At 43.2% G+C, this 144,179-nt stretch overlaps 1 protein-coding gene across 4 annotated transcripts; it reads left to right on the top strand.

Moving 5' to 3' along the window:
• The first annotated feature begins 45,850 nt into the window (after positions 1–45,850).
• LOC134568422 (oocyte zinc finger protein XlCOF7.1-like) lies at positions 45,851–137,208 on the top strand. 4 transcript variants are annotated; one of them, XM_063427004.1, is made up of 2 exons: positions 45,851–45,898; positions 65,467–67,491. In XM_063427004.1, the coding sequence occupies exon 2, from the start codon at positions 65,517–65,519 to the stop codon at positions 67,395–67,397; it is 1,881 nt and encodes a 626-aa protein (XP_063283074.1). In that variant the 5' UTR covers positions 45,851–45,898; positions 65,467–65,516; the 3' UTR covers positions 67,398–67,491. The 4 variants fall into 4 exon arrangements, 2 of the variants coding, with proteins under 2 accessions (XP_063283074.1, XP_063283073.1); XR_010084034.1 differs by lacking the exons at positions 45,851–45,898; positions 65,467–67,491 and adding exons at positions 47,252–47,351; positions 137,142–137,208; XR_010084033.1 differs by lacking the exons at positions 45,851–45,898; positions 65,467–67,491 and adding exons at positions 47,252–47,351; positions 59,560–59,687.
• The last annotated feature ends 6,971 nt before the right edge of the window (positions 137,209–144,179 follow it).

The raw sequence follows: 144,179 nt of genomic DNA, 5'->3' as shown, positions 1-144,179 counted from the left end.
CATAGACGGGAAGGGAGCGCGCCCCTTGCTTGCACATGTTCCATGGGGACCCACAGTTTGGCCGTGGGGTGGGCATGCCAGTCTATCACCCTGAGCAAGTGTGTCGCGTGGTAGTACCCCTGAGGGGATGGGAGGCCTGCGCCCCCCTTGCTTTTGCGGCGCTCTAATAGCTCTCTGACCCTGCTCGCCTTCCCGTTCCATACGAACTGCCGTATGGCTGTGTTCAGAGATTGGAAGTATGCTCTGGGGATAGTTATAGGGATAGCTCGGAACAGATACAGGAGGCGCGGCAGCACATTCATCTTTACCACGTTGATTCGGCCGAACCAGGAAACGTAGAGGTTCCTCCAGCGTTGTAGGTCCGACTGTACTACTGCGAGTATGGTGAGGAAGTTTAGTCGAAATAGGAGAGTTAAGTCGTTGGGCAGCCAAACGCCGAGATATTTAAGTTTGGAGTCACACCATGAGAAGTGGAACTGTGATTTTAGGTGTGCGACCCTCTCTGCTGTGAGAGATATCGGCAAGGCTTCTGACTTGCTCATGTTGAGTTTTAGATTGGATATTTCGCCGAGGGTCCTGAAGGCTCGGAGGAGGTTAGGAAAAGAGATTGCGGGGTTGTCCAAGAAAAATAACATGTCAACCGCATAGGCGGCCACTTTGTGTTCTGTGTGGTGGAGTCTATACCCGCTAATTCCCCCATCCCGTCTGACCGCCTCTAGGAAGGGTTCTAGAGTGAGGGCAAACAGGAGGGGGGACAGAGGGCACCCCTGTCTGGTTCCGTTTCGGATGGAAAAGGGAGCCGATAGAGCGCCGTTAACCCGAATGCGGACCGTAGGGTTTGTATACAGGGAGAGGATCCATGAGCGGATATGGGGGCCAAATTGCATATGGCGAAGGGTGGCTTCAAGGTACAGCCAGTCTACCCGGTCGAAGGCCTTCTCTGCGTCTGTGGAGACCAGGATTAGGTTCCTCTTCGTCGACCGGGCAGAGTGGATCATGTGTAAGGCTCGGATGGTGTTATCACGCGCATCGCGCCCCGGGATGAATCCCACCTGATCCGGGTGGACAAGGGTGGGGAGCGCACGGGAAAGTCTCATGGCTATGGCTTTGGCGAAAAGCTTGAGGTCAGCGTTGAGGAGAGAGATCGGTCTGTAACTCCCGCATTCCGCTGGGTCTTTTCCTTCCTTCGGTATGACCGTCACGGTGGCGCATAGGGTATCTGTTGGGAACCGACCCTCTTCCAGTAAGGAATTGAAGCCTTGTACTAGGCGTGGGAGCAATACATCCCTGAACCTGCGTAGGTACGAGACAGGTAATCCGTCAGGGCCCGGGGCCCTGTGGGTTTTGGATCTTTTGAGTGCATTGGCTAGTTCTTCCACCGTGAGTGGTTGTTCCAGTTCCTCAACCAAGCCCTCTGGGAGTGTGCGGCCTACGTGTTCCGTGAGGAAATCATCTATTTTGCGCAGGTGTTGGGGCGCGTCAGTACGCCGATCGGTATTATCTAAGTTGTATAGCTCCTCATAGAAGAGCCTGAAAGTCTGTAGGATATCTGTCGGGGTCCTTTTCATTGTCCCGTCTCGTCCCTTGATCTGGTGTATGTGGTGTAGTCTCGGTCTCTGTTTCAGGGTGCGTGCTAGTGTCCTACCGCATTTGTCAGAGAACTCATAGAAATGTCTGTTGGACTTGCGAATGGTGTGTAGTAGGTTCTGGGATAGGAGGTCTTTGAGCTGTCTTCGTGTGTCCGTGAGGTGGAGATAGATATCGTCTGTTTGGTCAGTTTTGTGTCGTGTCTCAAGGGTAGCAATCTCGCGTGTCAGAGCCTGGATCTTGGCGGTGTGTTCCCTCTTCCGTTGGGTGCATAGTCTGATCAGGTGTCCCCGTATGACACATTTATGTGCCTCCCATACAGTGAGGGGGGCGACGTCTGGTGTGTCATTGTCATCAAAGTATTGGGTCAGTGTTTGGGCTATGTGTGTAGTAATATCATTGTCCGTCAGAATGTTTTCATTGAGTCTCCAGTGACGTTCACTAGGTTTAAAGAGCGGTGATTTGATTGTAACCTGGACCGGTGCGTGGTCCGAGTCGTGTTGTATACCAATGGAGGAATCTATCAGGAAGGGGAGGTATTCCTGCGCAAGGAAGATATAGTCTATCCTGCTGTATCTGGTGTGGGCTGCTGAGTAGCACGTGTAATCCCTGTCTTCGGGGTGCGCCACCCTCCAGCAGTCAATCAGGCCTGATCTAGCTAGGGATTGTTTGGCCTGATGTATACAGTGTGGGGGAATGGTGCTGTGCCTGCGGATGAGTCCATCCGCGGGTCCAGGGGAATGTTGAGATCGCCGGCTAGGATCAGGGTTCCCTCACGGAATCTCTCCAACAGTGTAAGGGTTTTTGCTAAGAATCGGTGCTGTCCCTTGTTTGGGCAGTATACCATGGCGAAAGTATACTTGTGGTCGGCGATTTCGCCTTTAACAAATATGTACCTGCCCAGGGGGTCTGCCTGTGAGGCGGAGCTGACAAAAGGGGTGCTGTGGGAGAAGATAATGGCGACCCCCACTCGTTTGGCTTCGGGGTGATTGGCGTAATAGCCTAGGGGGAATCGTTTGTCTCTGATCAGGGGGGCGTCTTTACCCTTTAGGTGCGTTTCTTGAATGAACGCTACAGAGGTCCTTTGTGCCCAGAGGGAGCGTAGTAAGTGTCTCCTCTTTTCGGGAGAGTTAAGGCCTCGGACATTGTGTCCTCAGGAGCAGAGGCGAGGGCAGATAGCCCGATGCCATGGCTGAGTTCTGGCACGAGACACGGAGAGGGGCCGGTCCGTAGAGCTCCGGCGTGGGGGGGGTAGGAGATGGAAAGGTTGAAGGGGGGGGGGTAGAGAGGGGGGGCGGGTAGGTTGAGGTGGACTCCCAATGGGGGGTCAGGGGTTATAGGCAACCGTGGCCCTAGGTCGGTTGAGGGTGACCTAATATACAGGTGGGTCCGTTGCTGGGGGACCAGGAAGTCGAGTGTGTGTGATCTGTCCGGTGGCACCGGGTGTCGCGCACCCCCGGACCACATTGGGGTGGCTAAAATGTCAATCAGGAGTCGTACGAGTCAGTGCGAGGAGGGTGGGTAGTGTATGTGGAGTTAGCGGTCATATTGAGGGGCTACAGAAACGTCGGACTTTGGGCTTTCCGTGTGGGCTAGCGTGTGGTGGATCATCGGTCAAGGCTGTGGGACAGCGGGAGTTGGAGGGGGACTCAGTCACGTTAAGCACGTTTCCATGAGGGGGGTGTCTCCTGGACGTCCCAAATATGGTGGGGAGGGTGAGGCATCAATAGTGGCCTCTTCGTCTGGGCCATGGGGCGTCTCCAGTCGGCCGGGGCAGAAGCGGGGGGGGGGGGGAAGGCGTGCGGGGCAGCAGGTGGAGCAGAGAAAATGCACACATTCTGATGAAGGGAGAACAATATTGCAGACAACATACAATTCAAACAACATTTCACAAATTTTACAGTAATTGAACCATGGCCAATCTCCCCTTGTACCCACAGTTCCCCATGTCCTAGCTACTGGGCAAAGGGAGGTCTGCCGGTTCCCTTGGGCATTAAAAACTGCGGCAGTCCGGCAGCGTGACAGGTATACTGGCTGGCCTGGGACTGCATGGTGCCTGGTAGGGCGTGGGCGGTGTAGTGTGTGCGTTATCTTATATGCATCGCTACGTGCAACGTGCAATACTCAAGCTAAATCGAAACTTTCCGCAGGCCCCTCATCTCCCCCCCCCACCCCCAAACCAAGGAACGGTGCGGCCGTCCCGTCTCTAGTAAGGGGGCGTGCCGGGCCCGGGGGCATGGCAACAGCAGTAGAGTGGCATACATGGCGGCTGTATAGGCTAAGACATGCATGCAGTAGGTTTTGGGGAGAGCGAGTTTACTGGTGTCGTATATAACGGGCTACAATACAGTTGACATGCAATATAACACTCATAACCAGAATCTCCCAAGTCTCTCCCTCCACCCAGCACCCAACCCCAACCTGATGCTGGATCCCCCAATTCTAACAGTTGAGATAGCAAGTGGCTCCTGGGAGTCTTGTATACTGGTGGGGAATCTTGCCATTCGACATGGGCAGTCGGGCGATTATGGGCCGGACCCTGGGTAGCGTCCCGAACCCCGACTTTGGCAGTGTTAGATGCCGGAAGGAGACGATGTGCCCCGGCTCTCTGGGCAGGAGGAGATCCGCTGGTGGGCTGTCCCGGGGCAAAATTGTAAGGGCCTACACCCGTACCCCACCCAAAAGCCATAAGTGACGCGGGAAATAGAGTTCCCCCCCCATTGCCCGGAGTGTCCCAAACTGTCGGCCCTGGGCCCCCATGGCCCGCGTGGTAAAGGTAATAACAATGTACCCCTTATGAAGTTTAATGTGTGTACTTAGCTGTCATCGAGGCTGTCAGAGAGGTACATCAGCATACGGGAGCAGTTCTGGAGGGCCAGGTGACACCGGGGCCGGGATCAGTACGGGTTCAATTATTCTTCGGGCCCGTTAGGGCCTCCCCATCGGGTAGGCTGCGTGTCTCTACGTGCCTGGTTGCGAAGCGGCTCAGGTACCTCTGGGTGGTCCGGGCGTGGTGGAGGTTGGTCCAGTATCCAATTGCGGATGGTAACAGGCTGCAGGTCTATCGATCTCAGGAAGCTGGGTACGTCGTTGGGCCACCTCAGGGAGCACCATGTGTTCCCCCGCTTGGCCCGGAGGCTGAAGGGGAAGCCCCAGTTGTAGGGTATGCGTTTCTCCTGGAGGATGTGCGTGAGTGGCCGCAGCGCCCTCCTTGCGTCCAGGGTAAGGGTAGATAAGTCCTGGTAGAGCAAGACTGCGGCATCTTGGAAGGTGATAGTCTGAGCACGTGCTGCTCTCATGATGGCGTCTTTGAGCTGGAAGGACAGGAGGCAGCAAATGACGTCGCGTGGGAGGCCATCTCTTCTGGGGGGTCGAAGGGCCCTGTGGGCTCGTTCTATCTGATAATCTTCTGGGGCATCTTCACCCAGGATATGGGTAAAAAGCTGCGTAAGAGCTGTGCCTAGGTTTTCATGCTCAGCCTCCGGCAGGCCTCTAATTCTTATGTTGTTACGTCGCCCCCTGTTGTCCAGGTCCTCCACTTGTCTGCGGAGCTCGAGCAGAACCGAGCCCTGTCTAGCAGTGGCATGGTCAGCGGTTTGGGAGTGTTGGATGGCCCTGATGTTCTCCCCCTCCAGCTCCGTGACTCTTTCCTCCAGGGCAGTGAGGTCTCTGCGTACCTCCTGGATCTCTTCTCTGATCGCCGCCCTCAGTTCCGTTACAAGCGCAGTTTTGTCGCTTTTTGAGAGCATGTTAGCAGATATAGACGCCAGTTCAGCGGTAATGTGCGTTAGCTGGTCACTCCCCGCCGGGCCCGAGTCTGGGCCTGCGTTGCTGTCGAAATCCGAGGATACGGTCGCCATCTTGTCCGCGTGTCTCGCGGCTCGGGGGCCGTCCGGGTAGGCCAGAAAATCATCCAGCGGTCCGGCGTTTTTCCACAGTGGGCTAGAACCTGAGGGTCCTGGGGTGCCCTGGCGCTTTGTTTTCCCCATTTTAGAGGTGAAATGTGGCATTGATAAGGGGCTTTGTGGTCTGGGTTTGCGGAGCTCCGGCGATGTGCGACTCACTCCATGCATGGCAAGCCACGCCCCCCCTCCTCTTTTCTTCAGGCAGTACCACGCTTTCAAGACACGAAGCTTCAAGGATCTATGGTAGCTATCCCGGGAATCTTCAGCGCCCTTAGGGTCTAAAGATACTATACTATATCTCCTCTCCCTCAACTACAGTTACTTTCCTCTTCTTTCTTCCTCCTTTCCCTCTTCCTTCTTTCCTCTCTCTTTCTCCGACATAGGGACCTCAAGGTACTTTTACAAACCACAACTTGGGTGTCTCTTAATACGTTACATTACCCCTTCATCAAGCCTTGTGTAGGGTCAGAGAACTGGCTATCTAGGGTTAGGAACTGGCCTTAGTTGTACAAGTAGCTGGTCCTGCGAGGCCAACTCCCCAATCTCCACACAGAGATTTTCGCTCCTCGGCATACATCATAGTTAGAGCCTCACATTCACCCACCTATTGGGTTTATAGTCAGGGCCTCACCTGTCACGGCCACACGTTTTTGGTCTTTTACTGTCACCGAGAGGCCGACACCCCGCCACCACGCTAGTGGCTCGAGCCCCACGCCCAAATCATAGGTAGAGCCTATCACCAGCCGCATGGCAACCAGCAGGGCCTCACCTGTCATGGGGTAGATAGCTTTTCGCTTCGGCACTAGTTAGCCAGCCAGTTCTACATAAACTCAACTGTGTTTTATTGTTCAGTTCATTGTTGTTGTGGTTTTCTTCTTCAGCATGTCCCATGAAGCCAACAACAGGAGAAGAATCGTCCCTCTCTAGCACAATCGCTAAGCCCTACTAGACTTGCTGTCCTCAGCATACCTCTATTATCATAGACGCCAGGCTCTTTTAGATTCCGAACTATCCCCAGAAGGGTTTACACAAACACTTACTCCCGCGAACACACATGGTAGGGCCCATGCATCTCTCCCCCTCCCCCTCACTATCTGAATACTCACCACTAATTCGTAGTAACTTTATCACAAGAATATATAGTTCTAGCAAATACAGATTATGTTACGTATGCATCATATGCCTTGGGACTCATGGCAACCGTATACCGTAAGTTAAATGTCATATATACACACACACACGATAAATAAGAGTGGTCGTTCTACTTAGGTCTGTCCCCGCGCTTGGGAATAATTACACACGGGTTCAACACTTGGTTGAGGTCACTCCCCGTAGACACGGGGAGTTAGTTAGTGAAGAATTCTTCGTTCCTCACCCAAATGCCAAACACCCAATCCAAACTCTACATTTCAACAAAGTAATCCAGTCTAACCTGGCTATTGGCACACAGCAACAAGTTGTCATGAATAGCCGTATCACTAGATAACACAATAGCACAGTGGACATTCTTCGAGGGTTCCCAGTGGAATACAACATCCACATGCGTACAATTCAAATTATGGTCTAATTTGCCACATTTTGCCCCCTTCAATTTTCAGACATATCAAACTCTTCCCTTTCAGACATACAGCACCACCTTCTAACAGCCATATTCAAACAATACTCCTTTTCCTTAAAAGCTTACTCAACGGGGGCGGAGCCGAGCGATCAAGCAGAACAGACGTGCCGAGTCCCAGCTCCTGAGACTAATCGACTTTTTTGGGGGAAAAAACCCACGAAACTCGGCACGTTCAGCTCCAGGTCAGCTCTTACCAGATTGGGGACACCCAGACGAACACCCCGATACCACAAACGAGCATATCGAGAGCCGGGTGCCCCGCTCCAGCCACTGAGGCCTGCTCCGGCTGATACGCCGCACGGCATTAGCATGTGGCCTACTCACACGGGCAGCGCGGGAGAGTCGGACGCTCTCCCGTCACCTTTATTCCCGGCTGACCTTCCGCAGAGCCCATGTCCCCCCCCCTTGGACCGGTGGGGGTCATCCCGGTCCACATCACACGAGGTCACAGGCTCCTACAAGCTCAGGCGACCGCAAGCTACCTGCAATCAGCGATCAAAATGGCGGCCGCCGACCAAGCTCCTGGGCCTACGCTCACCCAGCTACCACGAGTGGGGCCTGCCAACGGAATCCCCCGGGAGGACGGTATAGCAGCAGCCTTTGACCACTTTTGGGCACAACTATGGGCCACGCTGGCACAGACCAAGGCAACCCAAATAACCTCCCGACAGCCCAACATCCCCCCTACTCACAGACCGGCGCTAAAGAGCCCTGTACCAGCAAAGGGGGAGATACGAGCGAGGGCTCTACCCCGACTCATGTACCGTAGTCTGCACACGAGATGCAACCTGCCCAGTGCCCGACGCAAGCGGAGACCCCACACGCAGGGCCTACGATTAACCAAGCTACATAAGCACACCGGGGGGGCCCATGCACGGCACACAGCCAGCAGAGCCAAGATGGACACTCAGCACACTAGCTGCTCACATGCTGGCAAAACTACTACAAGTCCCCAGAAGGTCTTTGAACTCGTAGCAGGGAAAAAAGCACAGATGCCAGCCCACAGACCAACACGAGGAGAAGAGAAACCGTCACACCGCCGACAACACGCACCCGCTAAATGAGGTACCCATGGAAGACCGGGAAGGGGTGGCGGAGCCCCACTAGCCCCCTTACCTAACAGCGGTGCTGGTGTCTTGCTGGGCCGAGACTGCGGAGTTGGCTGACATTTTGACCGTGAACTCTGGGACTGCGCCTTACTAGGCTGAGGTTCAAGGCTTATCTACCGCTGCACGTTTAAACCTGTAGCTACAGCAATCAGCAACTAGTGTAGACCCAGCCTGTTGAAAAGCATAATTGACATTGTTTGTTTATATTGATTTTATTTTGTTTTCTCATGCCAACCCTGGCCTGTACTGCTCAGCCTGTATGTAATTAATAAGGGTAGGATTTACTTAGCTACTCGGTTAAAGCGACCTACCCTAACTAGTAATACGACCTCAAGCTAAATTGTTTGACTGTTATCTTTATCTTGCTAAGCCTGTCTATACTTGCTCCTGAACCTCTAGAGAACCTTGTTCCCTGTTTTTTCTTTTGTATAGCAAGCACCTTAACAATCGTTGTTTGAATCGTATACCCACACACATAGAATGTACACACAAATCTAATGTCTTAGTCATCTCACTAGCTATACGTGCAGTGTCTTCTTGTACTTTAACTAACCTACTGAACGTAATGCATCTACTCACCACTGACAACTCAAATGTTTAAACACCCAAGTTATCTATCTTAAAAAACATAAAATGTGCAAGCTTATATGCCACTGTTTAATATCTGTAACCCTCGAAATATGCTGTTGTGGCGTCTGTTCATATCTTGTGTTCATCTGCACAACCAAAATAAAGAATTAAAAAAAAAAAAAAAAAGCTTACTCAACAAGGGTTTCAAGGTATAAGTAATCGATTCGTCTCCCCGCGAATAACATACCACCGCGATGGAGTTCTGGGTGTCATCAGTCTCCCTAGACAGCATTTGAATTACACAACCAGGTCCTATACCCCCATGTATTGAACCTTCTTTGGCTTCCTGAGTCCTAGGATCTTCTCGATTAAAGCTAATCAGACAGGCATTATTCTTACCAAGAAGACTTCAAAGGGTACGGCCACTATCTCATGTCATTCCAACAGTTTAACCATAATTAAGTCACTTACACTAGGCAACCACCTAACTACTCAAAAAGTCGATTCTACATTTAACTCTATGCATTAAATCAGGTTGGGACCCTGCCTCTTAATAAGACATTCATTCAAATAGGACCACATCAATCACATCCAGTGGCAGGACGCCAGCACATAGGATCAATTGGGTTCACTTGGAATCAGCTAATTTTAAAAATACATTCCGCAACGGGGGAAGAGGTAAGGCAAGCGTATCTTATATTGTAATCATGTTACTAGAAGTGTGTTTTCCTGTATTTCTTTTTGCCCCTTTTACAGGCCTACCCCTAAGCCGGTCCCGGCACACCACACCGACTTAATTTCCAATCACAAGGTATTTCACGATATTAACCGACCACAAGTGAAAGGCCGAAGGCCTGTATTTGTGGGAGGAGTTAGCGTTTCTATAGAAACGCTACTCGCCCCCTTCCTACCTTGATGAGGCTTGTGCTGTTCACCCCACCCACCTCACCCTCTTACCTATACAGTCTTTCGGGAGGCCCCCTTTAACAGGCCTACCCCTACGTCGGTCCCGGCACACCACACCGACTTAATTTCCAATCACATACATATATACACACTAAGTAAAATATTTGGCAGTATATGCTATAAATGACTAGGAAAAGTAATACTGGTCTGTTTTCTTACCTTTTTCAGATATAGCAGAAACCAGGGGTGGACATTGGAACACAGAATACCAGATGGAGACCAGTGGCGTCTTTAGGATTCATTTTTAGGGGGGACACATGGTGGGCCAGGGACAAAAGTAGGGGGGGCACATTTAACCCCACCCCTGCCACAGTTTGACCCCACCCCTGCTGCATGTGAAGCCCTGCCCCCAACACAATGTGTTTTTTTTTGTTTTTGTTTTTTATAATGCCTGGTGGAGGATTCATTATTTTCCACCAGGGATTACTTTTCCCTCGATACAGTGTCATAGTTGCCAACATTTGAAAATAATTTCCAAGGATATTTTGCAGCACAGCTATCAATTACTACCTTGAACGTTTACCACACCCACTGCCGCAAAACTCGGCCCACTATGTCCAACCCACATAATTAATCGCTGCCTACTTATCACAGTACACTCAATAAAGATAGATTTACAGGGACTTGAGATGGTAATTTTAAATTTAAGGCCAAAGTAGCCAAGTTCGAAACATTCTCCCATTCAACTGCACTATTTCAACCATGATATTATACAAACAGCCCTGTATTATACAGAGAGCAGCAAAGTACAGGGAGCACTGACTGTCCCAGGATATTATACAAACAGCCCTGTATTATACAGAGAGCAGCAAAGTACAGGGAGCACTGACTGTACCAGGATATTATACAAACAGCCCTGTATTATACAGAGAGCAGCAAAGTACAGGGAGCACTGACTGTCCCAGGATATTATACAAACAGCCCTGTATTATACAGAGAGCAGCAATATACAGGGAGCACTGGCTGTCCCAGGATATTATACACACAGCCCTGTATTATACAGAGAGCAGCAATATACAGGGAGCACTGACTGTCCCAGGATATTATACACACAGCCCTGTATTATACAGAGAGCAGCAAAGTACAGGGAGCACTGACTGTCCCAGGATATTGAAAGAAAAGACGATTATAAATAGGATGGTGCAAATGGGAGAAGGATCTTACTACATGCAGCAACCAACAAAAACAAATCCTGGTGGGGGCGGAGCTTGGAGCCAGAACGAAGCAGCCGCCATCTTCTAGAGCTCTGGAGCAAAACTAACCAAATCCTGTAAAAATCAACAGCATCCTGCAGCGCACACGGCCCCCGACTAGTGGGTCGGCTCCAGGGTATCACACAGAACACGCTGATGCCCTTCTTTTCTACCCCGGGCAAAAAAAAACGAAAACGAGGCCCCAGGGCCTACCTCGCGGGCGGACAGCCGACGGAGTTCGCCTGGGGACTTGATCCGCGGTACACGCCGGAATATTTCGCCCAGACAGAGGCAAGTACAATGGGGCGCAGGTCACAAAAACAGCCTGCCCCCAATTCTAGAACGCAGCGAGACATCAGCCAAATGCTGCAGTCCCCGGCCACATCACTTACCCAAACGCCCCGTGGGCCCTCACCAACCTCCTCAATGGAGGGAGAGCACACCGACATCCCCCCCTCCATCACTCACCTACCGGAGGCAAGACCGAGGGCGGGAGACCCCCCGGACACACTCCTTCCCAAAATAGACCCCCAGCGGGCTCTGCAGAGGGCAGGGGACCACACACCAGCCTCCAAAAGTGACATCCAGGAAATGCTAGCCGGCCTGCAGAAAAACCTAAAACAAATGTGGGAAGATTACCTCGCGGTACTCACCACAGAAGTGCAGTCAGTAAAAGCACGCACACAAGCCACAGAATCAGGCCTGGCAGACCTAAAACAGGACCTCCAAACACTAGGGGACACAGTGCTGAGCCTAAAAGCAACACAAACCACGATGGCCAGACAACTAAATATCTTGGACGATAGAGGCAGGAGGAAAAACTTGAAAATACGGGGGGTCCCAGAAAATATACCACTTGAAGAACTGCCCCATTTCATCAGGCGCCTGGTAGCAATGGTCCTACCGTCGAAAGGGGCCAGACAATTTATGTTTGATGGCATATACTGATACCGGAGAAACTGACGGAAGCCAAGCACAGAGAGATGGACACAGGTTTCTTCAGGAAGGAAGAGATTCTTTATTGGATCACCGATCGGGACTCAGAGGGACTAGCGTCACCAAAATACAGCAAAGTCTGAGTACTGAATACATAGAGTACATTCCTTATATAGCACTGTAGCTCCTCCCACAATTAACTACACCCACACATACCCTTAACCTATTTAATAAATAGAGTCTAAACTCATCCATCCGGTCTAACCACGTGGCTCATCTGATACAAAGGAGAGGGACGCGTAATTCCAGTTCTTACATTCCTGCACCTGGTCAGTACAGTGATAACAGTATCTTAGCTACGTGTAATTAACTAACTGATACTACAAACACATATACATACATATGCCTTGTGGCAATCTTAGCCTGCTAAACTTGTATTTTACTGGAATTACATCACATTCCCCCCTTTGATGCCTCTGATATTTCACAATTACTTGAGGCATCACTTAACCTTGGTTTGCATATACCTCAGGTTACCATGAACCAGACCAGACTTATCTTATGATGTGAATCTTTTAACACTCATCTTCCTGCATTGGTTCTCCTTGATCTAGAGCCTTATACTTATATATCGCCATTATCTGTGCAGCAGCCTTCCTCTCTGCTATACTTCCTATCAGGCTTTGCACAGACCTAACTACTAAGGGTATAAGACACGGTAGGAGTAGACACAACAGTAAAATCAGTAGGACTCCACCTACCACTGCCTTAAGCCCTCCAAACCACTCATACCAGCTACCAAACCAACTACTTGGATTGTACCCTTTCCATACCTGAGTAGGCACATGCACTAGTTTAACCATATGGCTAGTAAGCTCAGCTATTGCTTGCCCTTCGTCATCTATTTGAAGACAGCAATTGCTCAGGTTAAACTTCCCACATACACCTCCCTCTACTGCCAAAAGGTAATCCAAGGCTAATCTATTTTGGTACACTGCTGTCCTCATCCTGGTATTATGCTTCGCTAGAAGATTGAGTGCTTGTGAGGTCTCATTAGTAATAATCTCAACCACCGCCTGTAATCTTATAATACGGTTGAGCATATAAATTGGGGTTCTATAACCAAAGGTACCATCTTCTGCCCACGTGGCTGGCCCATAATAATCTATGATACGCTGGGGAGGCCATTCATTATCTTCCCAGGTGCCTATCTCTAAGGGTCCCCTTTTCTTCCTATGATTCACATCATACACTTTAACACCTAAAGTCTCACCTGTTTCAATCGGTAACAAGAAGAAGGATGGTTTGAGCATACCCAACACACATGCCCCTTCCCAGTCCTGTGGCAACTCCGAATAGGCTTTCTTACCACAGATCCAGTACAAATTTGCTGGGGCTCTCCAGGTAGATGTGATGGATAAATCAAACCACACATCCTTTAAACTGGCATATCTAGCAAACGGGTTAGATGGTTCTGAGACATTTGAAGCCGACCACCAAGTTGTATTTTTAGTATCATCATCATAAGCTTTTTGCCCTAGACAAGTTAATTCTCCTACAGAAGTATTATACATTATTCCTTTCCTTGCTATGCAAACATAACCTATGATGGAGGTCTTTAATCTCCACTCAGATTTACCTCTAACACTCAAATGATAATCGGCTTGTGTAGATATTAGTTGGTCAACTGCCTCAGAACCGGACATTACCTCCTTTGCTTCCCAAGGCCATTGGTCTCCCATGTTAGTACCTCCACACACATAGCAGTTGGTAACATTAAGACTACCGGCAATACTTTCAGCTAGGTCAATGAACAGGTTTTTAGCGTTATGGGGGATCTTATTATCTATACTCATCTCTTCATAAAAGGAATGGTATACTTGATGAGTCTGGGAGGATACCGTATCAGTCTCTATTCCTATAAACAATAATGTCCCAGGATCTAAACCCGTCCCGTATATCTGAAACCCAAATAAATTTCCATACTTATCTAGGAACTTGTCGGGGTTATTAATAAGTATATGGACTGGGTTGCATTCCATAGACTTACAATAAGGGCTAGTCGGCAACTTAGTCACTATCATGTCTTTATCTACTGTCTGTCCCCAAGTCGCCCACCCCACACAAGACCAATATGGACAAAAGTTATAGTCTTTATTTGGGCATCTAGGACTCACATATTTATTTTTACTACTGGGACAAATATATTTATCATTAGACCCATACGTCCTCTCCCATCTAAGATCCCCACATACATTCCACGGTTTTCTACCACTTGATATCGCCTTACATGCATCAAATAGCAGAACACCCGAAGAATGTACGGATTCTAACACCGTCTTATTAATTAGGGTCCCCTGAGGATCTCCATTCCTGAGAGTCAACCAAATTGTACGAGGTTGATACTCTGGACTGAAGCACTTAGGTTCTCCTACTCCTAAATGGCACACACTATAGTCTATATTTAGGTATCTACATCTTGATACCTCTCCTTTACATTCGTATTGTGAATGCCAAATTAGGGTTTGGGAAATATGGTTACCTGTTCTCGTAGTCTTAATGCATACCTCACAGCTAGGAGTGTCGGTACCTCTACCTTCCTGAATATAAAAACACATATAAATAAACACAATCAAAAGCACATCTTTCGCCGTCATCCTCAGTCTTCGTCCGTGCGATGGAACCTCAGCTTCCAGGATGTGAGGGCTGCAGGGAATGGAGTTCTGCTCGTCTTCACAGGTGTCCCTTCGAGACTTTCCTGGCTTATACACTATGTGTTGGTAAGCGGACAGGCTTTATTATGGCCTTCTCACTCACACCTGTAACAATAAAATTTGTAATCCACAATAATTCCTCGTTACTCCGACTGAGTAGTGCGTTTCAACCGGATCTTGCAGGGATTCTCTGGATCTGCTGTAATTTGCCAAGAATCGACTGCTGCTGGTTTAACCCTGGAGTGATGTATCCACGGAGTTACTTCGGCTACTTTTATCGCTGTAGGGGTAGACAAAAGAACAACATAAGGACCTCTCCACTTGGGCCCTAACGGTACATTATTCCACTCTTTAATCCACACTTGGTCTCCTGGATGATAACTATGAACAGGGGGATAAATATTCACAGGTAATCTATCTTGTACCCATTTCTGTACCTCCTCCATAGTCTTACCCAACTCTACAACCTGCTGCCGGGTAATTCCTTCTCCCAACTGACTCAAGTCCCCCCTTAAGTTACCAAGTACGGGAGGTGGTCGCCCATACATGATTTCAAAAGGAGAGAGGCCCATCCTTCTGGTAGGGGTACTGCGGATTCGCAATAAAGCTATGGGTAAGAGAACGTTCCACTTAAGTTGGGTTTCCTGACACATTTTAGCCAACTGGTTCTTTATAGTTCTATTCATTCTCTCTACCTTACCAGAACTCTGGGGTCTATATGCAGTATGAAGCCTCCACTTTATACCAAGCATATGAGTCAGTTGTTGTAGGCACTGATGAACAAAAGCTGGACCATTGTCCGATCCTATAGAACAGGGTAGTCCATATCGGGGTATTATTTCTCGTAGCAGGAATCTTACAACTTCTCCTGCTTTCTCTGTACGAGTAGGACATGCTTCTACCCAGCCTGAATAGGTGCACACAATTACCAACAGGTAACGATGTCCACCCGATTTAGGCATTACTGTAAAGTCTATTTGTAGATCGGACATGGGGAGTCCCCCCATAAACTGGACTCCTGGTGGCTTTACTGGTCCTTGTCTTGCATTATTCTTAGCACACGTTACACATCTGCGTACAATGGCCTGAGTCAAGTTGGACAATCTTGGTATGTAGAAATGTTTCCTGAGAGATTCTTCAGTACTGTCTCTCCCAGAATGTGTCCCGTTGTGATAATTTTGGACAATTTCTACCGCTAGTGATGCTGGTATGACTATTCTTCCATCTTCTAGCTGATACCACTTGTTCTCCAAATACTTTCCCGGTTCAGTCTTTAACCACTCCTCTTCTTGAGCTGTATAAACTGGAGTCCATTGGGACAGTGGAGTTGGTATAAGAGCAGCTATATGCCCCACATACTCCTGTCTTCCTGATTCAGCAGCACGCTTAGCTGCACTATCTGCCATCCGATTTCCCTTGGTTACATCACCATCTCCTCTCAGATGCGCTCGACAATGTATGATACCGACTTCTTTCGGCTCCCACACTGCTTCCAATAGTTGTAGGATTTCAGCTGCGTACTTGATTTCTTTGCCTTCTGAATTCAGTAGTCCTCTTTCTTTATACAAAGCTCCGTGGGCATGAGTGGTTAAAAACGCATACTTAGAGTCCGTATAGATATTTACTCTTAAACCTTCAGCCAATTGTAACGCTCGTGTTAGTGCTATTAATTCTGCCTTTTGTGCTGATGTTCCTTTCGCCAGTGGCCGAGCTTCTATCACCTTGTCTATTGTTGTCACTGCATATCCTGCATAGCGGATCCCTTCTTTCACATAACTACTGCCGTCGGTGTAATATTGAACATCGGGGTTCTGGATGGGAAAATCACGAAGATCTGGTCTACTTGAAAATACTTCATCCATTACTTCCAAACAATCATGTTGACTTTCAGTAGGTTGCGGCAAATGGGTAGCTGGATTTAAGGTGTTTACAGTCTCTAAATGCACTCTTGGGTTTTCACACAACATTGCTTGATACTTGGTCATACGGCTGTTACTAAACCAATGATTTCCTTTGTAATCCAACAACGTCTGTACTGCATGTGGGACTCGTACATAAAGTTCTTGACCCAGAGTGAGTTTATCGGCTTCAGCTACTAGCAGGGCGGCTGCAGCTACGGCTCTTAGACAAGGTGGAAGTCCGCTGGCCACTGCATCCAGTTGCTTAGACATGTAGGCAACAGGTCTTTGCCATGATCCCAAGTACTGTGTCAATACTCCCACAGCCATTCTTCTTTGCTCGTGTACATATAAGTAGAATGGTCGTGTGTGATCAGGTAGACCTAATGCTGGGGCACTCATCAAAGCCTTCTTCACATCTTCAAATGCCGTTTGCTGTTCTTGGGTCCATAAGAAGGGGTCGTGCTCTGTACCTTTGATGGCTGCGTACAGAGGTTTTGCCAGTATCGCATAGCTGGGAATCCATATCCTACAGAAGCCTGCTGCCCCCAAGAATTCTCGCACTTGTCTTCTATTCTTGGGTATTGGTATTTGGCAGACAGCTTCTTTTCTCTCTGGCCCCATAATCCTTTGACCTTCAGAGATATGGAATCCCAGATACTTGACAGTTGGCAAACACAACTGAGCCTTCTTCCTGGACACCTTGTATCCTGCCTTCCAGAGAATATGTAGTAGATCGTGCGTTGCTTGCTGACATTTTTCTTTTGTAACTGCTGCTATCAACAAGTCATCTACATATTGTAACAATACACATTCTCCTGGGATAGACTCGAAATCCAGTAGATCTTGACTTAGAGCTGAACCAAATAGGGTAGGTGAATTTTTAAACCCTTGGGGCAGTCTTGTCCAAGTCATTTGGCGTTTTGAGCCCGTTACAGCGTTCTCCCATTGGAAAGCGAAAATACATTGGCTTTCTGCGGCAATTCGGAGGCAAAAGAAGGCATCTTTGAGATCTAAGACTGTGAAGTAAGTAGCCCCGCCCGGAATTAAAGCAAGCAGGTTATATGGATTGGGTACAACTGGATGTATGCTAACAACCGCATCATTGACTGCTCTTAAGTCCTGTACAGGTCGATACTCATCTGTACCGGGCTTTTGAACAGGCAGCAATGGGGTGTTCCAGGGGGAAGTACAGAATTTTAGGATACCATACCGTATGAACTTATCCAGATAGGATTGGATGTTCTTCTTAGCCTTCTGCGGAATGTGATATTGTCTTAGGCTCACTGGATAAACCCCATGTTTCAGTTCAATTTTTATTGGTGGAATATTGCGGGCCAGTCCTGGTGGGTTGTTCTCTGCCCAAACTCCTGGTATGTTAAACAATGTCTCATCACTCCTAGGGTTTTGGCTAGTCAACACTGTATAAAGTCGCCACTCTTCTTCCTTTGGTACGGATAAAGTCATAATACCTGAAGGTCCATTAAACTTTAAGGATGTTGTTCCATTTGGTAGGAACGTAATCTGCGCTTGTAATTTTGATAGCATATCACGTCCCAGCAATTGGACTGGACATTCAGGCATATAAAGGAATTGGTGTTTTACTACGTGGCCTCCCAATGTACAGAGTCGACTTTTAAGAACCGGTTTTTCAGCACTTCTTCCAGTTGCTCCTATCACAGTAATAGTCCTTCCAGATGGAGGAGCAACTAGATTAGTCACCACTGAATGTTCAGCACCAGTGTCGATCATGAACGCACTCCTTTTCCCCCCTATTGATACATCGACCATAGGCTCCGCTCGACCAAGGGGGATGGAGCCCGGTCGGTATCAATAGTCCTCCATGACAGTGTCAGCCAATCCTACAAAGTCCCTACCTTCTCTATCGCGGGACCTTTGCGCTGCTGGAATATACCTGTCTTCCCTAACACTTCCTCTGTTCCCATTACTCCCTCTATAACCATTACTCCCTCCGGGGCCTCCTCTACCTCTCGCTCTACCTCTAAAGTTTCCGTAGCCTGCCCTGGGTTGGTCTCTCTCGTACTGCTCTCTTTGCGGACATTCGTTCCTCCAATGCCCTTCTTCCTTGCAATACGCGCATTGATCCCTACTCAAAGGCTCCCTACTCCATCTATTATTGCCTCTATCTGGGCCCCGTTTATCTACGCCTGCGATCGCTACCGCTAGCATATCAGCCTTTTTACGCATCTTGCGCTCTTCCTCTTTCTTACTTTCTGTATCCCTGTTCATATAGACCTTATTTGCTACCTCCATTAGTTGGGTGATGGACATACCTGCAAACCCTTCTAACTTTTGTAGCTTGCGCTTAATATCTCCGTATGCTTGGCTGACAAAGGCGGAGTTAACCATTCGGGAATTGTCTGCGTCTTCCGGATTAAAGGGGGTATACAAGCGGTATGCCTCCAATAATCGGTCATAAAAGACACTGGGCGCTTCATCGCTTTTCTGGATCACCTCAACTGTCTTCGACATGTTAATGGCTTTCTTTCCTCCGGCTTTCATGCCAGCAATTATAGCGTCTCTATAGGCTCTGAGTTGAACCATATCAGCACCATTTACGTTCCAATCGGGATCGGTGTTGGGATAGTGTGTCGCGGCCCATGCTGCTGGATTGGCTTGGTTCAAAGCACGGGCTCTATCCTCTAATGCTTTAATGGCTGCTTGATTTATTCTTGTCCTTTCCTCATTGTTAAATAAAGTCATTAGTAACTGCTGGCAATCAGCCCATGTCGGATTATGCGTCTGTACTATTGAGGTGAACAGATCAGTCATAGCTTGTGGTTTCTCAGTATACGAGGAATTATGGGTCTTCCAGTTTAAAAGATCGGTTGTGGTAAATGGGACATATACGAAGACTGGGTCAGCGTGTGCCATTTGACCTGCGGCATCGATATAAGCTGACCCGGGATTCAGACGAAGAGGCATCTGATAGTGCTTTAATTGTTGGGCACCAGTCAACTGTCGGGTTTGGATGGGGCTACGTAGAGAGGCGTCAGTCATGGGTTCCGGTCGGGGAGAGATAGGGTATGGGGATGTGGGAGGTCGGTTTTGGGAAAAGGTCGTAAATAAAACACTTCGAGCCGAGCTAGATGAAGCTTGACCGGAAGTCTGAAGTGGCGCCAAATCAGGATATTCGTTTCTAATGGGGGTGGATTCTGGTTCCGGAAGGGGAGATTTAGTACGAGGGGGGGTGGATCCTGTACTGGAGGAGGAAGCGGAAGTGGATGAGGGTAATGAGGGGAGGGGTGCAGGACTTCCTGCGTTTGCGTCACTTCTTCTTAACGGAAAGTAAGGGGGCGGCAAAGGGATCTCGGACTCAGGGGGCGTGTCCAAAATGGGCCTAACACCAGTCCTAGTGGACGAGCAAGTCCTAGCTACCATGAGGCGACACTGCTCCTCGTGGCATGTCTGGAGCCATTTTGGCGAGTCATTTACGGCCTGTCTCCAACAGTCAATATAAGGAAACTGGCCGTAAAGTTCAGGCCTACCCGATACAGCCACGTGTAAGCGCTGTACCAGAGTTGGATCCAAACTGCCACGTGGCGGCCATGCCGCAACCAAAGTAGGCCACTCCCTAGTACACAAAGTGACCAAACGTACAGGAGACATCTTTACCCCAAAATCACAAACTTTGAATCCCTTTTTAAAATTCTTAACCATACATCCTAAGGGATCCGGAATCGTTGACTGCGACGCACCCATACTTAACAATGGAACGTCGTCGACAACGAATACTATACACGCGTACTATTCAACAGTCACACCCGTTTCCTCTGGCAACAGCACCACGTGGTACGGTTACCAAGTGAAACGTACACAATAACAATAAACACTCAGGGAATTCCCGTACACACACAGCTGTTACACCAGTCACTATATAATCAATATTATGCCCTTTGGCGTAACTATACAGTCACCCACGCTATAATTCTCTATATACGAATTACCCGTCTATAACACACCCCAGTAACATCGTCTTTTACAAATAGCGGTTACAGTACGGTTAGCATAGGTCAAAGCACAAGTTAAGGTCACAATACAATTATTAGTGGTTATGGTGTTAAACATGCAATGGACGACAATGATTAGTACTTATTATATAATGTCAGTAAATATACAGGGTTATGGTACCGTGCACTATAATACAGCAACACACTATTAACACTCTCGCTAGACGGCTGAGCTCGCGCTATCTAACAAGATATACACTTTACTAAAACAATCGTTAACACATTTACAATTCCCAACTAAACTATTGGCCAGTACCTTGAATGGACTACCTAAAACTATATACACCCGTTTTGGTTAGCCACACTGCCCAATCACCACATATATAGCGAGCTAGAGAACCGAATTTACACAGGCGCCTCTTAGTCGCACTATCAAAAGTCTAGTGGGTTCCAAATTTACACGCCTTCCCACTTAGCCCAGATAGGATGAGAACTAGCGAACCGAATTTACACAGGCGCCGCTTAGTCTCCCGGTCCCTCCGACCTAGCGAACGTAATATACACCCTAGAACGCTAGTCTAGACAAGACACCGGTGTCCGGCTAGGGCTATTTACACCAGGACCCCGCCTGACTAACCAAATCAAACGGTCTGACTAAAGAGCGTTCGATCGAGCGGTGCGCCTTCGCTCCTTCCCTCCGACAGAGGGGGCAGATACACAGATTCAAAACCCCTTTGGGCCTACCGCACAATCGGTATACCCCTAGTGGGTCCTGCCGTCTAAAACAGCAGTTGTCTTACCTCCTCGTTCCTGAACCTGAGTTCACACTCATCGACGGGGACACCCCAGCACTTCTCACGTAGAGGCCGATGATCTCCTGGACAACAGACCAGTGGCGCCGAGACGAAGGGAGGTCCACGCAGAAGTTCAGGGGTGCAGCCGTAGAGAACGTGGGCAAAGATAGACCGTCTCACGCCTCTGCCTCTCAGCTACCGTTGAACGATGAGCTTCCCGGCCAATGCACCAAATGATACCGGAGAAACTGACGGAAGCCAAGCACAGAGAGATGGACACAGGTTTCTTCAGGAAGGAAGAGATTCTTTATTGGATCACCGATCGGGACTCAGAGGGACTAGCGTCACCAAAATACAGCAAAGTCTGAGTACTGAATACATAGAGTACATTCCTTATATAGCACTGTAGCTCCTCCCACAATTAACTACACCCACACATACCCTTAACCTATTTAATAAATAGAGTCTAAACTCATCCATCCGGTCTAACCACGTGGCTCATCTGATACAAAGGAGAGGGACGCGTAATTCCAGTTCTTACATTCCTGCACCTGGTCAGTACAGTGATAACAGTATCTTAGCTACGTGTAATTAACTAACTGATACTACAAACACATATACATACATATGCCTTGTGGCAATCTTAGCCTGCTAAACTTGTATTTTACTGGAATTACATCACAATACAGGATAGCTAAGTCACCACGGGCTCCTAACTAAGACATAGCTAAGCAGGACTGACAGTCCAACATCAGACAACACATAAGTGTCACCCATAGCCGCACCATAGCAGTCATTCTCTAAGAGGGGACCTGAGCCACGCAACTAGATCACACGCAACATAAACCCACTAGGGAATACTGTGGACACATACAAATAGTCTAACGATTCACAAGGAGCCTCTCCTAGAACCTCCTCATAATAGAAGACATGGACGAATGCTGACCATCAAGCCCCTAGACATGACATCCACTACCGGGTTCTACGAAACAGGCAATGTTGGTGGGGACGGCACCTACACAGCGACAAACTCATACTCACTTACACACGAACCACACTCCGCTACAAACCAACAGCCCTCATAAAGCAAAAATGTGCATGATGTTTCTTGCAGTTGTCTTGTTGTACCAAATTTAAAATGTTGATACTTTACTTTACTATTTCCATAACAACACATGTTTGTGTACTTTTTCACATTATGCGCTGAAAAATAAAGAATTAAAAAAAAAAAAAAAATCCTGGTAAAACGATTTGAACATAAAATAACTTACAGTAGTGATTGTGCGCAACAACAAAAATCGTATTCACTTCAGACCTCTTATAGAGAGTGAAAGTAACCCTGTGGAAATATTATAAATAATTGAAACACAAACAGTGGTTGTGGTAAAACAAAGCACAATCTGTAGGTATACTTGCAAACATGGAAATCACTCTGACACCTACAGGGAGTGCAGAATTATTAGGCAAATGAGTATTTTGACCACATCATCCTCTTTATGCATGTTGTCTTACTCCAAGCTGTATAGGCTCGAAAGCCTACTACCAATTAAGCATATTAGGTGATGTGCATCTCTGTAATGAGGAGGGGTGTGGTCTAATGACATCAACACCCTATATCAGGTGTGCATAATTATTAGGCAACTTCCTTTCCTTTGGCAAAATGGGTCAAAAGAAGGACTTGACAGGCTCAGAAAAGTCAAAAATAGTGAGATATCTTGCAGAGGGATGCAGCACTCTTAAAATTGCAAAGCTTCTGAAGCGTGATCATCGAACAATCAAGCGTTTCATTCAAAATAGTCAAAAGGTCGCAAGAAGCGTGTGGAAAAAACAAGGCGCAAAATAACTGCCCATGAACTGAGAAAAGTCAAGCGTGCAGCTGCCAAGATGCCACTTGCCACCAGTTTGGCCATATTTCAGAGCTGCAACATCACTGGAGTGCCCAAAAGCACAAGGTGTGCAATACTCAGAGACATGGCCAAGGTAAGAAAGGCTGAAAGACGACCACCACTGAACAAGACACACAAGCTGAAACGTCAAGACTGGGCCAAGAAATATCTCAAGACTGATTTTTCTAAGGTTTTATGGACTGATGAAATGAGAGTGTCTTGATGTGCCAGATGGATGGGCCCGTGGCTGGATTGGTAAAGGGCAGAGAGCTCCAGTCCGACTCAGACGCCAGCAAGGTGGAGGTGGAGTACTGGTTTGGGCTGGTATCATCAAAGATGAGCTTGTGGGGCCTTTTCAGGTTGAGGATGGAGTCAAGCTCAACTCCCAGTCCTACTGCCAGTTTCTGGAAGACACCTTCTTCAAGCAGTGGTACAGGAAGAAGTCTGCATCCTTCAAGAAAAACATGATTTTCATGCAGGACAATGCTCCATCACACGCGTCCAAGTACTCCACAGTGTGGCTGGCAAGAAAGGGTATAAAAGAAGAAAATCTGGGGGGGCGTGGTCTAACCCGCGACGAAGACAGTCGCATGTAGCCGGAGCTCCGCTCTCACAGACCCGACATAAGCGTTTTTAGCCAGCGAAACTACGGGGAAAGCAGCTACACAAGACCCTAACGATGTCACAATCAAAATGCAAACCCAAAAACCCAGACAAAGGGGACAAAAACGCGTTCTTCGGAGCGAGACCTCAACATCACAAACAGGCCGCAATGCAAGTGAGCGATCAAGATGGCGGCGGGGACGATACGCTGCCGCTGCAACAGGATCCTACAGACAATCTGCCGATCACACAAGGGGTACTGCAGAAGTGCCTGGACTCCATGTCAGACAAAATCCTAACCAATATCAACAGCACTCTGGCTGACATGAGGAAAGATATGCAAGACCTGGGGGACCGCACAGCCAGAATGGAGAACAGAATGGGAGAATACGCGGAGGCTCATAATGACATGGCGGAGCACATGCAAACACGCGGAGCAACAACAAGAACAGCTACAGCTGAAGATAATGGATCTAGAAGATAGGTCGAGACGTCAAAACATAAGATTCAGGAACATCCCAGAAGACGTGAAGCATCCAGACCTACAAGAATTCCTAACAGGCTTGTTTAAGACTCTAGCGCCGGACATACCCACTGATATGCTGCTTATAGACAGAGCGCACAGGGTGGCCAAGCCGAAGTTTTTACCAGCAGTAGCCCCACGAGACGTGTTAGCTAAACTACACTACAACCATGTAAAAGACATCATTATGCAAGCATCAAGAACACAGGGTGACCTGCCAGAAAGATACAGATCCATCCAGTTGTACTCGGACCTATCGGCCCTCACTCTCCAAAAGCGTAGAGCTTTCAAGGGAATTACAGAGGCCCTGCGCACCCAGAGACTTCTGTACCGCTGGGGCCATCCAGTTCGTCTGACCATCCACAGAAACGGAACTCTAACCACCATATTGACACCGGAGGATGGCAAACGAGTTCTGAAGTCATGGGGCATCACCGTGCAATAACACCCAGAAGACTTGCAGTCCCCACATGGAAGATCCGCAGATGGAAAGAAAGCCCGAAGATGAACGAACTTCCTAAACCCAGACGAGGCGACTGATGGTTTGCATAAAGTTCAAAGTTCAATAGTCAAATTTTGTAATAATGTCGTTACCTAGACAATGTATAACCGAGTAGTAGCAATACCACTATTGTGTTAAATTGACCTAGGGGATGAGATCCAAGGTCAGGAGAAAAGTAACATGTTGTGTATATAATCATCTAGTAGATTAGCTATCATAAGGTTTAAAAGTTTAATTGTCTATATGTTTAATGGCAATGTGACATAAGGTGTATTGATGATATGCCAAGTTCTAAGTTAAGCTTAAGGAGCGGGTGAACACCGCTTCACGCAAACAGTATGAAGATAACGACCGATACACACTAAACCAATTCCTACACCGAGTACATAGTATCAATCCTAGGGGTACGACACAAAACCACCCTGGGAGGGGGATGACGCCACTAGATTCACCCAGAGGACAATACACAAGACCCCCCCAGAACTGAGTGCTCCAACAAGCACTCCACTAAGCAGGGCCCCTGTTCAATACACTTAAAGTGTAAACCCTGTTAGACACCGAAACGGGTCGGGCAATACTGCTACTGTATTGTAATTCTAACCCCCCACCACGTTCCCACCTAGTGCTGACGCTCAGCGCTCAAGCCCACCTTTGGGTATTAATAGTTGAGACTACTATTTTGTTACGCCCCATCACCCCCCCTTCCTAGTTGCACCGTTCACCCATACCCCCAACTTGTGAAATCAGGACTACACACTTCTACACAAGCTAGAGCAAGTTTAGATGGACTGAGCGTGGGAAGCACAACTCACGATTCCGTGTCACTAGTTACACATGATAGACCCGCACGAAACGAATACACCACTGCACGCTTCACATCACGGACAAGATAATCTAAGTATAGACAAGAGCATCTAATAATGAAACTACACTCTCACAATGTAAAGGGGTTGAACACCCCATACAAAAGACACTGCCTATTCCGAGACCTGAAACAAGAACAGGCTGATATAGCATGCCTTCAAGAGACTCACTTCAAAACACCGCCCACGTTAAGAATAGATCTTTACCCTCACCAGTACCACTCAGTTACAGGGCACAAATCCAAAGGAGTGTCAATCCTCGTTAGAAACTCAGTAGCATTCACGCACCATGAGTCACACATAGACCCCATGGGGAGGTACATAATACTACTCTGCACAATAAACAATGTAGAATACACCATAGTATCGTTATACGCGCCGAACACTGACCAAATAAATTTTCTTCACAAACTATTAGCGAAAATAACAAAAATCCAAAGAGGCATGTTAATCCTCTGCGGAGACTTCAATCATATTATGGATCCCTCCTGGGACACCACAACACGCCCAAACTCCAAACAGAAAGCAAAACTTCAATCCACATGTACAGCGTATATGAAACTGATGGATGACTACCAATTATATGACACATGGCGAGTGCTACACCCACAACAAAGAGACTACACGTTTTACTCTGCCCCACACAAGACCTACACAAGAATAGACAGGTTTCACATTCACAGGCAACACCTAGATCAACTGGCAGACAGTAATATACAAGTGATCAGCTGGTCAGACCACGCAGCAGTGACACTATCGATCAAGGACCAATATGAATACAAACACAAAAGCCCATGGAGACTCAATGAATCCCTGTTAACCGACAAATCATTCACAGATTCCCTAGAAACAGAAATCTCACAATACTTTGAAACCAATCAATCTCCACAAATGCCAATGAGCACGATTTGGCAGGCACACAAGCCAGTTGTTAGAGGGCTACTACTAAAAATAGCTGCGCAACTTAAACATAGCACACAGGCACAGTGGTCAAACTGGCATAAACAATTACAAGAAGCTATTTTAACTACATAAAACTGCACCAACCGACAAGCTGCAGTCAACAATTAAAGACTTACAAGACAAACTCAAGGAGCACACTCTACAAAGAGTGAACCTCAACTTAAGAAAACTCAATATGCAACAATACACTCAAGGGAACAAAGCCAGCAAACTTTTAGCGTCTAGGCTCAATCAAAAAGAAGCAAAAAATAAAATCGAATACATCATTGATCAAACCAACAAGAAAGCCATATCGCTGGTGGACATCAGCAAAGCCTTCGCCTCATACTACCAAACCCTGTACAACTTAAAGCAAGCAGAAAACATAGTAGAGCCAACCAAGGAAGATATCCATGCATACCTAGAGGACATCCAATTGCCAACCTTAACTGATGCCCAAACAGCAGAATTAATAGCACCTATAACAGAAGAAGAAATAGAGAACACAATCAAACTGTTGCCAAAAAGCAAAGCTCCAGGACCAGATGTCTTTTCCAACATATATTACCAAACCTTCAGTAAGATTCTAGCACCACATCTGGCACGACTATACAACCAGGCCACACAATTAGGTACCTTACCCCAAGAACTACTAATGGCACACATTATCACGCTCCCCAAGCCAGGCAAACCTCCGACACAATGTCCCAACTTTCGTCCAATCTCACTGCTAAATACAGACGCCAAACTGTACGCCAAAATTCACGCACAAAGACTAAGCAAGATTCTACCAGCATTAATCCACAATGACCAAGTGGGCTTTGTGGCGGGACGACAAGGATCTGACAACACACGTAAAGTGCTGAATCTTATACACAGCATACGCAGAATGGGAAAGGAAAGCCTTTTGATATCATTAGATGCAGAGAAGGCCTTTGACCGCCTCAGTTGGCCATTCCTTCAAGAGGTCCTACGAAAGTTTAACTTCCCTGAACAATTTCTCGATACAATTCGCGCCCTGTATAGCCATCCCACTGCTAAAGTTAACAATGCGGGTTTTTGCTCAGAGGCCTTCGAAATAACGAATGGGACCAGGCAGGGCTGCCCATTATCGCCCTTATTATACGTACTGGCATTAGAACCGCTAGCAAGTAAAATAAGAAACAAAATCTCAATTAAGGGAGTCAGACTGGGAAGTGAAGAGTATAAACTAAGTCTCTTCGCGGATGAGGTTTTCCTCACACTAACAGAACCGCACATCTCAATGCCTAACCTCGTGAAGCAGATTGAGCTGTATGGGAAATTCTCATACTATAAACTGAATGTAAAGAAAACGCAAGCTATGGGAATAAATATCTCCACACAACAACTGGAAAGACTCCAAGAAAATTTTCCGTTAGACTGGCGCACCGACTCTCTGACCTTCTTAGGCCTAAAAATCACAAAAAACCCAACTAATCTGTTCAAAGCCAATTACAGACACATCTTCTCATCCATTAAATCAATGCTGCAAGACTGGGAGGGGAAATTTATATCATGGATAGGCCGCATAGCAGCCATAAAGATGTCACTACTACCCAAACTACAATACCTATTTCGGACCTTACAAATCCCAATACCAAAAAGCTTCCTCGCAGAAGCCCAGAACATGTTCCTGAAGTTCGCATGGCACAACAAAAAGATAAGAGTAGCTACTAAAATACTGCAGAATGTTCTCTATCTTGGTGTGTGGCAGGCTGGCTTGAATGTTGGCTGAGTCTAGTATGATTCCTAGGAAAGTGATGACTGTATCTGGTCCTTCGGTTTTGGTGGGGGAAACTGGGACGCCCACCTGTTTAAAAAGACTGATGGTTTCTATGAGGCTACTGGGTGGGGAAATATTCTCTTCGATCAGTAAGAAATCATCCAGGTAGTGTATAACTGTAGGGCATCTGGCTACATTTAACAATAACCAGCATAGTGTTTCGGCGAATACGTCGAAAATGGCCGGACTACTTTTTGAACCAAACGTTAAGCGTGAGAAAAAGTAGTAGTGCACGTCCCACTTAATGCCATGCAGGTGCCTTAGTGTAGGGTGGATAGGCAATAATTTGAAAGCATTTGTTATGTCAGTCTTGCTGAGCCATGCTCCGACCCCTGCCTGCATGATAGCCGTAATGGCGTGAGCTATGGTGGAGTATTGAAGAAAAAATTCCTCAGAGGGGATAAGGGAGTTCAGACTTGGTGTGGCAGATGTGTGAGGTGCAGACAGATCGATGATAAGTCTTTGTTTGTGTGAAGACTTCCCCGTGACAATACCAATGGGATTTGTCCTCCATGTGGTAAAAGGAGAGGACTGAAAGGGTCCTAATAAGAAGCCCTCTGCCACTTCTTTGGCTATAAGTGTGCTAACCGCTGTAGGGTTTTGTTGGGCAGATTGCAAATTAGGGCATTCAAGGATTCCTGTAGGCATGTGTATTAGACCAGTATGGAATCCTTGTGATAGACCAGTGATGATGAAGTCTACCAGGTGTCTAGATGGATGTAGTGACAGTAATGCCGTGAGTACAGAAATATTTATATCCGTTAAGTATTGCTTAGGGTACATTTTATTCGGACACATAGTTTTCGCATGTGCCCTAAAACATTTTGAACATATATGCAATAACCGACATCCACTGTAATTACATGCACCAACATTAAAATTATTACATATTTGGGATTTCCCCAAAAACTTGATAGGACGTCCCAGTTTATCTTTGGGCGTTTTCTCTGCTGAACCAACGGAATCAGTGCCCTGTGAAGTAGTAGGTTCGTTTGAAGTGGTTGGACAAAAATTGGCCGTATGGGCCATGGAGGAGCAGTATGCACAGGCCGGTGCTCTTAGACCTGCAAAGTGTCTGCAGAAAATGACCGTATCAATCTTACTCCAGTTGGACCTTTTCCCGTACTGAGAGAAGGCGCCAGACACTTTGGCAGAAAAGGATCTATGGTAGTCATAGAAAGCTGACCCACCATATTTGTTGCCCAGGTCCACCAGCCTGTGCATATACAAGTCAAACTCCTCACGTCTGTGGGGATATACTGTACACATCACATCACGATAAATGCCAAAAGCTAAAACAAATTCTGGAATAGTAAGTTTCCTATTTAAACGTGCATCCCTAGCTTTTATCACCACAGAAATATCGTCATAAACGTATGTTTTATGTTCCACTATATCCTGGGAGGCAATTAGTAGTGAGGCCAGATTGACATCTTTACCTTCCAGGATATCTTTTTTGAGGTGTTCGGGAATCATGTGGGCAGGGTGAACCTCTTCGTCGTCCGAGGTGATGGCTGGGGAGACTGATTGCAATCCAGCCACTGCCGTGGGGATTGCCGCGGCCGTTCCAGCCATGGTGAGGGCTGTAGTGACCGATTCAAGTGTCTCCAGCCTAGAATGGACCTTGCTCATAGAGGCCATGAGGGATGTGAGCATGCCATGTGTGGCGAAACCAACCTCGCCACTGGGCCCTGGAGAAGCCTGTTTGCTAGCCTCCTACCTACTGACTATGGCCCCTGGGTTATTTGGGGCACATTGTACTGTATATTGCTGCTACTGGCCCTTTTAACAGCATCTATGGACATATTGGGACTTTTGGGACTACTGTCCCTTTAAGACTGTGATACATATTCTAGTGTACTGCCTGTAATATTATATGTGTATTAAGTTTAACCTGGGATATGTATGCAGCATTCACCTGATTGTTCGGTAGAATCACTCCATTTATTATATTGAGTGAAACTACCGAACAACCAGACCACCCAGGAATAAGTGTGCCTCCAATTACAGTTTGCAACAATGTTGCAAACGGGTAATTGGCAATCCGTGTAATGTATTCTTTGTCCTCTGGGTGGCCGCCATTCGGGAAACAAACACGTGGCGGCGGCCATCTTAAACTACCGAACAGCGGTGTTTTGCCGTCGAGTGTCTGGAACTAAAATCGGACACTTGACTAGGCAAACACCGCTGAGACCTCCATACTTCCAGAAATTCGTATGGAAACTACCGAATGACCCGCCGTTCGGTAGAAAGAACCCCACAAACAAGGGAATTCATTCAAACCCTCTCCAGGCTCTATAACACAGGCAATTCGTCTGTTTTCATTCCCTTGTTTGTGACCGACCGCAGGGCCAAAATGCATGGAACTGTTTTCGGATACTTTACCCATGCGGTCGGTCAAATCTTTGGAACCCCATATCTCCCGAACCATTCATCCGAATTACTTGAATTTTGGATATGTTGTCCCCCTGAATAAGGGCTATCCAGCGATGCTGGATTTAAAGGTGTACCCCCGGGTTTTGGGGTACATCCAGAACTTGGCTGGAAAAGTGTACCGGATAATTGAGTTTAATGTTATCTGAGGGGAGGGGATGTGTGGGCTGAACCATGTATGTGATTGGTTATTTTATGCCTCCCCCTGGGTGTGGCCTGTATGTGGATTAGTGTAATAAAAGCCAGGCTGGATGAGCCAGTCCAGAGTTCCTGTTTTACCCTCAAAGTGATGTGTCGCCTCATTATTGGGGGGAAGGATTTATTGAGTGCTGTTCCAGTTGACTGCTAGGAGTACAAGCCTATTCGTATGGTTCCTATTCAATGGTCTACAGCATTCATATGCTTGGGAGAATTTAAAAGGTTTCTCGGATTCGGTGATTGTGGTGTCTGCCAGAGTGCTTGGAGTCCTCAGGAAGCACTAGGAGCATCCATTAACGGAGGTACTCAGTCGGGGTGCCAGGTGATCCGTTACACCATGTATGTCTCCTGGGTTAGACTGGCTAGATCCCTCCCCGGCGTCCCTATTATCGGTTGAGGTGTGCAGTAACTTGTAAAGTTCTGCTTTCCTTGCTGTTGCCGGGAAAGGGATTTGTCGTTTCCTGAGTTCGCTAGTGATGCGAGGGATAGTCCACGACCTGAAAGAAGCTGGGCTAGCCATCTCCTCCTCCTGTGATGGGGTGTTTGCTCTGGCCGGAGTACTTGGGATGGAGAAATCCTCTACCCCTTCTTGAGACATACTAGATGACAAAATATATGGTTAGCGTGAAAAAACCCCGGGGATGTACTGGCATGCTAATTATGCCGGATAAGGCAAAACATTAATCTTGTTATTTGGTGACAGGTGAGGCCCTGCTAGTTGCCAAGTGGCTGTAAGAGGCTCTATGCGTTGGCGCGAGGGGTTATTGAGGCCGCCCGACGTAGCTGCAGGAGTTCGTAGGCCTCTCGGTGACAATAAAAGAAAAACAGGGGAAGGGAGTGACAGGTGACGCCCTCTCTATAATTTTGCGAGGCGGCTAACTTACGTGTGGCCCGGGGGGCATTACCTCCGAAACGTTGAGGCGGGGTGTTGGCCTCGCGGACCACTAACCGCCCAGAGGGGAGATACCTATTTGGGCCTATAACCCCTACCATTTGCCAGTACTTCTAAGTCCTATGTAGAGATGGAACCGTATGTGATATACGGTGTGAGCAGGCTTAACGTACCTGGTAGTATGTAAGTGTTTGATAAGCGACAGGTATAGAAAAACCTGGAAAACCTAGAGGTTGGAAACAAGATATGCAAAGCGTGAGATTTGGATCCTTTGATACCAATGTAGACTAAGAAACTGTAGTAAGTTTATATATACATTTGTAAGGGCAATGTTCATGAATGGTAGTTACCTAACTGGTCATGTTATGTGGTAAGGTCTGATAGTGGGTATTTGGTTTGTGTAATGTGTCTCTATGGCGACAAGAGTAATGAGTATGCTTGCTAGTGTTTGTAGTCTAATATGGTGTAGTATTGTGACCATATAGTTTAACTTAGGGCGTGAAATATAACTTCTAATGAGGTATGTAAGAAGAAAGTACCGTATATACTCAAGTATAAGCCGACCCGAATATAAGCCGAGGCCCCTAATTTTATCCCAAAAAACTGGGAAAACTTATTGACTCGAGTATAAGACTAGGGTGGGAAATGCAGCAGCTACTGTTAAATTTCTAAATAAAATTAGATCCTAAAAAAAATATATTAATTGAATATTTATTTACAGTGTGTGTATAATGAATGCAGTGTGTGCGTATGTGTATGAGTGCAGCGTGTGTGTATGAGTGCAGTGTGTGCATGAATGCAGTGTGTGTGTGCATGAATGCAGTGTGTGTGTGCATGAATGCAGTGTGTGAATGCAGTGTGTGCAGGGCCGGTGCAAGGATATTTGCCGCCGTAGGCAAAACAAATTATGCCGCCCCCTCCCCCCCCCATATGTCCTGACTTCCCCTCCTCCTCCCTTAGTGGTCCTTACCTCCCCACCCCTGTGTTCCTTCACCCCCCCCAGTGGTCCTGACTCACCCCTCCCCTAGTGGTCCTTACCCTCCCCTCCCCTCCCATGGTGGTCCTTATCCCACCCCCTCCCTCTCATAGTGGTCCTTATCCCCCTTCTCCCTCCCATAGTGTTCCTTATCCCCCCATCCCTCCCATAGTGGTCCATATACCCCCCCCCTCCCTCCCATAGTGGTCCTTATACCCCCCCTCCCTCCCATAGTGGTCCTTATCACCCCCCTCCCTCCCATAGTGGTCCTTATACCCCCCCTCCCTCCCATAGTGGTCCTTATACCCCCCCTCCCTCCCATAGTGGTCCTTATACCCCCCTCCCTCCCATAGTGGTCCTTATACCCCCCTCCCTCCCATAGTGGTCCTTATACCCCCCTCCCTCCCATAGCGGTCCTTATACCCCCCTCCCTCCCATAGCGGTCCTTATACCCCCCTCCCTCCCATAGTGGTCCTAATCCCCCCCCTCCCTCCCATAGTGGTCCTTATACCCCCCTCCCTCCCATAGTGGTCCTTAACCCACCCCCTCCCTCCCATAGTGGTCCTTATACCCCCCCCCTCCCATAGTGGTCCTTATACCCCTTTTTTATTATTAATTTTTTTTTATTATTATTTCTTTTTATTTATATTTTTTTTTTTTCGTCCCCCCTCCCTGCTTGATATATGGCAGGGAGGGGGGCTCTCCTTCCCTGGTGGTCCAGTGGCAGTTCAGTGGGGAGGAGAGGGGGGCTGGCAGAGCTGTAACTTACCTGTTCTGCAGCTCCTGTCAGCTCTCTCCTCCTCTGCGCCGTCCGTTCTGCTCTTCTGTCAGCTTACACTGTAAGTCTCGCGAGAGCCGCGGCTCTCGCGAGACTTACACTGGGAGCTGACCGAGGTGCTCACCGGACGGCGCAGAGGAGGAGAGAGCTGACAGGAGCTGCAGAACAGGTAAGTTACAGCTCTGCCAGCCCCCCTCTCCCCCAGTCTGTATTATGGCAATGCAAATTGCCATAATACAGACCTTGACTCGAGTATAAGCCGAGTTGGGGTTTTTCAGCCCAAAAAATGGGCTGAAAAACTCGGCTTATACTCGAGTATATACGGTAATCATTTTAATTTTTATTATTAAACACAGAAAAATGACGTATGAGTGGTTGAATCAAGGCGTGTGATTCAACCCGAAAGTTCATGAGATTTTTTTAGACCGAGTTCTTGTGTATGTAATTTTTGAGTACATAAAGAAAAAGTCAGCATATGTACGTGCCATGTAAGGAAAAGTGTACATGGTGTGTTTAAACAGAACAAACCCCTTTTTTTTTTTTAGTGCTGATGGGAGGTACACAAAAATAATGAAAAGTTTGTTCAAGCAAAACTCCGTATATGTATACCAGGACTAATATATCCCAAACTAATAATACATGGAGCCCTAACCTAAGTACAATTTATGTGAAAACATGAAATAGGAAGGATATGCTATGATCATCATATGTATATAAAATACAGTCTATGGCACTCTATGAAAACTATAATATGCTTATTAACCAGGATAATCCTAATTGGCCAGGTACTGAAATCTTATAATATGATAAATAGCAACAAACTGTGGATACTGATATGAAGGAGGGAGAAAGGAAAAGCATAAGATTGCTACATACTCAGTACATAGGTTTCCGGAAACCAGAGGGTTAATTCGCCTGAGACTTGGCCGTAAAGCGTGTGGCCGTAAAGTAAGGCTGTATAACGATCGCGACGCCGTGGGAAGTGATCCGGGCGACGGACTTACGTTTTTAGAAGTCCTGAGGACTCAATCAGCGAAGAAGACCGGGTTTTTGTGCGTGGCTGGCCGTGGAAAGACCTGTAAGGAGTTCCTGGACACAGCTAACACTGATGAGAAACGCAGAGTTTCCCGAAAGCAAGATGGCGCTGTCCGTGAACCGGAAGTGGATTCATGATGCAGCGCTGACCTCGAACGGTATGGAGCCAGGTAAGGGGTGTCCCTTGAAAAGGCCTTAATACATATAATGAAAATTATATATATATTTAATCAATATCATTGTACGTGTATTTTGATAATAATAATATATATATATATATATATATATATATAATTATGTATATATTAATATTAAAATACACGTAGACAGTGTATGTATATTTATGTGTATATGTGTATATATATATACTTAGATCATATATATATATATATATATAATATATATATATATATATATATATATATATATATATATGATCTAAGTATATATAATCTTATTTTTACACTATTTTAAATTTTTTTTTTTTTTCAGACAGCAGAGGGAGTACCTGTCATTACAGGCACTCCCCCTGCTGGCATTGACATGGACGGCTATGCAAGGACCTCGCGATCACATGGCCCTGGGGGGCCGAAGAGGACAGAGGGGGACTCCCTGGGCTCCCAGGTAAGTCCCCCATACCGCGATTACCGGCGTGGGATCGCCGATGACCGGGTAAGTACAAAAGTTCGCAGGACGTTCTATGCCGTCCTGCGGCATTTAGAGCCACTAAAATAAGGACGGCATAGAACATCCTGCGGTCTTAAGGGGTTAATAGCACTTTAAAAACAGCAAAACTTGTTGTGGAGGTAGTTAGTCCGCTCACCAGCCTCAGAAAACCGCAAAGAAAGTTCCATATACTCATGCAATGTAAAAAATCTTCCGGCTGCCGTTTCCGACTGTCTCCAATTCACTTCCTGGTTCCGGGTCCGTAATGCATTTCGCCCCACCCACAGGGCTTTGTCAAACGGCTGATGCTTCCTCCCACTGTCCTGTGTCTTATATACACCAGTCCATGTTACCAACCATTTCAGAATCAATACAAACTTTCTCATCAACATTTCAAAGTCCAAAATAAGTCTCTTATTAGTGGCACTGCAGGTCCCAGTGCTAACTGATATAAATGGGGTCTCAGATATTAAAAACTATGAATAAAAAAAAATTCACTTTTCTTAAAGTGGCAGCATACATTTTCATAATCCCACTAAAAATCCACCAAGAAACCTGATTAAGGGACAGACAACATGTATCACCCTATATAAATGAGGGTGTTTAACATTTGGAAACCTCTTTCATTGCAGCTCAGAGTGATTTCCATGTTTGCAAGTATACCTACAGATTGTGCTTTGTTTTACCAAAACCACTGTGTGTGTTTCAATTACTTATAATATTTCCACTCTGTATACACCTCATTCCATGTACACAGGGTTACTTTCACTCTCTATAAGAGGTCCATAGTGAATACGAATTTTTGTTGTTGCGCACCATCACTACTGTGAGTTGTCCCAGGATATTATACACACAGACCTGTATTATACAGAAAGCAGCAATATACAGGGAGCACTGACTGTATAATACAGGTCTGTTTGTGTATAATATCCCAAGACAGAGAGCAGCACTATACAGGGAACACTGACTGTCCCAGGATATTATACACACAGACCTGTATTTACAGAGAGCAGCACTATACAGGGAGCATTGACGTTCCTGGGATATTATACAGACACAGACCTGTATTATACAGAGAGCAGCACTATACAGGAAGCACTGACTGCTGAGTCCATGCACACAGACACACACACACACAGACTGTTGAGTCCATACACACACACACAAACAGACACAGACTGCTGAGTCCATACACACACACAGACTGCTGAGTCCATACACAGACACACACAGACTTCTGAGTCCTTACACACACACAGACACAGACTGCTGAGTCCATACACACACACACACACACACACACACAGAGACTGCTGAGTCCATACACACACACAGACTGCTGATTCCATACACACACACACAAACAGACAAAGATTGCTGAGTCCATACACACACACAGACTGCTGAGTCCATACACACACACACACACAGAGACTGCTGAGTCCATACACACACACAGACTACTGAGTCCAGACACAGACTGCTGATTCCATACACACACACACAAACAGACACAGACTGCTGAGTCCATACACACACACAGACTGCTAAGTCCATACACAGACACACACAGACTTCTGAGTCCTTACACACACACAGACACAGACTTCTGAGTCCTTACACACACACACAGACTGCTGAGTCCATACACAGACACACACAGACTTCTGAGTCCTTACACACACACAGACACAGACTGCTGAGTCCTAAAAGACACAAACAGACTGCTGAGTCCATACACACACACACACACATACACACACACACACACACACAGAGACTGCTGAGTCCATACACAGACACACACAGACTGCTGAGTCCTTACACACACACAGACACAGACTGCTGAGTCCATACACACACACAGAGACTGCTGAGTCCATACACACACACAGACTGCTGAGTCCAGACACAGACTGCTGATTCCATACACACACACACACACACACAAACAGACACAGACTGCTGAGTCCATACACACACAGACTGCTGAGTCCTTACACACACACAGACACAAACAAAAAAACAGTATATGTGAACACAACCCAGTGGATATATATATGGTTAAAGCAAACCAGGACTTCCCTTTGTATTATAGGTGAAGTATCCAGGTAAATCCCCGAAGACTTCCTCTTGTCTTCAAATAGATATGTGCAAATAGGATAGGGGATGATCTGCTAAATATAGATACAATAAAGGAACATAGCGTTTAACTGTGTGGGGACTGGTACAAATGTGAAATCACAATTGGTCACTCACAGATTAGTAGAGTTAAAAAGGCCTTCAATGGTGTCTTTTCTTTTCAGTATCCAGTGTGTTGTCCCTCCTCACACATTCATCATAAAGTGGATGTATGTATCTCAAAAGGGAAAGATATATACAAAAATGTAGTGCACTTCCAGAGTTCAGATAAAAAAAGTATTTAATAACTTACATTTAGGTATAAAACAAAACAGCTTGTCACCATACACGTCCTACGCGTTTCGTCCTAAGTTTGGACTTCCTCAGGGACTTGGTGCAATAAGGTGCAATAAAAAGTAATAGCAGCATTTCAAACAATCCCTCCCACAGTCCTTTTATACATCCCTTTTCAGTATTCAACGTTTGTCAGCTGGCGTTCAATTTTCGTTTTCGCGGTTTGGAGCCGGATGACGTCATCACGTGCGTCGCTGTGAGTAGCCGGGTGACGTCATCACGCCCGTCGTGTGCGTTCCACCTTGCGTTTCACGGACCCGGAAGTGGGTTACAGCCATTAGTCTGTCTTGCTCATTCAATTACGTGGACTCAAAGCATATGCAAACGGATGAGCAAACGGGAAGGGGGAAGAGAGAGGCAATTAAGAAAACTCTGGCTAGCACTACTTTTAAAATTCACAAAGAATATATTTATATTCCGATCTTTGATTATAAATCAGCAAATATGTATCTAGTTTTGATGAATAAAGGTTTATATAAAGACATATGTTATTAATTTATTCAACATTTATTTTACATTTCTTCACAAGCATACATCCTTATAATTCATCTATTTTACAAATATACATCATTCCTACAATTTATACGCCTCACATAAAAAAGGGTTATATGAAGTATATCAATATTGCCATTATTTAACATCTTATCTATTTGTAATACAGTGTATATTGTTTCTACATATTTATAATTTACTAATATGATTGGTGAGACCCTTTTGTATTGCACTTTTATCTTTTTCTACTGAAAGGTAAATACAATGCATTTATATCTTTAAATAAATAAAATAAAATATGTGAGAGCTAAAATTCCTAAAAAAAAATGGGACTCAATTCTAGACACATGCTCACAAAACCTTATGAAACTAATAATTGAATTCGAAAAACAGGGTAGAGAACAAGTAGAGATAGATATAAAAACATTAGAATCTGAGGGTAGTCAAAACATAGAATCCAATAAATACAAAGAAAAAGAACGAGAAATTTGTAATGTAATTAATAACTTAGAAGAAAAAATCGCAGAGACCAAAAATAATAAAATGAAAAGAGATAGACGAGACAAAACCTTTAACACTTTTTCCACTAGCAACAAAATTAAAAATAAACATAAACTAAATTTTGATAGAGATAATGAAATTTTGAGGGACCACAGAAAAACACCTACTATAGGAAACCTGACACATATTTTTATTTATTTATTATTTATTATTGCCATTTATATAGCGCCAACAGATTCCGTAGCGCTTTACAATATTATGAGAGGGGGATTTAACTATAAATAGGACAATTACAAATAAACTTACAGGAACAATAGGTTGAAGAGGACCCTGCTCAAACGAGCTTACATTAAAAGAAACACCTCACCCTTTCGAGTAAGAAACTCTCCAACGAATCACACACAAAATTCACCTATTAAAACTAGAAGAGGGATTATTGCTGAGATGTCTCTGGAGGAAGCTGTTACCACTGACTATTGACATAAGTGCTATATATCCACTTTTTTGTTTTAATGGCAAAAAGTGTTTGTTCTTTTGTACTATATACATAACATATGATAAAAGCCTGATTGATCAGGGGTCAGATAGTTTGATTGTTGGTAATACTCACATAGTTGCGTATGGACACATTTTTCTAAGATTTCTGACAATACCGGGAGCAATGATATTGGGCGATAATTAGAAACCAAAGTAGTGTCACCACGTTTATGAATAGGCACGACTCTCGCAGTCCTCCAAAGTTTGGGTATGTATCCAGACACCAAGGATTCGTTAATTAGGGTTGCAACGGGTTTAGCATGTTTATACAGAGCGACATGTTTATTATCAGTGTATAGATACTCAGTATTATTATACAGAGCGACATGTTTATTATTAGTGTATAGATACTCAATATCATTATACAGAGCAACATGTTTATTATCAGTGTATAGATACTCAGTATTATTATACAGAGCGACATGTTTATTATCAGCGTATAGATACTCAGTATTATTATACAGAGCGACATGTTTATTATCAGTGTATAGATACTCAGTATTATTATACAGGGGGACATGTTTATTATCAGTGTATAGATACTCAGTATTATTATATAGAGCGACATGTTTATTATTAGTGTATAGATACTCAATATCATTATACAGAGCAACATGTTTATTATCAGTGTATAGATACTCAGTATTATTATACAGAGCGACATGTTTATTATCAGCGTATAGATACTCAGTATTATTATACAGAGCAACATGTTTATTATCAGCGTATAGATACTCAGTATTATTATACAGAGTGACATGTTTATTATCAGTGTATAGATACTCAGTATTATTATACAGAGCGACATGTTTATTATCAGCGTATAGATACTCCGTATTATTATACAGAGCGACATGTTTATTATCAGTGTATAGATACTCAGTATTATTATACAGGGTGACATGTTTATTATCAGTGTATAGATACTCAGTATTATTATATAGAGCGACATGTTTATTATTAGTGTATAGATACTCAATATCATTATACAGAGCGACATGTTTATTATCAGTGTATAGATACTCAGTATTATTATACAGAGCGACATGTTTATTATTAGTGTATAGATACTCAATATCATTATACAGAGCGACATGTTTATTATCAGTGTATAGATACTCAGTATTATTATACAGAGCGACATGTTTATTATCAGCGTATAGATACTCAGTATTATTATACAGAGCAACATGTTTATTATCAGCGTATAGATACTCAGTATTATTATACAGAGTGACATGTTTATTATCAGTGTATAGATACTCAGTATTATTATACAGAGCGACATGTTTATTATTAGCGTATAGATACTCCGTATTATTATACAGAGCGACATGTTTATTATCAGTGTATAGATACTCAGTATTATTATACAGAGCGACATGTTTATTATCAGCGTATAGATACTCAGTATTATTATACAGAGCAACATGTTTATTATCAGCGTATAGATACTCAGTATTATTATACAGAGCGACATGTTTATTATTAGCGTATAGATACTCCGTATTATTATACAGAGCGACATGTTTATTATCAGTGTATAGATACTCAGTATTATTATACAGAGCGACATGTTTATTATCAGCGTATAGATACTCCGTATTATTATACAGAGCGACATGTTTATTATCAGTGTATAGATACTCAGTATTATTATACAGGGGGACATGTTTATTATCAGTGTATAGATACTCAGTATTATTATATAGAGCGACATGTTTATTATTAGTGTATAGATACTCAATATCATTATACAGAGCAACATGTTTATTATCAGTGTATAGATACTCAGTATTATAATACAGAGCGACATGTTTATTATCAGCGTATAGATACTCAGTATTATTATACAGAGCATCATGTTTATTATCAGGGTATAGATACTCCGTATTATTATACAGAGCGACATGTTTATTATCAGTGTATAGATACTCAGTATTATTATACAGAGCGACATGTTTATTATCAGCGTATAGATACTCCGTATTATTATACAGAGCGACATGTTTATTATCAGTGTATAGATACTCAGTATTATTATACAGGGGGACATGTTTATTATCAGTGTATAGATACTCAGTATTATTATATAGAGCGACATGTTTATTATTAGTGTATAGATACTCAATATCATTATACAGAGCGACATGTTTATTATCAGTGTATAGATACTCAATATCATTATACAGAGCGACATGTTTATTATCAGCGTATAGATACTCAGTATTACTATAAAGAGCGACATGTTTATTATCAGCGTATACTTGTGACTACATTATTATGTGGATACTGTGGTTTATACCAGCAGTCCCCTCTAGGGGAGCTTTGCACAATGCACAGTTTTTCCCTAACCAGCTCCTCCTAGTAAGTGTGCAAGGCATGCTGGGATTGGCACACCCCCTAGATTTGCTCTCTTCCCAGTGTGTGTATGGAGTTCGGCCATGTTGGGTGAATGTTAAAGCAGGAATGTGTATATCAACAAAGGGATCGAACATAATATGTGACTTGTCATCAATAAATCCTGGCTGATTAATAGACGGTATGTTATTGTAAGTCAGCTATCATCAAACATAACAGGTACTCGGTATCATTATACAGAGCGACATGTTTATTATCAGCGTATAGATACTCAGTATCATTATACAGAGCGACATGTTTATTATCAGTGTATAGATACTCAGTATTATTATACAGAGCGACATGTTTATTATCAGTGTATAGATACTCAGTATTATTATACAGAGCGACATGTTTATTATCAGTGTTTAGATACTCAGTATTATTATACAGAGTGAAATGTTTATTATCAGCGTATAGATACTCACGGTTGTTATACAAAGCGACATGTTTATTAGTGTATAGATACTCATTATTATTATACAGAGTGACATGTTTATCATCAGCGTATAGATACTCAGTATTATTATACAGAGCCACATTTTTATTCTCAGTGTATAAATAATCTGTATTCTTATAAAATACAACATGTTTATTAATAGAGTATGGTTACTCTGTATTATTATACAGAGCGACATGTTTATTATTATTATCAGCGTATAGATACTTTGTATTATTATAGAGACTTGTGGCTACATTATTATGTGGATACTGTGGTGAATACCAGCAGTCCCCTCTAGGGGAGCTTTGCACAATGCATAGTTTGTCCCTAACCAGCTCCTGTAGTAAGTGTGCAAGGCATGCTGGGATTGGCACACCCCCTAGATTTGCTCTCTTCCCAGTGTGTGTATGGAGTTCGGCCATGTTGGGTGAATGTTAAAGCAGGAATGTGTATATCAACAAAGGGATCGAACATAATATGTGACTTGTCATCAATAAATCCTGGCTAATTAATAGATGGTATGTTATTGTAAGTCAGCTATCATCAAACATAACAGGTACTCGGTATTATTATACAGAGCGACATGTTTATTATTAGTGAATAGATACTCAGTATTATTATACAGAGCCACATGTTTATTATCAGCGTATAGATACTCAGTATTATTATACAGAGCGACATGTTTATTATCAGCGTATAGATACTCAGTATTATTATACAGAGCGACATGTTTATTACCAGTGTATAGATACTCATTATTATTATACAGAGCGACATGTTTATTATCAGTGTATAGATACTCAGTATTATTATACAGAGCGACATGTTTATTACCAGTGTATAGATACTCATTATTATTATACAGAGCGACATGTTTATTATCAGCGTATAGATACTCAGTATTATTATACAGAGCGACATGTTTATTACCAGTGTATAGATACTCATTATTATTATACAGAGCGACATGTTTATTATCAGCGTATAGATACTTAGAATTATTATATAGAGCGACATGTTTATTATCAGTGTATAGATACTCAGTATTATTATACAGAGCGACATGTTTATTATCAGTGTATAGATACTCAGTATTATTATACATTGCGACATGTTTATTATCAGCGTATAGATACTCAGTATTATTATACAGAGTGAAATGTTTATTATCAATGCATAGATACTCACGGTTGTTATACAGAGCGACATGTTTATTATCAGTGTGTAGATACTCACTATTATTATATAGAGCGACCTGTTTATTATCAGCATATAGATACTCCGTCTTATAAAAAGCGACATGTTTATTAGTGTATAGATACTCATTATTATTATACAGAGTGACATGTTTATCATCAGCGTATAGATACTCAGTATTATTATACAGAGCCACATTTTTATTCTCAGTGTATAAATAATCTGTATTCTTATAAAATACAACATGTTTATTAATAGAGTATGGTTACTCTGTATTATTATACAGAGCGACATGTTTATTATTATTATCAGCGTATAGATACTCTGTATTATTATAGAGACTTGTGGCTACATTATTATGTGGATACTGTGGTGAATACCAGCAGTCCCCTCTAGGGGAGCTTTGTACAATGCACAGTTTTTCCCTAACCAGCTCCTTTAGTAAGTGTGCAAGGCATGCTGGGATTGGCACACCCCCTAGATTTGCTCTCTTCCCAGTGTGTGTATGGAGTTCGGCCATGTTGGGTGAATGTTAAAGCAGGAATGTGTATATCAACAAAGGTATCGAACATAATATGTGACTTGTCATCAATAAATCCTGGCTGATTAATAGATGGTATGTTATTGTAAGTCAGCTATCATCAAACATAACAGGTACTCGATATCATTATACAGAGCGACATGTTTATTATTAGTGAATAGATACTCAGTATTATTATACAGAGCGACATGTTTATTATCAGCGTATAGATACTCAGTATTATTATACAGAGCCACATTTTTATTCTCAGTGTATAAATAATCTGTATTCTTATAAAATACAACATGTTTATTAATAGAGTATGGTTACTCTGTATTATTATACAGAGCGACATGTTTATTATTATTATCAGCGTATAGATACTTTGTATTATTATAGAGACTTGTGGCTACATTATTATGTGGATACTGTGGTGAATACCAGCAGTCCCCTCTAGGGGAGCTTTGCACAATGCATAGTTTGTCCCTAACCAGCTCCTGTAGTAAGTGTGCAAGGCATGCTGGGATGGATACACCCCCTAGATTTGCTCTCTTCCCAGTGTGTGTATGGAGTTCGGCCATGTTGGGTGAATGTTAAAGCAGGAATGTGTATATCAACAAAGGGATCGAACATAATATGTGACTTGTCATCAATAAATCCTGGCTAATTAATAGATGGTATGTTATTGTAAGTCAGCTATCATCAAACATAACAGGTACTCGGTATTATTATACAGAGCGACATGTTTATTATTAGTGAATAGATACTCAGTATTATTATACAGAGCCACATGTTTATTATCAGCGTATAGATACTCAGTATTATTATACAGAGCGACATGTTTATTATCAGCGTATAGATACTCAGTATTATTATACAGAGCGACATGTTTATTACCAGTGTATAGATACTCATTATTATTATACAGAGCGACATGTTTATTATCAGTGTATAGATACTCAGTATTATTATACAGAGCGACATGTTTATTACCAGTGTATAGATACTCATTATTATTATACAGAGCGACATGTTTATTATCAGCGTATAGATACTCAGTATTATTATACAGAGCGACATGTTTATTACCAGTGTATAGATACTCATTATTATTATACAGAGCGACATGTTTATTATCAGCGTATAGATACTTAGAATTATTATATAGAGCGACATGTTTATTATCAGTGTATAGATACTCAGTATTATTATACAGAGCGACATGTTTATTATCAGTGTATAGATACTCAGTATTATTATACATTGCGACATGTTTATTATCAGCGTATAGATACTCAGTATTATTATACAGAGTGAAATGTTTATTATCAATGCATAGATACTCACGGTTGTTATACAGAGCGACATGTTTATTATCAGTGTGTAGATACTCACTATTATTATATAGAGCGACCTGTTTATTATCAGCATATAGATACTCCGTCTTATACAAAGCGACATGTTTATTAGTGTATAGATACTCATTATTATTATACAGAGTGACATGTTTATCATCAGCGTATAGATACTCAGTATTATTATACAGAGCCACATTTTTATTCTCAGTGTATAAATAATCTGTATTCTTATAAAATACAACATGTTTATTAATAGAGTATGGTTACTCTGTATTATTATACAGAGCGACATGTTTATTATTATTATCAGCGTATAGATACTCTGTATTATTATAGAGACTTGTGGCTACATTATTATGTGGATACTGTGGTGAATACCAGCAGTCCCCTCTAGGGGAGCTTTGCACAATGCATAGTTTGTCCCTAACCAGCTCCTTTAGTAAGTGTGCAAGGCATGCTGGGATTGGCACACCCCCTAGATTTGCTCTCTTCCCAGTGTGTGTATGGAGTTCGGCCATGTTGGGTGAATGTTAAAGCAGGAATGTGTATATCAACAAAGGTATCGAACATAATATGTGACTTGTCATCAATAAATCCTGGCTGATTAATAGACGGTATGTTATTGTAAGTCAGCTATCATCAAACATAACAGGTACTCGATATCATTATACAGAGCGACATGTTTATTATTAGTGAATAGATACTCAGTATTATTATACAGAGCGACATGTTTATTATCAGCGTATAGATACTCAGTATTATTATACAGAGCGACATGTTTATTATCAGTGTATAGATACTCGTTATTACTATACAGAGTGACATGTTTATTATCAGTGTATAGATACTCAGTATTATTATACAGAGCGACATGTTTATTATCAGTGTGTAGATACTCAGTATTATTATACAGAGCGACATGTTTATTATCAGCGTATAGATACTCAGTATTATTATACAGAGTGAAATGTTTATTATCAATGTATAGATACTCACGGTTGTTATACAGAGCGACATGTTTATTATCAGTGTGTAGATACTCACTATTATTATATAGAGCGACCTGTTTATTATCAGCATATAGATACTCCGTCTTATACAAAGCGACATGTTTATTATTGTATAGATACTCATTATTATTATACAGAGCGACATGTTTATTATTAGTGAATAGATACTCAGTATTATACAGAGCGACATGTTTATTATCAGCGTATAGATACTCAGTATTATTATACAGGGCGACATGTTTATTATCAGAGTATAGATACTCAGTATTATTATGCAGAGTGACATGTTTATTATCAGCGTATAGATACTCAGTATTATTATACAGAGCGACATGTTTATTATCAGCGTATAGATACTCAGTATTATTATACAGCGACATGTTTATTATCAGTGTATAGATACTCAGTATTATTATACAGAGCGACGTGTTTATTATCAGTGTATAGATACTCAGTATTATTATACAGAGCGACATGTTTATTATCAGCGTATAGATACTCAGTATTATTATATAGAGCGACATGTTTATTATCAGCGTATAGATACTCAGTATTATTATACAGAGCGACATGTTTGTTATCAGCGTATAGATACTCAGTATTATTATGCAGAGTGACATGTTTATTATCAGCGTATAGATACTCAGTATTATTATACAGAGCGACATGTTTATTATCAGTGTATAGATACTCAATATCATTATACAGAGCGACATGTTTATTATCAGCGTATAGATACTCAGTATTACTATAAAGAGCGACATGTTTATTATCAGCGTATACTTGTGACTACATTATTATGTGGATACTGTGGTTTATACCAGAAGTCCCCTCTAGGGAATCTTTGCACAATGCACAGTTTTTCCCTAACCAGCTCCTGTAGTAAGTGTGCAAGGCATGCTGGGATTGGCACACCCCCTAGATTTGCTCTCTTCCCAGTGTGTGTATGGAGTTCGGCCATGTTGGGTGAATGTTAAAGCAGGAATGTGGATATCAACAAAGGGATCGAACATAATATGTGACTTGTGATCAATAAATCCTGGCTGATTAATAGACGGTATGTTATTGTAAGTCAGCTATCATCAAACATAACAGGTACTCGGTATCATTATACAGAGCGACATGTTTATTATCAGTGTATAGATACTCAGTATTATTATACAGGGCGACATGTTTATTATCAGAGTATAGATACTCAGCATTATTATACAGAGTGACATGTTTATTTTTAGTGTATAGATACTCAGTATTATTATGTGGATACTGTGGTGAATACCAGCAGTCCCCTCTAGGGAAGCTTTGCACAATGCACAGTTTTTCCCTAACCAGCTCCTGTAGTAAGTGTGCAAGGCATGCTGGGATTGGCACACCCCCTAGATTTGCTCTCTTCCCAGTGTGTGTATGGAGTTCGGCCATGCTGGGTGAATGTTAAAGCAGGAATGTGTATATCAACAAAGGGATCAAACATAATATGTGATTTGTCATCAATAAATCCTGGCTAATTAACCCCTTAAGGACGCGGGACGGTTCAGGACCGTCATCGGCATTTTTGCGTTGCCGACCGACGACGGTCCTGAACCGTCCTAAATTTAAGAGGTACTTACCCGATCGCCGTCGTTCCCCCGGCGGCGATCGGCGGTGCTCCCGTTGTGGGGAGACTGCCTGCAGCCCAGACAGTCTCCCCATGGCGGATTAGGACCCCTGTGGCCATGTGATCGCCCAACAGGGCGACCACATGGTCACAATAGGTGTCCTAGACTCTGCCTGCAGGGGGACTGTCTGTGCTGACAGGCAGTCTCCCTGCCAGTGTAAAATCCAAAAAAAATTAAAGTTATAGTGAATAAAAAAAAAATATTATTATATATGTGTATATATATATGATATATAGACATATATTATACCTATATAATATATGTCTATATATCATATATATAATGTCATGCTAAGTGTATTTTTATATTAATATGTACATATATTAATATAAAAATACACTTATAATTAATTTACACACGTATATATATAATATATATAATAACTATATATATATTGTATATATATATTATTATAAAATACGAATAATAAATAATTTAAATTAAATTTAAAAAATTAAAAATAATAATAAAAATTAAAAAAAAAATATATATCTATACGAAATGTTATTCTAACTGTATTTTGATATTAATATATATATATTTATATCAAAATACACTTAGAATGAAATTGTATATATATCTATGTATATATAAATAAATAAAAAGAATACAAACTATTCATATGTCCATATACAAAATGACATAAATAATTATATAAATATACACGTAGACTTCAAATATATAAATATGCATATATATTTAAATTCTACGTGCATATTTATGTAATATTTTTACATAATTAAGTTATTTTATTGATTGCAATTTAAGGGACCTGCCTGCCAACCCAGGCCAAAAGTCTAGAGAATTTAATTTGCTAGCACTGTATTTTACCCTGTAACGTTCTACGACACCCTAAAACCTGTACATGGGGGGTACTGTTTTACTCGGGAGACTTTGCTGAACACAAATATTAGTGATTCAAAACAGTAAAACGTATCACAGCGATGATATTGTCAGTGAAAGTGACTTTTTTTGCATTTTTCACACATAAACAGCACGTTTACTGATGATATAATTGTTGTGATACATTTTCCAGTTTTGAAACACTAATATTTGTGTTCAGCAAAGTCTCCTGAGTATAACAGTACCCCCCATGTACAGGTTTTATAGCGTTTTTGAAAGTTACAGGGTCAAATATATGGGTCAAATATTTTTACATTGAAAATGACCAGGTTGGTTACGTTGCCTTTGAGAGCGTATGGTAGCCCAGGAATGAGAATTACCCCCATGATGGCATACCATTTGCGAAAGAAGACAACCCAAGGTATTGCAAATGGGGTGTGACCAGTCTTTTTTAGTAACCACTTGGTCACAAACACTGGCCAAAATTAGCGTTCAATTTAGTTTTTTACTTTTTTCACACACAAACAAATATGAACGCTAACTTTGGCCAGTGTTTGCGACTAAGTGGCTACTAAAAAAGTCTGGACATACCCCATATTGAATACCCTGGGTTGTCTACTTTAAAAAAAATATGTACATGTGGGGTGTTATTCAGCGATTTATGACAGATAATAGTGTTACAATGTCACTATTGATAAATTTTAAAAATATATGTTTTGAAACCGCAATATCCTACTTGTACTTATAGCCCTATAACATGCAAAAAAAATAGCAAAAAGCATGTAAACACTGGGTATTTTTAAACTCAGGACAAAATTTTGAATCTATTTAGCAGTTTTTTTCACTCGCTTTTGTAGATGAATAAAAGATTTTTCACATAAAAGTCAAAAAACATGTATTTTTTTTCAATTTTTCATCATATTTTTTCATTTTTTAAAAATTAAATTACATGAGATTATATAAATAATGGTATGTAAAGAAAGCCCCTTTTGTCCTGAAAAAAACAATATATAATTTGTATATGAACAGTAAATGAGAGAGCGGAAAATTACAGCTAAACACAAACACCACAAAAGTGTAAAAAGATGCCTGGTCGCAAATGTACAACATCGCAAAAAAAGTCCAGTCCTTAAGGGGTTAATAGACGGTATGTTATTGTAAGTCAGCTATCATCAAACATAACAGGTACTCGGTATTATTATACAGAGCGACATGTTTATTATTAGTGAATAGATACTCAGTATTATTATACAGAGCGACATGTTTATTATCAGCGTATAGATACTCAGTATTATTATACAGAGCGACATGTTTATTATCAGCGTATAGATACTCAGTATTATTATACAGAGCGACATGTTTATTATCAGCGTATAGATACTCAGTATTATTATACAGAGCGACATGTTTATTATCAGTGTATAGATACTCAGTATTATTATACAGAGCGACATGTTTATTTTTAGTGTATAGATACTCAGTATTATTATGTGGATACTGTGGTGAATACCAGCAGTCCCCTCTAGGGGATCTTTGCATAATGCATAGTTTGTCCCTAACCAGCTCCTGTAGTAAGTGTGCAAGGCATGGAGCTGCTGGGGTGAGTAAGGGTGCCCAGGCTCACTCCCCTGCTTCAAAATCCGGCTCGCGGCTTGTTTCGCCGCTTAAAATCTCGTTGGTGGCGCCGGGGAAATCCCTCCCCACCTCCCTCCCGGTCTCCCATGCTAAATCGTATGCTTGTGCGGTCGCGACCCGCTCGCGGCATCCAGAGAGCGGCGGGACCGCGGCCGCACTAGCCGACACCTCTGTGTGCGGCTCAGAGTGCTCCGAGCACTCAGCATGCTCGGAGCACAAAGCTGTGTCTCCCGCGAGCGGCAAGGACCACCCAGCAAGCAGCTCGCGGTCTCAGCATAGAGCAGCCCGGTCACTCACTTACAAAAGTGACCGGGCTGCAAGTAAAGGGGAGGGTAGTGTGAGGTCTCGCTCCCCATCCTCGGCCTCCAGGTTGTCGGTCCCGGTGGGGGGGGGGGGGGGGCTCTGCTATCCGACCCACAATTCTTAAAGGCACAGTAAGGCCTATGGAAAGCCCAGAAGTTCAAAACATGGAACTAGGAGCTGAAATGCTCCAAACAAGTACTTTCTCTGCACTACCACAGAGAAAAGGTCATGATGCCATAACAAAGATGGCTGCCAGACCAGACATTGTATATTCCACTCCCAAGATGGCCACTGCCACCTCCAATATGGCTACCACCACATTTATGGCTTCGACTTACAATCCTAATATGCCACCTGAATTGGCAGATGATCTGCCACCATCAGCTGGCATGATAATACAACTCATTAAAGATTTGAGAGTCGATCTGAAAAACGACTTTAAGAAAGACTTTATATGGAGCCATGGAGGGCATTAATCAGCGGACGGAAATAATAGAGAATAGATTGCACTCTCAAGAGCAATCTCACCTGGACTTGGTTGAAACTGTAAAAGAGCTTCAGAAGCAAGTACACCAACAAGCGGAAAAGTTAGCGGACGCCGAGGATAGAAGTAGGCGTAATAACCTAAGGATCAGGGGGATCGCTGAAAATATAGACTCTCTGGAATTACAAAGTTATTTCCAGGCAATGGTGAAGTCAGCTCTACCAACTGCTAAAAATACGGATCTGCTATTGGACCGCATCCATAGATTGCCTAAACCCGGTAATGCGCCTGCGGCTGCACCCAAAGATGTGATAGTGAGATTTCACTATTACCACATTAAAGAGGAATTTCTGGGTGCAGTACGCACGTCAGGTCTCACGGGGGACTACAGCGGTATGAAGGTCTTCCAAGACTTCTCTGCCCAAACAATGAGGCGACGCAGAGAATTTCAACTTTTTACCGCGGATCTAAGACGAAGAGGGATAAGATATAGATGGGGATTCCCGGTCAAAGTCCTTTTCCGCATGGATGGCAGGAATGTCATAATCACGTCGCCTGAGGAAGGAATGGAACTCTTCCAATCCATGAATAGAAGTCAGGTATCGCCTCATAGACTCTCGCCATCTACTCCTCTGCAGGCCAGCAAGAGAAGCAAATCGGACACTTCCTGAGTTTCCAGTTCATAGAGCTACAGTCTTCATTTTCCACGGTCGCAAATCGTTCGACACTTCAAGTTAAGATGTTCTTCCTATCTTCACTAAGGATTTTATTTTTATATATACACGTTTATTTTCATGATTTTTTTTTTTTCTCTATTGATTTTTATGGCTTGGTTCTGAGAAAACTTTATCTCTGCAACAGGCTTTCGAGTCCTGCTCCAGTCTGGAGATTTAGCGGGATTACTTTGAATTTTGACTTGTTTCTCCTGGTTATGATATGCGACTTAACGGTTTCTATCAGAAACCGATTGGACCACTTAAATGTTTCCAAATTTTTACATTCAATATTATTTTATGGTCCCTTGGTTTTTTTTACACATTATTTCGTATTTAATTTTATTATTTTTTTATTGTTCTGTGATTTTTTTATTTTTATTTTTTTATTTTTTTTGTTTATTTATATTGCTCCCCTTGTATCCAGCAGCCTTCTTTCCCCCGAACCTGGGCCTAATACCCTGAGATGGAGAAACTTTTTTGCTCTCCCTCATGGCCCTTTTTCACTGTTTGTTTGTTTCCCCTGATAAGGGTATATACCCAAGTTTTTTGTACCCCGTTGATATTTTTTTTTTTCTATTTTCTTTGATCATCCATCCTTTAAAATTTGGTAGAAATGTTTCCAGACCACGAATCACAGAAATGCCTCATACAAAAATGCATATTATGTGGCATCAGCGACTTGCACAAATTTGTTTATTTATTCCTGTACACACATGTACACATCTTGAGTTTGTTGTGACGTTATTGTTGGATGTTTCTTTATTGGAAGGCGGCTGTTCGGACTCTCACAAAGTTGAATATTCCTTTACTCTTTATCAAGCATTGCTGTTCCATAAATTATGGTTTTAAAATATATGTCATTTAATGTGAGAGGCCTGAACACCGCCCACAAAAGACGCTTACTATTCAAAGAAGCAAAATCCAACAAATCAGATGTCATCTGTGTACAGGAAACGCATTTTAAAAATGATAAAACACATAAGATTATGTCAAAGCTTTTCCCAGTCCAATATCATAGCACTTATAAATCCAAGTCTAGAGGTACATCGATTTTCTTCCACAGGAATATAGCATGTTCAACGAACAAAGTAATGACGGATGATGACGGGAGGTATTTAATATGGATAGGTTCACTTAACACTATTGAATATACCATAGTGAACGTGTATTTTCCCAACACCGGTCAGTTGCAGTTCTTTAGGAAATTGATGGACTTAGTGGGTGAGAATGTGAGAGGCAGCTTGGTAATGTGTGGCGATACGAATTTTGTTATGGACGGTGAATTGGATAACGCTAGGGAAGACAATGATCAACAACATAGAGGGGACAGCGACAGATTAGCTAACAAATGTTCCAGATACATGATTGAATGTGGTTTATATGATTCCTGGAGACTGATGCATGAGAATGAAAGAGATTTTACGTATTATTCTGTATCTAAAAATATGTATTCCAGGCTGGACAGGTTTATGGTCCAGAGCGCTTTAATCCCGCACATCTTGAAATCTGATATCTTAGACATTAACTGGTCTGACCATGCTCCAATCATAATGCATATTGACGAAATTGTTTCCTCAGCCCCGAATAGATCCTGGAAGTTAGGCAATTATTTATTAAACGATGTTGTGAACAGATCATTGGCGGAGAAAGCCTTGAGCTATTATTTTTTGGAAAATGCCTCACCCGAGGTTCCTGGCGAGGTGTCTTGGAATGCGCATAAGGCTGTATTAGGAGGTCATTTTATTTCTAGAGCGACTCACCTGAAGAAACTTAATAGCAATAATTTAAGAACATTGGAAAAAGAATTGTACAATTTGAATCAGGCTAATAAATTTGGTCCCTCGTCTTCCCTATCAGCAATGATAGGAGAAATTAAGGCTAAAATTAACAAAATTAATTTAGATCGTACATCTCTTATGGTGAGACGTCTCAGGAAAACATTTTACTTAAAAGGCAACAGGGCCTCTACTCTTTTGGCATCCAAACTCCGGCATGTGAATGCACAATCAAAAATAGCGTATTTACTTGATGATCAGGGGCGAAAAGTGTTTCATCCTACTAAAATCAGTGACATGTTTGCAGAGTATTATAGTAAACTTTATAATTTAGAATGTGATTCGAACCTTACCCAGCCTTCTGCAACAACCATTGATAAATTTTTAGACAGAGTGACATTGCCTCGGCTGTCTCTAGGACAGAAAGCTTAGAATGTGAAAAATCAGCAAAAGAGATAGCTGAGGCGATCAAACTTATGCCATCCGGAAAAGCCCCTGGTCCCGATGGATTCACTATTTTATATTATCAAACTTTTCAAGAAATTTTAATTCCCCACATGACCAAATTATGCAATTCCTATAAGTCCGGGGGAACGATGCCAGAGGAGTCCTTGTGCGCACGAATAGTCACCGTGCCAAAACCGGGAAAAACTCCCGATAGATGCCACAATTTTAGACCCATTTCCCTAATCAATAATGACTCAAAGATTTATTCTAAAGTTCTCGCAAATAGATTAACCAAATTAATCCCATTGCTAATAAATAAGGATCAAGTGGGTTTTGTAAAGGATAGACAGGCGCCCGACGGGACTAGAAGATTCATAAACTTGATTCAGCACATCAATATGACCAAAACGACTTCATTGCTTCTATCTCTAGACGTAGAGAAGGCGTGTGACAGGATACATTGGGGATATTTATGGAGAACGTTAGAAAGATTCAACATACCATCATCTTTTATCACAGCAATTAAGGCGCTATATTGTGCACCTTCCGCCCATGTCTCAGCTTCCGGTTTCACATCTAAAACGTTTTCTCTAACCAATGGGACGAGACAGGGGTGCCCTTTATCTCCAATTCTATTTGTTTTAGCAATAGAACCCCTGGCTGAACTAATTAGAACAACCCCACAAATTGCAGTAATTGTTGTTAAAGAATCCGCTCACAAAATTGGCCTGTTTGCAGATGACATAATTCTAGCTGTCAAACACCCAAAAGAATCTTTGAGCCACCTAAAAGACATTTTAACTCAATTTGGCGAGGTATCGTACTACAAATTAAATGAGTCTAAGTCTCAGGCCCTCCCATTTCATTTAAAAAATTCGGAAACCATTGCCCTTAAGAAATTATATTTATTTGATTGGAGAGCTGACTACATGGAATACCTTGGCATTAATTTATGCAAAAATTTGGTAAATATGCATAATCACAACTTGAGGAAAGCATGGTCGGACCTACAAAAGGAGATGGAGAGATGGGGCGGAATGGAACTTTCCTGGCTGGGGAGGGTCGCATCTGTTAAAATGACGATACTACCAAAAATTCTATATTTTTTTAGGACCATCCCTTTGTCCATCCCATTATCATTTTTTAATAAAGTTCATTCGACAATGATGAAGTTCATCTGGGGGAATAAGCCTGCTCGTGTGAAGCTCACTTCCTTGCAGCACCACAAATCGAATGGCGGTATCGGTGTTCCCGATGTCCGCAAATATTATTTCGCCACTAACGCTGCAGTGGCTGTGAGATTTAATAATCAGGTTGATAAACCCAGATGGATGAAAATAGAAGAATCAAAAATTTTCCCGGTTAGATTGTCAGAATTACCCTGGTTAAATTCTAAGAAAAGACCTGGAATTACAAAGTTATTTTTATCTACCAAGACTACACTTAAGGCCTGGGATATTGTTTTTAAAAATGATCATTCTCCCAGCTTATATAGAGCAATGCCTATTGAGTTATTGAAAGATTATATCCCATCCTTAAAAATAGAACTGTTGAAGGAATGCTCTATAATGCTCTATAACTAAGCTTTTTTATGCAGCCCCACTAGTAAAGGCATGATATCCTTATGCTACTCGTTTTATAACGCCAAGCCCCTAGTTAAATTAAAACACATGTTGTCATGGGAGACGGAGTTGGGTGCCCAGTACGATCTAGAAGAATGGTTCGTTTTTTTTAAAGCTTTAAAAGGTATTTCGTATTGCACCGACCACTTTGAAAATCATTATAAAATTTTATATCGTTGGTACCTGGCCCCGTCTAGATTGCACAACATGAACAATATGTATTCTGACCGGTGTTGGAGGGATTGTGGGGGTGTGGGCAATATGGCCCATATTTGGTGGTTCTGTCCTAAATTAACTAAATATTGGAAATTGATTCACGACCTAATTATTAAAGTGGATAGAACCATTAGCATTTTAACCTCGGAACTAGCCTTATTTAAAAAACTCCCGGAGTCCATTAATAGATCAGACAAAATAATCATAGGTCACATTTTGATCGCTGCTACATCCTGTTTACCTAGACATTGGAAGTCCCAAGATGTGCCATCTATCAGGGAAGTTTTTAATTTGATTCTAGAAAACAAGGCACACGAATTATCCCATAGAGCTCATATGCGTGGTTTCCCAATATTAAAATATAATTGGGATAAGTGGGAAGAAAAAATCAAAACAGCATATGGACTTTGACATATTGTTATTAAAGTGCATTGATGTAAAACATATTTTTTTTAATTAATTTTTTTGCCATATACACTGTTATGCCTATTTTAATACTGGATGGTTATTCTCTTCCATTTCCAAGTTCCCCTTCCCTTCCTACCCCCAAATACAATGTTTATATTCCTGTTGTTATACAAATATGTAAAACTTTAATAAAAATTATTTGAAAAGAGTATAGATACTCAGTATTATTATACAGAGTGACATGTTTATTATCAGCGTATAGATACTCAGTATTATTATACAGAGCAACATGTTTATTATCAGCGTATAGATACTCAGTATTATTATACAGAGCGACATGTTTATTATCAGCGTATAGATACTCAGTATTATTATACAGAGCGACATGTTTATTATCAGTGTATATATACTCAGTATTATTATACAGAGCCACATATTTATTATCAGCGTATAGATACTCAGTATTATTATACAGAGCGACATGTTTATTATCAGTGTATAGATACTCAGTATTATTATACAGAGTGACATGTTTATTATCAGTGTATAGATACTCAGTATTATTATACATTGCGACATGTTTATTATCAGCGTATAGATACTCAGTATTATTATACAGAGCGACATGTTTATTATCAGCGTATAGATACTGAGTATTATTATACAGAGCGACATGTTTATTATCAGTGTATAGATACTCCGTATTATTATACAGAGCAACATGTTTATTATCAGCGTATAGATACTCAGTATTATTATACAGAGCGACATGTTTATTATCAGTGTATAGATACTCCGTATTATTATACAGAGCGACATGTTTATTATCAGCGTATAGATACTCAGTATTATTATACAGAGCGACATGTTTATAATCAGTGTATAGATACTCAGTATTATTATACAGAGCGACATGTTTATTTATTTATTTATTTTTATCAGTTGCATAGATCATGTTGTAAAGTCATACTATAAAACACTGAGACACGCAGGTCTCATATAGTAAATGCGTTGGTATAAATGGTGAACAGACTCGCAGGTCCACATACTTTGAACAAAACAATGAGAATTGCAGGTCACAAACCGGGTACAGAATATCATGCATGTTTTAACAGAGCCTCTTGTTCTTTCCTCTCTATCTCTCCATTTCTTGCATTAACATCTTGCTGCTGCCGTTCCATGTCTTGGTAAGTTTACATGCATTGTGTCAATGCTGGGCCATTTTACAATCGGCCCATGTATGCCCAGAGTAACTAAGCCCATTCAGTGCTGAAGGGAAAGTTACTCTTTCATCCCCCCAAGTCTCTGGAACTCAGCCTGGTAGACAACCATCAGCCAGTGTGTCCAAATGTCCCAATAAGTCTATTAGCGGTGTTGTGCTGCAAATGTCAGTTCCTCAAGTTTTCGGAGGTCCTCCATCTTATCAAACCATACTGTCAAGGGAGGTGGTATGTCTTTTTTCCAGAACAGAGGCAACACTTGTTTCGCAGTGTTCAATATTCTAACCGTCAGGGATTTCTTGTACACCGTTGTCGGTGTGGTAGTTTTGTATAAGGGGTGCAAGGCTGGTCGGAAGGGGGGCGGATTGTAAGAGAATTTTATGATTTCACTAATTGCCTACCAAAAAGGTGTTATCCTGGGGCAATCCCACCAGATGTGCAGGAACATTGCAGTACTGTTCCCGTAGAACCAACATTTGTCCCCCAGAGTTGGGTCCAATGACCTTAGGGCCTGTGGGGTCATGTACTATAATGATAAAACCTTGTTGGCCGATTCCTGAGTCTTACTGGCAAGTGCACAGTGCTGTACCAAATCATAGATCTTACCCCACTGTTAGGGGGGGGAGTGGGAGGGGGGAGGGTGCGGATGGGAGATTTCTACTTTGTAGTTGTAGTGAGTATAGATAGGATATTGCATGTGGTAACGAGGCTGTGTCATCTGCTAAAGTTTCAAATGGGGTCAATGTCCTAGCTAAGTAAGGAGTTTGTGGGATGCTGTGTATAAACTGTTTCAGTTGTTCATGCCTCCGTCTCTACGTAACTGTGTGGTGTGCGCTATCTACCAGATCACCAAGAGGTTTCAGTTTTCCTCTCGCCAGTATGTGTCGGCCTTGTATTCGTGACTGTGGAAGTAAGCATGTGAATGCTTACTTCCACAGTCACTGGGTTATTTGTCAGGGGGAAAAAGGGGGAAGGGAAGGACAAAAGCTCCATTCTCGTGGCATTACTATTCCATTCTTCTAGGGTGGTCTTTACAAAAAGGTTGGTGGCGTGATAACTTCCTGTTCTCCGCTGGGGGCATCCACATTAATGTCTTCAGAGAGCCTCATTCCAGCACTCTCTGTAAGTGGGGGCCTGGTAGTATACCTCAAATTCTGGCACAGCCAGCCCACCTTCTTCCTTTGGTCTTGTCAATAGTTGGTATTCGAGAATCATATGTGTCTGATTATCAGCGACCTGAGAGACGTTAAAAAAGCTGTTGGGATGTAAATGGGCAGCGTTTGAAACAGGTAATGGATACGTGGTAGCAAGTTCATTTTTGTCACTGCGATATGCCCCTAGCAGGAAAGGTGTGGCAGCACCCACTCTTCCAGGTTCCTCTAAAAGTTTTTCAGCATAGGTGTGAGATTTGCCTGATATAACTGCGTAAGATCGTTAGTAAGCCAGATTCCAAGATAGTTGATCGTCTTCTCTGCTCAATGAAATGGAAAGCATGGGTGTAAAGTCTAGGCCCTTCTGGGTGGCACTGATATGTTCAGGACATTCGATTTGGAGTAATTAATCTTTAAATGAGAAATCTTGCCATAGCGATCAAACTCCTGCATTATATTGGGGAGCGTCATCTCTGGCAAGGCAACAAAGAATATTAGGTCATCCACGTACGTGCCCACCTTATGCGATGTGGACACTTTGAGACCCTTGATGTTGGGATTACATCTCACGGCCTGGGGGAATGGCTCAAGGGCAAGGATAAAGAGCAGCAGAGGCAGCGGGCATTCCTGTCTAGTGCCATTGTGGATCTCAAATGGGTTAGTGAAAGCCTCGTTTATGCAGACCCTCTCCGTGGGGCCATCAAACAATGCTGTGAACCATGCATACATCTTGGAACCTATACCTAGTGACTGAAGTCTGTGAAAGAGGAAGTCCCAGTTTACTCTTTCGAAGGCCTTCTCCGCATCCGTGGATAGCAGCAGAAGGTCCTGCCCAGTCCTCTGGGCCTGATGGATCAGCGCAAGTACTCTCGTGGTTTTATCTTTAGCTTCTCAGTGAGGGACAAAGCCCACTTGGTCTGGTTTCAACAGCAGAAGCAGGAAGGGTAGCAGTCTGGCAGTCCTTTAAGTCATCAGAAATAATCACCCCTAAATCCCTTTCCACAGATGTTGCGGTTAGGACTCTATCAAATATTCTGTACTCTGCCCTTGGGTTTTTACATCCAAGATGCATTATCTTGCACTTTTCCACATTAAATGTCAGTTGCCACAACTCTGACCATTCTAGTTTACCTAAATCATTTGCCATTTGGCTTATCCCCCTGTTACATATCTTAGTATCATCAGCAAAAATATATAACATACCATCAAGGCCTTCTGCAATATCACTAATAAAAACATTAAAGAGAATGGGTCCAAGTACAGATCCCTGAGGTACCCCACTGGTGACAAACCCATGTTTCGAATATACTCCATTGACTACAACCCTCTGTTGCCTGTCACTCAGCCACTGCCTTACCCATTCAACAATATTGGAATCCAAACTTAAAGAATGCAGTTTATTGATAGACCTTCTATATGCAACAGTGTCAAAAGCCTTACTGAAATCTAGGTAAACAATGTCTACTGCACCACCCTGATCTATTATTTGAGTTACCAAATCAAAAAAAATCAATAAGATTAGTTTGCCATGATCTCCCTGAAGTAAACCCATGTTTTCTCTGATCTTGAAATCCATGTGTTTTTAGATGTTCAACAATCCTATCTTTTAACATGGTTTCCATCACTTTCCCCACTACTGAAGTAAGGCTGTTTGGCCTATAGTTGCCCGACTCCTCCCTACTTCCTTTCTTGTGAATGGGCACAACATTCGCTAACTTCCAATCCTCTGGGACTACTCCTGTTAACAATGATTGGTTAAATAAATCTATTAATGGTTTTGCTAGTACACCACTAAGCTCTTTTAATAACTTTGGGTGTATTACGTCAGGTCCCATTGACTTATTTGTCTTTACTTTTGGCAGTTGAAATAGAACCTCTTCCTCTGTAAACTCACATGTAACAAATTACTAATTTGTCCTTTTTCCCCTTTCCTTCATTTTCAGCTGTAAATACTGAACAAAAATATTCATTGAGGCATTCAGCTAGACCTTTATACTCTTCTACATACCTTCCTTCTTTTGTTTTCAATCTAAATAATTCTTGTTTTACTTTCCTTTTCTCATTTATGTATCTAAAAAATGTTTTGTCCCCTTTTTTACTGACTGTGCTATTTTCTCTTCTGTGTGTGATTTGGAAGCTCTTATAACTTGCTTAGCCTCTTTCTGCCTAATCTTATAGATCATTCTGTCTTCCTCACGCTGGTTTTTTTTTATAGTTACTAAATGCTAACTTTTAGTTTTTTACTATTTTGGCCACACCTGTGGAGTACCACAGTGTTTTTTTTATTTGAATTTGCTTTTACTGACAAGCCTAATGCAATTTTCTGTTGCATTCAGCAGTGCAACTTTGAAATAATCCAATTTCTCTTGGACTCAATTTAAATTGCTCCAGTCTAATAATGACTCCTTTACACATATTCTAATTTTAGAAAAGTCTGTTTTTCTAAAGTCTAAAAAATGTGTTTTTGTGTGGTGTGACTCAGTCACTGTTCTTATATTAAACCACACTGACTGATGATCGTTGGATTCTAAACTTTCACCTACAGTAATATCTGATACCAAATCTCCATTTGTTAACACTAAATCCTTACGAGTTGGCTCCTCAACGACTTGTTTTAGAGACAATCCCAGTAGGGAGTTTAGAATATGTGTGCTCCTAGCACAAGCAGTTATTTAGATTTTCCAATTCACATCAGGAAGATTAAAGTCACCCATGATGATAACTTCCCCCTTTATTGTCATTTTAGCTATTTCCTCAACTAGTAGATTATCTAACTCTTCTATTTGTCACGAGGTCCTATAAATCATAATTCCCTGTCTTTTCTATATAAAGAGTACCGTGGTATTGCTATGTCCCAGTCATTTTTCTCATTATACCATGTCTCAGTAACAGCGACTAAATCTACATTATTAGTTGCCATTATTGCCACAAGTTCATGGATCTTATTCCCTAAACTGCGAGCATTTGTAGACATGACTCTAAGCTTATAATTTTTTAACACACTTGCTACATGCACCTTCTGTCTTTGTTTGGGGGGCAATTGGATTGATGTTTTATCACCCTTTTGCCCCCCCTCCTAGTTTAAATACATCCTTGCAAAAGTAAAAAATGGGTCGCAAGAGAATACTGAGAACGGGCAGCAACTGAAATAGCCTGCCCTTGGTCGGTCACCGCTCAGTTCTCAAGCCGTTTTTTGCTCATCTTGTGCCATTACAGAGAGAACTTCTCTGAAACATATCAGACTGGTCCCACCCATACGGGCAGTCCAGATCCGAAATGCCAGCAAGTTCCCTCTGCACGAGAGACACAGCAACCCCAGACGATCGTTTCAGCCTTGTTAGGCATCATCAGTGAGGCATAGCTGATATCTCCCTAGGCACCGTGAGCAAGGGGTCCACGTCTGGATTATCCCTTAAACTTGTGGAGAGTAAAAAATGGGTCGCAAGAGAATACTGAGAACGGGCAGCAACTGAAATAGCCTGCCCTTCGGTCGGTCACCGCTCAGTTCTCAAGCTGTTTTTTGCTCATCTTGTGCCATTACAGAGAGAACTTCTCTGAAACATATCAGACTGGTCCCACCCATACGGGCAGTCCAGATCCGAAATGCCAGCAAGTTCCCTCTGCACGAGAGACACAGCAACCCCAGATGATCGTTTCAGCCTTGTTAGGCATCATCAGTGAGGCATAGCTGATATCTCCATAGGCACCGTGAGCAAGGGGTCCACGTCTGGATTATCCCTTAAACTTGTGGAGAGTAAAAAATGGGTTGCAAGAGAATACTGAGAACGGGCAGCAACTGAAATAGCCTGCCCTTCGGTCGGTGTTAAATGTTAAATGCGCTGTTAAAATGATATGTAGCAGGAGTTTTTGTGTGGCCCTGGGCAGTCCTCTCGGGAGGTCAGTTATCAACATCTGACGGGGCTCGAAAGGAACAAAGCAACCAGTTGCTGCTTGAGCAATCCAGAAGGTCTGGATGCGGGGGCACAACCACCAGACATGCAGGACAGTGCCCTCAGCCCCATTGACCACACTCTTGCCTGCATAATAAATTTATTCTTTGATGAGACATCTCACCAGGTAAGTCATGAGAGAACGAAAGGTCCTACTCGGTTCTATTACGGAATTGGTGGTGGACTTGGTGGTGGTTGGAGATTTGCCTGCAAGGCCACGTCGCCTGGTGACCCTGGCACGATCGGAGGAGCCACCTTCCACATCAAGAGTGGAGACATGGTGGCAGTTTCTTCTCGCTGCCCTTAGTCAGCAAATGACCTTCAACATTTTACAACTACAGGGAAATGGCTAATAGGTCAGCTTGGCAGCTCATGGACCGGCTGCTTGGAAACAGGTCGCAACCCCACGTACAATGGAGCTATCAGCGGATAGTGTTTTTCCGTATTTGGGATGCTTCATCAGCTGGCATCCTCATCGACCCGTCTACTGGCAATTCTCGCAGTTGGAAAGTCCATTTAGGATTGCTCTGATATCTCCTGGAATAGGTACCAGCGAAACAAACAGCATTGGATTTGTTGACTGAGCGTTAAAACAGCAAATATGAAGCCTCCTGTCATGTTGATTAAAATTGTAGATTATGCTAGCTTTAGTGTACCTATAATCTTAATTTTATTAATGACAGGAGGCGAGTATTTTCCACCCGTTCTTATCCCTCCCTTGTTTAACCCCTTAATGACACAACTTCTGGAATAAAAGGGAATCATGACGGAATATATCCGTCGTCTGTCCTTAAGGGGTTAATTTTAATAGTTTGGATTAATCAGGTATGTATGTGTAACGGACACCTTCCGTTGACGGATGCTCATAGCGCTTCCTGAGGACTCCAAGCACTGCAGCAGACACCCCAACCACCGTAGACTCCACAACTGGCGTAGCTTAACTGGAGCCTCGCCGTCTTCCTTCCACCCTGTATGAACCTTCAGCATCCAGGACCGTGTGGGGAAGACCTCTCCTCCAAGGAGAGTGTAACAGGAGCAAGCTCTCAAAAGAGCTAAGTGATTAAAGCTCAAGGGAGTATGCAGCGCATAGCAATCTCCAGTGTGAATATAGCTGTCCCCTCCAATCACGAGACAAGACTACGTGTTGAGGGTCAAGAAGAACTCTGATTTAATGACACACACTCTGCTTTTATGCAATTCTCCCCTGCAAGGGAGACGCCCACAGACAATTATACATTACCCAATCACACAATGGTTACATCCCACACATCTCCTCCCCTTAGCCTGAGAAGTAACCCAATTATCCGTACAGTTTAAAACATACTTTTTACCCAACTTTCATAACTCTAAAACCATACATTCAATATTAATAAATACATAAATACATATTATTAATCAGCACATTCCAAATACAAACATACCCAAAAATCATTCGAATCCGTTCAACCGTTCGGGAGATAGGTATAAGTCACTTTTGACCGACCGCAAGCACATTTTCATGCCCAAAACAGTTCCATGGATTTGGGCTGTGCGGTCGGTCTATTTTACACCGGGAAAATGACTAAGTCCCATTCGAACGAGCGTTCAAATCTTTGAACGGGACTTAGTCTCCAGCAGCGGTGTCGAAGTAGCGTAGAAGGTACGGGTCAGCGGTGTTCATGCAATTGGGTAGCCAAAAGCAGTTCCATGGATTTGGCTGCACACACCGCTGACCGTGTTCGAATAAGTTAAAATGGCCGCCGTCACGTGTTCGTTTGTCGAATGGCGGCCACTTCGACAACTTTGGCACTTCGACTGCATCCGAAGTGCCAGTTTAAAAGTACAAACCTTTTCTTTGTACAACATAGTTAAAGGGCCAGAAACAGTAGAATATAAGTCCATAAGCCCCAACTTAGTTCCTTAAAGGGCAATACATCCCAGGGCCATAGTCGCAGGGCAGGAGGCTAGCAATCAGTCCTCTCCAATGCCCAGTGGCAAATGGCAGTTTGTCACAGTATGCAAATCTGATTGTTATCTCTGCTACCAGTCACCTGTTCTTATGTCTGTTTTTCATAAGCAGGGTTGGGATATCTTCATATTAAGGGAATTTTGGTTTGCTACATTGAGTACCTACATGTTTATTCAGAGTACATTTCATTGGATAATCAACCTGTTTGATTCTGCTTTTCTCTCGTTTCAGTTTACAGTCCATCAACGCTATCTGGTGTGGCAGTTCTTCTTGGATGGTGGACATTGTTGTATTCATCATATCTAGGACTTTGTTTCTTCCCCATTATGTTTTCTGCCTTTTTGTCTGTTTTTGTCGCAGCTTGAAAGAGGAAATGATGCATGGGGAGGGGAGTTCTATAATACCTAACTTTTTTCTGATTGGTTGTTTTTCTGTGCTGCTGTGGAGTTCTAGTAAAGAGAGACTTAAGCAAATACTCGCCTCCTGTCATTAATACAATTAAGATTATAGGCACACTAAAGCTAGCATAATCTACAATAAGAATGTATGTGATATACACAGTATGTGTAATTTGTCCCACTAGCATAAATGCAGATGCGTGAGGATTTATGGACTTAATCTAATTTTGCAAAGCAAATTAAAGTAAAAAGGAGTATACACAAAATACTTCTATTCTTTGCAATCACCATGACACCCGATGGTATTTCTTATCTATTTTGAAAATATTGACAGTTTTTCTAAATATAGCAAACAATAATGTATAGTGACAGATTGCCTTTAACTCCCAGTATATTTCTTTCAGGTGTATTTGTCAGAAGAGGTGACAAGAACAGAAAAACATGAAGCAAAGCTATGAAGAAATCTTTTAATAACAGAACCAAGGATTCTAACTCTGAAAAATCAAGCATTTTCTCAGATACCTATATGTTCTCAAAGGAGACAGTAAACATAAACCCCAAAACTTTCTTGTGTTTTGAATGTGGCAAATATTTTGCCACTAAAGCAAATCTTGTTTGTCATAAGAGAACTCACACAGGAGAGAAACTGTTCTCATGTATTGAATGTGGCAAATATTTAGCCACTAAAGCAAATCTTGTTTGTCATAAGAGAACTCACACAGGAGAGAAACCGTTCTCATGTTCTGAATGTGGCAAATGTTTTGCCACTAAAGCAAATCTTGTTTGTCATAAGAGAACTCACACAGGAGAGAAACCGTTCTCATGTTCTGAATGTGGCAAATGTTTTGCCACTGAAGGAAATCTTGTTTGTCATCAGAGAGCTCACACAGGAGAGAAACCGTTCTCATGTTCTGAATGTGGAAAATGTTTTAACCGACATTCAAATCTTGTCATTCATCAGAGAACTCACACAGGAGCGAAACCATTCTCATGTGCTGAATGTGTAAAATGTTTTTTCACCAATGCTGAGCTTGTCCGTCATCATAGAACTCACACAGGAGAGAAACCATTCTCATGTTCTGAATGTGGCAAATGTTTTACCCGACATTCAAATCTTGTTATTCATCAGAGAACTCACACAGGAGAGAAACCGTTCTCATGTTCTGAATGTGGAAAATGTTTTACCCGACATTTAAATCTTGTTATTCATCAGAGAACTCACACAGGAGAGAAACTGTTCTCATGTTCTGAATGTGGAAAATGTTTTACCCGACATTCAAATTTTGTTATTCATCAGAGAACTCACACAGGAGAGAAACCGTTCTCATGTTCTGAATGTGGAAAATGTTTTAACCAACATTCAGATCTTGTCAGTCATCAGAGAACTCACACAGGAGAAAAACCATTCTCATGTGCTGAATGTGGAAAATGCTTTTTTACCAATGCTGAGCTTGTCCGTCATCATAGAACTCACACAGGAGAGAAACCATTCTCGTGTTCTGAATGTGGAAAATGTTTTAGACAGTACTCACATCTTGTTGAACATAAGAGAACTCACACAGGAGAGAAACCGTTCTCATGTTCTGAATGTGGAAAATGTTTTAACCAACATTCAACTCTTGTCAGTCATCAGAGAACTCACACAGAAGAGACACCATTCTCATGTTCTGAATGTGGCAAATATTTCAGTCAACATGGAAGTCTTGTTACACATCTGAAAACTCACACAGGAGAGAAACCATTCACATGTTCTGAATGTGGAAAAAGTTTTGGGAGTTATTCACGACTTGTCCGTCATCATAGAACTCATACAGGAGAGAAACCGTTCTCGTGTTCTGAATGTGGAAAATGTTTTGTTAGTAAAGTAGCGTTGGTCAATCATCAGAGAACTCACACAGGAGAGAAACCGTTCTCATGTTCTGAATGTGGAAAATGTTTTAGTCAACATGGAAGTCTTGTTAAACATCTGAAAACTCACACAGGAGAGAAACCGTTCTCGTGTTTAGAATGTGAAAAATTATTTTCTTTTAAACATCATCTTGTTACACATCAGAGAACTCACACAGGGGAGAAACCGTTCTCATGTTCTGAATGTGGAAAATGTTTTAGTCAACATGGAAGTCTTGCTACACATCTGAAAACTCACACAGGAGAGAAACCATTCACATGTTCTGAATGTGGAAAAAGTTTTGTGAGACATTCAGAACTTGTCCGTCATCAGAGAACTCACACAGGAGAGAAACCGTTCTCATGTTCTGAATGTGGAAAATGTTTTATCACAAATGCAAAGCTTGTCAGTCATCAGAGAACTCACACATGTGAGGTGATTTTATAATTCATATATGGATTAATATAGGAATAAAATATCTTGTATTGTGAATTTTTCTAATGCTGACACAATAAATAATAACTTTGATATTAGCAGTCAATGATGCATTGGTATTGTGGCACCCCTGTGCTACCATTTGGAGGCGCCTAACCTCTGCGCCACTTGGTTGTGGACTCACCGGCAACCCAGTATACAATCCAGAATACATTGTGGTTCTGGCTGTTACAGAGTATACTTATTAGCCTATTCCACTGGTAATACACTTTAATGAATATGGTTCCTTAGCATGACTTAAGTTTGCATGATTAAAACCAAGACCTCAGCAAAGAAACAAGACACATGCTAGCAACTTGTAGGATCACTTTTTCTGAGCTCCAGCTTTTTATTATAAAACCACTGTGGTGAAACCGACCTCGCCACGTGTCCTTGGAGGGGGCTGCTTGCTGATATTTATGGTCAGTATATACGATTAAAGAGTTCTGAGAACCTTCAAGAAGGTGTCTCCAGGTTTCTAAAGCCACTTTGATACTTAGTAATTCTTTTTCCTTTGCAGGATAATTCTTTTCGGCAGGAGATAATGTTCGTGAGAAGAAGGCGACAGGATGAAGAGGTTCTTGAGGATTTTTCTGTTGAGAGAGGACAGCTCCAATTGCAATTTCCGAAGCATCCGTTTCAAGGACATAAAAATATGAAGGATTTGGAAGTTGAAGAACAGGAGCTGTTGTAAACTTTCTCTTCAGTTCATTAAAGGCAGTTTGAGCCTTCTCGTTCCAATTAAAGGGATGTTTTTTACTGTTAAGTAAATTGAGTGGTTGAGCTATCTCAGAGTAGTTCTTAATAAATTTTCTGTAGAAGTTGCGAACCCAAGAAATCGTTGTAACTCTTTTACTGTAGAGGGAACAGGCCAGTTAATAATACAATCGACTTTTGAGTTATCCATACTTGAGGCATCAGGTATGAGGTTTATAGGACAATCAGAAGAACGATGAGGTGGAAGCGTTTCAGCTTCTTTTTTACTGGATATGTCTGAAAAGTCGGAATAACAAGAAGGTATAGTTGGTTCTTTGGAGATCTGAAGAATAGGAATTTGCTGTAAACATGTTTCTTTGCAATAATGTGAGTTAAAGGTGAGAGAGAATGGAGACCAAGAAATTTGAGGGTTGTGGTTCCTTAACCAGTTGATCCCTATTATAACGGGATATAAAGGTGATGGAATAACATCAAATACTAGAAATTCAGTATGAATATGATTGGTGGTTACCTTTAGAGGGATGGTTTAATGAAGAATCGGTCCCGATGAGATAAGGGAGCCGTCAATCACTTTGATAGGAACAGAAAAGGATTTTCGAACACAAGGAATTCTGTTCTTTGCTACAAGAGTTGAATCGATGAATACTCCATTTGCACCAGAATCGATGATAGCTTCAGTAATAATTCTCACTTTGTCCCACTGTAGTACAAGGGATATAGGAGTGAACTGAGCAATTGGTGTAGAAGGGAGTGCACTGAAGATCGCAGAGGTATAGGCTTGTCTGCCGGCCTTTGTCCGTTTTAATAAGGGACAATCAAAAACCAAATGATCTTGAGAAGCACAATACATGCATAGGTTTAATTGACGTCTTCGGTTCTTTTCTTCAGGAGTGAGAGGACTTCTTATTACCCCTATTTCCATAGGTTCACTTGGCAAGGAAGTCTTTTCAGGAGCTTTTGAGGGAGTGAAAGGTTTGCGGTCTTTAGAATGTAAGAAGGCTTTTTCGGCCTTTCTTTCTCTTAATCTTCTATCAATGCTAATTGATAAGTGAATTAGAGCGTTCAAAGTAGTAGGGAGTTCTGTTCTAGAGAGTTCATCTTTTACAGCTTCAGATAAACCAATTCGAAACTGGTTGCGCAATGTGATGTCATTCCATTGCGTTTCAACAGCCCATCTTTTGAATTCAGCAATATAATCTTCAACGGGTCTATTTCTTTGCTGTAAAGTTCTGATTGTTAAATCAGCTGTAGCTTGTTTGTTAGGATCTTCATAGAGAAGAGACATGGCTTCAAAAAATTCATCCAGTGAGCCTAAGATGGGGTCATCATTGTCCAAAAAGGTATGGGCCCAGAACATAGGTTCACCTCTTAGAAAGGAAATAACTGAAAAAACCTTAGATCTTTCTGTGGGATAAGATCTAGGTTTTAAAGCAATCAATAGTTTGCAGGAATAAAAAAACTCCTTATATTTGGAACGATCACCGTAGAATTTTTCAGCGTTACATACAGCAGGATCGCTAGCCGAGAGCAGAGTAGTATGAGGAGTACGAGTTTGTAAATCTCTAACATAAGTGAGAATTCTTTCGTTAGTGACTTGCAGGTCTTGCACACCTTGGGTTAATGTATCAACTCTTTGATTTAGCGAAGTTATCGTGGAATCGAAATCTACTGGATCCATTACAGAGGCTGGATTATTCTGTCACGTCTAAACATTTGATATGAAGGAACACAACTGTAGATTTCGTATAGTTTGAAGTTTTTATTATAAAAGGTAAAAGATAATGGGACGTTAGTCCAATTCACAGGTACTGTAACTTTAATTAGAAAACGATAACTGAAGTCCACAATTACAGACACTGTAGCCTTAAGGAATAAACGATAACTGAAGTCCACAATTACCGACACTGTAGCCTTAAGGAATAAACGATAACTGAAGTCCACAATTACAGACACTGTAGCCTTAAGGAATAACGATAACTGAAGTCCACAATTATAAGCAATGTAGCTCTAAGGAGTAAACGATAACTGAAGTCCACAATTATAGGCACTGTAGCTTTAAGGAGTAAACGATAACTGAAGTCCACAATTATAGGCACTGTAGCTTTAAGGAGTAAACGATAACTGAAGTCCACAATTATAGGCACTGTAGCTTTAAGGAGTAAATGATAACTGAAGTCCACAATTATAGGCACTGTAGCTTTAAGGAGTAAACGATAACTGAAGTCCACAATTATAGGCACTGTAGCTTTAAGGAGCAAACGATAACTGAAGTCCACAATTATAGGCACTGTAGCTTTAAGGAGTAAACGATAGTAAATTGCAGATACTGAATCAAATAAAGTCTCTTAGTAGAATTAACGGTTTAGGTGATAAGTAGTTACAATAGCTGTTCCATAACTTTAACTGAAGCAAGACTGATGCAGATAACTGATATGCAGTATGAGTTGAAGTTAGCTGTAACGGGGTTGGTTTTACCGAAGGACTTTGGAGACAGGTAATAACAGCTTTTAGATGCAACGCTTATCACATTGGTTTTACTTAGCTTCCGGCACATAGAACACTGGTTCCCGAGATCTCCTCAGAGGCGGATGAAGAGTGTTAAGCTTTAGTCGTGGATGAGGAGAGGTGAAGGGAACTTTGCAGAGTCTTTCAGTCCGGTCTGGTAGCAGAGGCTTTCACAACGAAGTAGTACCGGTTGGTAGGTACGGAACGTAGTTTAATAATCCAGCGTCGATCAGCTGGTGCGGTCAGATTAAATAGGCAGACCGTGTCATAAAGAGGTGTGGCTAGGCTCCGTGGAACCAGGAAGTAAGGGAATACCGTAATTAAGGCATGACAGTATCCCCTCCTTAATGAGCAACCTCTGGGTGCTATTGACTTGGCTTAGCAGGGTAACGTTTGTGGAATTTGGAAATTAATTTGTCAGCATGAACGACAGAGGAGTTTTCCCATGTATCTTCATCAATTCCATATCCTTTCTATCTGATGAGGTATTGTAAGGAGCCACGATGGATCCTTGAATCCAGTATACTTTGAATTTCGTATTCTTCTTCACCCTGGACCAATATGGTATCAGGAGAAGTAGTGACATTTCTTTGGAAAGGGTCAGGATGATGAGGCTTCAACAAGGACACATGAAAAACAGGATGTAGCTTTAAAGTTGGGGGAAGTTTCAATTTAACAACATTACGGTTGATAACCGATATTATTGGAAAAGGACCAAGGAAAAGAGAACTTAACTTCTTTGATGGCCGATTTGTAGAGATGTTCTTTGAGGAAAGCCAGACAAGATCACCATTTTTATATGAGGGTGAAGGTTGTCTTTTGAATCAAAAAACTTCTTTTGATTGGAGGAGGCCAATTCTAGATTTTCATGCAATTTCTCGAATAAAGAGGACATTTGAGAGATTCGATTCGAAGAGATTAGATGAAGAAACTGATGGTTGATGATGGACATGTTTCGATTTTTGACATGTAGAACAAGATTTGACATAAGATTCAATGGTTTGATCTTGACGAGGCCACCAATAGTATCTTTTAGACAATTTAAGGGTCTTTTCCATACCTGGATGACCTGCCAGAGGAGAATCATGAATAGTTTCGAGTACTTTGATTCTGAAGGAGGGAGGAACGTAAATCCGGTCTTTAAAATAGTAGAGATTGTTTTTCTTGGATAATTTAATTGATTTTGGAAGTTCAAGAGCATTTTCACTGAGATCCTTAATGTCGTCAATACGAGAAGATAAGAATTCAATAAATGGAGGCAAAGGAGGTTCAATTTTAGTGTCCTTATGAACCCTGGAAAGGGCATAAGCCTTTTTGTTTCTAGACCCAGGTCTAAAGACGATGTGGAAATTGAATCGAGAAGAAAAAAGATTCCATTTTACTTGTCGAACAGACAGTGTTTTATTGGAGTGAAGGTTTTCGAGATATTTATGGTCAGTATATACGATTAAAGAGTTCTGAGAACCTTCAAGAAGGTGTCTCCGGGTTTCTAAAGCCACTTTGATACTTAGTAATTCTTTTTCCTTTGCAGGATAATTCTTTTCGGCAGGAGATAATGTTCGTGAGAAGAAGGCGACAGGATGAAGAGGTTCTTGAGGATTTTTCTGTTGAGAGAGGACAGCTCCAATTGCAATTTCCGAAGCATCCGTTTCAAGGACATAAAAATATGAAGGATTTGGAAGTTGAAGAACAGGAGCTGTTGTAAACTTTCTCTTCAGTTCATTAAAGGCAGTTTGAGCCTTCTCGTTCCAATTAAAGGGATGTTTTTTACTGTTAAGTAAATTGAGTGGTTGAGCTATCTCAGAGTAGTTCTTAATAAATTTTCTGTAGAAGTTGGCGAACCCAAGAAATCGTTGTAACTCTTTTACTGTAGAGGGAACAGGCCAGTTAATAATACAATCGACTTTTGAGTTATCCATACTTGAGGCATCAGGTATGAGGTTTATAGGACAATCGGAAGAACGATGAGGTGGAAGCGTTTCAGCTTCTTTTTTACTGGATATGTCTGAAAAGTCGGAATAACAAGAAGGTATAGTTGGTTCTTTGGAGATCTGAAGAATAGGAATTTGCTGTAAACATGTTTCTTTGCAATAATGTGAGTTAAAGGTGAGAGAGAATGGAGACCAAGAAATTTGAGGGTTGTGGTTCCTTAACCAGTTGATCCCTATTATAACGGGATATAAAGGTGATGGAATAACATCAAATACTAGAAATTCAGTATGAATATGATTGGTGGTTACCTTTAGAGGGATGGTTTAATGAAGAATCGGTCCCGATGAGATAAGGGAGCCGTCAATCACTTTGATAGGAACAGAAAAGGATTTTCGAACACAAGGAATTCTGTTCTTTGCTACAAGAGTTGAATCGATGAATACTCCATTTGCACCAGAATCGATGATAGCTTCAGTAATAATTCTCACTTTGTCCCACTGTAGTACAAGGGATATAGGAGTGAACTGAGCAATTGGTGTAGAAGGGAGTGCACTGAAGATCGCAGAGGTATAGGCTTGTCTGCCGGCCTTTGTCCGTTTTAATAAGGGACAATCAAAAACCAAATGATCTTGAGAAGCACAATACATGCATAGGTTTAATTGACGTCTTCGGTTCTTTTCTTCAGGAGTGAGAGGACTTCTTATTACCCCTATTTCCATAGGTTCACTTGGCAAGGAAGTCTTTTCAGGAGCTTTTGAGGGAGTGAAAGGTTTGCGGTCTTTAGAATGTAAGAAGGCTTTTTCGGCCTTTCTTTCTCTTAATCTTCTATCAATGCTAATTGATAAGTGAATTAGAGCGTTCAAAGTAGTAGGGAGTTCTGTTCTAGAGAGTTCATCTTTTACAGCTTCAGATAAACCAATTCGAAACTGGTTGCGCAATGTGATGTCATTCCATTGCGTTTCAACAGCCCATCTTTTGAATTCAGCAATATAATCTTCAACGGGTCTATTTCTTTGCTGTAAAGTTCTGATTGTTAAATCAGCTGTAGCTTGTTTGTTAGGATCTTCATAGAGAAGAGACATGGCTTCAAAAAATTCATCCAGTGAGCCTAAGATGGGGTCATCATTGTCCAAAAAGGTATGGGCCCAGAACATAGGTTCACCTCTTAGAAAGGAAATAACTGAAAAAACCTTAGATCTTTCTGTGGGATAAGATCTAGGTTTTAAAGCAATCAATAGTTTGCAGGAATAAAAAAACTCCTTATATTTGGAACGATCACCGTAGAATTTTTCATGGTTACATACAGCAGGATCGCTAGCCGAGAGCAGAGTAGTATGAGGAGTACGAGTTTGTAAATCTCTAACATAAGTGAGAATTCTTTCGTTAGTGACTTGCAGGTCTTGCACACCTTGGGTTAATGTATCAACTCTTTGATTTAGCGAAGTTATCGTGGAATCGAAATCTACTGGATCCATTACAGAGGCTGGATTATTCTGTCACATCTAAACATTTGATATGAAGGAACACAACTGTAGATTTCGTATAGTTTGAAGTTTTTATTATAAAAAGTAAAAGATAATGGGACGTTAGTCCAATTCACAGGTACTGTAACTTTAATTAGAAAACGATAACTGAAGTCCACAATTACAGACACTGTAGCCTTAAGGAATAAACGATAACTGAAGTCCACAATTACAGACACTGTAGCCTTAAGGAATAAACGATAACTGAAGTCCACAATTACAGACACTGTAGCCTTAAGGAATAACGATAACTGAAGTCCACAATTATAAGCAATGTAGCTCTAAGGAGTAAACGATAACTGAAGTCCACAATTATAGGCACTGTAGCTTTAAGGAGTAAACGATAACTGAAGTCCACAATTATAGGCACTGTAGCTTTAAGGAGTAAACGATAACTGAAGTCCACAATTATAGGCACTGTAGCTTTAAGGAGTAAATGATAACTGAAGTCCACAATTATAGGCACTGTAGCTTTAAGGAGTAAACGATAACTGAAGTCCACAATTATAGGCACTGTAGCTTTAAGGAGCAAACGATAACTGAAGTCCACAATTATAGGCACTGTAGCTTTAAGGAGTAAACGATAGTAAATTGCAGATACTGAATCAAATAAAGTCTCTTAGTAGAATTAACGGTTTAGGTGATAAGTAGTTACAATAGCTGTTCCATAACTTTAACTGAAGCAAGACTGATGCAGATAACTGATATGCAGTATGAGTTGAAGTTAGCTGTAACGGGGTTGGTTTTACCGAAGGACTTTGGAGACAGGTAATAACAGCTTTTAGATGCAACGCTTATCACATTGGTTTTACTTAGCTTCCGGCACATAGAACACTGGTTCCCGAGATCTCCTCAGAGGCGGATGAAGAGTGTTAAGCTTTAGTCGTGGATGAGGAGAGGTGAAGGGAACTTTGCAGAGTCTTTCAGTCCGGTCTGGTAGCAGAGGCTTTCACAACGAAGTAGTACCGGTTGGTAGGTACGGAACGTAGTTTAATAATCCAGCGTCGATCAGCTGGTGCGGTCAGATTAAATAGGCAGACCGTGTCATAAAGAGGTGTGGCTAGGCTCCGTGGAACCAGGAAGTAAGGGAATACCGTAATATAGATATGAGTGCCAATTTACACTTGCTGAGGTTGGCAGAGCACACGCTGAAGGCCTGACACACGCTTTAAGGACACTGACTGCTATTAGCTTACACTGGAAACCTTTTTTTCTTTGTAAAAGCATGCTATAGAGACACCAGATATGAGTGGCAATGTGCACTGGCACAGGTCTGCAGAGCACAGACTGTAGGCCTGACACACCCGCTTGAAGACAAGTAACTGCTATTCAATCTATAACAGTGAAGAAAGTTTTTTGGTTTTAAATGCACGCTATTGTGACACCAGATATGAGTGGCAATGTGCACTGGCACAGTTCTGCAGAGCACACGCTGTAGGCCTAATAAAAACCCGCTTTAAGGACACTGACTGCTATTAGCTTACACTGGAAACCTTTTTTTCTTTGTAAAAGCACGCTATAGAGACACCAGATATGAGTGGCAATGTGCACTGGCACAGTTCTGCAGAGCAAACACTCTAGGCCTGACACACCCGCTTTAAGGACACTGACTGCTATTAGCTTACACTGGAAACCTTTTTTTCTTTGTAAAAGCACGCTATAGAGACACCAGATATGAGTGGCAATGTGCACTGGCACAGGTCTGCAGAGCACAGACTGTAGGCCTGACACACCCGCTTGAAGACAAGTAACTGCTATTCAATCTATAACAGTTAAGAAAGTTTTTTGGTTTTAAATGCACGCTATTGTGACACCAGATATGAGTGTCAATGTGCACTGGCACAATTCTGCAGAGCACACGCTGTAGGCCTAATAAAAACACGCTTTAAGGACACTGACTGCTATTAGCTTACACTGGAAACCTTTTTTTCTTTGTAAAAGCACGCTATAGAGACACCAGATATGAGTGGCAATGTGCACTGGCACAGATCTGCAGAGCACAGACTGTAGGCCTGACACAACCGCTTGAAGTCAAGTAACTGCTATTCAATCTATAACAGTGAAGAAAGTTTATTGGTTTTAAATGCACGCTATAGAGACACCAGATATGAGTGGCAATTTACACTTGCTGAAGGCCTGACACACGCTTTAAGGACACTGACTGCTATTAGCTTACACTGGAAATCTTTTTTTCTTTGTAAAAGCATGCTATAGAGACACCAGATATGAGTGGCAATGTGCACTGGCACAGGTCTGCAGAGCACAGGCTGTAGGCCTGACACAACCGCTTGAAGACAAGTAACTGCTATTCAATCTATAAGAGTGAAAATAGTTTTTTGGTTTTAAATGCACGCTATTGTGACACCAGATATGAGTGTCAATGTGCACTGGCACAGTTCTGCATTGCACACGCTGTAGGCCTAATAAAAACCCACTTTAAGGACACTGACTGCTATTAGCTTACACTGGAAACCTTTTTTTCTTTGTAAAAGCACACTATAGAGACACCAGATATGAGTGGCAATGTGCACTGGCACAGTTCTGCAGAGCAAACACTCTAGGCCTGACACACCCGCTTTAAGGACACTGACTGCTATTAGCTTACACTGGAAACCTTTTTTTCTTTGTAAAAGCACGCTATAGAGACACCAGATATGAGTGGCAATGTGCACTGGCACAGATCTGCAGAGCACAGACTGTAGGCCTGACACAACCGCTTGAAGTCAAGTAACTGCTATTCAATCTATAACAGTGAAGAAAGTTTTTTGGTTTTAAATGCACGCTATAGAGACACCAGATATGAGTGGCAATTTACACTTGCTGAGGTTGGCAGAGCACACGCTGAAGGCCTGACACACGCTTTAAGGACACTGACTGCTATTAGCTTACACTGGAAACCTTTTTTTCTTTGTAAAAGCATGCTATAGAGACACCAGATATGAGTGGCAATGTGCACTGGCACAGGTCTGCAGAGCACAGGCTGTAGGCCTGACACACCCGCTTGAAGACAAGTAACTGCTATTCAATCTATAAGAGTGAAAATAGTTTTTTGGTTTTAAATGCATGCTATTGTGACACCAGATATGAGTGTCAATGTGCACTGGCACAGTTCTGCAGTGCACACGCTGTAGGCCTAATAAAAACCCGCTTTAAGGACACTGACTGCTATTAGCTTACACTGGAAACCTTTTTTTCTTTGTAAAAGCACGCTATAGAGACACCAGATATGAGTGTCAATGTGCACTGGCACAGTTCTGCAGAGCAAACACTCTAGGCCTGACACACCCGCTTTAAGGACACTGACTGCTATTAGCTTACACTGGAAACCTTTTTTTCTTTGTAAAAGCACGCTATAGAGACACCAGATATGAGTGGCAAATTACACTTGCTGAGGTTGGCAGAGCACACGCTGAAGGCCTGACACACGCTTTAAGGACACTGACTTCTATTATCTTACACTGGAAACCTTTTTTTCTTTGTAAAAGCATGCTATAGAGACACCAGATATGAGTGGCAATGTGCACTGGCACAGGTCTGCAGAGCACAGGCTGTAGGCCTGACACACCCGCTTGAAGACAAGTAACTGCTATTCAATCTATAACATTGAAAATAGTTTTTTGTTTTAAATGCACGCTATTGTGACACCAGATATGAGTGTCAATGTGCACTGGCACAGTTCTGCAGTGCACACGCTGTAGGCCTAATAAAAACCCACTTTAAGGACACTGACTGCTATTAGCTTACACTGGAAACCTTTTTTTCTTTGTAAAAGCACGCTATAGAGACACCAGATATGAGTGGCAATGTGCACTGGCACAGTTCTGCAGAGCAAACACTCTAGGCCTGACACACCCGCTTTAAGGACACTGACTGCTATTAGCTTACACTGGAAACCTTTTTTTCTTTGTAAAAGCACGCTATAGAGACACCAGATATGAGTGGCAATGTGCACTGGCACAGATCTGCAGAGCACAGACTGTAGGCCTGACACAACCGCTTGAAGTCAAGTAACTGCTATTCAATCTATAACAGTGAAGAAAGTTTATTGGTTTTAAATGCACGCTATAGAGACACCAGATATGAGTGCCAATTTACACTTGCTTAGGTTGGCAGAGCACACGCTGAAGGCCTGACACACGCTTTAAGGACACTGACTGCTATTAGCTTACACTGGAAACCTTTTTTTCTTTGTAAAAGCATGCTATAGAGACACCAGATATGAGTGGCAATGTGCACTGGCACAGGTCTGCAGAGCACAGACTGTAGGCCTGACACACCCGCTTGAAGACAAGTAACTGCTATTCAATCTATAACAGTGAAGAAAGTTTTTTGGTTTTAAATGCACGCTATTGTGACACCAGATATGAGTGGCAATGTGCACTGGCACAGTTCTGCAGAGCACACGCTGTAGGCCTAATAAAAACACGCTTTAAGGACACTGACTGCTATTAGCTTACACTGGAAACCTTTTTTTCTTTGTAAAAGCACGCTATAGAGACACCAGATATGAGTGGCAATGTGCACTGGCACAGTTCTGCAGAGCAAACACTCTAGGCCTGACACACCCGCTTTAAGGACACTGACTGCTATTAGCTTACACTGGAAACCTTTTTTTCTTGGTAAAAGCACGCTATAGAGACACCAGATATGAGTGGCAATGTGCACTGGCACAGGTCTGCAGAGCACAGACTGTAGGCCTGACACACCCGCTTGAAGACAAGTAACTGCTATTCAATCTATAACAGTGAAGAAAGTTTTTTGGTTTTAAATGCACGCTATTGTGACACCAGATATGAGTGTCAATGTGCACTGGCACAATTCTGCAGAGCACACGCTGTAGGCCTAATAAAAACACGCTTTAAGGACACTGACTGCTATTAGCTTACACTGGAAACCTTTTTTTCTTTGTAAAAGCACGCTATAGAGACACCAGATATGAGTGGCAATGTGCACTGGCACAGTTCTGCAGAGCACACACTCTAGGCCTGACTCACCCGCTTTAAGGACACTGACTGCTATTAGCTTACACTGGAAACCTTTTTTTCTTTGTAAAAGCATGCTATAGAGACACCAGATATGAGTGGCAATGTGCACTGGCACAGGTCTGCAGAGCACAGACTGTAGGCCTGACACACCCGCTTGAAGACAAGTAACTGCTATTCAATCTATAACAGTGAAGAAAGTTTTTTGGTTTTAAATGCACGCTATTGTGACACCAGATATGAGTGGCAATGTGCACTGGCACAGTTCTGCAGAGCACACGCTGTAGGCCTAATAAAAACACGCTTTAAGGACACTGACTGCTATTAGCTTACACTGGAAACCTTTTTTTCTTTGTAAAAGCACGCTATAGAGACACCAGATATGAGTGGCAATGTGCACTGGCACAGTTCTGCAGAGCAAACACTCTAGGCCTGACACACCCGCTTTAAGGACACTGACTGCTATTAGCTTACACTGGAAACCTTTTTTCTTGGTAAAAGCACGCTATAGAGACACCAGATATGAGTGGCAATGTGCACTGGCACAGGTCTGCAGAGCACAGACTGTAGGCCTGACACACCCGCTTGAAGACAAGTAACTGCTATTCAATCTATAACAGTGAAGAAAGTTTTTTGGTTTTAAATGCACGCTATTGTGACACCAGATATGAGTGTCAATGTGCACTGGCACAATTCTGCAGAGCACACGCTGTAGGCCTAATAAAAACACGCTTTAAGGACACTGACTGCTATTAGCTTACACTGGAAACCTTTTTTTCTTTGTAAAAGCACGCTATAGAGACACCAGATATGAGTGGCAATGTGCACTGGCACAGTTCTGCAGAGCACACACTCTAGGCCTGACTCACCCGCTTTAAGGACACTGACTGCTATTAGCTTACACTGGAAACCTTTTTTTCTTTGTAAAAGCATGCTATAGAGACACCAGATATGAGTGGCAATGTGCACTGGCACAGGTCTGCAGAGCACAGACTGTAGGCCTGACACACCCGCTTGAAGACAAGTAACTGCTATTCAATCTATAACAGTGAAGAAAGTTTTTTGGTTTTAAATGCACGCTATTGTGACACCAGATATGAGTGGCAATGTGCACTGGCACAGGTCTGCGGAGCACAGGCTGTAGGCCTGACACACCCGCTTGAAGTCAAGTAACTGCTATTCAATCTATGACAAAAGTTTTTTGGTTTTAAATGCACGCTATTGTGACACCAGATATGAGTGGCAATGTGCACTGGCACAGTTCTGCAGAGCAAACACTCTAGGCCTGACACACCCGCTTTAAGGACACTGACTGCTATCAGCTTACACTGGAAACCTTTTTTTCTTTGTAAAAGCACGCTATAGAGACACCAGATATGAGTGGCAACTGTCAAAGTACACAGGCAGGGGTCTGCAGAGCACACGCTGAAGGAGGCCTGACACTCAGATGCTTGCAGACAACTAACTGCTCTTCAATCTATTACAGTGAAAGAAAATGTTTTCTTTTTAAATGTCAAGCATAAGCTATTGTGAAAACAGATATGAGTGGTGGCACTGGGCAAATGGGCACAGTATCCCCTGAGCCTTACACAGAAGCTGGTAGACAACTAACTGCTCTTCTTCAATCTATTACAGTGAAAAACTTTTTTGGGTTTTAAATGCAAGCTTAAGCTATTGTGACACCAGATATGAGTGGTGGCACTGGGCAAATGGGCACAGTATCCACTGAGCCTGACACAGAAGCTGGCAGGCAGGCAACTGCAATTGCATTAAACAGAAAAAAAAAAGCAGACTGATGTTCTAGCCCTAAAAAGGGCTTTTTGGGGTGCTGTTCTTACAGCAGAGATCAGATGAGTCCTTCAGGATTGTAGTGGACACTGAATACCCTAGCCTAGCTATCAATTTCCCTATCTAATCAGCAGCAGCTACCCTTTCCCTCCTCTCACTAAGCATGCAGCTTCAGAATGAATTGAAAATGGATGCTGAGAGGGAGGTGGGAGGGTGTGGTAGGGAGGGTCTGCTGCTGATTTGCTGGAATGTGTCTGCTGACCGTGAGGCACAGGGTCAAAGTTTGCTCAATGATGACGAATAGGGGGCGGATCGAACCGCGCATGTGTCCGCCCGCCGCGGCGAACGCGAACACGCTATGTTCGCCGGGAACTATTCGCCGGCGAACAGTTCAGTACATCACTAGTTGTGAACATATCCCAGCTGGTGATAACAGATTGGCTGACGCCCTGTCACATTTTCAATTCAAAATACGTACATTACAAAAAAACACTCCCAGCAATTACACACAAACACTCACCTCTGCCTGTGATATAATTACTGAACACAATGGGTTAATGTAATTATCACAGGCAGGAAAAGTATACTTTTTACACATACTCTGTGTAACTTTAAAACTATACATTCAATCTTTATAAGAGGAGAGAAAAAGGAGAGAAAAAGGGCGGGGCGGATCGTCAGGCCACCTGATTGGTCTGAGGGGATGGTAGGAGATGGGGACCAACACGCAAGTGCTTGGTACAGAAAGGGAATGTGGGAAATGGAGTCCTCAGACGGAGGATGGCTTGATGTAGCCAAAGTGCAAACGTATTGAATAGAAAAAATTGAAAAAATAAAGAATTGTGCAATACAAAATTATGTATTATACTGAATAATAATTGGAATATGGTCAAATATGGTTATACCATATTTAATCTATTGTTTGCCTGTAAAAACCTCAATCACTCTCTTACCTGGGCCGTCCTGGTTCAGGTCATCCCACCCAACTCACCCCTTATACTTTCTTTTATGAATAGTTTTATTAATACCTTTACATTGGTGGACCCTCTTTTATTACTGGCTTACCCGTAGTTGGTCATGGCACACCCCAATCAACTTTGCATTAACACAATCCACGCTTATTACTTAAATGTTTCCGACCACAGATATATATATATTTCTAGTCAGAACTTAATTCGTATATGAAAATAGAGAAGAGGGGGGAAAGTTGGTAGTGGTGTTCCGTTACCAACGTACAGGTAGGCCTGTAATAAAGAAGGACAAAAGATATTGCAGAAAACGCACTTTATTCAAAATTTACTACAATGCTAGACGTTTAGGTTTTCCTGAGTTATTCTCAGGAGGTGAAGTAACGTGCTGTAAAAAGAGGATGCTATCTGCTTGGTCTTTGAAGTTTAGGTGGGAGACAGAAGTAGTGGATAGAATTAAGTCGAGTATATTTAACCGGGGCACCAGAGGTTCTCTGTAGAAACAGATGAATTGTAGTTAGGTAGTTGTATGGTTGGTTTGGATGAGAGTCGAGACATAAAGTAGTGGTTACCGTGTATGGTTCTGACCGATAGTTTTAAACAGGAGCTGACATCCATATATGGACGACAGTCAACTCTCAGAGTCTGAGACAGACATAAAGTGTGATGTAAATGGCTGCTAGATATCCGAGTGATATGTGCTAATTTTAAGTGTAGGTGGCCAAAAAGAAGAGGCAAAGGCCACCATGGTCTCACCATGTCATAAACTTGAAATTCCCTGCCCAATACGTGTAACTCAGTAACAGCCCTGTTGTAGGCTGTTTTGGTGTTGAGAGACAGAGTGTATCGGCGGATGGGTCGTTGGTAGCAGAGAGTAAGTTAGGACATTCCAGTGTACCTGTTGTGAGTGCTACTAACCCTGTGTGGAAAGCCTCAGAAAACACAGATATGAAATATTGAACCAGGTGAGGGGAGGGGTGGGTGCATAAATGGTAAGCCAAGGTGTCTATGTTTACTTCAGTCTGTGATTTCTTAGGGGAAAGCTTGGAAGGCCATGTGTCTTTTGTATGTGACCTAAAGGAGATGGCGCAAATATGCAACAACCTGCATGCATTGTAGTTACATGCTCCAGCGTTGAAGTCGTTGCATATCTGTGCTTTGCCCAGGAATAATACTATATACCCAGCTTATCTCTCTGTCCCCTGTGCTGACTGACGCAGAGGTTGGAAGATGAGTAGGAAGTGGAGGGCTGAGATATAGGGTGTTATGCTACGTATGGACATAAGTTGGAGGAATGTGAGGTAGGGGAGATGGAGGTCTCAAGCCGGCAAAATGCCTGCAGAACAGCTCTGTGTCCAACTGACTCCAATCGATGCGAGTGTTGGACTGGGCCAGAGCCGCTGCTGCCTTAGATGAAATTGCTCTTTGGTAATCATAAAAGGCGAAACCCCCGTACTCTTGCCCCAAGTCCACCACTGTCAGGGTTTCTTTGCTGTTTTAAACAGCAACCATTCCTCTTTCAGTGTCTGATTTTTCAGCTGTAATTAACGATCAGCTCCTTCAGTATGTTGCCACGGTTACTCACCTGAGAATAGTAATCAACCCTGCTGCTAATCAGTTCAACCTATTTAAGCAGCAAATCCCAGAACCTCCTTGTCCTTGCGTGGTTTCCTGTTCCTCAGAAGTCTCCTTGTTCCTGTGTTTCCTGTTTGTTCCTGGTTCCTGACTCTGGCCTTGTTCCTGACTCTGCTGCTCTCCGTTCTCCTGATCCTGGCTCGTCTGACTACCCACTCTGGTGACTGACCCCTGCTTGCCTCCTGGACTTTGCTTTTGGTTATTTCTTTATTTATTAATAAAGGTGTTTTTGCATCTAGTTCTGTCTCTGTCTGGTTCCTGGTCCCTAACATCACGCCTTTAGATTGGAGTCCATTCTAAGATCCGTTGAGCAACCATCACCCTGTTGGAAGGCTCTGGGCATGGGTTTTGGATTCCTTTCTCTTTCGCCCCCCCCCCTCCCCCTGTTGCTGGTACAGAACCTTTGGTAAGTCCGGGTTTTCCCGCATGTGGTCATGTGCAGGGCGGGCTGGGCCGAGGGGCAGGGAGGCAATTGCCCCCCAGGCCGCACTAAATCCCATTAAGACTGGCCGCGGCGGGCCGGCCCTTTAAATGCTGCAGCCGCCTGAGTGCTCTGTAAAGAGCGCTCAGGCGGCTGCATAACAGATTCTCCCCTCCCCTCCCTTGTAGCGTGGCCGAGCCGGTCTCCGGTCCCGGCCGGAGTGATGGGAAGGTGCACGCTCAGTGTGCACCTTCCTTTCAGTCCGGCCGGTTACAGGAAACAGAAACTCCTGTTCCGCGCGGAGTTTCTGTTTCCTGTAACCGGCCGGACTGACAGGAAGTGCACACTGAGCGTGCTCCTTCCCATCACTCCGGCCGGGACCGGAGAGCAGCTCGGCCACACTACAGGGGAGGGGGTAAGAAGAAGAGGGGAGGGAGGGGGGAAGGAAGAAGAGGGGAGGGAGGGGGGAAGTAATAAGAGGGGACGGAGGGGGGAAGTAATAAGAGGGGAGGGAGGGGGGAAGTAATAAGAGGGGAGGGAGGGGGGAAGTAAGAAGGGGGGGGGAAGTAAGAAGAGGGGAGGGGGGAAGTAAGAAGAGGGGAGGGGGGAAGTAAGAAAAGGGGAGGGGGAGTAAGAAGAGGGGGGAGAGTAAGAAGGGGGGAGGGGGGAGTAAGAAGAGGAGAGGGGGGAGTAAGAAGAGGAGAGGGGGGAGTAAGAAGAGGGGAGGGGGGAGTAAGAAGAGGGGAGGGGGGAGTAAGAAGAGGGGAGGGGGGAGTAAGAAGAGGGGAGGGGGAGAGAGTAAGAAGAGGGGAGGGGGAGAGAGTAAGAAGAGGGGGGGAGAGAGTAAGGAGGGGGGAGAGTAAGAAGAGGGGGGGAGAGAGTAAGGGGAGGGGGGGAGTAAGAGGGGGCAGGAGAGTAAGAGGAGAGGAGGGGGGGAGTAAGAGGAGGGGAGGGGGGGGAGAGTAAGAAGAGGGGAGGGGGGAGAGTGAGAAGAGGGGAGGGGGAGAGTAAGAAGAGGGGAGGGGGGAGTAGGAAGAGGGGAGGGGGGAGTAGGAAGAAGGGAGGGTGGTAAGAAGAGGTGAGGGGGAGTAAGAGGGGAGAGGGGAGTAAGAATAGGGGGGGAGTAAGAGGGGAGAGGGTAGTAAGAAGAGGGGGAGGGGAGTAAGAAGAGGAGGGGAGTAAGAAGGGGGGAGTAAGAGGGGAGAGGGGAGTAAGAAGAGGGGGGAGTGAGGGGGGAGTAAGAAGAGGGGAGGGGGGTAGTAAGAAGAGGGGAGGGGGGGAGTAAGACGAGGGGAGTAAGAAGAGGGGGGTAAGAAGAGGGGAGGGGGGAGAGTAAGAAGAGGGGAGGGGGGGAGAGTAAGAAGAGGCGAGGGGGGAGAGTAAGAAGAGGCGAGGAGGGAGAGTAAGAAGAAGGGGGGAGTAAGAAGAGGGGAGGGGGGATAATAAGAGGGGGGAGTAAGAGGGGAGGGGGGAGTAAGAGGAGGGGGGGTAAGAAGAGGGGAGGGGGGAGTGTAAGAAGGAGGGGAGACAAGAAAAGGAGGGGGGAAGAAGAGGGGAGGGGAGTAAGAAGGGGGGGAGGGGGGAGTAAGAAGGAGGGGAGATAAGAAAAAGAGGGGGGTAAGAAGAAGAAGGGGGCGTAAGAAAAAGAGTGGGGAGTAAGAAGAACAAGAGTGGGAAGTAATTAGAAGAAGGGGGGTAAGAAGAAGAATGGGGAGTAAGAAGAAGAGGGGGGAGTAAGAAGAAGTAGGAGGGTTAAGAAGAAGAAGGGGGGAGTAAGAAGAAGAAGAAGGGAGGAGTAAGAAGAAGGAGAAGGGGGGAGTAAGAAGAAGGGGGAGTAATAAGAAGAAGGGGGTAAGAAGAACAAGGGGGGAGTAAGAAGAACAAGGGGGGAAGTAAGAAGAACACAGGGAGGAGGGGGTAAGAAGAACACGGGGGGGTGAGGAGAACACACAGGGAGGGTGGAGGGGGGGATGAGAAGAGCACAGGGAGGGTGGGTGAGTGTGAGAAGAGACCGCTAGGGGAGGGTGGGGGAGAGGAGAGACCACTAAGGGGCAGGGGAGAGCTCTAAGGGACAGAAGGGACAGCTCTATAGGACAGGGGGCAAGACAGGGAGCTCTTTCACACTACGCGCACACACACACACACACACACAATGCATCCCTATACATACACAGAAACACACAATGCATCCCTATACATACACAGAAACACAACATGCTTCCCTTACACACAGAGAAACACACAATGCATCCATTACACACACACACACAATGCAACCCTTACACACAAAGACAATGCATCGTTTGCACACATACACAGAAACATACAATGCAAACCCTTACACACACATGCAAACGCACACACTGTTTTTCTTACATACACACAGAAACACAATGCATCTCTTACACTCAAATTATTAGTGACACTAATCTATAATTTACCTCACATTAAAGGGACACTATAGCTTAATGAAGTGGTTCTGGTGTCTATAGCTGGTCCCTGCAGGCTTTTTAATGTAAACACACACTGTGTGCAGCACTGGCGTTAGTTCATATGGCAGATCATATGGGTGGGGCATTGTGATGTCACATGGGGGGGCGGCAAATTTATATTTTGTCTAGGGCGGCAAAAACCTTGCACCGGCTCTGATCCTGGGCAGGTGCACCAGGGTTAAATCCTTTTATTCACTTAACACTATGGGAACACTAGGTGGTTAATTTAATTTTGTTTTGGTTCACCTATTTTTGTCCAGATAGCACAGAGTGATGCTATTTAGAAGATATCTGTTATAGGCATTTGGAGCAGTATTTATCCTTTTCTCCTCTCTACTCCTAGGGACAGTATAGAACACCCTCGAAGGTGTTTTTTTTAGGAGTTGTAGGGACATATAGTTGTTTCTCTCTACTTTGTCCTCTCTGTGGCTGCATATGTATTTTTATTGATTGATTCTTTGATTCAACATTGATAGCCCAGCACACCCTTGGGGGTGCCTTATTTAGGAGATCTAAGACTCAGGATGTATACTCTATATGGTACCTCTTCTCCTTTTCACTCCTAGGGACAATATAGAACACCCCTGAATGTGTTTCCTTAGGAACTGTAGGGATACATATTTGTTTCTTTCTACTTTGTGCTTTTGGTGGCTGTATCTGTATATAGATCCTTTTATTTACATTGATAGCCCAGCACACCCTTGGAGGTGACTTATTTAGGAGTTTTAAGATTCAGGATTTATACCCTATATGGTACCATCTCGGTAAGTGTACCATTTATACTCTGGTGGACTCTCTAATTTTCCACTGTTTAGAGAATCCACCACTATTACTCCAGCCTTAATACTCTATCTTCCCTTGTTTGTATCTTATCTTTTTGGTACTCCTTTGGTATTTGTGTGTTCTCTTGGATTTCTGTTCTGCAAGAACATTATAAAGCATTTTTGATTAGAACCCAATACCGTATACCTGGAGTTACCAATTAAGATCATATAGATACTGCATCTATTTACAGTGCGTCTGGTTCAGTCATTATTATATGTATTAAGTTATTCACTATGTATTGTACTAAACCCAGCTTATGAGCCTCACCTCGGTGAGTCTCCAATATATTTAATTTTTGTTCAGGTGCACCAGTGTACTGGTGACCCACAGGAGGGGAGTGCACTGCACTCTCCTTCTGCCCAGACCCGTCTTGACCGCAGTGCAAGTGCCCTCTGCCCCTAATTTACAGTGGCTCACACTCACAACAAGCAGTGCCTGGAGCCCTTTGCAGAGACGGAAACAAAGAGGTTCTGCGGCAGCTAGCCGTCCTGCAAGCATTACATTAAACAGCTGTTCCCCATGCAGCCACAGGTGGCGTTGTGCTGGGAGACTGTGATTACTCTTCACTTCCTCCCAGCCTACAGAGCAGCGCATGGGGGAGAGAGAGGAGGAGGCATGATTTAATCTTGAATAAATCCTCTAAGCAAACCTTTATAAATTTGGGGGGATCAGCTCTGTTTCCACAGTTTATTGGTGTTTACTCTGATGTCTGTATTAATATTGAGGGATGTCTAAGTAGTAGCGTCAGTGTGTGTCAGTGTGTGTCAGTGTGGGCCAGTCGTTGGCTGGGCAAGCTGTGCGGTCACGCAGGGTGCCATGACAACAGAGGCACCCGGCGGCCAACACAGCTCACAAGTTGGGTACACCAGCATATTTAATTTAAACGATTCGCTGGTGGTCCACTGGTGCGCACCAGCAGTAGGTGCAGTCAGATCATATCCTCTCCCTCGTGGTTCCGGCGCTCAGTTAGTGAGTCAGAGCATAGGCTCAGAGATTCTCAGCCTGTGCTCTGACAACATTGAAAGTCAGAGCCGTGAAGGAGCGGGTATGGCAAAGAGCTACTGATTAGCATAACATCAATATCCGTTATAAAACCAGGAAAAGGTGGGCATGGATGGTGAACTGATTTGGTGGCGCAATGGGCCACTTGACTGGTTTTGCCCCCCAGGCCTAAGGCTGCCAGCCCTACCCTGGTCATGTGGTCGGCAATGCTTGTCAGGGAGGTGTCTCTGGGTCGCATGGCCGGCACCTTTAGCGACCCCCCTTTACTGGACTAGCTGGTCTCCCCCTTGGGCATGGTTCACAAGGAGGAGCAAGGGAAATACTGTTTGATTCTTCAGGGTTTCCAGTTTTGGGATAAATGGGGTGTTTTTTCGCTGCGCACTCTGGGGGTGGGGGGGGGGGGTCAAGCTGACAATCCAGTAGGTGGCTTGCTGCTGCATTTCGGGGGCTCTGATGCTTATGTCTAAATGTGTCTTGTGGGGCAGAGCATATTCCTGGCATTCACGTTGCTGTGGGGGATACTCTCCCTCGTTCACGATGGTTGGGATTTTAGCGGTCAGGTGGAAAGGACTCATGCCCAGTGGAGGTGTGGTCACTTGGTCTGGCAGATTGCGGGATTTGTCCGTGGATCCAATACGCTAAGGCATGGACATGGTTTCTGTGGTGTAATGGTTGTCATATATGCCTAACACGCAAACAGCTTTGCGTTTGGTCTGGTGGGAGCACGCTCCAGGGGGGGTTTTGATGTCGGGAAGGTCGGGCTACGCTATGCTCCTGACAAGATCGTGTGGGAATCCCCCTCTGGTCTGGTACCCTATTTCGAGGCCTGTCTCTTTGCATTGGCCTATTCCCTGGAATTTGTTGGGGCCACGCACGTTGGGGAATTGGTTATTTTTTAGCAGGCAATGCAGTGTTGGGGTATTGTTTGCCGCCATTTGGTGCCCTGCAGATCATATCATTATACGTATTTGTCAAGGTCGGATGTTTTCGGGAAGTGTATGGGGGTTTGGCTGTTGCACTTTTCCTTTGTGGAGAACTGTGAGCTGCGCCCAGTATGCATGGTCCCTCTTTTGGGTATGCAGATGGGATCTTTTCTTTCCCATTCCCAATTCTTTTCTTTCGCTCGAGTCTGATGGTTCTGGGGATTGGCAGCAAGGAATATTGTGGCATTCCTTTTGGTTTAGCGCTGCCTTGGAGGCTTTTAGGATGGGTATGTCAGTGCACGTGGTGCAGAGAACCAGTAGGGGGTATGGTGGGATGGCTCAGTGAAGTAATGCTGATTTCGTAGAATTGGTTCAATCCTTGGGGGGTTGCAGGTTCAATTCTCAGCAGCGGTGGCTCAACCATTCATTCCTTTGAAGTAGATAAATGAGTACCAGTACTTTGGGTAAAAGTAACAATTACCAGGGTACACTTGGAAAACAGAAAATATCTGGATGTCTTTTTCCTGGTTATACTCCCAGGTGGCCTCCCGTCCGGGAGGTGAGCTATTGGGTTGTGCGCCTTCTGAAGGGGAGGTTCGTTGGTTTGGTCCTGGAGGTATGCAATGGGTTCGGCTCCTCCCGGAGCAGGTTCAGCTGTCCCACATGTCCCTAATGTTTGGGTTATCCACCTGGGGGACCTTGAGCTTGGGACGATATCAATGTGGTGTTTGGCGTCTGCCCCTAAGAGGGCATTGGTGCGTGTTTTAGTTGTTTCGTGATGCGTGGTGTTGGGTTCACTGTATGACACTATGTGTTAAGTTATGGCTATTTATTTTAATGTTTTGGTTACATAAAAGAAGAGAGATTATTAAAATAAATTATGGATGTGTTATTATAAATGCAGTTCCAAAAAAAAATAAAAAAACGATGGTCAGATGCCATTTCCCGTATCTTTCGGCAGCGGTTCCATAATCGGTACGCTGCCGTATGAAACAAAAATTGGAGGGCCTCTCGGTGTATTTGAGGGTAAGGGGATTTTGGTTCGCCATGGGGTGTTTTCACTCGCCTGGCAGCTAAAGTGTTTCTGGGTGATGGAGGTCGGGCTCTACCTTTTTTCATCTTGCCATGCAGGAAGTGGTGGAACAGGCCTTGGTTGTTTTTTTGTGGGGCTCCCCGCTGATTTTAGGTTTAAAACAGTGGGGTTTGTGGCGGGGAGCGTGTCTTTGCCAACAGGGTTGGGGAGCACATGGAATGTCAGGAGATGGACAAGGTGCCCTGGACAACCTCCCCTTCTCTGTAAGGTAAGCTTTTAAGTTACTGAATGACGTGCCCACCGAGCTAAAAGCTGGCTGGTGGTAGAGCATTTAAGATGATGGAAATTTTGGTTTGGACAAGGGGGGAGGCGAGACACCAGTGGGTAAAGTTTTTGGTGCATAGGCACCTGGTTAAGTTTGTTGGCAAAGATGGTTATTTAAGTTGGAGGCTGTAGGACAATAAGTGTTAATGTATATGTCAATTATGGTATGTATATATATTTATGTTATAGAATATATAGAATTTGTGTACAAGGGCGCTTAAAATAGGTACAAGTGTATGAAGCTGCTACCACCTAAAGTGCCGTCCTCTCACAGCTTGGCACTCACAGATACAATATGGTGAAGTTACTGAGTGTTATACACGACAAAACCCAGTGAAAGGTGGAGCGCTAGGAAATTACTTACCCCCCTTGGGACTCACAGTTACCTAAGGGGGGAATAAAATACAATAGTGTAGGGTCCTTTGATACGATCTGAGTGAAATAACCAAGAAATGGTTCACTCACATGGTTCTGAGCCTAAACAGGACAGGCTCAGATCTCTCAAGCAGACGTGTCCTTAAGGAGACACGGACCCTTTTAAGGATGGTTCTTTAAGTTTTCTCTCTGTAAAATTTGATAGAAACCCAAATCTGGTGCAATAAATTCAGGATACCAGTGTGTGCAGATAGATAAGTGGAACTGCTCACCTTGTATAGAGCCTCAGACTCGGCTCTAAGTTATTCAGCAAATGTGTCTATAAGAGGACACATACCCTTCTTTAGTTGAAGCAGGAACTGTAGATGTAGACTAATCAGAATCTCAGGTGGACAGATAGTAAGTAATAAAAGTACATTTATTGGTCAAAATATATGTATAACACTATAAAAACAACAAATTGTATAAATATGAAAAGAATGTCCAAACTTCTGAGTTGATCCGAGACGCGTTTCGCCTGGTCGGCTTTTTCAATCGGTGTCTGTTTCTTGGTTCCCTGTCTTCTTTTAAATGCTGTCTGTAAGTTTCATTGGTGGGCAGTTTCACGCCCTCCGGTTACGTTTCAGCTGTAGCCATGATTGTCTCACTTTCGTTCCGGTTTCGTCGACCGGAAGTGATGTCACAATGATCTCGTCGCCCGGAAGTGACGTATCGATAGTATAGAGTCCTATTTTCTGATAAGTCCATTGGCGCCATTTTGTTTGATGGCAAACGATCTAATAGGAAAGTAATACTCCCATAGGGATATAGGGCAGGAAAGTAAGGGCAACATAAAACTTATTAGATACAAATATAGCAAATATTAACTATATCCAAATGATATAACGATCTTAAAGGTGTGTTCTATTCTTAGACATATAAATACAGGTATTTTTATGTTTATCCTCAGACAAGTGTGTTTCATCTGTATATTTAAAGTGCATAAAGGATTCTAGATTCTATGTATTTAGAACAATTAGAACAATTAAAACCATAGTGGGTGGATAATAAAACAGTTAAGATCTGACACCTTCATACTTATAGTGCAAAAGGATTTAAAACCACATGTGTAAAGGAGTCTCTACCACATGTGGGAGCAGTGATACAAGTGTATAGAAAAATTATAAAAAATGACAAAGTTCAAAGTCATTATTAAGACCATGAGGTGTCAGTGTGTTCAAATTAAAAATCCACCTCATTTCTAATTGCCCCAAACGTTTGATAAGATCTTCCCCTCTCCAATTTGATACCAGTTTGTGTATACCCATAAATTTCATATTATTTGGATTTTTATTGTCTTTTTCCAGGAAATGTGCTGATAAACTATGTTTTATAAATCCATTTTTAATATTTCTAATATGCTCCTGTATACGTACATTGAGGTTACGGATAGTGCGTCCCACATAGAATAAACCACAGGGGTATATAATAACATATACGACTTTTTTGGAGTAACATGTGATTAATTCTTTTATTTTAAAAATTTGTTTAGGATTGTTGGGGTGGTTAAAAGTCTGTATGTGTCTTTTTACATTTTGTGTGTTCTTGCATGCACCACAAGTGCCACAGCCAAATAAACCTTTTGATTTATTTAGAAAGTGATCATGTTCCTTAGTTCTTATATGGTTATGTACTAAAGTGCGGTTTAAACTTGGGACTCCTCTGTATACTATAATGGGTTTCTCAGGGAGGATAGAGTTTAGTGTATCATCATTTCTTAGAATGGGCCAGTGTTTGTTCAAGATTCTCTTGAATTGTTTACTTTTGCAATTAAAATCGCAAACAAACACTGGTTCATTTCTGGCTTCCTTTTTCTCCTTATATCTTATTAGAGAAGATCTCTCTTCTACTTTAACCTTGTCATAAGCTGTATTCAGCAAGTCTTCTTGATATCCTTTTTCTTCTAAAACGATCTGTGCCTGCTCATGAAATATTGTGTCCTCCGTGCAGTTGTGTCTTATTCTAAGCAACTGTGCTCTAGGGGCATTAAGTAGCCACGGAGAGAAATGGCAGCTGTTGTCCTGTATATAGCTGTTAACATCTACGACCTTAAAGAAAGTTTTAGTCTTAAGTGTCTGGTTCTCTACATAGATGTTTAGGTCTAGAAAGTTTACACATGACTTGCTGTAGTTGGAGGTTAATTTAATTCCCCAATCGTTAGAATTAAGGTGTGTAAGGAAGACTTGTAAAGACTCCTCATCTCCCTTCCATATAAAGAACAGGTCATCTATGTACCTGCGATAGGTCACGAGGCTCGACTCCCATCTAGTGTCACCATAGATGAACTCTTGTTCCCAATGGGACATAAAAAGATTTGCATAGCTGGGAGCGAACCTCGTGCCCATCGCAGTACCGCATGTTTGGAGATAAAAATTGTTCCCATACCAAAAATAGTTATTGTGAAGGATCCATGCAATCCCCTCAACAATAAAGTCAATCTGATCTGGATGTAGGCTACGGGATTGGTCTAGAAATGTCCTAGTCGCCAAACAACCTCTTTCATGGGGGATGATCGTATATAGTGAGGTTACATCAGATGAAACCAGATAGAAATTGTCCTCCCACTTAATGTTGTCGAGTATCTGTAAGATACTGATCGTGTCTTTTAAGTAGCTAGGGCATTCTCGTACTATCCGTTGGAGGTGTTTATCTATGTATAATGATAGTCTGCTCGATATCGATCCAATTCCCGATATTATTGGTCTGCCTGGGGGATTTTTAGCATCCTTGTGTATCTTCGGGAGGAAGTAGAATACAGGCACTTTGGGGTGTGAGATATTTAGAAACTCGTTTTCCTTTTTGTTAAGTATATTTCTAGATTTTCCTTTCTCTATTAGTTGGTGATAGCTGTCTTTAATCTCATTTGTCGGATCCTTCTTCAATATTTTATATGTGTGGGGATCTCCTAGGATTCTCTCTGCTTCCTTATTATAGTCAGTATGTTACAGTAGGACAACCCCCCCCCCCCTTATCGGCTGGTTTTATCATGAGGGTATGGTCATTCTTAAAGGATTTCAATGATGCCCTCTCTTGTGGTGTCAAGTTGTATTCAAATTTATTAAGGCTCTTAGTTTTATTAGTGTCTTTCATAACCATCTTTTCGAACGTCACCATTTCTTCTGAAATGCATGACTTTGGAAAAAACTTGGATTGTTCTTTTAAGTCCGTGTGTAAATTCTGACTGTTCTATTTCCTGTATATTTGTATCACTTGGGTGTTTGTTAAAAAAAAATTTCAAGCACAGTTTCCTCTTGAATTTATTTAGATCAATGTATATATTGAATTTATCGATTTCTCTAGAGGGGGCAAACTTTAGTCCCTTTTCTAGTAGTGTCCTTTGAGATTGTGTTAGAGCTCTTTGCGTTAGGTTAAAAATACCATTCTTTTTAGGGTTTAGTGTCTGGTTTTCCTTTCTTTTCTGTATATGGACTCCTCCTCTATTTCCCCGTCTTCTGGACTCCTCAGTCTCTTTCCCGGGGATTTTTGTAAATGTCTGCTCTCTTTGTGTTTGCCTCTTATGTGTGATATGAGAAAATCCTCTCCCTGTGGTGATCTTTCTAAGTGGTTGTATCTATTATATGTATTGACATCTCTGGAGGTTCGTGTATGGTCTATATGTCTAACCTTATTGGCTTGAATGTCTTGATTAGTGTTGGTCTTTCCTCTTTGTATGGGGGTATTTCTTCTATTTGTCCTAGTCGGTGTAGTGTGTCTTTTTACCATCTGTGCATACGAGGGTAAGTGACCTTCAGGTCTATTGTAGGGTCTATGTGTAGGCATTTTTGTTTTCTCTACTTCTCTTTGAGGTCTGGATATCAAAGGTCTTGATTCATAGTGTCTTGTTTCTCTTTTTTTCTGAGGTGTGTATTTTACACTTTCATTTCTATATACTTTTTTAGGGGTGTGATCGACTCTATTACCCCATCGAGTAGTTCTTCTGTCTTTGTGATGTTCATTATAAGACCTTACTTGTTTCTTAGAGTAGTCTAGAGTATCACGGTGATATTTCCGCTTTTTTGTTTCAACTACTCTATTTTCTAATTTATTAAGGTTAACCTGTATTTCTTTGGTTACCTGTTCATATTCCTCAGATGTGACATTTGAAATTAAGATATTTTGGAGATGATTAATTTCTATGTCTAGTTTAGTTAGGGTTCCTTTTCGTCTTTTGACGATAAACTCCATAAGATTAAAAGAGAATCCCTCAAGAAGTTCCATCCATTCATCAATAAAATCATCCTCCTCTTGGTCAAAGGAGGGATTTTTAATGAATCTGAGGCCTCTAGGGGTGATTCTCTCTTTGATATATTTTTCCAGTGTGGCAACCTCCCACTTGATCTTTAGCTCTCTGCTTAGGACTTTCTCCAGTGAAAATTGACAATCTTGTACTTTAAAGGTTGTATCGCTATTTGTTATGCTGGAGTTGGTCCTTTGGTCAGAGAACAAAGCATCAATGTTATCCCCACACTTTTTTCTATTTTCGAATAATGTCATGATATATGGTTTAGCTGCCCACACAAATAGTGAGAGAAGACAGAATGATATAGAATATATAGAATTTGTGTACAATGGCACTTAAAATAGGCACAAGTGTATGAAGCTGTGCTTGAAATTTTTTTTTAACAAACACCCAAGTGATACAAATATACAGGAAATAGAACAGTCAGAATTTACACACACGGACTTAAAAGAACAATCCAAGTTTTTTCCAAAGTCATGCATTTCAGAAGAAATGGTGACGTTCGAAAAGATGGTTATGAAAGACACTAATAAAACTAAGAGCCTTAATAAATTTGAATACAACTTGACACCACAAGAGAGGGCATCATTGAAATCCTTTAAGAATGACCATACCCTCATGATAAAACCAGCCGATAAGGGGGGGGGGAGGGGGGCGGGGGTAGTCCTACTGGAACATACTGACTATAATAAGGAAGCAGAGAGAATCCTAGGAGATCCCCACACATATAAAATATTGAAGAAGGATCCGACAAATGAGATTAAAGACAGCTATCACCAACTAATAGAGAAAGGAAAATCTAGAAATATACTTAACAAAAAGGAAAACGAGTTTCTAAATATCTCACACCCCAAAGTGCCTGTATTCTACTTCCTCCCGAAGATACACAAGGATGCTAAAAATCCCCCAGGCAGACCAATAATATCGGGAATTGGATCGATATCGAGCAGACTATCATTATACATAGATAAACACCTCCAACGGATAGTACGAGAATGCCCTAGCTACTTAAAAGACACGATCAGTATCTTACAGATACTCGACAACATTAAGTGGGAGGACAATTTCTATCTGGTTTCATCTGATGTAACCTCACTATATACGATCATCCCCCATGAAAGAGGTTGTTTGGCGACTAGGACATTTCTAGACCAATCCCGTAGCCTACATCCAGATCAGATTGACTTTATTGTTGAGGGGATTGCATGGATCCTTCACAATAACAAACTGGTATCAAATTGGAGAGGGGAAGATCTTATCAAACGTTTGGGGCAATTAGAAATGAGGTGGATTTTTAATTTGAACACACTGACACCTCATGGTCTTAATAATGACTTCGAACTTTGTAATTTTTTATAATTTTTCTATACACTTGTATCACTGCTCCCACATGTGGTAGAGACTCCTTTACACATGTGGTTTTAAATCCTTTTGCACTATAAGTATGAAGGTGTCAGATCTTAACTGTTTTATTATCCACCCACTATGGTTTTAATTGTTCTAATTGTTCTAAATACATAGAATCTAGAATCCTTTATGCACTTTAAATATACAGATGAAACACACTTGTCTGAGGATAAACATAAAAATACCTGTATTTAAATGTCTAAGAATAGAACACACCTTTAAGATCGTTATATCATTTGGATATAGTTAATATTTGCTATATTTGTATCTAATAAGTTTTATGTTGCCCTTACTTTCCTGCCCTATATCCCTATGGGAGTATTACTTTCCTATTAGATCGTTTGCCATCAAACAAAATGGCGCCAATGGACTTATCAGAAAATAGGACTCTATACTATCGATACGTCACTTCCGGGCGACGAGATCATTGTGACATCACTTCCGGTCGACGAAACCGGAACGAAAGTGAGACAATCATGGCTACAGCTGAAACGGAACCGGAGGGCGCGAAACTGCCCACCAATGAAACTTACAGACAGCATTTAAAAGAAGACAGGGAGCCAAGAGACAGACACCGATTGAAAAAGCCGACCAGGCGAAACGCGTCTCGGATCAACTCAGAAGTTTGGACATGCTTTTCATATTTATACAATTTGTTGTTTTTATAGTGTTATACATAAATTTTTTTACCAATAAATGTACTTTTATTACTTATTATCTGTCCACCTGAGATTCTGATTAGTCTACATCTACAGTTCCTGCTTCAACTAAAGAAGGGTATGTGTCCTCTTATAGACACATTTGCTGAATAACTTAGAGCCGAGTCTGAGGCTCTATACAAGGTGAGCAGTTCCACTTATCTATCTGCACACACTGGTATCCTGAATTTATTGCACCAGATTTTGGTTTCTATCAAATTTTACAGAGAGAAAACTTAAAGAACCATCCTTAAAAGGGTCCGTGTCTCCTTAAGGACACGTCTGCTTGAGAGATCTGAGCCTGTCCTGTTTAGGCTCAGAACCATGTGAGTGAAACATTTCTTGGTTATTTCACTCAGATCGTATCAAAGCACCCTACACTATTGTATTTTATTCCCCCCTTACGTAACTGTGAGTCCCAAGGGGGGTAAGTCATTTCCTAGCGCTCCACCTTTCACTGGGTTTTGTCTTGTATAACACTCAGTAACTTCACCATATATATTTATGTGTTTGTTTATATTTGATTAAAGGAAAAAGAATAAAGTTTGGATGAGTCCTACAGTTGTAAGTTTATTAAATGCTGTGGCCTGTTTCATCCAATATTTGTTGTCTGTTGTTATTGGGGGGAGAAGTGGGGTAGTCTCTTTACTCTTAGTCGCACCACATTCCCCGCTACGTACATACATGACTTTAAACGAAATGCATTTAAACGTGATGAGTTTAAACGAAATTACTTTAAACGAAAGGCATTTAAACAAAATTAATTTAAATGAATGGATTTAAACGAATGCATTTAAACGAAAGTGATTACATGAATGCATTTAAACGAAAGTTATTACATGAATGGTTTTAAACAAAGAGTTTTAGACTAATGTTTTAATGAAATGATATAAACGAAATGATTAATACGAATGGATTTAAACTAATGCATTTAAACGAAAGTGATTACATGACTGCATTTAAACGAAAGTGATTACGTGAATGAAAAGTAAATGAACGGAATTAGACGAATGGTATAAGAATTAGATGAACAGCATAATAATTAGACGAACGGTATAATAAAGCTAAACGGAGGGAGTAAATCCCAGCATTTGTTAGGCCCAAACATGGGAACGCCGTGAACGGGTTCCCACGTGTACATACGTGAGTGTGCGGCAGGAAGCCGGTTACAGAGAGCGGGAACCGGTTAGGAGGCCCTGCGGGTGGATGAAGCCCCAAATGAAGCTGCAAGTCGGGTTTGGAGAGCTGTAAGCTGGGTCAGTGTCTGAAGACGAGTCCGTGGCTGCTTCTGGAGCAAATGGAGGGCCGAAGAAACCGGAAGTGCTGATTGTCGTGGCAACAGTCACTCTTACAGGAACCAGCATAGGTAAGCAGGGGGATATAACTTTTATAGGGAAAACTCCTCTCACAAATTCAGGCCTATGGCCTTTCACATATAAAATATTTAGTATTATTAATGATTATATAAATTCTTCCATCAAATTATTATTATTATTTTATTATTATTGCCATTTATATAGCGCCAACAGATTCCGTAGCGCTTTACAATATTATGGGGGGATTTAACTATAAATAGGACAATAACAAAAAACTTACGGGAACAATAGTTTGAAGAGGACCCTGCTCAATCGAGCTTACATTCTATAGGAGGTGGGGTGTAAAACACATTAGGACAGGAGATTGCAGTCAAATAAGGTGGGCTGCCCTTTAGGAGAGAGCAAGAGACAGGTTTCCTAAAGAGATGGGTTTTAAGGCACTTCTTAAAAGATGCAAGACTAGGGGAGAGTCTGATGGCGGTAGGCAGGCTATTCCATAGGAAGGGAGCCGCCCGTGAGAAGTCCTGCAAGCGTGAGTTGGCACGTACGGGTGCGGTCAACGGACAGGTGGTGGTCATGGGCAGAGTGGAGAGACCGAGAAGGGACATACCTATGGATCTGTGAGGAGATATAAGAGGGACTAGAGTTGTTCAGTGCTTTATGGGTGTGAATTAGTACCTTGAATTGACTCCTATAGCATACAGGAAGCCAATGTAAGGACTGGCAGAGGGGTGAGGTGTGAGAGAACCTACTAGAGAGGAAAATCAGTCTGGCAGCAGCGTTCATTATGGACTGTAACGGTGCAGTACGGCTTTTGGGAAGACCGATCAGGAGAGGGTTAAAATAATCCATGCGGGAAATTACTAGAGCATCTTGTGTAAGAAAGGGGTGGATGCAGGCTATGTTTTTAAGATGGAATCTACAGGATTTGGCAACATGCTGGATGTGAGGCTCAAAGGTGAGGCCAGAATCAAGTATGACGCCAAGACAGCGCAATTGCAAGGATGGACTGATGTGGGTACCACAAACTTGAAGGCAGAGTAAAAGAGGAGGATCAGTATTAGGAGGAGGAAAGACAAGGAGCTCAGATTTAGAGAGATTGAGTTTCAGAAAGCGGGAGGACATCCAATCAGAGATGGAAGAAAGGCAAGCAGTGACACGTTGCAGGAAAGCAGGGGAGAGGTCCGGGGAGGAGAGATATAACTGGGTGTCATTAGCGTACAGGTGGTAGTGGAATCCAAAAGAGGTAATAAGTTTGCCAAGAGAGGCAGTATAAAGAGAAAATAGAAGGGGACCAAGGACAGAGCCTTGGAGGACTCCAACCGAAACAGGACGAGGGGAGGAGGTATCACTAGAAAAGGAGACACTAAATGAACATTGGGAGAGATAAGAGGAAAACCACGAGAGTACAGAGTCACAGAGACCAAGTGATTGAAGAGTTTGAAGAAGGAGAGCATGATCAACGGTGTCAAAGGTCGCAGAGAGGTCAAGAAGAATTAGTATGGAGTAGATAGTGGCCTTTGGATTTAGCTGCGATTAGGTCGTTAGTAACTTTGATAAGCGCAGTCTCAGTAGAGTGGAGAGGGCGGAAGCCAGATTGAAGAGGGTCAAGGAGAGAGTTGGAATTGAGGAAATGAGACACACGGGTAAAGACAAGTCTTTCCAGAAGTTTTGAGGAAAAAGGGAGCAGGGATATGGGACAATAGTTAAAGGGGGTGGACGGGTCGAGGGATGTTTTTTTTAGTATAGTTACTACAGTGGCTTGTTTAAGGTCAGCAGGGACAATGCCAGAAGAGAGAGAGCAGTTGAAGATGTGCGTTAAGGAGGGCACGAGACAAGTGGAGAGAGATCTAATAAGGTGAGATGGGACAGGATCGAGCGGGCAAGTGGTGAGGCGAGAGGAAAAGAAAAGAGCAGCCATCTCTTGGTCAGTAGCCGGGGAAAATGTCTGAAGGTTAGGAAAGGCATGATCTATGTGTGGTTGAGAAACAGAATGGCAAGGAGGGGAGAATTCTTTCCTTAGCTGTTCTATCTTGTCAGTAAAGTAACATGCAAAGTTATCAGCAGTAAGGTTAGTTTGGGGGGTGGCCACAGCAGGGCGAAGAAGAAAATTAACGCTATCAAAGAGACGCCTGGGATTGCGGAAGAATGAATTTTCAGAGAGGAAAAGTAGGACTGTTTGGCAAGGGCAAGGGCAAGGGCTGCGCTGTATGAATACAATATGTCAAATGACATGGTTCTAGAATATCATTATATATGAGCATACCAGATATTGCATCATCAGATGTGTTTGCATTAATGCATCTACAATAATCAGTAGGAAATAGAAAGGGAGGGGAACAGCGCTACATGTGGGAGTGTTTACTGGTAAACTGTCCTGATTGGTTAATGTCCAATTTATGTCCCAGTTTACCACTAGGTCCCCCAGAGGAGTGTCCACCTGGTGGGAGACCTGCATAAATACCGGGCAGGTAGACCACATTACTTGGGGGGATTATTCGTATAGTTTTTCCTGTTCGGCAGATTGGTGTATTCGGTAGCTGCCTTTGTATCTGGAAAGGGAATATCTCCTAAATGGCTTTAACCCCTTTTATGCCTGAGGTGCCGTTACACCATGCAAGGGGTTTAACGTGACATATTCCAGGGGCTTTACCTACTGGACCTGAGAGGGGACTGCTACTATTTGCAAACTATTTAATATATAAGTGATAAAAGACACATAAATTAAAACACTCACAAACGATGTGGCACAATTGAAAAACTCAATATGTGCAACGATGCTTGTTGCCTTAAATAGGCTAAAATTCGGTCTGGCAGTCTGCGGAGGTATGTGCAAACTCTGCAACCAATATCGACCAGTTGATTCACCATCCGCTGCTTCAGATCTTCGGGTTGGTAGCTGCTCGACGCGTTTCGTCTATTTCTATTCAGACTTTCTCAAGAGCGTGTCCGTATTCTCCCTGGTTCGGCGTTTAAATATGCCGGGCGGCGTCTATATTGTGCGATTGCGCATGCGCGATCGGGCGCCGGCTTGATGACACACCATCAGCCGGCTTCCGTCACGCATGTGCGTTCCACCATGGAACGCATGTGTAGCGGAGAGCCGATCTTGCACAGCTATTCTCCACTAGAGATTCCAGTGAGGCTCAGGAACAAGGTGATGTTAAGTCCATAGGCAAGGTTTCCAGCAGGTAAAGTAATACAGCAGTATCCCCATCGCAATCCCAATAACTGGACGACACACAGTTTCAGGAGTAGACTGACAAGCTTTATTCCACAGTTCCTTATAAAGCCCTCTCCCATGCAAGGGAGGAGGTTCTATCACTTAAGACATTATCCAATCTCTAAGTAGTAACCTCCCACAGATCTCCTCCCCTCCTCTAGCATCATAATCCCCTTATTGTGTACACAGTTTTCCCCGAGTTTTGGATGTACCCTAAATACTTGGGGTACATCCACAAATCCAAAATCCCCAGATAGCTCTATTCTGGGGGACCAACATACTTAAAAATTAGCCCATTCGGATGAATGGTTCGTGAGATATGGGGTTCCAAAGATTTGACCGACCGCATGGGTAAAGTATCCGAAAACAGTTCCATGCATTTTGGCCCTGCGGTCGGTCACAAACAAGGGAATGAAAACAGGCGAATTGCCTGTGTTATAGAGCCTGGAGAGGGTTTGAATGAATTCCCTTGTTTATGGGGCTCTTTCTACCGAACGGCGGGTCATTCGGTAGTTTCCATACGAATTTCTGGAAGTATGGAGGTCTCAGCGGTGTTTGCCTAGTCAAGTGTCCGATTTTAGTTCCAGACACTCGACGGCAAAACACCGCTGTTCGGTAGTTTAAGATGGCCGCCGCCACGTGTTTGTTTCCCGAATGGCGGCCACCCAGAGGACATAGACCACACTGCACTGATTGCCAATTACCTGTTTGCAACATTGTTGCAAACGGTAATTGGAGGCACACTCATTCCTGGGTGGTCTGGTTGTTCGGTAGTTTCATTCCCTTGTTTTATTTGAATGATTCTACCGAACAACTAGAGGAATACAATTCTTTACATACATTTAACTGTCATTATACCCGGATACCATGCTTTCTATACATGTACATACACATTAAACCAGCCATATGACCAAATACACTTATTCTCATACATGTCGTGGGACAGCCCGGTACCAATCCGCTACACTGCTCCCCCTTGCCCACAAGCCGGCATACACAGTCTGATCCAACACGGATCGGCTTGGGGATGTCCGGGGGCTCACGGATCATTTCTCTAAGTCAGTTTGTCTTGACAACCCGTCAGCATTTCCATTCTGCTTACCCGGCCGGTACTGGATATTAAAGTCAAAAGGCTGTAGCACCAAACTCCAGCGCAGCAGCCTGGCGTTGTCTCCAGCCACCCGGTTCAGCCAGACTAACGGGTTGTGATCCGTGAGCAAGGAAAAGGGCTGTCCATATAAATAGGGTTGTAGCTTCTTTAGGGCCCACACCACAGCCAGGGCGCTATAATTGGGAACAAACTTCCGGTAATACCCTGCTGTCCCTAGAAACGCTAAAACCTGGGTCTTAGTCCTAGGGGTGGGCCACTGGGCTACAGCCTCTACTTTGGCGGGTTCGGGTTTTTGTTTACCGCACCCTACTCTATGTCCCAGGTATTGTACCTCAGCCATGCCGATACTACACTTGGCCGGCTTCAAGGTCAGACCTGCTTCCCTTATCCTATCTAGTACAGCTCCGATGTGAGCTAAGTGTTCCTGCCACGTATTGCTAAAAATAGCAATATCGTCCAGGTAGGCACATGTATAGTCCTGGAATCCATCTAGGAGTCGATCCTCCATCCTTTGGAAGGTGGCTGGGGCGTTTTTCATCCCAAATGGCATGACCTTAAACTGGTACAAGCCAAATGGGGTGACAAAGGCCGACTTCGGGATGGCGTCTGGGGCCAGGGGGATTTGCCAATACCCTTTACACAAGTCAATAGTGGTGAGGTATTGGCCCCTGGCCATTCTGTCCAGTAACTCGTCTATCCGGGGCATCGGATAGGCGTCAGATACAGTCTTCTCGTTCAATCTCCTATAGTCCACGCAGAAGCGGGTCGTACCGTCTCGCTTTGGTACGAGGACTACAGGAGATGCCCAAGGACTGTCTGAGGGTTCAATCACCCCCAGTTGGAGCATTTCGTCGATCTCCTTACGCATGTTTGCCCGTACCGCTTCTGGAATGCGGTATGGCGTCTGGCGGTGAGTTGCCAGAGGCGTGTATCCAGGTACATTAGAGAACGTGTCGCGTTTCTCTTCCAATAGTTGCTGTACCTCGATCCGCTCCTGTGGGCTCAGCCGATCTCCCAGCGTAACCTCCCCTAAATCTCCGGACAGCTGCCCATCCCCCAGCAAATCGGGGAGGGGTAAGCTGTCAAACTCTTCCGTGTTAGGGGCACAGATGGCGGTTACCTCCTCAGTACGCTCGTGGTAGGGCTTCAGCATGTTCACATGGAGCATGCGTCGCCCCCCAGTCCCTGTGCAGGGGCCGATAATATAGGTGGTATCGCATCTTTGCTCCACCACCTTATATGGGCCCTGCCAGGCGGCCTGTAACTTATCATGTCGGACAGGTTTTAAAATTAGTACCTTCTGCCCGACCTGAAAGCTACGGTCCCTGGCTCCCCGATCATACCATGTACGCTGGCGGGTCTGGGCCTCCTGAAGGTTTTCCCGTACCGTCTTGGTCAACGCTTCTAGGCGGTCCCGAAAGGCCAACACATATGGTAGGATGGGAGTGCCATCTGTGCTCCGGTCTCCCTCCCAATGCTCTCTAATAAGATCCAATGGGCCTCGGACCCTCCTTCCAAACAATAATTCAAACGGGGAGAACCCTGTGGATTCCTGCGGCACCTCCCGGTATGCAAATAGGAGGTGCGGCAGGAATCGTTCCCAGTCCTTGTGGGTCTCTGCGAAGGTTCGGAGCATCTGCTTCAAGGTACCATTGAATCGTTCGCAGAGCCCGTTCGTCTGGGGGTGGTAAGGGGCGCTGATAATAGGCTTAATGCCACAGATCCTCCAGAGGTGTTGGGTGAATTCTGCGGTAAACTGGGTACCCTGATCCGAGATAATCTCCCTGGGTAATCCCATCCGGGAGAATATCCGCATGAGGGCATCCGCGACCGTCTCAGCGTGGATGTTGGTCAGAGCCACTGCTTCTGGATACCTGGTGACATAATCTACGACCGTTAAAATATACCGTTTTCCTGACGGGCTAACTTTATTGAGGGGGCCTATCAGATCCACCGCTATTCGGCTAAAAGGTTCCTCTATTATGGGTAAGGGGTGAAGTTTAGCCTTCCTGCGATCCCCCCTTTTTCCCACTCTCTGGCAGGTATCGCAAGTCGTGCAATATCTGCGTACTTCCTGGCTAATCCCTGGCCAGAAGAAACTCTGGGTTAGTCTGTACCTGGTGCGACTAACCCCTAGATGTCCGGATAGCGGAATATCATGCGCTATCCGGAGTAATTCAGCCCGGTACCGCTGTGGTACCACTAATTGTCTCCTCGCTATCGGGTCTAACCCCGTAATCTGTTTGGTTGTTTCCCTGTATAAAAGTTGTTTATCCCAGATAAACTTCTCTCCCTCCGCCCCGGGGAACCCGTGCCAACCTTGTCCCTATACACCTGAAGCGTGGGGTCTGTTGCGACTTCAGCTACAAATTCATTAGGTGGAGCCCAGGGGACACATTCTAGAGGGGGGGTAGGGTTGCTTACCTGGACCTCCGGCAGTGTGTTGTGGTCCTGGGTGCGGGCCTGTTGTCGGGTGACTACAGGGTTGACCTCTCCTGTGGTGGGTGACTGGGGCTCAAAAGCAGAAGTGAGCCTCCCCAGATCGTTCCCCAATAAAACCTCCGCCGGTAAATGTGGCATCAACCCCACCTCCACTTCCCCTGCCCCCGCTCCCCAATGTAAATGTACCCTTGCTGTAGGTAGCCGGTACACTGCTCCCCCAGCTACCTGGACGGCAACAGTTTTGTTCAGTTTTGCCTGATCTGAAATCAGGTGGCTCTGTACCAAAGTGATGGTGGCTCCCGAATCTCGTAATCCCCGGACTGCTGTACCATTCAGATATACCGTCTGTCGATGGTGCCGTAGATTATCCACATTGGCCTGGACCGGATCTGCCTCGTGCAGTACCTCCCATTGTTCCACAGTAGTAATGGGGACTGCGGAACCATATGGGGTGGTGACTAGGTCCTGGTAGTGGTGGGCTGCGGCCGCCCTGGGTGGAGGTGGGCCTGGACGAATCCAGGTGGAACGGTCCCGTAGCTGTGGGCATTCCCTTTTATAATGTCCCCACTTCTGGCAGTGATGACAGGGGCCAGCGGTGGGTTGTCGGAACCGGGGCTGTGCAGCGGGTGGTGGAGGTGGTGGTAGCGGTCTCGGTGGAGCTGGGGTGTAGTTGTTTCCCCCGAATGTTTTAAAGGTTGCTTTTGGAGCTGCAGGTTTTTGTGACCTGCGTGCATCCAGGTAGTCATCCGCTTTCCTAGCCGCCTCGGTAAGGGAAGTAGGGTTTCTGTCCCTTACCCATTCCTGGACCTCATTGGTTACTCCCTCATAGAACTGCTCCATCAGCAACATTTGTATTACATCCTCCATAGAACGTGCCTTGCTAGCTTGCACCCACCCGAGCGCTGCCCCCTGTAATCGGCATGCCCACTCTGCGTGCGAGTCCTTCTCTGTTTTCTTTAGATTCCGGAACCTCCGCCGGTATGCCTCGGGTGTTATAGCATACCTGGCGAGTATAATTTCTTTCACTTTACTGTAATTCCTTATTTCGTCATTAGGTACAGTCCGATATGCCTCTGCTGCCCTCCCGGTTAACCTTCCGGCCAAAATAGGTACCCAGTCCTCTGCGTTAATTTTATGCAGTGCACACAGTCTTTCAAAGTCTTGCAGGAAAGCGTCTATATCTTCCTCTGCCTCCACATATGTTTTAAAAGCCTGGTATGGTATTTTAGGCTTACCTTCCTGTGGCACATTAATTGCAGAGCTTTGTTCTGGTGCCTGTGTCCTTAGGATGAATTCTTGTACCTCGGCCATTGTCCTGGTAACAATTTCTGTTGGGGGGTTTTCCCCATAAAAGGATAGCCTGAACTGAACCTGCCTCTGGAATTCCGATCCTTGTGGTGTTCCTCCCGGCTCCCTCTGTGCCGGAACTGAATCGCCCTCCATTCTGTACTCTGCCATGAGTTCTGTAACAAGTACTGCTTTCTTCTTATTGCTGGCTTGTATACCCCTTGCCTCTAGGAGGTCCTTTAGCGTGGAGCGTTTTAGCGCAGAAAAATCAATCTCCATCCGTACTCCATTTACGCTTGTTCCTCTGTGAGTTTGGATCCCAGCGCTGCCAACCAATGTAGCGGAGAGCCGATCTTGCACAGCTATTCTCCACTAGAGATTCCAGTGAGGCTCAGGAACAAGGTGATGTTAAGTCCATAGGCAAGGTTTCCAGCAGGTAAAGTAATACAGCAGTATCCCCATCGCAATCCCAATAACTGGACGACACACAGTTTCAGGAGTAGACTGACAAGCTTTATTCCACAGTTCCTTATAAAGCCCTCTCCCATGCAAGGGAGGAGGTTCTATCACTTAAGACATTATCCAATCTCTAAGTAGTAACCTCCCACAGATCTCCTCCCCTCCTCTAGCATCATAATCCCCTTATTGTGTACACAGTTTTCCCCGAGTTTTGGATGTACCCTAAATACTTGGGGTACATCCACAAATCCAACATCCCCAGATAGCTCTATTCTGGGGGACCAACATACTTAAAAATTAGCCCATTCGGATGAATGGTTCGTGAGATATGGGGTTCCAAAGATTTGACCGACCGCATGGGTAAAGTATCCGAAAACAGTTCCATGCATTTTGGCCCTGCGGTCGGTCACAAACAAGGGAATGAAAACAGGCGAATTGCCTGTGTTATAGAGCCTGGAGAGGGTTTGAATGAATTCCCTTGTTTATGGGGCTCTTTCTACCGAACGGCGGGTCATTCGGTAGTTTCCATACGAATTTCTGGAAGTATGGAGGTCTCAGCGGTGTTTGCCTAGTCAAGTGTCCGATTTTAGTTCCAGACACTCGACGGCAAAACACCGCTGTTCGGTAGTTTAAGATGGCCGCCGCCACGTGTTTGTTTCCCGAATGGCGGCCACCCAGAGGACATAGACCACACTGCACTGATTGCCAATTACCTGTTTGCAACATTGTTGCAAACGGTAATTGGAGGCACACTCATTCCTGGGTGGTCTGGTTTTTCGGTAGTTTCATTCCCTTGTTTTATTTGAATGATTCTACCGAACAACTAGAGGAATACAATTCTTTACATACATTTAACTGTCATTATACCCGGATACCATGCTTTCTATACATGTACATACACATTAAACCAGCCATATGACCAAATACACTTATTCTCATACATGTCGTGGGACAGCCCGGTACCAATCCGCTACAGCATGCAACCGAAACTTTATTGTTCTAAGCACCACAAGCACCATTCGGACTTTACAAAACAAGAAAAATGTGCCCCAATGCTATAGTATATTGGGTGCACATATAGGAGTGTCTTATAAAAAAATAATTAATATGGGGGCGGAGCCTGACTGGGGAACGAAATGGCCGCTTAGAAGATAAGCTCCCGCTATCGGGCCCTAACAATAGCCACCTTGCCAGCTACGATCCGCGCACAGACCACCCAACGACCCTGTACACACGCCCAGACCCCCACGCTCACCCGCCAACATGGGAGGTAATCGCAAGAAGCGCGATATGACACCATCAGTGGCCTCTCTCTTCCGGCCGCCACGAGGTCCAGCGCCATCTTCCCCACGACGGCGGGAAGACTCAGCCTCCGAATCTGACCACAGTGAGGCAACAGCCCCGGCATCCACACCACTCACAAAAAGAGATCTGCAGGTGCTATTGCGCGATGCTGCAGAAGATATAAAAGAACACATGGCTGCAGAGCTTGAAAAGCAGCTCCACAGCCTCAAAGTAGAAATAGAGGATCTGGGAGACAGGACAGGGCAAGTGGAGCAGGGAGCAGATGATCTCTTAGAAAAGCAGACCACCCAAGAAGCAGAAATCATTACCTTACAACACAGAGTAGAGGCACTGGAAAACGGCATGGAAGACCTCAACAACCGCTCCAAGTGCAACAATATACGGGTAAGGGGCCTCCCTGAAACGGTCTCCCCCGACATGCTACCTTCCACACTCCGCGAACTCTTCCTGACAATCCTCCCAGACGCAACGCCACAAGACCTGATCATAGACCGGGCGCACAGAGCCCTGAAGCCTCCCAGCCAAAATCAAATGGCGCCAGAGACGTAATAGTTAGACTCCACTATTTTGCATTCAAAGAAGCCATCATGGCCGCCACACGCAGAAATCCTCCGAAATTCGACGCCATCACCCTCCAGTTCTACCAAGACGTCTCACCCATTACCCTAGCCAAGCGCCGGGAACTCAAACCACTCACCAGCGCACTGGCACAAGCAAACATAGCATACCGCTGGGGGCACCCATTCAAACTGCTAGTCCGCAAGCAAGACACCACCCATGTCCTTCAAGATACCTCAAAGATGACAACCTTCGCAGCTACACTGGGCATTAACCTACCAGAGACACAAGCGAGGTCCACGACCCCGTCCACTAATGCCAAACCACAACGACCACTCTGGGAGAAGGTACAGACACCCAGGAACCGAACAACCAAACGGCACCAACAAGACTCACCTCAAGCCCGGGACCCGTGAATGCAACATGGCCGGCACCGACCGGACACAATCACACACCAACGGGAATTACCTCCTGGAGCCTGAGGGGACTGAGGCCACTAACCAACCCCAAGAACTTGAACTCACCTATATATCCTTTACATGCTATTTTATTTGTGTTACTAATACCGGAGTTTAATACGTTAGGTAGCGAGCTGGAAAATGGGACATGTTCACAGCAACCACAGAGCAGGGCCTTTGACACGGAAAGATAGGGACAAGGGAACTAGCAGAAGGGAGGGGGAGGTAAAGGGGGGCAGAGCAGTGGTGTATCTTGGTTTTGTGCTGCCCTGGGCAGGACAAAACTCAGACACCTCCCCCGCGCGCGCGCGCGCGCCACCCCCACCCAACCCTTCCCCCCTGCCCCGCCTTCTAAATACACACACATTCACTGACAGATACGCATACACTAGCTAACAGACACACACAGTCAGACACACACAGTCGGACACACACACTAACAAACACACACAGTCGGACACACACTAACAAACACACACAGTCGGACACACACACTAACAAACACACACAGTCGGACACACACACACTAACAAACACACACAGTCAGACACACACACTAACAAACACACATTAACAGACACACACACTAACAAACACACACTAACAGACACACACAGTGAGACACACACTAACAAACACACACAGTCTGACACACACACACACTAACAGACACACACAGTGAGACACACACACTAACAAACACACACAGTCGGACACACACACACTAACAGACACACACTGTCGGACACACAGTCAGACACACACACTAACAGACACACACACACACTAACACACACAGTCACAGACACACACTAACAGACACACACACACACACTAACAGACACACACACACACACTAACAGACACACACACACACACACACACTAACAGACACACACACACACACTATCAGACACACACAGTCAGAGACACACACACACACACTCACTCACAATTAACACTTTTTTTTTTATTTACTCCCCCCCCCCCGCCTCCCTACCTTTGGGAATGCTGGGGGTGGGGGGATTCTCCCATTCCCTGGTGGTCCAGTGGCTACAGCACTGGCGGGCAGGCTGGGCGGCCGGCGAGGGAGCTCTTCCCCTGAGCTCTCTGCTCAGCTCCCTCGCGCGCCGCCCGCAGAGTGAGGCTGGGAGGCGGAGCCGGAATATGACGTCATATTCCGGCTCCCAGTCTCACTCTGCGGGCGGCGCGCGAGTGAGCTGAGCAGAGAGCTCAGGGGAAGAGCTCCCTCGCCGGCCGCCCAGCAACCAGCAACCAGCCCAGCATGTCTGTTAGCCGCAAGGCTAACAAGACATTTGCCTTGGGCATTTGGGGGCGGCGTTTTTTGCCGCCCCCTGGAAAATGCCGCCCAAGGCAAATGCCTTGTTTGCCTCGCGGCTAATACACCCCTGGGGCAGAGGATGGATGGGCAACCGCTCAGGCAAGGAGGGATGGGGGGAGGTCATTATCATGTGTATGCCAATGTTGAAATGTATATATTAAGTTGCCAACTCCCACAGACCTGTAAACCCACCAGAGCCAACCCCACCCCCACAACCACAAATGCCCAAACCTAGACGGAGATCCCCACTCCCCAACTCGGCCTACACCCCACTGCACCAACCAGGAGGGCCATGTATGCACCCCCCCACAACACACCTGTGCACGAACCAAAACCCACACACGCCCGAAGCGGGAAGCACCATAGGGCCACCCCGCACAATGTCCCACAGGATACGGGACGAGATTAACCAGACCCTCTCAAGACGGGATGAACCCGCACACCCCACTCCACTACGCCTGGCACGAACCCTAAGACCAGGCAGTTACGTTTTTTTTCTTTTCATTTTTTCTCTGTTCCACATTGGTACAACTCGGTCGCAAAAGGGGGAGAAAAGAGGTTGGAATCCCTAACCGGGAACATGGCGAGCATTATAGGGCAGGGGGGAAAGCCCCCCAAATCCCAGACGCTAACAGAACACACCCACTCACATAAACATGACATCTAGTCTGACATGCACTTCCATAAATTGCAAAGGGCTAAACAACCCCACAAAACGACACCGGCTCATGCGATGGGCCAACCGCACCAAGGCAGACATACTCCTCCTCCTCCTGCATTACTCAGACTCACGCCCCTTCCCTCTCCTGAGCCGCCACTTTCAGGCCTGCCACCTAGCCAACTCCAACTCAGGTAAACACAATGGAGTGGCGATCCTCCTAAGGAAAACATGCCCCCTCCAGATCACCTCCACACACAAAGACCCTAATGGACGCTTCCTCACAATAACAGGGACGATAGGCCCATCCAAATACGCCATCACGTCCATCTACGCCCCCACAACCCCAGACCCAGGATTCTGGCTCACCCTGCAAGCTCACCTAGGCCTACACCCACACCACCACCAAATCATAGGCGGTGACTTCAACGCCGCGATTTCCCCAATAATAGACAGACTAAAACAGCCACCCAGACCAACCGTGAACATCCAACCGTCCAGATCAGACAAACTCATGGCAGACTTCATTTCTAACACCAAACTGATTGATATATGGAGATTACAACATCTTACAACACAGGATTATACCTTCTATTCACATCCACACGGCACCTATTCCCACATAGATTACCTCCTAATATCCCCATCTCTACTCCCACTCACGACGACGACAGCCCTAGGCAATATTACATGGTCCGACCACGCCGACATATCCTTGACGTTCCAACCACCGCACATCTCCAAACCCTGGTCATGGAGGCTCAATCCAATCTTACTCCACGACCCACAAACAGTCCAACAACTCAAAACCAAACTCGAACACTACTTTACAACAAACAAAGACTCAGTGCAATCTCAGGCGGTCCTATGGGCAGCCCACAAAACGGTGCTCAGGGGCTCCCTCATCAGCATAGCTACTGCACACAAAAAAGACGCATAGCACACATAGAGAAAATTCTGGCAACCATCAGAGACCTCGAATCTCAACACAAACGTACCCCCACCCCGGACCTCACCACACAACTCCAACACCAAAGACAGGCACTCAAAAACGCAATGGCAGCGGACGCAACTAAAGCCCTACAATAGACAAAGCAAACATTTTATGAAAAATCCAACAAAGCTGACACACTCCTAGCACGTAGATTACAAAAGCGGATCCAAGCGAAACAAATAACACACGTTCGCACAGAGTCGGGACATACAACAAATATGCCCACATAAATCGCGGAGGCATTTAGGAAATACTTCTCTGCTTTATATGACCATACCCCCCAACACAGACAAACAACCACCAACCTACCTGACCGCATCCACACCTTTCTCGAAAGGACACAACTACCCACACTACCTAGTAGCGCGATCATACAACTGGCCACAGACATCACCGAACAGGAAGTGACAACCGCAATAGGAACCACCAAACCCAACAAAAGCCCAGGCCCAGATGGATACTCGGGTATATACTACAAAACATTCCAAGACACCCTCCTGCCCCACATGGTGCGACTATACAACTCCATCCTACAGGGACACCCACTCCCTAAAGAAATGTTACAGGCCAACATCTGCCTCCTACCAAAACCCAACAAACCTCTCTCGGACCCGGGCCACTACAGGCCTATATCCCTATTAAATGTAGATCTAAAAATATTTACAAAAATACTCACCAACCGGCTCCTACCATTCATCACTACGCTGATCCACCCAAACCAGTTTGGCTTCATCCCCACTCGCCAAGCCAGCGACAATACAAGGAGAATGCTAGACCTGATTTGGGTGGCCAAACAACGCGCTATCCCGACACTACTCATATCCCTAGATGCCGAGAAGGCATTTGACAGGCTGCTCTGGCCATTCCTTTTCGCAACCCTAGAGAAATTCGGTTTTCCCAAAGTTTTTCAAGACGCACTACGAACGATATACTCCAACCCCACCGCCAACCTTCTCATACCCAACACGAACCCACCCTCCTTCCCCATATACAACGGAACGAGGCAGGGTTGCCCACTATCCCCTATCCTATTCGCCCTCTCCCTCGAACCCTTAATGCACCTCATCCGCACCACACCTACAATCAAAGGTATCACGGTCCGCGCACAAACCTACAAAGCAGCGGCATATGCGGATGACCTCCTACTGTCACTTACAGACCCGCTACAAACGCTCCCACCACTCCTCCGGCTCTTGGACGACTACTCAGAAGTCTCGGGGTACCGGCTGAACCTTGACAAAACTGAAGCATTAACACTAAATATGGAAGCAACTCAAAAAAACAGATTACAAGACACGTACACCTTCCAATACAAAACCTCACACATCTCATACTTAGGAATAGCACTACCAGCGGAACTACACCGCACATACGCTCTAAACTACACACCGATGATACAAAAAGCAACGGATGACCTTCTCGGCTGGGGGGACTTGTCTTTGTCGTGGCTGGGACGCCTAGCCTCGATAAAGATGAATCTACTACCACACTTTCTCTATCTATTCCAAACCCTCCCCATCCCAATACCCATCTCAGACTTTAAATACTTACAAAAGCAAATTAACAAATTCATCTGGTTGAACAAACAACCCAGAGTGAAAAGGTCAACAATGTACATTCCCAACAGACAAGGCGGCCTGGGCTTACCCCACTTTCAACACTACTATCACGCGACCCAACTCACCCACATACAAAACCTACACTCCCCACCAGGAACCAAACGCTGGGTAGAATTGGAAAACGACGTATTTGGCCACGACTTCCCCTCCCTATACCTATGGGTCCCGCGGAAATATCGAGCCACCCCCCCACCCATACCCCCAACACTCTAGAACTCAATACACACATGGGACAAACTCACCAGAAAATACCCTATCATCAACAGCCCGACACCACTGACCCCCATATTGCGCAACAAAGCCTTCAGCCCTGGCATGAACCCCAAAGATTTTATGCACTATGAATACAACGCCCTTTATAGGCTCTACCACTTCTTTGCAAGAACGGGAGTCAAGGGCTGCGCTTGAACAAAAGAAGTAAAAAGTGTATAAAAATATATATAGATAAAATAAGCAATAATAATAAAATCAAGTAAAGTTCATCCGGATGTATAGAAAAATAAATATAAATGAAATTGAAACAGTCTCACTGGTGTGTAATGATACGGTAATAATCCTCAAGTGTTGCTCCGTCCGTATGGTAGGTAGTCCATATATGTGAAAATAAAAGAGAAAAGAAAAAGCTGCCAATTGTGAAATATTGTATGTCCAGATGTGGTATATATTCAAAGGAAATGTATTTCACTCACATTTGTTGGAGCTTTAGCCAGCTCTAGGAGAAAAGACACTTAGTGGTTTGATCCCCACTATCGGATATACTTAGATGGTTGGTCCGTCTATCCGGCTTGGGATTCCTGTAGTGTAGGCTAGGACCTACTCAGATATGCGTTGATCTTTAATGCTGGGGAGATAGGTCCGCCTTTCCCGTATTGGATGGTAGATGTCCACGGAATATATATAAAACAGCAAATAGTGCTCTCAGTGTGAACAACAAGGTAATATATTTAAAAGAGTTATACTTACAAGAATAGAGCAGACAGGTACTGCTCTATTGCCACAGCGCTCGTGGAATTATCCCCACCTAAGGATTTCTTTTGACGGGATACACTCCAAATAAAAAATAAAAAATAGAAGGATAAAAAGTAATAATAAAACTATAGTACGATAATATAAAAAATATATAAAATATATAAAAAATGCCAGGAGTAGAAAAAGTGTATAAAATACAATAAAAATAAGTATACAATTGGTCCTAGTATAAAAGGTAACCAAAAATAACTTTTATTGATTAAAATACACTTATTAAAACCATTTACGCGTTTCACCTTTGGGGTTTTCTCAAAATGGTAAAAGAACAGTACACCTGGCAAGAAACTGAATATATAAGTTTACAGAGATTGAATATGGCGCCAAAATTTGAGTGCACCAATCACAAACGAGTATTAAAAACAAAACTTTCATTACATTTTAAAATAACATTAAAACCATATAGGTACATTTATATGAGCCTAATTAGGCTTAAGAGATTTAAATATTGCTAAAACGAAGCTTTAAAAAAGGTATTAAAAGGATTTTAAAAGGATCTCATTACTTTTGGACCCGATCATGTGATACATCTCAAAACAACATTAAAACCATATAGGTACATTTGTATAAGCCTAATTAGGCTTAAGGAATTTAAATTTAATTAAAACGAAGCTTTTGAAGGGATTTAATTACATTTAAACCCGATCACATGATCGGGACACAGTGCACATGCTCAGATCGTCTAATGGGCAAAAATACTTCCTGGTATAGGCGGAGTGCTCAGTGGTCGGCCAGGAACACAATGCTCTATGGGAAATGAAGTCCTGCCGGTCACTGGGCGCTCCTATAGTAAAATACATGCTGGGAATCTAGTTTTACATTTTAAAGGAGACATAACTAGAATATAAAACCATATGTTGAAATACAGGCTATTTATACATAAGGGTTTTTATAGAAACAAAGGATGTCAGGATATTTTATGAATAAGAACATTGATATAATTATGTGATTGAAAATACTCTACAGAGAAAATAAAAATAAAAATAAAAAATTGACAAGTGGTATAATTTTACAAAATAAAAAGTTTGTTATGTGATGAGGGTTATTAATTAAGCATATCATAAAAAATTGTGCAGGTCAAAATCTGCATTAAGTCCATTTGGTGTTAGGGTCTGTAATTTATAGACCCATTCCATCTCAGTTTTACCTAATATGTTTTTTATATCTCCTCCTCTCCAAGGTAAGGAGCATTTTTTTATTCCCATATATTTTAGCATTTTGGGATCTTTATTATGAATTAAAAAATGTTTAGATAAAGAATGATTTAAATAACCGTTTTTTATATTCCTACAATGCTCACCAAGTCTGATTTTTAAACATCTAGTGATCATCCCAACATATTGGAAGCCACACGGGCATTCCAATAAATAGATGACATTCTTGGTATTACATGTAATGAATTCTTTTATTTTGAAAGTGGTTTTGGTTTTGTTTGAGGTAAATTCTATTATTTTTGGTGGCATTGTAGGATCAGCTGTTTTACATACAATACAGTTCTTACATTTGTGAAAGCCTAGAGATTGGGGAAAAAAAGATACAAGATTATTTGATTTGGTTTCTTTGGTAAAATTGGTGGTTAAAATAGATTTAACGTTAGGAGCCCCTCTAAAAATTATGCTCGGCTTTTCTGGAATAATTTTAGAGAGTTTTTCATCTTGTTCTAAAATATGCCAGTGTTTTTGGATAATCTTTTTTATTTCTTTACTTTTGTTGGTATAGTTGAGAATAATGGGAAGAGATATTGAGTCATTTTTAATTTTGGGTTTATACTTTAAAAGCTCATCTCTGTTTTTATTTTTTATCTCATTGATATTTTCAAGTAAGTCTTTTTCTGGGTAATTTTTCTCTATAAATCTATTTTTGAGGGCATTGGCTTGTTCTTCAAAGTTTTCTAGTTCTGTGCAATTTCTGCGCAATCTAAGGAATTGGCTTTTCGGAGCGCTGTCGAGCCATGGTTTGTAGTGGCAACTATTTTTATCGATTACTGTATTGACACAGACTTCTTTAAAAAATGTTTTTGTATTTATTTCACCATTTTTAATAAATATATTGAGGTCTAGGAAATTTATTTGTTCTCTACTAAATTCATGGGTTAAAATTATGCCCCTGTTGTTAGTATTAAGAACGTTAAAAAAGGAAATGAGATTGTCCTCCGATCCATTCCAAATAAAAAAGAGATCATCAATATATCTAAAATATGAGACCAGGTTTGCCCTTAAATTATCTCCGTTGTAGATAGCTGTAGATTCCCAGTCTGCCATAAACAGATTGGCGTAGCTAGGGGCAAACCTGGTACCCATAGCAGTTCCTCTTCTTTGGAGGTAAAAGGAATCTAAAAACCAAAAATAATTATTTTTTAAAATAATATTAATACCCTCTAGAATAAAATCAATTTGTTCTTCTGGAATTCTATCTTCCTTTGTTAAGATATTTTTAATGGCTTCACATCCAACTTTATGAGGTATAATGGTGTAAAGTGATTGGACGTCGTAAGTGACCAAAATAAAATTGGGATCCCAATTAGGAGTATTCACATGGAGAATGTACACATGGAAAATATAGAAAAAGAGAACATCATGCAAACTATTTAATATATAAGTGATAAAAGACATAAATTAAAACACTCACAAACGATGTGGCACAATTGAAAAAATCAATATGTGCAAAGATGCTTGTTGCCTTAAATAGGCTAAAATTCCCGGTCTGGCAGTCTGTGGAGGTCTGTGCAAACTCTGCAACCAATATCGACCAGTTGATTCACCATCCGCTGCTTCAGATCTTCGGGTTGGTAGCTGCTTGACGCGTTTCGTCTATTTCTATTCAGACTTTCTCAAGAGCGTGTCCGTATTCTCCCTGGTTCGGCGTTTAAATATGCCGGGCGGCGTCTATATTGTGCGATTGCGCATGCGCGACCGGGCGCCGGCTTGATGACACACCATCAGCCGGCTTCCGTCACGCATGTGCGTTCCACCATGGAACGCATGCAACCGAAACTTTATTGTTCTAAGCACCAGGAGCAACATTCGGACTTTACAAAACAAGAAAAATGTGCCCCAATGCTATAGTATATTGGGTGCACATATAGGAGTGTCTTATAAAAAATAATAAATATACATACAGATAAAAAAGAGAGGGGAAAAAATGATAACATATGTGCATGCAAATGTAATATGTGCAACCAACATATTATCCCAGATAAAAACTAAACAATTAGCATAAATACTTCTTGCTGACATTATTCAAAACATGGAAAGCATAATAGAAAATGGAGAGCATAATAGAAAACAGATAAAAATCATATAGAACATCATACAATAGGATATAAGATTTTAAAGAGGCATAATTACTAGAGTGACTAAGTGGCTACTAAAAAAACATACCCTATTTGCAATACCCTTGGTTGTCTACTATTGCAAATGGTATGCCATCATGGGGATAATTTTCATTCCTGGGCTACCATACGGTCTCAAAGGCAACCTGGCGAATTTTAATGTGAAAAAAATGAAACGCAAACCTTATATTTGACTCTGTAACTTTTGAAAATCACCATAAAACCTGTACTTGAGGGGTACTGTTATACTCAGGAGACTTCGCTGAACACAAATATTATTGTTTCAAAACAGTAAAACGTATCACAACAATTATATCGTCAGTGTAAGTGCCATTTGTGTGTGAAAAATGCAAAAACTTTCACTGTCACTGATGATATCGTCGTTGTAATATATATTACTGTTTTGAAACACTAATATTTGTGTTCAGTGAAGTCTTCCGAGTAAAACAGTACCCCCCATGTACAGGTTTTATGGTGTCTTGGAAAGTTACAGGGTTAAATATAGTGCTAGAAAATTTAATTCCTTGAACTTTCGGCCTGGGTTGTCAGGCAGGTCCTGCAAATTGTAATTAATTAAATGACCTAATTATGTAAAATTATTACATAAATATATACGTAGAATTATTATTATGTATATTTATGTGTATATGTGTAAATGTGTATACTTAGATCATATATATAATGTATATGTGTAAATGTATATATACTTAGATCATGTATATAATAAATATATATATGATCTAAGTATATATAACTTATTTTTACACTGTTTTAACATTTTTTTTTTCAGACAGCAGGGGGAGTACCTGTCATTACAGGCACTCCCCCTGCTGGCATTGACATGGACGGCTATGCAAGGACCTCGCGATCACATGGCCCTGGGGGGCCGAAGAGGACAGAGGGGGACTGGTAAGTCCCGCATACCGCGATCGCCGGCGTGTGATCGTCGGCGACCGGGTAAGTACAAAAGATCGCAGGACGTTCTATGCTGTCCTGCGGCGTTTAGAGCCACTAAAATAAGGACGGCATAGAACGTCCTGCGGTCTTAAGGCGTTAATAGCACTTTAAAAACAGCAAAACTTGTTGTGGAGGTAGTTAGTCCGCTCACCAGCCTCAGAAAACCGCAAAGAAAGTTCCATATACTCATGCAATGTAAAAAATCTTCCGGCTGCCGTTTCCGACTGTCTCCAATTCACTTCCTGGTTCCGGGTCCGTAATGCATTTCGCCCCACCCACAGGGCTTTGTCAAACGGCTGATGCTTCCTCCCACTGTCCTGTGTCTTATATACACCAGTCCATGTTACCAACCATTTCAGAATCAATACAAACTTTCTCATCAACATTTCAAAGTCCAAAATAAGTCTCTTATTAGTGGCACTGCTGGTCCCAGTGCTAACTGATATAAATGGGGTCTCAGATATTAAAAACTATGAATAAAAAAAAATTCATTTTTCTTAAAGTTGCAGCAAACATTTTCATAATCCCACTAAAAATCCACCAAGAAACCTGATTAAGGGACAGACAACATGTATCACCCTATATAAATGAGGGTGTTTAAAATTTGGAAACCTCTTTCATAGCAGCTCAGAGTGATTTCCATGTTTGCAAGTATACCTACAGATTGTGCTTTGTTTTACCAAAACCACTGTGTGTGTTTCAATTACTTATAATATTTCCACTCTGTATACACCTCATTCCATGTACACAGGGTTACTTTCACTCTCTATAAGAGGTCCATAGTGAATACGATTTTTTGTTGTTGCGCACCATCACTACTGTGAGTTGTCCCAGGATATTATACACACAGACCTGTATTATACAGAGAGCAGCAATATACAGGGAGCACTGACTGTATAATACAGGTCTGTTTGTGTATAATATCCCAAGACAGTCAGTGCTCCCTGTATAGTGCTGCTCTCTGTATAATACAGGTCTGTTTGTGTATAATATCCCAAGACAGAGAGCAGCACTATACAGGGAACACTGACTGTCCCAGGATATTATACACACAGACCTGTATTTACAGAGAGCAGCACTATAGTATTATACAGATAGCTGAGCATATACCCCATGTCCCAATCTCTAGACTACAAGTACCTGTCAACAGCAGCTCCCAGACGTGTGTAACAGGGCTAAAGTGTGCGGCAGCTCACACAGATGATTCAGCGGTAAAGCCCAAAGCCAAACTGGAAAGCAGCCCTGGAAAAAAAATTATGGCATTCCTACAAGTCATTATATATATATTGTACAGTAAGCACACAAGCTCACTGACACATGCAAACAGGCTCACTGACAGACAAAACTCTCTGACTCACACATAAGCTTACTACAGACAAACTCACTTGTATAAACACCAGGCTCACTACAAAGAAGTTCAGGGACACACACAAGCTCACTAAAGACAAGCTCACGGACACACACATGCTCACTGACACACACAAGTAGTACCATCTTAACAGCGTTATGGGACCACAGGCAAAGCAGTGCACTGGGGCCCTTCCTGCACAACAACTCAAAGGAATAAAATTTGTACTTATTGTTAGACTGCTGAGTACATACACACAGTATACCGAATACACACTCACACCGATTTCTGAATGCACACAGACTCCTGAATGCACACACACACTGCTGAGTCCATACACACAGACACACACACAGACTGTTGAGTCCATACACACACACACACACCCATAGACTGCTGAGTCCAGACACAGACTGCTGATTCCACACACACACACACACATACAAACAGACACAGACTGCTGAGTCCATACACACACACACAGACTGCTGAGTCCATACACAGACACACACAGACTTCTGAGTCCTTACACACACACAGACACAGACTGATGAGTCCTAAAAGACACAAACAGACTGCTGAGTCCATACACACACACATACACACACACATACACACACACATACACACACACACAGACTGCTGAGTCCATACACAGACACACACAGACTGCTGAGTCCTTACACACACACACAGACACAGACTGCTGAGTCCATACACACACACAGAGACTGCTGAGTCCATACACACACACACAGACTGCTGAGTCCAGACACAGACTGCTGATTCCATACACACACACACAAACAGACACAGACTGCTGAGTCCATACACACACAGACTGCTGAGTCCTTACACACACACAGACACAGACTTCTGAGTCCTTACACACACACAGACACAGACTGCTGAGTCCTAAAAGACACAAACACACAGACACACGGACTGCTGAGTCCATACACACACACACACAGACACACAGACTGCTGAGTCCATACACACACACACACAGACTGCTGACTCCATACTCCATACAGACACACACACACACACCTGAGCATATCAAACCTACCTGTTGCTGGGCATTCAGACAGCCATCTTCTGGCCTTTCCAGCAGCAGCAACGTCTGCTGCTTAACGGCGGGGCGGGGCTTATGTTCGGGAGTTGGGGCTTCATTCGGGGGCGGAGCCTGTGCTTCCTCCGGCCACAGACAACACCCACCCAGTCCGAGGGAATAGAATTTAAGCACATGGCCTACAAGTTGCCAGTGTTTGGGGGGGCACAAGGAGTGGCACAGCATGATGTAGGGGGGGCATGGCCCCCTCTGCCACCCCCCCTCCCCACTGATGGAGACCATTGTTTAAATGTTGACCTTTGATTAGCTATTGAATGTGTTTTATTTTATTGTGTCTATTTAACATGTCTATGCTATGATTTTGTGCATACTGTTCTCTTATTTTTACTGATTGTATTGCAATTGAAAATCTTATGTATTATTGTTGTATGTATGCTTGCCTGGGAAAGGGGGGAATTGACCCATACGGACCATGGGGTATTTGTGTACACAGAACTGTGGTGGGTGGCAGTGGCGTACACACAACCCATGGGGCCCCGGTGTGAAAACTGATCCGGGCCCCCCCCGCCTCCCCCCGCGCGAGCGCTTACTCTGCGCAGGCTGGGGCCGCAACACATGTCGGCTGGCACCTGGTCGCAGGGCTGCGACCCGTGCGACCGCGGTATGTATGCCAGTGCATGCATAAACACATACACTTAAAGGACCACTACAGACACCCAGATCACATCAGCTCAATGAAGTGGTCTGGGTGCCAGGTCTCTAGTTTTAACCCTGCAGCTGAAAACATAGCAGTTTCAGAGAAACTGCTATGTTTCACTGAGGGTTAATCCACCCTCTAGTGGCTGTCTCATTGACAGCCGCTAGAGGATTTTCTGCGATTCTCACTGTGAAAATCACAGTGAGAAGACGCTGAACGTCCATAGGAAAGCATTGAGTAATGCTTTCCTATGGGCGGTTTGAATGCGCGCGTGGCTCTTGCCACGCATGTGCATTCGGAGCTGAGAGGCGGATGGGTACGGAGAGAGCCCCAGCGTTAAGGGAGTCCGGCGCTGGAGAAAGGTAAGTGCTTAAGACACACACACACTCTCATGAACAGATGCACACATTTACTGACAGACACACACTCAGTGACAGAAGCACACAAACATACTCAGTAACAGACACACACACTTACACACACTCTAACACTAACACACACACACACACTCTAACACTAACACACACACTCACTAACACTAACACACTCACTAACACACACACTCTAACACTAACACACACACTCTAACACTAACACACTCACTAACACACACACTCTAACACTAACACACACACTAACACTAACACACTCACTAACACACACACTCTAACACACACACTCACTAACACTAACACACTCACTAACACACACACTCTAACACACACACACTCACTAACACACACACACTCACTAACACTAACACACTCACTAACACACACACTCTAACACACACACTCACTAACACACACACTCACACTAACACACTCACTAACACACACACTCTAACACTAACACACTCACTAACACACACACTGTAACACACCCACTCACTGACACTAACACACTCACTAACACACACACTCTAACACACACACTCACTAACACACACACTCTAACACACACACTCACTAAAACTAACACACTCAAACACACACACTCACTAACACTAACACACTCACTAACACACACACTCACTAACACGCACACTAACACACACTCTAACACTAACACACACACTAACACTAACACACTCACTAACACACACACTCTAACACTAACACACACACTCACACTAACACACTCACTAACACACACACTCTCACACTAACACACACACACACTCACTAACACTAACACACTCACTAACACACACACTCTAACACTAACACACACACTCACTAACACTAACACACTCACTAACACACACACACTCACTAACACTAACACACTCAAACCTTTTTTTTTTATTTAATCCCCCCAGCCGCCTTACCTGTGGGAGAGCTGGGGGGATTCCCTGGGGTCCAGTGGTGTTGCTGGCCAGGCTGTCACCCGGCTGGCTGGCTGGCGGGCGCGCGAGGGAGCACTGTCCCCTGGGTGCTCCCTCTTCAGCTCCCTTGCGCGCCGCGTACTGATGCCGGAGCCGGAAGATGACGTCATGTTCCGGCTTCGGTTTCAGTGCGGTGCGCGAGGGAGCTGAAGAGGGAGCACCCAGGGGACAGTGCTCCATCGCGCGCCCGCCAGCCAGCCGGGTGACAGCAGGGCCAGCCTCGGGGGGCCTGGAGGTGGCCGGCTCCTGGGCCCCCCAGCAGAAGAGGCTGGCCCTGTGGGTACATACCTGGGTCGCAGGGCGGCCGGGCCCCCTGGTGGGCCGGGCCCGGTCGCAGCCGCGACCCCTGCGACCCTGGTATGTACGCCACTGATGGGAGGACTCCAACGAGGGAACCCCATTGTCCAGTAGGTGCTTGGTTTGTGTCTCTGTAAAGTGCATGAGTGGTTACAGTGCAAAAACGGAAGAGTGGTAAGAGAAAGTAGGCATTTAGGGTTATCTATACATGTTTAAATAGAAGGGTGGGAAATTGGTAAATTGGAATTTAGTTTGTTTTGTTTTGGTGGGTGTTTAGGTTAAATTGGTTAAATACAACAGTGATATTGTGTTTATCTGTAAATCTGTTATAATAAATGCTATGGCCTGTTTCATCCATACTACGTTGTCTGTCATTATTTGGGGGGGTTGAATGGGGTTTAGTTTATGTAGTATGCTGCATCACGATTCCCCACTACGTATATACAAGTTTGTTCTGGTGGGTTTTTAGATTAAATTAGTTAAATACAACAGTGATATTGTGTTTATCTGTGAATCAGGAGTGCGCTGGATGTAAAGAGAAAATTCTCAGGAGGTGTGTAGCTATATTCTTAACACCATAGGGTAAATGTAGTTGAGACACCACAATCAAATAGTACTTGTGATAATTGGCACGAAGTCATCTGCCATTTATGTTTGTGTATGTCTTTGCCTGTGTTTTCATTCAAGAACTTCCCAGCAAGGAGCTTTTTATTGCAACTCATGAACCAGAAGAAGAAGCAGCTCTGGACACTCTATACTCAATTGTTGAGGAAAAATATTGCAGCTGAGAGCGATGAGAGTACGGACATCCTGTGTTACGTCAAGGTGGTAAACTGAATGTGACCACAAACACACAAAAGTCCCTAAACACATGAACTGTTCTTATGAGAAGAAATACTGAAGCTGAGAGTGGTGGGAGTAGGTTAAATAATACATCTAGAGCAGGATACTGGGACAAGTGACCACAAAATACACAAACGTCCCTACACACATGAACTGTTGTTTTACAAAATCCTACGTCCTTGTTTGCTCAAATTATTCCATTCATCCATGTCTCCATGTGTACGTTCTATGAGACTGTCCAAGAAGAGAGTATCCAGTTTCCAGGACTAATTTTTGTGAAAATGCCAGGCACACAGACCAGCCATAGGCTACAGAAATCGAGCTCCAGTGACTGTCCGTCTGTGTCATGATTCACAGGTGTTATAGGTTGGTCATGTCTAATGCCATATTAAGCTCCAAAACACATCCTCACATGAACACAATAACATTGGTTCAACTAATAAAACATGGTTTGAGTTGTTCATTATTATAAGGGTGGGTATGTGCCTACTTTAGGCCAAGGTTTCCCAACTGGTAATGCATGTGCTCAATGGTGAACATTTGAATAAGCAAAAAAGTGTCATAATGCTTTGGGTAAATGGGTATCGTTTTTAAAAAGGTGGGTTTTGTTGTAGGGCAGGTAGTGTTAAAATGGGGAAGATTCAAGATGTACTGGTTTTAATGTTTGTAATGGGATTTATTAATTAATGACTTGACATCATAAAGAAAGCATAGTGAGTTTAATGCTTTGGAGGCACCACTGGGGGCAGTGTGTAGGAATCCATGTGTTTCTGGCAGTGACATCACAGGCCAGCTACTTACACTGAATAAAAAACAGATTGTAGGAGGCATTCAGGTCTCTTTTGAAACAGTCAGTCTCTCTCTTTGGTTCTGCCCTTGACTGCCTAAGAATGTAGCATCTGATGGCCCCAACTCCACAGGCTGGGGCTTGTGTAAGTTTGTTCATGTTTTGTATAGTACCAGGTGAAACCATTATAACATTTGTGGTCGGTTAATATCATGACCGTGAAATACCTTGTGATTGGAATTAAGTCGTTGTGGTGTGCCGGAACCGACGTAGGGGTAGGCCTGTAAAACGGGGGCCTCCCAAAAGACTGTATAGATAAGAGGGTGAGGTGGGTGGGGTGAACAGCGCAAGCCTCGTCAAAGTAGGAAGGGGGAGTAGCGTTTTATAGCGTTTCACTTAGCAACTGTTATAGCCTTTTGTAAGTAATATGTTGTAGTTTTGTATTTTATAATTATTGTAGTAAATTAACATTCTGCTAGCATCTGTTTGCTCATTATAGTTATATTATATATAGATTTAATATTACAACGTTTTGTATATTTTCTATCCACATATTCAACCATAATACCACGAACTATAAAAAATATTAATGTTGTTCCTTATTGCTTGATTATTATATATTAAAAGATTAATATTCATATTTAAGTCACGGCCACAGCACTTGGGTATACTGACTCTAGAAAATATTTGTAATAGCTTTTTAGCTATTGTTTTGGAAGTAGTATTGCGGAGGGGTATTTCCTCTGGATAGCGTGTGGCATAATCCACTACAACCAGAATATACTGATTACCTTTGGCTGTTTTCACTAAAGGCCCCGCTAGATCCATGGCATATCTGTCAAAAGGGGTTTCAATTACTGGTAAGGGTATAAGGGGAGCCTTTATGTGAGGTTTAGGAGAGGTCAACTGACATTCTGGGCATGAAGCACAGAACCTTTTGACTTCCTCATAAACCCCAGGCAAACAAGCTTCTCAAGATTCTTTCCATTTTGGAGGTGATATCTGATCACTTATTTGAGAGTGTTACGTCCAAGAAATTGATACTACTTTTATTCCATTCAGCTGTAAATTTTAAATTGTAGGTGTTATAATTTAGAAAGTCTACAAATTGAGTGAAATTATTTTCTGTACCCTGCCAAATTATAAGAATGTGATCTATAAATCTTCGCCAGTAATCATAAGCATTGATTAAGTAGCCACATGGGCAAAACACTCAACCTTCCATGTATTCATATAGACCCTAATGATTAAGATCTGTGTGTTTTTTTGGTTTGCCAAAAAAAACTTATACTTTGAAAATAAATGTTCCGTTTTTCATATGCCTACAACTTTGATTTTGTTTACTTTTTGAGCCCCAAAGGCTCCCATCATTAATCTATCCATCACAGGAAGCTACAGGTGGAACGCATGTTTCCCTGTTGTGAAACGCAACGGAATTGACATCACAAAATCTTCAAAACCCGGGAAATTCAATTACAGACAGCTGCATCAAAGAACAGACGCCCAGTGAAGCACCAATGAGGAGTAACAACCTTCAGTATAAAATAAAGGACTCAGGGGGGTGGGTTTTTATTGTTCATTTGTATTTGTTTTATTGCTGTTAAGTATCTGCATACCAGGAGGTCCCTGAAGAAGTCCATTGGACAAAACGCGTAGGACCTGGTACTAAAACAGCTTATTTGTACCTTTTATATTTTTAATTCTTTTAAATAAAGAAGAACCCTTTTTTTACTCCACATCCTGAGTCATATTTCGCCTTCCTTGGCGCAGGAGCAGTGTTAATGTCCCCCATCTACATCAGGGGAGGCACCTTTGGGCGCTAACCATTTATCAATCTTGTGAGTTATATTCTACACAGCGCACTTATACTTTATTATACAGTGTTGCACTATTGTTTTATTTAGTTTTTTTGTAGATCTACAGTTGCATCCACATTTTTGTATATATCTATTCTGTATTGGAGGGATTATTGCTGAGATGTCTCTGGAGGAAGCTGTTACCACTGTCTATTGAGATAAGTGCTATATATCCACTTTTTTGTTTTAAGGGCAAAAAGTGTTTGTTCTTTTGTACTATATACATAACATATGATAAAAGCCTGATTGATCAGGGGGCAGATAGTTTGATTGTTGGTAATACTCACATAGTTGCGTATGGACACATTTTTCTAAGATTTCTGACATTACCGGGAGCAATGATATTGGGCGATAATTAGAAACCAAAGTAGTGTCACCACGTTTATGAATAGGCACGACTCTCGCAGTCCTCCAAAGTTTGGGTATGTATCCAGACACCAAGGATTCGTTAATTAGGGTTGCAACGGGTTTAGCATGTTTATACAGAGCGACATGTTTATTATCAGCGTATAGATACTCAGTATTATTATACAGAGCCACATGTTTATTATCAGTGTATAGATACTCAGTATTATTATACAGAGCGGCATGTTTATTATCAGCGTATAGATACTCAGTATTATTATACAGAGCCACATGTTTATTATCAGTCTATAGATACTCGCAATCATTATACAGAGCGACATGTTTCTTATCAATGTTTAGGTACTAAGTATTATTATACAGAGCGACATGTTTCTTATCAATGTTTAGGTACTAAGTATTATTATACAGAGTGAAATGTTTATTATCAATGTATAGATACTCGCAATCATTATACAGAGTGAAATGTTTATTATCAATGTATAGATACTCACGGTTGTTATACAGAGCGACATGTTTATTATCAGTGTGTAGATACTCACTATTATTATATAGAGCGAGCTGTTTATTATCAGCATATAGATACTCCGTCTTATACAAAGCGACATGTTTATTAGTGTATAGATACTCATTATTATTATACAGAGCGACATGTTTATTATCAGTGTATAGATACTCAGTATTATTATACAGAGCGACATGTTTATTATCAGTGTATAGATACTCAGCATTATCATACAGAGCGACATGTTTATTATCAGCGTGTAGATACTCAGTATTATTATACAGAGCAACATGTTTATTATCAGCGTGTAGATACTCATTATTATTATACAGAGTGACATGTTTATTATCAGCGTATAGATACTCAGTATTATTATACAGAGCGACACGTTTATTATCAGCGTATAGATACTCAGTATTATTATACAGAGCCACATGTTTATTCTCAGTGTATAAATAATCAGTATTCTTATAAAATACAACATGTTTATTAATAGAGTATGGTTACTCAGTATTATTATACAGAGCGACATGTTTATTATTATTATCAGCGTATAGATACTCAGTATTATTATAGAGACTTGTAACTACATTATTATGTGGATACTGTGGTGTATACCAGCAGTCCCCTCTAGGGAAGCTTTGCACAATGCACAGTTTGTCCCTAGCCAGCTCCTGTAGTAAGTGTGCAAGGCATGCTGGGATGGATACACCCCCTAGATTTGCTCTCTTCCCAGTGTGTGTATGGAGTTAGGCCATGTTGGGTGTATGTTACAGCAGGAATGTGTATATCGACAAAGGGATCGAACATAATATGTGACTTGTGATCAATAAATCCTGGCTAATAGACGGTATTTTATTGTAAGTCAGCTATCATCAAACATAACAGGTACTCGGTATCATTATGCAGAGCGACGTGTTTATTATCAGCGTATAGATACTCAGTATTATTATACAGAGCGACATGTTTATTAACAGCGTATAGATACTCAGTATTATTATACAGAGCGACATGTTTATTATCAGTGTATAGATACTCCGCATTATTATACAGAGCGACATGTTTATTATCAGCGTATAGATACTCAGTATTATTATACAGAGTGACATGTTTATTATCAGCGTATAGATACTCGGTATTATTATACAGAGCGACATGTTTATTATCAGTGTATAGATACTCAGTATTATTATACAGAGCGACATGTTTATTATCAGTGTATAGATACTCCGCATTATTATACAGAGCGACATGTTTATTATCAGTGTATAGATACTCAGTATTATTATACAGAGCGACATGTTTATTATCAGTGTATAGATACTCCGCATTATTATACAGAGCGACATGTTTATTATCAGCGTATAGATACTCAGTATTATTATACAGAGTGACATGTTTATTATCAGCGTATAGATACTCGGTATTATTATACAGAGCGACATGTTTATTATCAGTGTATAGATACTCAGTATTATTATACAGAGCGACATGTTTATTATCAGTGTATAGATACTCAGTATTATTATACAGAGCGACATGTTTATTATCAGTGTATAGATACTCCGCATTATTATACAGAGCGACATGTTTATTATCAGCGTATAGATACTCAGTATTATTATACAGAGTGACATGTTTATTATCAGCGTATAGATACTCGGTATTATTATACAGAGCGACATGTTTATTATCAGCGTATAGATACTAAGTATTATTATACAGAGCAACATGTTTATTATCAGTGTATAGATACTCGGTATCATTATACAGAGCAACATGTTTATTATCACTGTATAGATACTCAGTATTATTATACAGAGCAACATGTAATTTTTTGTAAATAAAATTTGTATGGGCATTTTTTGTTTTTATCAGTTGCATAGATCATGTTGTAAAGTCATACTATAAAACACTGAGACACGCAGGTCTCATATAGTAAATGCGTTGGTATAAATGGTGAACAGACTCGCAGGTCCACATACTTTGAACAAAACAATGAGAATTGCAGGTCACAAACCGGGTACAGAATATAAGTTTTAACAGAGCCTCTTATTCTTTCCTCTCTATCTCTCCATTTCTTGCATTAACATCTTGCTGCTGCCGTTCCATGTCTTGGTAAGTTTACATGCATTGTGGCAATGCTGGGCCATTTTACAATCGGCCCATGTATGCCCAGAGTAACTAAGCCCATTCAGTGCTGAAGGGAAAGTTACTCTTTCATCCCCCCAAGTCTCTGGAACTCAGCCTGGTAGACAACCATCAGCCAGTGTGTCCAAATGTCCCTATAAGTCTATTAGCGGTGTTGTGCTGCAAATGTCAGTTCCTCAAGTTTTCGGAGGTCCTCCATCTTATCGAACCATACTGTCAAGGGAGGTGGTATGTCTTTTTTTCCAGAACAGGGGCAACACTTGTTTCTCAGTGTTCAATCTTCTAACCGTCAGGGATTTCTTGTACACCGTTGTTGGTGTGGTAGTTTTGTATAAGAGGTGCAAGGCTGGTCGGAAGGGGGGCAGATTGTAAGAGAATTTTACGATTTCACTAATTGCCTACCAAAAAGGTGTTATCCTGGGGCATTCCCACCAGATGTGCAGGAACATTGCAGTACTGTTCCCGTAGAACCAACATTTGTCCCCCAGAGTTGGGTTCAATGACCTTAGGGCCTGTGGGGTCATGTACTATAATGATAAAACCTTGTCGGCCGTCTCCTGAGTCTAACTGGCAAGTGCACAGTGCTGTACCAAATCACAGATCTTACCCCACTGTTAGGGGGGGAGTGGGAGGGGAGGGTGCGGATGGGAGATTTCTACTTTGTAGTTGTAATGAGTATAGCTAGGATATTGCATGTGGTAACGTGGCTGGGTCATCTCCTAAAGTTTCTAATGGGGTCAATGTCCTAGCTAAGTAAGGAGTTTGTGGGATGCTGTGTATAAACTGTTTCAGTTGTTCATGCCTCCGTCTCTACGTAACTGTGTGGTGTGCGCTATCTACCAGATCACCAAGAGGTTTCAGTTTTCCTCTCGCCAGTATGTGTTGGGCTTGTATTCGTGACTGTGGAAGTAAGCATGTGAATGCTTACTTCCACAGTCACTGGGTTATTTGTCAGGGGGAAGGACAAAAGCTCCATTCTCGTGGCATTACTATTCCATTCTTCTAGGGTGGTCTTTACAAAAAGGTTAGTGGCGTGATAACTTCCTGTTCTCCGCTGGGGGCATCCACATTAATGTCTTCAGAGAGCCTCATTCCAGCACTCTCTGTAAGTGGGGGCCTGGTAGTATACCTCAAATTCTGGCACAGCCAGCCCACCTTCTTCCTTTGGTCTTGTCAATAGTTGGTATTCGAGAGTCATATGTGTCTGATTATCAGCGACCTGTGAGACGTTAAAAAAGCTGTTGGGATGTAAATGGGCAGCGTTTGAAACAGGTACTGGATACGTGGTAGCAAGTTCATTTTTGTCACTGCGATATGCCCCTAGCAGGAAAGGTGTGGCAGCACCCACTCTTCCAGGTTCCTCTAAAAGTTTTTCAGCATAGGTGTGAGATTTGACTGATATAACTGCGTAAGATCGTTAGTAAGCCAGATTCCCAGATAGTTGATCGTCCTCTCTGCTCAATGAAATGGAAAGCATGGGTGTAAAGTCTAGGCCCTTCTGGGTGGCACTGATATGTTCAGGACATTCGATTTGGAGTAATTAATCTTGAAATGAGAAATCTTGTCATAGCGATCAAACTCCTGCATTATATTGGGGAGCGTCGTCTCTGGCAAGGCAACAAAGAATATCAGGTCATCCACGTACGTGCCCACCTTATGCGATGTGGACACTTTGAGACCCTTGACGTTGGGATTACATCTCACGGCCTGGGGGAATGGCTCAAGGGCAAGGATAAAGAGCAGCAGAGGCAGCAGGCATTCCTGTCTAGTGCCATTGTGGATCTCAAATGGGTTAGTGAAAGCCTCGTTTATGCAGACCCTCTCCGTGGGGCCATCAAACAATGCTGTGAACCATGCATACATCTTGGAACCTATACCTAGTGACTGAAGTCTGTGAAAGAGGAAGTCCCAGTTTACTCTTTCGAAGGCCTTCTCCGCATCCGTGGATAGCAGCAGAAGGTCCTGCCCAGTCCTCTGGGCCTGATGGATCAGCGCCAGTACTCTCGTGGTTTTATCTCTAGCTTCTCAGTGAGGGACAAAGCCCACTTGGTCTGGTTTCAACAGCAGAAGCCGGAAGGGTAGCAGTCTGGTTGCCAAGATTTTAGCGAAAAAATTCAAGTCGCAATTCAGAAGAGAGAATGGCCGGTAGTTGGCACACTGGTCCAAGTCCTTACCCTCCTTTGGTATCAACGTAATGTCAACGTCTGACAGGTGATCTTCTGACCCTGCGTGAGCGAGTTGTATGCCTCCAGGAACTGTGGGAACAGTATGCCTGCAAATAGAAACATAGAATGTGACGGCAGATAAGAACCATTTGGCCCATCTAGTCTTCCCAATTTTTTTAAAATGCAATTTTTTTAATATGCCACGCATGCTTAAACGCCTTTACTGTGTTAACCTCTACCACGTCAGCTGGAAGGCTATTCCATGCATCCACTACCCTCTCAGTAAAATAATATTATTTTTAAACCCTCTAATTTAAGACTATGTCCTCTTGTTGTGGTAGTTTTTCTTCTTTTAAATATAGTCGCCTCCTTTACTGTGTTGATTCTCTTCATGTATTTAAATGTTTCTATCATATCCCCCCGTCTTGTCTTTCCTCCAAGCTATACATGTTAAGTTCCTTTAACCTTTCCTTGTAAGTTGTATCCTGAAATCCATGAACCAGTTTAGTAGCCCTTCTCTGAATTCTCTCTAAAGTATCAATATCCTTCTGGAGATACGGTCCAAGTGAGGTCTCACCAGTGTTCTGTACAATGGCATGAGCACTTCCCTCTTTCTACTGCTAATACCTCTCCCTATACAACCAATCATTCTGCTAGCATTTCCTACTGCTCTATTACATTGTCTGCCTACCTTTAAGTCATCAGAAATAATCACCCCTAAATCCCTTTCCACAGATGTTGCGGTTAGGACTCTATCAAATATTCTGTACTCTGCCCTTGGGTTTTATATCCAAGATGCATTATCTTGCACTTTTCCACATTAAATGTCAGTTGCCACAGCTCTGGCCATTCTAGTTTACCTAAATCATTTGCCATTTGGCTTATCCCCCTGTTACATATCTTAGTATCATCAGCAAAAATATATAACGTACCATCAAGGCCTTCTGCAATATCACTAATAAAAACATTAAAGAGAATGGGTCCAAGTACAGATCCCTGAGGTACCCCACTGGTGACAAGCCCATGTTTCGAATATACTCCATTGACTACAACCCTCTGTTGCCTGTCACTCAGCCACTGCCTTACCCATTCAACAATATTGGAATCCAAACTTAAAGAATACAGTTTATTGATAGACCTTCTATATGCAACAGTGTCAAAAGCCTTACTGAAATCTAGGTAAACAATGTCTACTGCACCACCCTGATCTATTATTTGAGTTACCCAATCAAAAAAAATCAATAAGATTAGTTTGCCATGATCTCCCTGAAGTAAACCCATGTTTTCTCTGATCTTGAAATCCATGTGTTTTTAGATGTTCAACAATTCTATCCTTTAACATGGTTTCCATTACTTTCCCCACTACTGAAGTAAGGCTGTTTGGCCTATAGTTGCCCGACTCCTCCCTACTACCTTTCTTGTGAATGGGCACAACATTCGCTAACTTCCAATCCTCTGGGACTACTCATGTTAACAATGATTGGTTAAATAAATCTATTAATGGTTTTGCTAGTACACCACTAAGCTCTTTTAATAACTTTGGGTGTATTCCGTCAGGTCCCATTGACTTATTTGTCTTTACTTTTGGCAGTTGAAATAGAACCTCTTCCTCTGTTAACTCACATGTAACAAATTACTAATTTGTCCTTTTTCCTCACTGAGGCCCCTTTCCTTCATTTTCATCTGTAAATACTGAACAAAAATATTCATTGAGGCATTCAGCTAGACCTTTATACTCTTCTACATACCTTCCTTCTTTTGTTTTTTATCTAAATAATCCTTGTTTTACTTTCCTTTTCTCATTTATGTATCTAAAAAATGTTTTGTCCCCTTTTTTTACTGACTGTGCTATTTTCTCTTCTGTGTGTGATTTGGAAGCTCTTATAACTTGCTTAGTCTCTTTCTGCCTAATCTTATAGATCATTCTGTCTTCCTCACGCTGTTTTTTTTTTTATAGTTACTAAATGCTAGCTTTTAGTTTTTTACTATTTTGGCCACACCTTCATGAGAAAGAAAGCCAAATCCGTGCTTCCGACACCATTCAGCAAGCCGCAAGTTAAAGTCCTTAATACTCATCCGCCTGTCGTTCTGAGTGTTATGCACAGGCAGAAGTTCAGAGAATGACAGTGTGGAAGCAACCTGCCGTATATCATTGGCAAAAACACTAAAAACTTCCTTTACGTCTGAAACCTCATTGCAAGCCAAGTCTTTTGTCACTAGATGGACAAGTACATCCAATTCCCCTTACTGCTTTGCTCACTTAACAATATTACAAATACGTCTCCTGTCTATGTGAGCAGTAGCTCCGGGAAGACCTCTCTCAAGACCACCATTGTCCATCTCCACACCTCTTATGATAGAATCCCCCAACAACAAATGCTTTCTATTAGGCCTCACCATAGTTTCCAAGCCTGTCTCCACAACACCACTACACTCTGTGCCTGAGCCTGTCTCTACAACACCACTACACTCGGTGCCTGAGCCTGTCTCCACAACACCACTACACTCGGTGCCTGAGCCTGTCTCCACAACACCACTATTCTCGGTGCCCGAGCCTGTCTCCACAACACCACTACACTCGGTGCCCGAGCCTGTCTTCACAACACCACTACACTCGGTGTCTGAGCCTGTCTCCACAACACCACTACACTAGGTGCCTGAGCCAGTCTCCACAACACCACTACACTCGGTGCCTGAGCCAGTCTCCACAACACCACTACACTCGGTGCCTGAGCCTGTTTCCACAATACCACTACACTCATTGCCTGAGTCTGTTTCCACAACACCACTACCCAGGGTGCCTAAATCTGTCTCCACAACACCACTACCCTCAGTGCCTGAGCCTGTCTCCATAACACCATTACACTCTGAAAGTGCAGACAATGAATTATGTAGAGCAACAGACTGTGCAATATGCCTTTTATCCACAACTCAACCAGTCTACCAGATCCTACAGTAATCCATCTGCCATTCCTAGTACGTCTCTGCGGCAGTGGATTTGCAGCAGTTCCAGCCTGAGTTTGTTTACCAGATCATTTACAAATCTCAGACTTCAAAAATACAATCTCCTGCCGCAATATAGTGAACTGTCTACAGATTAGACAGCATCCAAATCTCCAAAAAGTGAAACGTGAAACAAATTCATAACAACTATTACACTGAACTAAGTCTGCCATTTTAATGAGGTGAATAATTTAAACCAAACAAATCTTTAAAAAAAAAATCATTTATTTTTGTCCTCCTGAATACCTCAGATTACCTCCAGTTTCTCTCCAGAATATCTCCAATCACACACTTTGTAGCAGCACTTAGAAGCAGCTGCCAAGCTTGTGGTATCACACCGTGAACCCATCCGGGCCTGGGCTTTTGCCTGGTTTTGTGGCTTTGACCGCCAAAGCCAGTTCTTCCATAGTCAGGGGAGCCACTAAGGCTTTGACCGCCTCTGTCAGTTTCTAGTGGATATTGACCCTGAGTTACTCATGGATCGACTTCAACCTCTGTTCCTTCTGTGTGGAGTCTGCTATTGTCGTTTTCGAATACAGTGTAGTAAAATATCCACTTGCCACTTCGCCAATCTTTTTAGGTATCCCTTAGGCAGGCTATATGACTTATTCCTTTGTTTATTAAGGAAGCAAGAAAGTAGTTTGCCACATTTATCGCTGTTAATGTAGAAATAGGCTTTGGATTGGAGCAGGGATCGATGCCTGCAGTGGTGTAGGTGGGAGGCCAATTTACGCCTCAGCCAATTCTTGGAAGGTGGTCAGATTTTGATCTGGTCAGGAGTATCTAGTATGGGGTATGCAGTAATTGAGTAGGGAGTAGTCCCTGCCATCTGGGTGCAGGGCATGCCAGCAGTCCACCAGGCGGTGAGCGTGTAGATGTTTTCTGATCATCAGTAGGACCTGTGCAGGCATTGCCGACTCGTCCGTGGAGTATCAAAAAGCCCTCTGTGAACATCATTCATTGTTTACCAGTGCGCTGTAAGAATGTCCCTTGTCTGGAGTTAGGTGTGTAAATGTTGGTCAGCGTGTATGTCTTCCCCAGTATTGACCCTTTCAAAAACCCATAGCGACCTTCCCTGACCTTGAGCACTTCCCTGTGGTGGAATGGGATAGACTGATGGATGAGTATTGCGGTTCCTTTAGACTTGCTCTCGGGATTATTCCTGTAAAAGCCTTGTGTGTAAACATGATTGATCAGTCTTGGAGCTTTACTCTCCCTAAAGTGAGTTTCCTGCGCATAGACTACGTGCGCTTTGTGTTTCTAAATTCTCTCAAAGCAAGTAAACATTTCTCGAGGGGTATCACAATAACAATTTTCTTTTTTAGAAATTGTGTTTGTTAGAAAATTGTTTCCCTAAAGCAGACTCTGAGAAGCAGCTATCAAACTTTATTCAGTAAGCTGAAATACTTTTTTTATATTTGTGTCTGTGCAAAGCACTCTTTCATATGTGTGTATGATTGTCTTTGTGTAAAGATACATATTAGTGGTCGTGACAAAAGACCAAAGTTATTCAATAATACTTTATTAATTCTTTATTTTTATTTGTGCATTAATAAACAGTTAGGTCTGTCACGCCACAATAGCAATGTCAGACCGTATGTCAACAAGTCGTAACATGGCATAATAATTACTGTGCACAATTTTTAGATTAAAAGTAACATGTAATCAATGATCAACAAGGTTTAAGACATTTGAGTGTTTTTTTAGGCTGATGTGTCAAAGTTGTAGGCATTGTAACTGCTTAGGTAAAGTAATTATCTCTTATGTAAACGTTGCAGTAGCTAATAACATGCTTTTAACGGTGACTGAGAAATTAAATAGATTAGTGGTACCTAGTCTTAAAAACTTGTTGGTTTTGTACATAGCTTGGTGTGCTAGAAGTTCTATTTCTGCTTAAGTGGCAGGAGTATCTGCACAGTTTTTGTGGAGCATAAACGATCTCGTCTGTACCTATGAGTATGTATGTTAAAACATAGTGTCTTGGTTAGGCAAAAGTTAACTACCAAGAAGGTATGCAAGTTGTTCCTTGCTGGCTTTATACTAACAGTAGGTAACACATAAGGTTACCTTTGAGCGCAGGCAATAGTTAAACACTTTTTTGCTTTTTTGTGTTAGAGTTCTAACGTGATCTCTGAATATAAGGCTTCTGTTGTACTGCAGGCCTGTCTAGTGTGCCCTCGTAGTGTTTCTTGTAAGAGTATCCCCCCTGGGTTGTCCCGGCCTGGTGCAGCCCGAGATAAGGGTGCACGCATTCAGAGAAAAAGTAAACGCCTAAACAAGAGATGCATAGTGTCGATGTCTACATGAGTAGGTTTGTAGCTTAGTATATAGGAACTTGTTCGATGTGAAGGATAGGTGTGTACATGACTTTCTCTCAAGATTTAGGGGTGCGTGAGTGTACGTGCGATTCTACGTGTGGCAGGCCCTGTGTGAGTTCCGTTGATATTTAAGCACATTTATAAAAGTAATAGCAGTAGTAACAACAGCAGTACCCTCTACCCATGATCCCCCCTCACTAGAGGTCAATAGGTTTGCTGTAGCCTACATTAAACGCCAAAGACCTTTGGCCCAAAGTAGGGAATGTGCGATATGCACTTTGCCTGATGCAGATTGTTAGGAATTGTCCGCTTGAGTTAAAACTGGATGAACTGTAACACTTAAAAATAAACCTTATAAACCTGTTCGATATAAGTTCCAAGCTAGCATATGCTCTTCGTCTCGGTGAGCTGAACAGTCAGTCAAGTCCCATAGGAAACAGACTCCTTGGGAGTGGTGGCTCGTGTAAACGGGATAAGTAGAGGCGAAAAAAAAAAAGGAGGGGGGGGGAAAGAGGCAGTCATCAGAGTCTCAACCTGGGCCTGCTCATCTAGCACTGTAGGGGTAGGGGAGCAGGGTTGTCTGGCAGCAGAAGTAGTCCTTGTTGGTATCAGGAGACCAAAATCTGTGCTGTCGGGTCTCCGGTGTTTTTCCTGGCTGTGCCGGTCCTGGCAAGAGTCAGCATGGCAGCTATCCGGGTGTTGGTGGTTTATGGGTGGTGGCATCTGTGTATGTGTGTCTCATCCTTACCGGCACCATGCTGCGGGTTTAAGACTCAGGCAGGTGGTTACCTTCTCGCTTCTATGTCGTGATCGTCGCATATGCGTCCGGCGTGGAGCTTTGGGGGATGAATGGGACCGTCAGATCTGGGTCCCAGGTGTGGGTGCGATTTGGGGAGCTGTTGTTGTTGCCGGCCAGCCCCACCGGGGACAGGGAGTCCTGTGGCAGATTCAGGATCTGCAGGAAGGCCGGGGCGTCATGAATATCTTGAATGGTGTGCACGTTTGCCCCTTGTTGGACTGCCAGTGTCCTAGGGGACCGCCAGTGGTAATCTATCTTGTGGGCCCGAAGCGTTGTGGTGAGTGGCTTGAGCGACTTACGCCAGGCCAGGGTGCCGCAGGACAGGTCAAACGAGAGGTCCATATTCTCGAAGCAGAAGGGGGTCCTGCCACGGAGGGTGGACAGGATCGTCGCCTTATCTTTTCTGTTGCGGAGGGTTATGATGACATCCCTTGTGGCCTTGGTTGGTGCGCTTGCTGGTTTAGGTATACGGAACACCTCTACTGGGGTAATTGTTGTGGCCTGTCTGGGTGGCAGAATTGCTGGTATCAGGCGCCCCAGAAGTTTATGTAGTTCGGCTTCTGGGATGTCCTCCTGGACTCCCTGATCTTGATGTTAGAGCCGCGTCTGGCGTCCTCAAGCGCCGCGAGGCGGTGTTCATATTGCTGGGTCTGCCGTTTCAGATCTTGTACAGTATGTTGCAGCGCAGTGACTTCCTGGGCCTGAGAGTGTGAGGAGCTCTCCAGTTTGGAGATGCGGCCTGTCACGCCTTTCAGGTCTGCACGAAGTGTTGATATATCATCGTGGATACTGCTTTTCAAGTCTATTAGTAGTGCTTTCAGGACCGCTGTGGTGACCGGCTCTGCATCTATCTGTTTGCCACGTTGTTTTCCCTTCTGTGGTGGTGGATTAGAAGGCTGTGTGGTAGTAGGCTGTGTGTATCCCTCTTCCTCCTCTTCTGACATATCCTCTGAGAAATCACAGTATCCGCCATGCAGGGCAGCCATGTTTGTTTCCGTTGCTCCTCGTGCCTGCCTCCACATCTGCCCTATCGTGAGTCCCACGGTGGGCTTGTTTGGTGATTTTTTGATCCTTTTTTCCCCCATGACGTCCAGGGGATTTTGCCCGTCTATTGGGGTCCCGGGGGGGGGGATATTTCTATTCTTTTTCTCCGTTTACAGCTCGGAGCCGCCCGTGTGTGCGTCTGTTCGCTTTGGCGTGCTAGCTCCGACCTCAAGTTATTTAATAATACTTGATCTATACCAGTAATAGCTAGTCGGAAGTGGTGTGCTGAAACAGATGAGGTAGGTAGGCCTGAAAAATAAGGGCAAAAATTACTAATACTGCCTAATCTTATTTCTCTCCTCTCTGTCATTCCATGTGTTGTAGGGCTTTTATAACCATACCTAAAACAGAAGATAATTGTTATACTGAAAAGGTTTTAATGAGCTCCACTATGGGTTAGTAGGACAAACTGTAAAACCCCAAACAACTGGCTGTTCTATCTTATGCCAAGTGGAAATACACTTAAGTTCCAATTAATGACTTGGGAAACCTAACTAGTTGCCAATGGCCCTACTTACCCTATGAGTTGGATAATTGAGTAAGTAGGCCTTTGATCATTGTGGTGGGGTGTTGGCCTCTTGGTGACAAAGAGAGTTAAGATAGATTGGCCTGGGACAAGTGAGGCCCTAACTGCTTTGTCAAGGAGGCAGGATTGTGAGGCACTAATTATGATTTGGGATGAGGTTTGAAATATCTTCTTAGTTGAGTTTGGGAACTGGCCTCACTGGACTGCTAACTAGTTGCACAAGAAGCCAAAATATTAACTAGGGCCAACTAAGGAAACCGAACAGGCAGAACAAGCTAAATGTAAAGTCCTGTTAGAGCAAGTGGCTGCCCTGCTGCACTAAGAAGGGTGGTCGATTTGGAAAAGATGAACTTGTGTGATGACCTTAAAAACATGAATGAAATAACTTAAAGGACCAAAATAGGCACCAAGACCTGGGAAACTGCTATGTTTACACTGCAGGGTTAATCCAGCCTCTAGTGGCTGTGTCCCTGACAGCCACTAGGAGCCGCTTCTGCGATTCACACAGAGTATTCACACTCTCCCAAATCCCTATGCATATTTAAACAATGGAGGTTATTTAGTTACTCCAATGGCCGTTTTGAGTTTGAGCACAGGACTTGTTTTTATTAAATTTTTTTTCACTTTTTGTATCACACAGCTATGTTACAATGCTGCCGCCCATCCCATGTGTTCCCTATTAATGGTTAATAAGTATGTAGGGGTGTATATAAAAATACCCCTCTCTGTCTCATTAGAGCTATCTTTGCCAGAAGCTCAAAGAAACAAGGTGAAAGTTTAGTGTAGGAACCACTGGAGAGGTTTGCTTTGATGTGGCAGGCGGGCATTTCTCCAATGGCCATTGGAGTAACTAAGTAACCTCCATTTGTTTAAATATAGGGTTGCCGTTATGACCCTATGGTAGCCCAAGAATGAAAATTACCCCTATGATGGCATACTATTTGCAATAGTAGACAACCCAAGGTATTGCAAATGGGGTATGTCCAGTCTTTTTTAGTAGCCACTTAGTCACAAACACTGGGCAAAATTGGCGTTTTTTGCATTTTTCACACACAAACAAATACTAACGCTAACTTTGGCCAGTGTTTGTGACCAAATGGCTACTAAAAAAGACTGGACATACCCCATTTGCAATACCTTGGGTCGTCTACTATTGCAAATGGTATGCCATTATGGGTGTAAATTTATTTCCTGGGCTACTACACAGTCTCAAAGGCAACGTAACCAATCTGGCGAATTTCAATTTCAAATGTAACATGCTATATTTGACCCTGTAACTTCCCAAAACACCATAAAACCTGTACATAGGGGGTACTGTTTTACACGTGAGGCTTTGCTGAATACAAATATGTGTATTTTATTGCAGTAAAAGCAAACAGTATTATGACATTGACAGTTAAAATGTCATGTAGAACTAAAAAAATACAAAAAATCTTATTTTCTCCCATTTTTTTCATATTAAATTATGTTTCATAGCTAAATATTTTAAATTAAATGAAAGCCCTGTTTCCCTTGAATAAAATGATATATAATAAGGGGGGGTGCATTTAATATGAAAGAGGTGAATTACGGTTGGACAGACATATAGCGCAAATGCCAGGTTTTGTTTACATTTTGTTTCGTTCACAACTTGTACATTTGGCTGCGGTATTAAGGGGTTAACAAAGAACCATGTTTCCCCAAGAATCCAGAGCTTAAATTACTTCTTGGGGAAAAGCAGATCCGAGTTCCAGCAATCCGGAGGTTACTTTATAAAGAGCGTGAAAGTCTGAGAATGCTATTTATAGGCTCAGCAATATGTGAGTTTATCCAACTTGTATTTTATATTGCCAGAGGTATATACATATTACGCTATGAATTGTACCTTATGCTTTTTTGCAGACAAGTACCAACTACCAACTACCATTTATCCAAGTCTATCTACAGTGGTAGTATTGTATCTTCCCTGTGTGCTTGCTCTCACATATCTACTCTACTGTTTCTCTCTTTCATGACAACATCAGGACACCCTGGCATCCATAACCCTGGCATCCATAAGACCATATATCTCTAGGCAATTTTGGTGGCCTACATTACACATCGATACCAGAGAGTATATCGCTGCTTGCATAACCTGTGCTAAAGTTAAGACCACTAGAAAACTTGCCTTGTGGATTATTACAACCTTAGGAAATCCAAGGCGTACCTTGGGCACATTTAGCAATAGTCCTTGGTTCCCGCCTCCGATGTGCATACTGCTCATCTCATCCAGTCTTTTCATGCCAGGTTTCCTGCTAAGCTGGGTCCTGTCTGCCGGTGGGCGATATTTGAGGGAGGGGTGTACTGTCACGCTGCCGATGCAGGGAGACCGCATGCCCACACCCGATTACCACGGTCACGAGCCTGCACCTGATCGGCGTTTTCACGAGCCTGCACCATGTAGGCATGACAAATAGATTTACCTTTTGCTAGGTCTCTTTCCACTCTCTGTGCTACATGGCCAATAATCCCTTCCAAGTGCCGCAATTTAAAAGCATAGACTCCATTTTTGACACTGGTGACACAGACGTGCGTGCGCCATCACGTCATCGACGTGCACGCACATTTTGGCATCACCAGGTCACAGTAACCAATTAAAGCCCTGTCTGGGCTATTTAACCCCTTAAGGACACATGACATGTGTGACATGTCATGATTCCCTTTTTTTCCAGAAGTTTGGTCCTTAAGGGCAGGACCGTCTTTAAGGAGGGGCAAACGGGGCAGCTGCCCTGGGCCCAGTTACTCATGGGGGGCCCAAAGCAGCTGCCCCGTGGGCCCCGCTGCCTGCAATAATTTTGTAAAATATTTCCCGACCTAATGGGCCCGCGGTGCTAGTATTGCGGCTGCACCGGGGCCCGCACACTAAGGGAGCCCACCGGGTGGCCCGTACCCTTAGGGCCACCCAGTGAGCATGTTCCAGCAGGGGTCCGGTCGGCGCTGTGGCCCTTTAACAGTGTGACCGGGCCCTTGCTTAACGGCTGCATGGGAGGAAGTGACGTCCGCGAATTACTTCCTCCCACCTCACAGACATCGGGCCGCGCGGGAGGCTGCTGAGCCAGGATCCAGTGAGGAGGGGGAGCAAGCAGAGCCAGACTCCCAACTACCCCAGCCAGCACACTGGACCCCAGGGAAGGAAGCCTCTTTCAAAGGTAGGAAACTGAAGAGTGTCTGTCTGTCTGTGTGTGTGTGTGTGTGTGTGTGTGTTTGTCAGTATGTTTGTCTGTGTGTCAGTATGTCTGTCTGTGTGTGTCAGTATGTCTGTGTGTGTGTGTGTCAGTATGTTTGTATGTGTGTCAGTATGTATGTCTGTGTGTGTGTGTCAGTATGCTTGTGTGTGTCAGTATGTCTGTGTGTGTGTGTGTGTGTGTGTCAGTATGTCTGTGTGTGTGTCAGTATGTCTGTGTCAGTATGTATGTGTGTGTCAGTATGTATGTGTGTGTGTCAGTATGTATGTGTGTGTGTCAGTATGTATGTGTGTGTGTCAGTATGTCTGTCTGTGTGTCAGTATGTCTGTCTGTGTGTCAGTATGTATGTGTGTGTGTCAGTATGTCTGTCTGTGTGTCTGTGTGTCAGTTTGTATGTCTGTGTGTGTGTCAATATGTCTGTGTGTGTGTCAATATGTCTGTGTGTGTGTCAGTATGTATGTCTGTGTGTGTCA

Source organism: Pelobates fuscus, chromosome 7, assembly GCF_036172605.1.
Source record: "Pelobates fuscus isolate aPelFus1 chromosome 7, aPelFus1.pri, whole genome shotgun sequence".
Classification (NCBI taxonomy): Eukaryota; Metazoa; Chordata; class Amphibia; order Anura; family Pelobatidae; genus Pelobates; species Pelobates fuscus.
The sequence above is the reverse complement of the archived record's forward strand: the minus strand, read 5'-3'. Positions and strand labels throughout refer to the sequence as shown.

Excerpts from the sequence above, each read along its gene's own strand:
- LOC134568422 (XM_063427004.1), top strand. The coding sequence starts at position 65,517 with ATGAAGAAATCTTTTAATAACAGAACCAAGGATTCTAACTCTGAAAAA.